A 110,712-nucleotide genomic window follows, 5' to 3' on the forward strand; every position below is an offset into this window, starting at 1 on the left:
GTAGTGTTAGTTGTGTTCCTCTGACACAGATTTTGTGGGTTAGTGTTCCTCTAGTCTAGTGGTTAGTTTCATACCATGTTGAAGGCCCACCTGTTTTCTATGGGCCGAACCTGGCAGCAGAGCCTGCTCCTTCCTCCCCTACACATGATGATGGGATCTCCTCCGGAGTCTCCAGCAGGGGAAACTTTTCGTCCCTCCCCCCTCCGCCTCCTGCTGGTCCCAGCAGCGCTGCGCTGGTCAGAGGGTTCACAGCAGCGGCGCTCCGCGGACCGGCAGCGGCAGAGGGAGGCTCTCCAGCCCGCGGGACAAGGTAACACAAAGCTTCTGCTCGTTAACCCGTCAAAGAGCCTTGTTTTTCCGACACCATCACCTTCATATATGGATGATGTGCCAACTACGACCAGTTAGTGCTGAATTCAACGTTGGAGCCGCGTTTGGCTGCAGTGTTGCACCCAGTCATTTTGGCCGGGAAACTTTTTCTACTTATCACTTGGATTGTGCACATGGCTGAAGAACTTTATTCCTAAATGCAGCATTATAAATTGTTGCAGTTACTTACTTAATGGCCTATCACGTAACTGTTTTATTTCAATTGTAGACAGGTGGGACACAAGCTTCATAGATGTACTGTTGGTAATATCTGTGCTTCTTACAGAAGATCTGCAAAACACAGCTCATAGCTCACAGTAATAAAGCAGCTTGTGTGTGTTCCAGAAAGTCTTCTCTGCAGCAAATAGCCACATACTGTTATGCTTATTGTTCTGTTGGTTTTCATGAATCAAATCCTCTTCTTTTTATCCATAATGTACATGACGTCAGGGTCTGTTTAGAGAACCACAGAGTGCTTGTGTCTGTGCAGATTGAAGAAGAGGATTCCCCCATCCCTCGCTGGTCTGGGAAGCACCAGGCTGCTTTATAAGGCTTGTGCCTTTGCATTGTTTTACAGCCCTGCATTGCCAACTTTTATTGTGTATCTAATACAGCAACAAATGGGGGTCATTTTCACGGACAGACCTGTAGTGAAATTGACTTTTCAGGCAGTAGGGACTATTTTCCACATTGGGAAGGTGTTATGGGAGCTCCAACTCGAGTGTTTTTAGAGCAAAAACAAACAAAAAAAAGAAAATCAATTATCCAACTTCTGTTCCTTTGCTCCATCGAATGCACTCACTCATTTGGTTTTTACTGTACATGCCGTGAAGACAAAGGAATGTGTTTAGTATAATTATCTTTGTCTTAGAAGGTAAATGATTCTGGATCTATATTGAACTGATAAGTTGTAATGCTGCGTTTGTGTTTGTTTCGGAAGCATAACGATGACTAAGAACAAACACAAATTAAAAATAACTATTATTATTATTATTAGTCCATAAATTGAACATAGCTGTTTAGTCCCAATCCCTTGAGTTCCCTTCGTGGAAATGCTCTCACTTTAATTATTAAACTTAGTCGTGAGTTCTACAGGTGATTTTTGATCGCCGATCACGATCATTCAAGATTTCTTTTCCGACATTTCTTCCTTGAAGAAGATAGTTCTCCACTATCCTTCTAGTTTTTAATAATGCGTTGGACAGTTCTTAACCCAATTTTAGTAGTTTCATTAGTCTCCTTAGATGTTTTCTTTGCTTGATTCATGCCAATAATTTGACCCTAATAAAACAGATCATCTTTTTCATGACCACAGGATGTGGTCTGAAATGAGAAGCTACTCACTGAATCAGTTAGGGTTAAATAATTTGTTTGTTAGCTGAAAAATAATCATCTATGCAGTAATTATCCAATGTGAGGCTCCTACTTATTTGCTTAGTTAAATCCAGTTATTGACCTTTTTTGGGTGGGCTGTGCATATTTACAAGCATAATGCGGAAACTGTTCCCAGTCTGTTTCCAGGTTTCCTCTTTTTTGACTTTCCTCATTTAATGGCTCAGATGACCAATTGATTAACAAATGATGAAAGTAACTGTGGAACATATTTACTGACTTTAGACAGATATTAATAATAAACTAGGATCAAACAACATTTTTTAGATATTTCATGAATATCAGCCCCAGAGTAACGGTTTGATTTTGGGATGTGTGTTGACTTGCATGCATTGCTGTAGAGGAATATGCCTAATCCTATTGGTTATATATTAGATCTGTATAAAAACATTTTGCAAAGAGAGTAACATGTAGTATTTGGAATAGAAGAGATTGGTGCAGCAAGGGGTTAGCCTCAAAATTGAGGCTTTGATTCTTTGATTGATTTTGCAAAAATACCAACAGTTTTAATTATTTAATCTGTAAATGATCGTTTTTGATTCCTACTCACACACAGTGAAATGAACTAATGAACCAAGGAATTCATGATGGACTCATGAATGTGTGTGTGCTGTGTGACTTCAGCCATATTGAGTCTGAAACTGCAACTCCTATTAAACACATCATTTACAGCAAGAATCTGCAGTGAGGGGAGGCCATGCACTTTCATCCTTGCTCCTTTAATTACCTCAAATAATGTACTTACCATAAAGCATAATCAATTTCCAACAAACTCAATCACTAAACCATTATGGAGTGTCTATATTCAGATTTGAGAGTTGATTGCAACACAAGATTTATAAAGCATTTTTTTTACAGTGATAATCATTGACATGGTGGAAATTTAGAAGGGTTTCTAAGGGTTCCAGGTTTCATCGTGACGGCCTGCATAATGATTCGAAACACTGCACTGCACCTGATGTTAATGAACAGTACAGAGTATTACTGTTAGGACAACTATGAGGCTGTAAAAATTGGACTCTTGTGAGCTCAACTATGAAGTCAGATGTTTGTCTGCTTTCATTTTAAGAAACAAGTTTTTGTCTGCCTCTCTGTCTTCTTTTGCAGAGTAGACGATGACTCACATGGGCAGATTGTGCCAGAATCCTTGATGATAAACTGAACCTCTGGATGCTACTCCATCTCCTTTAATAATTGTATGCACACCTAGTGCCATGGCTTGTCTGCCAAGAGCTAAAGCAGCACTGCTGTCATGTATGTTGCTTTTTCTCTTCCTAACTATCTGCCTGTGCCAGCGTGACTGCACTGGTGTGGACTGTCCCCTGCTGGATAACTGTATTGAAGAAGTGCTAGAGCGTGGCGCCTGTTGCGCCTCATGCTTACAAAGAGGATGCACGTGTGAGGGTTACCAGTACTATGACTGCATCCAAGCTGGTTTCAAGAATGGCAAAGTGCCAGAGAAAGACTCTTACTTTGTGGACTATGGCAGCACGGAGTGCTCTTGCCCTGCTGGAGGTGGACGGATCAGCTGCCACTTCATCAGTTGTCCTGACATTCCCCCAAACTGCATTGAGGTTTTGGAGCCTGCAGATGGTTGCATGCAATGTGAACGCATTGGATGTGTTCATAGCGGACAGAAGTACGAGGCTGGGCACTCCTTCCATATTGATCCATGCAGGGTCTGCCACTGCCCCAACGAAGGTGGGAAGCTGATGTGCTACCCTGTACCTGACTGTGATCCAAAGAAAGTCCACAAACCCATGTTAGCTGCATCCACAGAGGAAGACACAGTCGTCCGACATGGCCCCTACACTTTGGACCAACAAGACCATAACAATCAGTTCCCCACAATGTACCATCTTTCTCCTAATGTTAATGTTCCTCTCTTAAAATCACCATCACTGGATAACGAGGATCAAGAAGACTATATTTATGGTGCTACAGACTTTCCAGAAACTTACCCTCAGTCTCCGCTCTTCCCCACCCAGTCCTCCTCCTCTAGAAAGGTCATATCTGTGTTCAGAGGCTCTGACAGACCTGAGCAAGTTCAAGACCATCCTGCAGACAAACATGGAGTGACAGAAAATCCTCAGAGTACTGTCAGGCCTCATATCTATGAGGACACAACCACTCTGCAATCGCAGAGTCTGACAGGTGAGCGAAGTGTCTCATTTGGTGACCAGAGTCCATGGACATATTCAGAGAATCCTTTGCATGCACACAGGAGTTTGGGTAGTGCCACACTTCCATTAAACCAAGGTTTAGGGTATGAAAAGCACACCAAATATCCACATGTGAATTCAGAGAGTGCAGTACATCACTCTGTGACATTGGCACATCCCCAAAATGCATCAGATAGTGTATTATCCAGAGAGTCAAACAGTCAGATCCATGTTAGTCATAAAGTTGAAGGTGCAGAGGGTCAACCCTATCAGCAGAGTCAGTCAGAGCCAAATAGTCACAAAAGATTACAGGGTACAGTTGTACCAGACAGTGAGGAAGAGGTGGATGCAGACACCATAGAAGGAGGAGGGCGGAAAGAAAAAATAGTAACTTTTCAGACTGTCACTGAGTTTGAAGGTAAGGATGTGCCATACAAGATAAAGTCAGCACAACAGGAGAAAAGAGACAAGCAGTCGGAGAGCAGCAATCCATACAGCAGCTATCAAAAGACCACACCCAGCACCAGCTCCCCCAGGGGACTTGAGTACCACACAACCCCAGTAGTCCCTTTCACTGAAACTGCCACCACCACCCCGCCACCAGTAAGGGTCAACATTAATGACAGTAAGCCCAGCAGAAAGCCAAGTGAGATGCTGTTCAACCTTCACAATAAAGACACAGAGGAGGCAGAGGAAGAGGTGATGGAGAAAGAGGAGGACGATGATCATCCTGTTTTACACATGAAACCTGATGGAGGTGAGTCAAAACATGCTCTCTAGCTTTCACAACATGCGTGCACATACATACCATCGTACTATCATCTTCAGTTCAGAAATGCTGAAGTCTGTTTTAAATGCTTAAGTCTGTATGTTTGACAATTGCTAATTAGCATTGGTCAGAACCGAAGTCACAGTCGCCCCTAAACAGAGACCCCCAAAATGAGGTGGTCTCGCCCGTAGCATTTAGCGAACTCTGGTGCGGTCCTCCTGGTGAAAAAGCGTACTGAACCAAAACAGGACCAAATGCTATGAATGGTATAATTTGAGGACTTTGGGTAGTGTGAAGATTTCCATTTCTTTTGTTTGTCCACCAAAAACATGCTGTCTGATTAATCGCAGACAAACGTGGAGACATGAGGATGTGAAGTGCCTCATAGACACCAGGTCTGATGACTATGCAGGCAATATAATGTAAAAAACAATAATCAACGGGATGACCAACCTGTAATTCCGACCAAAGCAAACACACAAAGGTGTGAAAGGAACCTTAGTCAGAGACGGTCCTCTGCAAAACACTTTTTTTTAATGCTAACATACTTAGTTCAAAACAATTAAAAATGCAACCAAAACAGAATTCAGTTCAAATGAATTCAGTTTATTTATATAGCAACAAATCACACTAAAAGCAATCTCAAGGCACATTTTACCCTCTAAGGTTTAGGACCTCACAGAATAAAAGTATGTAGAATTATATAGAAAACCTCACAATTCTAAGCAACACTGCACTAGGCACAGTGGAGAGGGAAAACTCCTTTTAATGGGAGATACTGCCAGCAGAACCGGAGGGGTGGCTATCTACCTCGGCTGGTTGAGGTGAGGGGAAAAAGGAGAGAGAATAGAACAACAAGCAGCAGATAAAACATGGACAGGTTGGTAGGAAAAGGTAAGTGGACACTGAACACAGCAAACAAATAGCTCTGAGGCTGGGGAATACCTGCAGAAAGGTACACAGAGAAGGAGACAGAGAGGTGGAAGCATAACTACAGGAGGGAGAAAACTCAAAATGTGTAAAAAACATGCATTTCTGCTGTAGCCACATTAAAATCTATAGAAAATAAAATAAAAAATATGGACAACCAGCTGAAAACCTCGTTAGCAAGCAGATAGGGGGATGGCTTCTCAATGTTTTTATTAATTAATTAATTTATTTTGTGGCAATATGGATCTAAGAAGACAGGGCCAGGGGGGCCAGGAGCTGTGATCTCTGAAGCCATAAGGGCAACAGTCACTGTCCATATGGTGAAGCATGGACTCTCTGTGAGAGAGGCCGGTTTAAGGGTGCAACCAAACTTGCAGCGTTTCACTCAGGTTCCTGACTGAGATTTGTTGCCAGTGTTGTAGAGAAATCTCATTTTGTACAATATGCTTTTGTTGTTAAGAGACTTTTGGAGGTGAAATGAACTGTGTGAAGAGTTTTGAAAAGGTAGTTTCAGTATTGACCAATGCTTGTTAGCAATTACAAAAAACTAGAAGAGTGGCTCCATGAAACCTTTAAATTTGATACAATATCTCGGATATGATATTTCTTGTCTTGTATTTCTTGAATCTGTCTTGTTAACATAGAGATGAACAGAAGGCATAGTGTCAACTGGTGCTGCGTTCAGGGCAAGGAAAAGAAACAAAAATGAAACCAAGGTATTGAGAATTGTGAACTGTAGATTTGGAGAAGTGTTAGACTGCTGTCCATGTTGGCTTTTAAGTATCACTTTGGGAAATGTTTGGCTCCTAATAGCTTATGAAGATTACTGTTTATTGTTAAATATATATATAAGAAATGATAGTGTCCAACATATACTGTATATAGTAGTGTATAGTATCTGAAGTTCAACAAAACAAACTCAGAGATAGCCTGGTTATCCTCGCTTGGATATATTTGCATAAAGGTAGATGATGGTAAATTTACACGAACTGTATGTAGCAACATTCATTTAAAGCTTTATAAAACTGATATTTGGCCACTAGGTGGCAGTGAAACAAGCTGCAGCATGGACATCATGTTCTGAAGTTCTGGTTAACATGTTAGTCATGTTAGTTTTTTTGAGGAGTGTGTTTCTCTCTCTTTCATATGATTCAGTATTGTTTATATGTATATTCACTCCCCATGATCGAATATACAAATAAGATTTCTGAAAATAGGCATGCCATACAATGCAGTTTAAATAATGCAGTGATGAAGGTTTGATATTTTTAGTTTTAAATAATACAATTATGTTATTTCTTCAGTGTTTAAAGCTCCACAGGAGTCTTTTTTGAAGTCCACTACCAGCTCCTTTGATGAATACAGTGCACCACTCCCTGTTACTCTGTGATGTCTCCACCCTGAATACAGTTTACAACTGTAGAGTCATCAGAGAACTTTCTGAAGGTGGCAGGAAAAGATGAGTTGTACCTATGGTCTGAGGTATACAGGATGAAATGAAAGGGAGACAGAACTTACTCCTGTGGACCACCTGTGCTACAGACCACAGTGTCAGACACACAGTTCTGTAGGTGGACCCACTGAAGCTGGCCAGTGAGATAGCCCATAATCCAAGAAGTCATGGGTTACATATTTCTTATAATTATTGCACAGTAGGGTATGGCAGATGGTGCTGAATACCCTCATAAACATCTCATAAACCTTACTGTGCCCCCAGGCTTGTCCAGGTGGGTGTAGGTGCAGTGGAGCAGGTGGATGATGCCATCAACTCTGTAGTGAAGCTGTTTGGCAAGAGTCTCACCATCAAATCTATTGAAAGTATTTGTCTGCTTTCATTTTTACCTCCTGTCCCTCTGCACAGCACTGACATTGACTATTGTAACGTCTGAGTCAGGAATGCTGTATTGTCTTCATTAACACATCCGACTACACTCACCAAAGACCTTCTCCCTCTTGACCAGAGATTGCCCATAATCAGAGAGGGGAGATTTATGCTGGCAGTATTATCATCTGATCCTGAGTACTAACAAAGCTATTTGTCCTCAGTGCTGAGCAGGTACCACAGAGGGACGTTTTGATCATTTTGTTTTAATGCAATATCAAGAATTATTTCTGTAATAATGCCATATTTGAACTAGTCAGCCTTCCTAATGTTTAGCTATACAACAGTGTCTTTACAGAACAATGCACTCTTTCTGTATCATGTCCTGAATACCAAGGCAGTTGATCAGTGTCAGAGTCGACAGTTCCCAAGTATCTGAGCAGGAACATAAATAGTGAGCCCAGGGTGTGTCTGGAGCAGGGAGTCAAACACTGCTCCCATGGTGAAGGCTCTCTCATAGTTGTCTTCACCATCGCTCACCCACAGAACACGACCTTGCCACTGTTTTTACTGCACGTTGCTTCAGCTCTCCCAGAGGAGACAGGCAACCAGGAACGACAGTCTGGATTTGTTCATAAATTCTCCAAATGGGTTCATTTTAGAGGGGTGTGTTAAAAGGCACTTGATATTATTAGATATTTTTTGTATCCAGGTGTTTTTGGTGTCCGTTAAGCAGTGCGGGAGGATGATGTCTCCTTCTCGGAGCACTAATTGTGCAAAAGTACAGTACTTGTACTCCCGTATATTTCCCCCATGCTCCAACATATCAGAAACAGACTTGTTAAATCAGCTGACCATACCGCAGACTGAATCACAGCGTGCTATATAAACAGAGTGAAGCATTTGTTTTAGCTCATATGTTATAACTGACTATTCATACATATGGTCTGCATAGTATAACAGGTCATTTCTCTTAATATGAGAGAGCTGGGTTATTTGATCCACTGCTTATTCATATAAAAAGGCTTTTTTTTAAGTAGCAGGTCCGGATGTTGGTGCCAAGGGGGGGCTTCGATATACACTGTTGAGTAGTATGAGGATTGGGCACAATAACAGCAATACCAGTATAACCATAATAAACAACAGTTTATATGATCATGCAGTAAAATCTGCCTGTATATGTAGAATCTTGTATGTTTCGAGTTTCATAACTTACATAATTGCAAAACAGTTAAAAAAAATGCATGTTTTGTAAGAGATGTACTTACATAAGAGGGTAATATATGATGTATAGACGCCTCATGAGTTTCAGGTGTGCACCTGTTGCTGCATCCTGGTCCATAAATGCACTTTAAAATCACAGGAATAAATATGCTCCTTATAATTAGAGAACATCCCTAACAATTAGTACATTTTTTACTTTTCTTCAGCATCCCTGTAACTCAGTCATAGTTCACGGGTAAGTGGCAAACACAAAGTGCTACTAGCCAATTTAGCACATTTACATGAAATAGCTATAACTATAACTATAACTGTGGGCTAACAGGTTTCTCTTGGTTCATAATGACCACAATCACATTAGAAAGCTCTCCACTGAACTGACATCATCTAAGACACATACTATACATGCAAGGCAGATTTTAATGAAAGTGCTTTAAATAGAGCATGTGAATGATAAAATGATGCCTTTCTTCATCTATTACCAGGCTGGTCTTAATCCATTTATTTTTGGATGGCATAATGTAATTACATAATCACAGCATGTCATATTTGATTTATTGTAATGCCATTTGCACACTGATTCATGGTAATAAGATGGAACTAGTATGTAGTGGACTGGCTGGTAAATCATGACCTGAGCCCAGTTTCTCCCCAAAAATGATCACAAAGCTCTGCAGCATATGCAAGAAGCCACCTGAGGGGGAATTATCTGTCAGAGTGGCAGGGTGCTCTCTCTGCAGATAAACCGCTTCCTCGAGATAGACACACTCCTGAAGTGCAGACAGGTGAGGGCTGACAATCTTATAGTGGAGATAGAAGGGACAGCCAAGCCAGGGCCTCTCTCTAGGCTGCTGATAATGAAGCTTATCATTGCTGATGGCTCATCTGCCAAAGCATGCAGGATTGGGCAGCTTTTTAACATCTGATACAAATGACCTCTCTTTTTACAGAAGCTGGCTTTGTGGTTCTCTCACTGAACATGAAAGTCTGATGTGTTCTGACTTCTGTGACTCTTTCTGAAGTCACACGAATTTCTTGTCTTTGTGTTAAATCAATATTAAAATGTTGTTTTTGTTGTTTTTGTTAACTATTATTTACAGTAAATGCAGATTAGACACATCCACTTCACCTCTCCAACAATGAAATGTACTTTTTCAATTAGCTTCTGAAATAAGACAATTCTCTGATTTTCCTTGTCCTATTCCAGTTCTAGTAATTCTAGTATAGTTTTGTGATGTGAATCTATCGCTACCACAAAGTGTAGTATGTGTAATCATTCTGTAGGTTTAAGCAATTTCACATCTCCTGTATGAAGTTCCTTATTTTCTCTAGATTACACAGTGATTTGTAGTAAAGGGAAGTTTTGACTCCTGTCTCCTGCCTCCAGAGGTATAGAAATGACATGCAGCCAGTCAGATAACCTGAGCTGTCTGTCAGGCTGATAGAGTGGCCAGTCAGTTAAACAAGGATGATTTATATGTCAAGGTGGCTGCTTCTTACTCCCTGTCCCTGGACATAGGTGTCCTGAGGTGGCTTTTGAAAAGGTTACTGTCATAATAAATCAAGTATGATGAGAACAGCTGTCTGTGTGTATGGCGCTCAGATGTCCCTCTGTTACTCTCTCTTCAGCTGTGGACTTCTTCATAGACATTTGTAATTTCCACAGACCTTATTCTGTCAACTCAGTTTATGTTATATTGACTGCATGTTGATTATTGAAAAAGAACATTAAGGGATTTTCTGCTTTCAAAATAATGTGTCAGTTAATCATAGAAAGACAAAACATTGATTAATCTTGTTCCACTGTACCCTTTGACCTGATGCTTGGCACAGTATACTCTGTAGAGTGATGTGGGCCAAGTTTAATGTCCAAGTGACAGGTAAATGGCAAAGTAGTCCCTCAAAGATGAGGACCAACATAGCTTTTTGTTCATTAATAATGACTAATGAAATAATGAATAATGAAATACTTCATTGATCCCCTTGGGGAAATTGTGGTTGGACAGCTACCAGACAGTACATATCGGCGCTACTATGGGGTTTTGGTGTCTTCACAAATTTGCGTGTCATTACACTGTGCTGATTTGTTACGAGTGGGAGTTTTGCTCAAACACCATTAGCAGCGAATATCTCTGCAGCCACACTACCAGGCTGTTCAAATAAAAATATGAAATAAGTTGCACAGTGTAGCTCTCACTTGGTTAACAATGCTGTCTCAGGCTGATTTGAGCTAGTTAGCCCCAGTATAGTAGGCTAAGGAAAATAGAAATATTAAGCTAGTAAAAAAGCATGATGAAACTTCTTGAACTGGACAAGCAACACAGTGGTTTGATTTAAGCTCTGCAGGATGAGGATTAGCCAATGGGTTTGTCCAAAGAAGTTGTAATGTGGGTAAAATGTTTTGCAGGGAGGGCTGCCACTTAAATTCTGATGATTTAAATCATCACAAATAAGGTAAATGTTCTGCACTTATATAGCACTTTTCTACCTAGTTGGCACTCAAAGTGCTTTACACACCATTCACCCATTCACACACCGATGGCAGAGCTGCTATGTAGCTGATCTGACTCACTTGGAGTTCAGTATCTTGCCCAAGGACACTTTGGCATATGACATGGCAGCTAGGAATTGAACCACCAATCCTGTGATTGGCAGACAACTGCTCTACGTATTGAGCCACAGCCACCCCACAAATATGGCTGCCCTTTTTTCTACAGCTGCATCATTACACACAGAGCAGCATCTGGCAACATCATTGCAAGCTCTAAACTTTAAAGTCAAACAGAAACCACATTTAGTCATGCCTTTTTGCCGTCTGAAATAATGTCCACATGTTTTTTAAATGTGTTCTTGGTAGTTTTTTAAAATAGAACACAGGTTTTCAAAGAAATATCAAAAGTGCTTCTTTTGATATCAGCGGGCTGCAGGGGCTTGTCTGTGACAGCCTGCCACAGTGTCTGTGGTGTTACAGTAAGGGTGTCAAAGCAGGCAAACTGGAGCTGCAGCTACCTGTGAGAGGTGCCAAGTGTTAGAACAGTAACTAAGATGACCCGGTTTAACATTAATTCCTATTAAATTGAATTCCCATTTAATTCTACTTGGATCTGCAAACACAAAAAGAGCTTTATCCAAACCCTTTATAGAAACTGCTGTACCAAGTTATATGTGCTAACCAGACGGTGAGGAGGGGAGGTCAGACAATCAGTTATTGCTTCAAATCTAATAGGAGCATGTATTTAAGTATTACCATAATAATTGGTGGAATAACATTGCGGATTTGTCAGTTGCTGTTTGGACTTGAAGACACTCCCAGGCTGGTTTGCATCACTGACACATTTGTTCCAATACACAGTACAGCTTTAAACCTAAATACACAATAACTGATCAGAAAATGTCACAAAACTTTTTTTTATTCAGTACTAGCCCCTGCTGGACTGTGTGTACTTCACCAACCACTGTGTATCATCCAGATGCAAGGTCCCTGACAGTCCCTTGAGAAAAAACTATAATCAAAATGCCAGTCACAGTCCCAGGCCTTGACAGATAGAATGGTCATGGAATATGCTTCACACAATCTGGACTCTGGACCGCTCATGGCTGTCCACGTCGTCAGCACCGCGAAGAGACAAACAGAGATTTCACATCAATTCCACAGAATCTCTTTCCATTCTGTGAACAGAGCAGGTTTCTCTCAGGTCCGTGTCGACGCAGTCTGCATTTGTTCAGTCAATGCAAGATCTGTTCACCCATAATCCACAGTGCTTCCTCTGGGTGTAGAATGGCAAACAAAGAGTTGTGTGCGCTTTAGAAAAATGTAACTTTGATCTGAAATTTGGACTGCATTCAAGCATGGGAACAAAGCTTGAAAATGTTACTATGTGTCTGGATTAGTGCTGAAGTCTCTTCAAAAAGACTGCTTCAAAAGAGTTACCATTCAAAGTGAGAAACAGCACGCATACACTGAAGGAATGCTGTAGCACGTGATGCTGTCTGAAGTGATGACTTGACTTTGCGGCCGATTGGACATTTGTCTTACTGAGGTCACAGTACAGTTGTGTCATGTTATGTGATACATTAAGGGAAAGTTCAGATGAATGGTCCATGCTTCCTAACATGTGCTTGTCCGTGTGTTAATTCAACACATACGTAGGGTCTGTTCTAGTGCTTGCTGTAGCACTAGTGCTTTCTTCTTGAAGTCAAGTCTACAGTGTGAAATATTTGCTGCGATTGCCAAAAGCATATGCGTGGAGCATTTTCAGAGCATATTTATCAAAGATAGTGATAGTTATATCTGCCAGTGCTATTGGTTTTCTCTGTGGCAGCCCTACAGAGGACTAGTGATGATTATGAAATGATTAAACTGAAAGTGAGCATAACTGCCAATGCTAGTTGTACAAGGAAAACACACACAATACCAACGTGTAGTAGTCTCCCAATAATTTCTATACAGCCAAACTGAAACTGCAGTGTCGTTTCTGTGGGGAAGATAATTGGAACCCAATTATGTTTTTAATTGGGTTCCAATTTTTTATTTTGTTTTTTATGTTCTTTAATAATGATGATAATGCAGTTTTAAGTAAAAAATAAGTTGATATATAACAATAAAATGTACACAGGCAACAGATAGTTTCATCATTTTCAGTAGATAGACGTGAACATAGACCATATGAAACACTTGTTCAACCAGGTAGCTGCATTTTTACAGGTAACATTTGCAGATTTTTCCTCTTGACTAATCTTTAGTGAAAAACAAATACTTAGTGCACCAATCCAAATTATTGGTATAGTGTCACTACTGGGACAGACCTATGATGTCATACACTCTATCTAAATTGACCCAGAGTGAAAAGGCTGTTTATCAGTTCCTTCACCACCTCCTCCATCCTCCATCCTGATTCATGTCAGTTTGCAAACATATCGGTCATGGTGACAGGCAGAGGTGGCAGAGATTTCTATTTGACACAATAGTTAATTACCGTAGTCACTCTTGGAGAGCCTCCTTTCCCTCTTTGGCTCAATTCCACGTCATGAAGAGAAACTCCTCCCATAGGTAGCTCCTGTCCCAGCACAGCCCTGCCACTGGTCTGTGTGCTTCTAATTATAAGTTAAAGTCTAGTCATCACATTGAGGTCACCTTTTAAACCTTACAAAAGGTACATTTTTACATCACAAGAATAACAAACAGAGGACTTGGGGCCACTAAAGCTATTTGCAATTTGTCCTTGACACTGCTGCCTGCAATTTAAACCAATCTGGTTTAATCAAATGCTTCCTCCACTACCAGTGTTGATTAAGAGCATTCACACGGTGACTTTTTTCAGATTACATCAGATTGGCAAATTATTTAGGGTTGGAGGTTGTGACAGAGAAGACTAAGGCCTTTTGAGATGAGTACAATGTTTTGCTAGTTTTTGCTCAGCAGTAGATTAAACTGTAATCTGCAGCATTTTTATACAGCTCAAAGTTCAGATCTTCCTGGAACAATCTGTGGTGCACAGAGGGAGGTGAGTTTAGGTTGGAGTTTTCTGCAATAGTTGGGTAGTTCACATAAGTAGCAATAGCAAGAATGGTGCAACAGACAATGAACAGAGCTCATTTACAGACACAGAAACGTTAATATAATTCATCCTTCTCCACTGAGCATTGTCATTGACCTACAGGACTTTTATTTAACTGCTGTAGATGACTCTGTGCTGTCCATGGCCTTTCATCAGGAGTGGGTATGATCTTTGTCTCAAACATATTTATGAGAATATGTTATCTACATTGTTTATTGTACTCATACTGTAGTTAACATAAATCTTAATCAGATTTTATCAACTGAGCACCACAAAGCAGAACAGGCTACAATATAAAGTCACTAAGGTGGTTGTGATGTGTCGGGCTGATTCACATGGGGACAGAGCATGTCTCTGTTAAACAAATACATTAAATCAAAATGAACATAAAAAATTCAACAACAAACTTTGTCACCATATGGGAGAATACTTTACATGACTCTATGTGAAGTTTAAAGAAATAATCACAGGTTTAAGAGTCTGATGTTGTCCACATGTTGAAGTGAACTTGACAAACACACCAACAGTTAGAAGCGGTGCCTCTTATCACTCAGTAACATCCGCCTCTTCTCTTCTACATGTCCCGTTTTAAAGTGGTATTCTATCCTAAAGTGATCTCAGCTGTTGCTCCACATTCAGAAAAAGTTCCGACAGCTCAGAAGAAGAACTTGATTTATTTATCAGGAGACAAAGGAAAGACACTTGTGAGCAGCAGCGTTTTTCCTCTGTGTACTATGTAGTGCAGGTCTAATGTGTTCCAGCTAGTAGAGGATGTTTTGTCCCATACACAGCTTTCCACAGTTTGGTAGTTTGACTAAATATGAACATTAGACAGGTTCCTGGTGTGTTAGCCAAAATCATATTTGTCATGTTGTAAGTCAAAACGTACCTCATTTATTCCAAAGCAACAGAGAAGAGAAGCAAACGGAACATGCGAATGGTTCACCAGCTGTCTATAAAGACTTGAACTAATGATACACTTAGTGCATCTATTGTAAGACATAAGGGCTGAATTCAAAGCTGGACAGTGAGTTAATAACAATGTCAAATCTACATTACGTTTTGATTTCTTTCCTGTAAAAAAATATTAAGATGCAGTACAAAGTTTTACAATTTTTTAGCCGTTTTATTTATTTATTTTTTTATTATTATTATTGTATTATTATTATTATTTTTTTTTATTTTGTCGCAATTATCAGTGTGGAATTGGATGTTACTGGTTGGGTTTGGTTTATTTAATAGTTGCTGTGTCTACGTTGCAGCATACTGTTGTCCTTCAGTTGAAGGGGTCCACCCTGCTTTATCGACCTTTTCCAGATCAAGTCATTGAAGTCAAAAGGTCAAGAGGTAGAGCTTTAAATGAGGTCATCCAGACTCAGCAGCAGGCACAAATCATCAGGCTCCATAATAGTATTGCTGACAGTATTGACTTGACCGAGGTTGGATGTCAGTAGCTTGAAGGCAAACGGAGCAAAGAGACATGATTCCAGTTATTTATGATGTCAGCTCAGTCTGAATATCAGCTGCAAGACAGACGACCCTCAGGTGTCCTGCATCTGCAGCATCTCCAGTCAAGTGATTTAGTGTGAGAGCTTGCCCTAAGCTTTTTTGTTTTTGGTTGTGAAAATGGTGTTAATGTGACAGATGGGCAGGTTATTACATTGGCTGGAGTCACTGTGACCCTTCTCAAGGCTCTGCAGTTGTTGCAACCTGCTGTCCTGGATAATACAGCTTAGGAAGGCCGGCACCTCTGCACAAACTACTTCCCTAATGTCAGCCCAGCCATGTGTGACCCCAGTCACCAAAACAACACTGCAGCTATGCACACAGACTGCACACATGACTAACTAGAAATATGGACCCCTAACGACATAGTAAATGCAGGTGTTATAGCACACAGGGTGCGGCACAGGGTACATAGTGGCCTAAAAATAGTGTGATCCTAACTTGGACTAATCTCATTTGTGTCATTGTAGCATAGTGTGAGAGCAAAATGTAGGACACACAAAAGAACACATAATCCCCATTATTTTCCCTTAGATTTCAATGGAATAAAGCTCTTCTCTTCATTTTATTATTATTGTTAGTCCCAACAATGGAGAGAGTGTCTCTTTAAAATGTCTGTATTAAAATTTAAAAGCAACTGGCACAGATATGGTGAATAATGGATGATATTGATTCTCATCTCTTGTTATTACTTCTTGCGTGTAGTATCCCCGCTTGATGGCTTTCTTTTACATATCTTAAGTGGATCTGTGAAAGCTTTCTCCTCTGTGCATGCTATCTCCAACTTTGTTCTCAGCCAGTGTCAGAGCCGTTTCGCTCATGGGGCTCATCGGCAGGAAGCAAATCCTCTAAATAAAAGCGAATGATAATGTAGAATGGGTCCCTCATCTGTCACCGAGGTCGTTCTGCTTATCTGTGAGAGATAGCTGGGTCATGAGCGTGAGCTGCCTACTTTTGTTACGGCCCCAGTCACGTCATTGGGAAAGTGGAGCAGCTAATCATGAAAAACTGCATTTGTTTCTGGTTGTAGGACTAAGAACAAGATACTGCTGGGTACAAAAAAACATCTGTTTCTTCTTGAGGAGGAGTGGAGGTTTTTAGGAAAACAATTATAAAACTACTGGATTTTTGCAACTAATCAAGGCAACAAGCATGTGGAACCGTTGGAGGCTGAAGCTTAAGGACTGCAGCACAGCGTTCTGCTGCCACAATGGTATCGGAGAAGAAAAAATAACAATGACATACTTTATTGATCCCCTTGGGAAACTGTTGTTTGGACAGCTGCAGTAGATGACAGTGCTACTGTGGGGTTTCAGTATCTTGTCCAAGGACACTTCAACCTATAGCCAGGAGTATTGAACCAGTAACCCTGGGGTTTACAGACGACTGCTCTACCAACTGAGCTAACTGTATGATGTACATGTGTCTTCATCATATGCCAACTAAGGTCATTGTGCTGAAAATAAATTCTTTCTCACATCTTCTGGTAGACATGAGAGTAGCCTTCTGGTGCTGGTACCTGTGTACTTGTAATAAATGTTAGGTGATGACTGACTTTTTCAGTTATTATCCTAAACACCATTTCAGGTGTGAGGATAGAAGTAATTCAGCCTTCAGTTTCAAAGTTGAGCTTTTTGTTTACTGTACAATCTTGTTTCAAATTGATGAAACTGGCTTCATACATGTGCCGCTTTGCCTAACTCCAGCCCAGACTTGTGTGTAGCTCAAACAAATCTTTCTCATTTCATCCTATCTGATTTCTTTCTCACCTTGTGTGAAGGTACATGGACAAGTGACAGGCACTATTACCCCTTTTCACAATGTTTTATTAGGCACCCAAGAGCTATTTTCCTTCTCATTTGCCAGAATTTATGTCCACTGACTGATGAAATTCTTTTTTTTTTCAGTTGGAAAAGCATTCAAAAAGGATTTATTTTTAACTTAGGAACCAAAACTCTCCACAGTGCTGTTGCTGTGACTGGCACATATGAGAGATTGACTTGAAAGGGAGTCTTGAGTTTTGTTGCCAGGGGTGCAGCTCTTTCAAGGCCATGTCTGGCCCTGCAGCTCTGATATTATCCAGACTGCTGGTCGTGGTGGATTCCTACCAGAATGATCTTTCCTGTTGTTGGCAGCAATGAGCATAATGAAGGATGACAGAGAGAGGATGTCTCAGAATATAAAGGAAATGATTCATTTGTCACGTCTGGTGTGAATATGTTTGTGAACCACGCTTCACGTGTTTGTGAATGATGGTAGCATTTTATGACATTTGTACAGACTTTATTCTTGATTTTTTTGTAGCAGTGTCATATTTGGATGAAAATAGGAGCAGACATTTCTCACAAGGTAGCTGGAGCTGGGCCCAGGGTGCTGCTGATGATGGGTGTCTGGATAGTGTATTGGTAAGATTGTAGCCCTTTGTCCACCTGTGGCCTACCTCCAGTTGGGGTCTTTAAGCAAGACCTCCTTACACTTACCTTGCCTACCTTATCTGTCTCACATTTAGGTTTGGATAAAAACATGTGCCAAATGACTAAATGTAAATGTGGGGCTGATAGATTGCCAGACATGAAAAGGGCTGACTGGTGGTTGGAGGCTGGATGGGCATGCTGGGCATTCAAGGAGATTAGTATTTCTAAGTAAAGAGGAGTAATTGTTGAGAGCAAAAAAAAAGCTATTGTGTCAGAAACAAGGGGCAACAACAGGTAAGAATGGTCCTTTCAAGTCACCGTGCATTATATTCCCAAAACTTTACAGATGAGGCCCTTGGGGACAGAGTGAGAATTAAAGGCACAGAAATAATACTCACTTATCATTGTGATCATGTTAAAAGCGTGAATAGATTCAAGGAATTCAGACGTCCTTGGGCTGACCTTACAGACGTATTAGTAAAAACAAGGCTGTTAATCGTTGATGTTCATCAGATGACACAGTAGAGATAGATAAAGCCCAGCTGAGGCAACAGTGAGCTGATTTACTGACTATTTGCACAGTTAAAGGAACACAGCAAGAGTGATCTTTTATGTAACACCTGGGAATGCCCCCTTTAAGACTTGCTGTTGCCTGTGTTAGAGGCAAATGGGTGTTTTTAGGAATGATGCTTATGTTTGTGTGTTATAAAAGAGAGTAAACATATTTACAGGTTTCCCATTGAAATTACTTTGACTTTTACTCCACTACATAGATTTCTACATCATTAGTTACTAGTTGCTGTTTGCAGGATTAGATTCATATAAAAATCATTATATATCAATGAAATGCTGATGTATCATTTATGTATGTAAATGTAACCTCCTGTTACTATATAAGGTGGTTAAATCAATCCCATCCTATCAACTGTTGTTTTTGTTCCACAGTCTGTAGCTCACAACAGATTTTAGTCAGCATCTTCACTTTTGAAACTTTGTCTATTAAATCTGGACTAAACTTCTACTATTATGTTATTGGCAGCATTAGATTATACTTGTACATTGTTCGACTTTATATACAACTTTAAAAGGTACAAAAATAAAACTGTATGCAAAACTACCTCACAAGAACATGTTGTATGAAACAGACTGTCTGAAGTCAGATAAGTCTTTGCAGCCACAGCTTTTTGGGGCTTTATGTTGATGTACATAGAGATTCCACCCTGACCCTGATGGTCATGGGAGGTGAAATTTACATCATAGATACTCCAACATAACCTGGGAGAGAGATGAAAAGCATGAATTGGCCTTTAGTTGACTTCCATTGCATTCAGGCTTCGTTCATTCTCATTTTAAGACCCATGTATATTCATTAAGGCAAGAGAAGCATTGGATCTCCATTTTTTTTTTTTCTTGAATGGGGTAAAGATGATCAACGAGAGAGAGAGAGCGCCACTGTTGAATTTAGATAATCATTTATCAGGGTTTTGAAAAAGCTTCCTTAAATGAGTTGCAGAGCGAGTGGAAAAAAGACAAGACCATATTAAATCAGAGGCATGAGGTATATCTGAAAGTTAAAGGTTATTCCTACTAGTCTGCTACACTGGAGGTACCAAATGATGAACAACATATTTTAACACACATTATTCTGGAGAAGCAGTAAGTCATTTCCGGCTGTGTGGTTGTATTTATTTAGGAGTCACACTGATAAATGATCGTCACAATGTGTTTCAGGGTGAGAAAAGCGTGTGGCTGTGCCAGAGCAGTGTGGGAGCTGAGGCAGTTAGCATCCTCATATTGTTCTAAACCATTACCCGCTATGGCCTGCTCATATTATTGCAAAGTAAAAACGTCACTCTCTGAATGCCCTGAGTGCCTCATCAGTCCATTCATACTGGCTGAACAAATAAACACGTTGAATAGAAAGCACTCAGAGGCAGGAAAGATAGAATCAGTCATGTTTTATGTCTGCGAAAGTTCAACAGGAACATAGGGAGTTTTTCTCAAAGCATCTGTTGGAGACAGTGTTGTTTTGTCTTGCTCCAGCCTGTATGTTTGCAATTTAACCTCACTTTATCCTTTTGTGTCTCCATTTCTATTCCACTTGGAATTTTTTTTTTTAATCTTGGATTTTGACCAGTAAATGTTCATTAGACTTGATGTCTAATGAACATTGACATGTTTATGTAATTATAAATGTTAATACAAGTGTTTGTGTGGCGATAAAACATTTTACAAAATATCACCAAAAATGTTTAAGATGTTATTGAAGACAGTGAACAAGCTAAGTAAGAGTTACAGTTATTTAAGGGGCACTAATCAGGATTACAGTGTAAAAAGTGTCACTCCTAATGACTAACTGGTTGTGGTAAATATACTGCAGCATTAAGCACCTGAGATTTCATGTAGATTTTTCATGAGTTGGTGGAAACCAAAAACAGAGCTTAAAGGAAATTGATAAATGCACTTATGATGGTTGCCAGAAATACATATCTTCATAAATGCTAATACTTATTTATGTATTATAATAATGTGTAAATGAGCATTGTTTTCTAACATGTTTAAAGCTTCAACATGCATCTTTGAGGAATCAAGCTACTAGTAGCATGACACTACACAAATAAGTCAGCCTGTTCTCATTGCTAAGGTGTGAAACAAGATCGCTGGCAATAAGAAATTAAAGGTACCTCTTTATGTCAGCATGTTGAATCTCAGCACCCCAGCCAACCCTTTAGGTATCAATCATAAAATTACAAAAATAAGATGAATCAATCTGAGTAAATCAACCTTCTCTAGGTGGTGAGAAGGGTGAACTACACCTAAAAATAGGAGAACTGCTGGCAGACTGTTCAGTGAGCCTCTAACAGCACCTCTCTAACACGTTTTGGAGGATATTGAGAAGCATTTTGTTGTAGAAATGATGGAGATGTAGAAGAAGATTAATTTTCTTCACCAGCTCATCACTAACATTGTCATATTGTCTCAACATATAGTGCCTTTGATACTGAATCTGTAGATAATATGAGAAACACTGTCACTGTATAAATACTGCTTGATGTAAAAAAAGAAAAAAACAAAACAGAAACACATCACTGGTAAATAAAGAATACACTGAATGAAAACTGAAAACTTCTGATTCATATCATATCATATCAGCAGTGTTCAGCACTAATTGGTTGATATTTCTGGACAGCTGTGTATCGCCATGATAAATGATCAAATCAAAATATTGTCGCCTCATTACCACCAAGTGCATCCTTACTACAAAGACATTACCGGCTGCAAACATTGATTACATCACAGGCTGCAGTTGGTGTCTGGATTTTTGTCATTCATTCTCGGGTGGTGCAAATGTATCTGACATGTCTTAGTGTGGTGTGAGACAGGTCTGTGTTTGGCCAGACAAAGTAATGATGGGTTAGCAGTGTGAAGCCACGCTAATCAGTCCAGACAAACCCCATGGGAGCTCTTTCACAGGACGGATGTGTCTTGTTTTTAGTCTGTTACATAACGGCAGCACTGCTACTGCAGCAGCCATGTTGACTCTTTGGACAATAGGTTATTGACCAAAGTGTGGTTTCTGATCTGATGAAGTATATCCGCTTGTTTCCATTGTTCCTCAGGTAATTAGTAGTCCACTGTGTTAAGCTACATCTGACCCTGCGACTGAACCTCATGTTTAGTCTTTGGCAAGCACTCCCTTAACATACTTCACATAACAGTGGGAAATGACACTGCTCCCAACTTTCCAGTTTAGTTTCAGTGGGAAAAAAATGGAAAAAACTATTCTGTGCAGTGTCTTTAAATTAAGTGCAAATTTATGTTTTTCTTTTCAAAACCAGAGTGGGAACTTACACTGGTGTCTTGAAACAAACAAACAAGCAAAGAAACAAACAAACAAACAAACAAACCTGTGAGCAGTAAAGCACAACCATAATCCATACATCTTATACTTTTCATAAACTCATCCAAATCACGATGTTTCCACAACTGTAACTGAGCATTTATGATGATTGTGATTATCATCTTTGATGCTATTTGAAGAGACATTTTACTTTTTATCAGTCCCTCAAAATACTGCCGCACACAGGGTATCAAATACCGGCAACCAAAGAGTAACGTTGTCAGAAAATGCAAAAGGTGCTTGACAAAGCATTGTTATTTTACAACCTGGAAAAATGAGAAGGGGTTAAGTAAACCATTAGAGATGTAATGAGCAGTTTTTCCTTTTCTACTCACTGATCTGTCCACAGAGCTGCTGCTATAAAATTTAACTTAAATTAAACTTGACCTTATTCCTATTTGGGATTGGAAACTGTCAGGATTCAGGCCTCATACCTGCCTGTTTGGACGTTTTTGTCTCCCCCTTCTGTTTGTTTTCTCCCTTCCTGCACCTCCACCTCCACTCAACCCATGGACTCTTAATTGACTGATTAATTTCACCTGTGTTCCCCTTTTGTTTTATAAGCTTCCCTCAGTCCTTTGTTCTCTGCTGGTTTGTCATGTTGTGTTGTGTGTCATGTTGCATAGTGTCCTCAGCAACTCTGGTTTGTCCGTCATCTTCCTCGTTTGTTTGTTGGACTGTTTCCCCACTTTGTGAGTTTTGTTTGCCTGCGACTGCAGTGATTTTCTGTTGTCACTTTGTATTTTTGGTTTTTGCGTTTGCTCCTGTGTTGCCTTGCCCTCGACAGTAGTTTTCTTTTGTTACTTTTGTATTTTTTAGTCTGTCGGTTTTGTGCTGTGTAGTCCTGTGTTAAGTTAGTCAGTTATTTGTGTGTTTAGTTGTTTTATATTTCTTTACCTGCATTCCTGCGTTGTTTTAGGTTGCTACTTGGTCTGTCGGTTCCTGGTTTTTGTTAGTTCTAATCCACCGTGGTTTTGGGTCTTTTGTGTTGATACTTTGTTAGTGTTTGTTTGGTTTCCCTGTGTCCCTGCCTTTTGTTGTTAATAAATAGTTCCTTTTGTACGTACCTGTTTACTCCGTGTCAGTCCGTTCCCTCACAGAACGAACCAGCCAGAAGCAACCATGGAATCACCCACTTCCACCACTGGTTGCACTGTCCTCCCTCCCTGTCCGTCTTTCATGCACTATGGTGTTTATGACGACATCCTGAGGGATGAATATTTAGACCTCCAGAGCAGTTCAGCGTATGTGCTACGGTGCGTGGACATGGCTGACACGTTGGAGTGTGTGGAGGCCATGTGTAGGGCATTGATCAGAGCCTTCAAGGATAAGGAGTACCTACTGAAGTATGTCGAGTTTAGACATTTGGAAGACGCCGTGATGGCATGTCTGATTTCGGCCAGGGAACGGTTTTTGTCGGCTCCCCCACCCATTCAGTCCTCCATTGCCGCTCACTCACTCAGTACGTCACCGGTTCCGCCAGTCACCTCACCTGACCCACTAACCCCTGTTGCTCTGAGCCCTGAGGAAGCTCGCTCAATATATGCAGAGCTGAAGGCTCAGTCGGCTCCAGAGCTAGATCTCCGGTGTGGTGTTAGTTAGCCAGTCACCCACCCCCTGTGAACCTCACCTTTCCCCTTACTGGGGTTCTCGTCTTGCTCTGCGGGTGGAGACCCCAGAGACTACCGTTCACAGCAAGCGCCGACGTCCCCGTCAGCGACGGAGGGCCTCCCAGGCCCCTGTGTCGGCAGTGTATGTGGCTCCGGGTGCAGTTGCCACAGCAGCCCGGGGCTCAGTCCAGGTTTGTGCGCCAGTTCTTGCTAGGGGTGCAGCCAATACTGTTTTAGTTGGTGGTACAGCTGATGCTGCCTCAGTTAGAGGTCCTGCAGCCGATACTGCGGCTCTTGTTTGTCCTGGTCCTGCAGCCGATGCTGCGGATTTTGTTTGTTCTGCAGCCAATGCTGCTTTAGTTGGTCCTGCAGCTGATGCTGCTTTTGTCTGTCCTGTTTCTGCAGCCGATGCTGCTCTAGTTTGTCCTGGCCGTGCAGCCGATGCTGCGGCTCTTGTTTGTCCTGGCCGTGCAGCCGATGCTGCGGCTCTAGTTTGTCCTGGTCCTGCAGCCGATACTATGGATTTTGTTTGTTCTGCAGCCGATGCTGCTTTAGTTGGTCCTGCAGCCGATGCTGCTTTTGTTTGTACTGGTTCTGCAGCCGATGCTGCTTTAGTTGGTCCTGCAGCCGATGCTGCTTTTGTTTGTACTGGTTCTGCAGCCGATGCTGCGGCTCTAGTTTGTTCTGCTCGTGCAGCCCATGCTGCTAGTGTTGGCCCCGCAGCCCATGCTGCTGGTGATAGCCCCGCAGCCCATGCTGCTAGCGTTTATTGTGCAGCCGATGCGGCTTTTGTTTGCCCCGCAGCGGCCCTCGTCATAGCTGCTGCTGCCGCTGCTGCTGCTGCCGCTGTTGCTCTTGTCAAAGCTCCACCTTCAGTTACTGTCGCCTCATCAGCCTCTTCAGTTCCTGTCGCCTCATCAGCCTCTTCAGTTCCTGTCGCCTCATCAGCCTCTTCAGTTCCTGTCGCCTCATCAGCCTCTTCAGTTCCTGTCGCCTCATCAGCCTCTTCAGTTCCTGTCGCCTCATCAGCCTCTTCAGTTCCTGTCGCCTCATCAGCCTCTTCAGTTCCTGTCGCCTCATCAGCCTCTTCAGTTCCTGTCGCCTCATCAGCCTCTTCCGTTCCTGTCGCCTCATCAGCCTCTTCCGTTCCTGTCGCCTCATCAGCCTCTTCCGTTCCTGGTCCCTCATCAGCCTCTTCCGTTCCTGGTCCCTCATCAGCCTCTTCCGTTCCTGGTCCCTCATCAGCCTCTTCCGTTCCTGGTCCCTCATCAGCCTCTTCCGTTCCTGGTCTCTCATCAGCCTCTTCCGTTCCTGGTCCCTCATCAGCCTCTTCCGTTCCTGGTCCCTCATCAGCCTCTTCCGTTCCTGGTCCCTCATCAGCCTCTTCCGTTCCTGGTCCCTCATCAGCCTCTTCCGTTCCTGGTCCCTCATCAGCCTCTTCCGTTCCTGGTCCCTCATCAGCCTCTTCCGTTCCTGGTCCCTCATCAGCCTCTTCCGTTCCTGGTCCCTCATCAGCCTCTTCAGTTCCTGGTCCCTCATCAGCCTCTTCAGTTCCTGGTCCCTCATCAGCCTCTTCAGTTCCTGGTCCCTCATCAGCCTCTTCAGTTCCTGGTCCCTCATCAGCCTCTTCAGTTCCTGGTCCCTCATCAGCCTCTTCAGTTCCTGGTCCCTCATCAGCCTCTTCAGTTCCTGGTCCCTCAGCTGTCGCTGCAGTTGCAGCCACCTTGATTGCTGCAGTCACCGCTGCTTTGGTGTCAGCTGCTGATCTGGTCCCTGCAGCCGCCACTGCTCCAGTCCGGTTCCCAGGCGGGTCGACGCAGAGGCCGCCGTCGCCGTCTCTTCAGTCTTCGGACGGGTCGACGCAGAGGCCGCCGCCGCTGTCTCTTCAGTCTTCGGACGGGTCGACGCAGAGGCCGCCGTCGCCGTCTCTTCTGCTAGCGTTTATTGTGCAGCCGATGCGGCTTTTGTTTGCCCCGCAGCGGCCCTCGTCATAGCTGCTGCTGCCGCTGCTGCTGCTGCCGCTGTTGCTCTTGTCAAAGCTCCACCTTCAGTTCCTGTCGCCTCATCAGCCTCTTCAGTTCCTGTCGCCTCATCAGCCTCTTCAGTTCCTGTCGCCTCATCAGCCTCTTCAGTTCCTGTCGCCTCATCAGCCTCTTCAGTTCCTGTCGCCTCATCAGCCTCTTCAGTTCCTGTCGCCTCATCAGCCTCTTCAGTTCCTGTCGCCTCATCAGCCTCTTCAGTTCCTGTCGCCTCATCAGCCTCTTCAGTTCCTGTCGCCTCATCAGCCTCTTCAGTTCCTGTCGCCTCATCTGCCTCTTCAGTTCCTGTCGCCTCATCAGCCTCTTCAGTTCCTGTCGCCTCATCAGCCTCTTCAGTTCCTGTCGCCTCATCAGCCTCTTCAGTTCCTGTCGCCTCATCAGCCTCTTCAGTTCCTGGTCCCTCATCAGCCTCTTCCGTTCCTGGTCCCTCATCAGCCTCTTCCGTTCCTGGTCCCTCATCAGCCTCTTCCGTTCCTGGTCCCTCATCAGCCTCTTCCGTTCCTGGTCCCTCATCAGCCTCTTCCGTTCCTGGTCCCTCATCAGCCTCTTCCGTTCCTGGTCCCTCATCAGCCTCTTCCGTTCCTGGTCCCTCATCAGCCTCTTCCGTTCCTGGTCCCTCATCAGCCTCTTCCGTTCCTGGTCCCTCATCAGCCTCTTCCGTTCCTGGTCCCTCATCAGCCTCTTCAGTTCCTGGTCCCTCATCAGCCTCTTCAGTTCCTGGTCCCTCAGCTGTCGCTGCAGTTGCAGCCACCTTGATTGCCGCAGTCACCGCTGCTTTGGTGTCAGCTGCTGATCTGGTCCCTGCAGCCGCCACTGCTCCAGTCCGGTTCCCAGGCGGGTCGACGCAGAGGCCGCCGTCGCCGTCTCTTCAGTCTTCGGACGGGTCGACGCAGAGGCCGCCGCCGCCGTCTCTTCAGTCTTCGGACGGGTCGACGCAGAGGCCGCCGCCGCCGTCTCTTCAGTCTTCGGACGGGTCGACGCAGAGGCCGCCGCCGCCGTCTCTTCAGTCTTCGGACGGGTCGACGCAGAGGCCGCCGCCGCCGTCGCCGTCTCTTCAGTCTTCGGACGGGTCGACGCAGAGGCCGCCGCCGCCGTCTCTCCTCAGCCGGCACTCCAGACGCCGGAGCATCCGCCCGGCGCTCCTCAGCCGGCACTCCAGACGCCGGAGCATCCGCCCGGCGCTCCTCAGCCAGCACTCCAGACGCCGGAGCATCCGCCCGGCGCTCCTCAGCCGGCACTCCAGACGCCGGAGCATCCGCCCGGCGCTCCTCAGCCGGCACTCCAGGCCGCAGCTCCGCAGCCGGCTTCCGCTTCGCAGTCCCGAGGTTCTTCGGTCTGCGGCTCTCCTGCCGCCTCCCGGCCGTCCGCCCGAGGCTCTGTCTTCTGGTTTGTCGTCTCCGCCTTCTGGTTCGTCGCCTCCCGGCCGTCCGCCCGAGGCTCTGTCTTCTGGTTTGTCGTCTCCGCCTTCTGGTTCGTCGCCTCCCGGCCGTCCGCCCGAGGCTCTGTCTTCTGGTTTGTCGTCTCCGCCTTCTGGTTCGTCGCCTCCCGGCCGTCCGCCCGAGGCTCCGCCTTCTGGTTCGTCGCCTCCCGGCCGTCCGCCCGAGGCTCTGTCTTCTGGTTTGTCGTCTCCGCCTTCTGGTTCGTCGCCTCCCGGCCGTCCGCCCGAGGCTCCGCCTTCTGGTTCGTCGCCTCCCGGCCGTCCGCCCGAGGCTCCGCCTTCTGGTTCGTCGCCTCCCGGCCGTCCGCCCGAGGCTCCGCCTTCTGGTTCGTCGCCTCCCGGCCGTCCGCCCGAGGCTCCGCCTTCTGGTTCGTCGCCTCTCCAGTCCTGTTCGCCGCCTCCTGGCCGTCCGCCGGAGGCACTGCTGGTCCGTTTGCCGCCTCCTGGCCGTCCGCCGGAGGCACTCCTGGGCTGTTTGCCGCCTCCTGGCCGTCCGCCGGAGGCCCTCCTGGGCTGTTTGCCGCCTCCTGGCCGTCCGCCGGAGGCACTCCTGGTCTGCTTGCCGCCTCCTGGCCGTCCGCCGGAGGCACTCCTGGTCTGCTTGCCGCCTCCTGGCCGTCCGCCGGAGGCACTCCTGGTCTGCTTGCCGCCTCCTGGCCGTCCGCCGGAGGCACTCCTGGTCTGCTTGCCGCCTCCTGGCCGTCCGCCGGAGGCACTCCTGGTCTGCTGCTCCCGGTCCCTCCACCGGGCCTCCCTCCGCCCACCCGGTCTGGTGTTTCGGGCCCTCCTCCGGGCCTCCCTCCTCCCGCCCGTCCTCGTTTGTTTGTGGCCGTCTGGTATCCGCCCCTTGCCGGGGGGGTCCTGTCAGGATTCAGGCCTCATACCTGCCTGTTTGGACGTTTTTGTCTCCCCCTTCTGTTTGTTTTCTCCCTTCCTGCACCTCCACCTCCACTCAACCCATGGACTCTTAATTGACTGATTAATTTCACCTGTGTTCCCCTTTTGTTTTATAAGCTTCCCTCAGTCCTTTGTTCTCTGCTGGTTTGTCATGTTGTGTTGTGTGTCATGTTGCATAGTGTCCTCAGCAACTCTGGTTCGTCCGTCATCTTCCTCGTTTGTTTGTTGGACTGTTTCCCCACTTTGTGAGTTTTGTTTGCCTGCGACTGCAGTGATTTTCTGTTGTCACTTTGTATTTTTGGTTTTTGCGTTTGCTCCTGTGTTGCCTTGCCCTCGACAGTAGTTTTCTTTTGTTACTTTTGTATTTTTTAGTCTGTCGGTTTTGTGCTGTGTAGTCCTGTGTTAAGTTAGTCAGTTATTTGTGTGTTTAGTTGTTTCATATTTCTTTACCTGCATTCCTGCGTTGTTTTAGGTTGCTACTTGGTCTGTCGGTTCCTGGTTTTTGTTAGTTCTAATCCACCGTGGTTTTGGGTCTTTTTGTGTTGATACTTTGTTAGTGTTTGTTTGGTTTCCCTGTGTCCCTGCCTTTTGTTGTTAATAAATAGTTCCTTTTGTACGTACCTGTTTACTCCGTGTCAGTCCGTTCCCTCACAGGAAACTGTGAAATCATAGTGTTTAGGGGTAAAATGAATTTTTAAAAAAGTAGTTTTCAAGCATCTTGATTGAAATTTAACACTTTTTTATGAAGACAGTGCTTATAAATTATGCAGACAGTCTTTGCTTGAAATTAGTTTTCTGAGCTTTGAAATGAGTAGGGACTGAAACAGAATGCAGCAAAGTGAAGTAAAGAGTTTCAAAGTGAAGCTTACAGTAGAGTTACTAAAGAAAGGTTCTTTTAAGTCTGAATGCACATTGTGCAATGTAGGATTAGCATAGTTGAGATTATTATACTCCGAGGTGAAAACAGTGGATACTGTATTACATCAAGAAAATAACGTCTGGAGAAAATAGCTAAATCTGTTAACATGCTCTGTTTTACATCATGTGAAACAAATTCAGAAATGTAACAATAGTCTTCACATTCACAGGATAAAGTATAATGAGCTCTGCTCTGTGTGTGAGTGTGGATGCTTTTATGCATCAGAACACATAGAAAGTCATTGATATTTATATATGTTTATATTTATTTTTTATTTTTTTGTATTAACTTTTTTTGTTGACATAAATTAGGTTCATGTCCTCCTCCTTTCATGAAACAAAGCTTCATTTCACAGCAGTGTGAATACAAATATAAATATGCAAATGTTTTTTACTATAAGCCAACTAAGGTTTATTGAGCTGAAAAACAGAAGTTCTTTGTTAGTGGCTTTTTGTTCAAAGGGCACAGAGTGAAGTTTAGTGTTTGTACTGTGGGTGCACTGGGGTATTCATGCTAATATGTGGATAAAAGCAGCAGAGTGAGACGGCTTTGGGTCTGACGTAGAGGCAATGGGGAGGCTGACAAGCGCCACTGGAAAATCTCTGACCAGCCTAGTGGTCACTCCAACTCTAACTTTGTTGTTATATTGTACTCAAATAACTAGTGAATATAAATCTTTTGTCAGATTTCTGCACAGATTAGTGTCCACTTGTTACTTGGTCTAACATTTTTGTCCAGACTGAAATATCTATTGCATGGATGAAAGTTTTATTTTGTGCAGGGTCTTTGGGGATGAATCTTGCTATGATTTGTAATATTTATGGTCTTTCGGTAAATCTTCACGTACTATTATGAGGTCATAATTTGAATATGTACACAGACTCAGGTGTCCCTTAGCATTAGAAAATGTTTGCAAGCTAACTGTTCAAAGGGTAAGTGAACCACTTTTTTAGCTATAAACCAATGTTCATACACCCTCCCTCACCAACCTCTCTGGCCCCTTCCAAAAAAGTCTGCATCAGCAGGAGAGGCTTTAGAAGGAGGTTAAAAGTTGAAGTGAACTGAGGTACATGTGTTGATAGAGCAAGGCCACTATTAGTAGGGATGGATTCACTGTTTCGCTTTCTACCTAGCATTATGTTATTACTCAGATAATGATGCTGCCATTCTCTTGTGGATTTGCACTGTCGCGTTTTAGAGAGCTCTGGCTTTGGGCATTACTGGGCTGGAGCCAACGGCTCAAAATGATATGGCTGGGCACCATTATTGCCCTCCGCAACATTGCCTGATTCAGGGGATTCTGGAGGGGAAAAATTCTCCACCTTGAAAGAGCCATCTGTGGCATAGGTGCCATGTAAGCCTTCGATGTGCTCCGCCGAGCATTGTAAATAAACCCTGACTCGCGACTCAACCTGTCGCATTTCTTGTTCACAACTCTGCTAGAGCTTGCCGTTCTACTTGTGAAAATGATATACTATTATAATGTAAGCTTCCCTTAGACATGAGTAAAATGTTTCCAATCATAAAAAGGACTACTGTATTCTGGTAATCTGACTACAGCTGTAGAAATCTTAAAGGCGCCTTTGAGGCCTAGTGCAGTCTACCATATGTTTCTGTCAAGCTACTTCCTGAATTCACTGCACTCTTCCATTCTGTGCAGACATGGAGAATTTACTGCACAACTGTTTTCATTCCATCAGTCTTGCAAGTGATTATGTATGCATACTTACATGTCTCTGGTCTGCAGGTCCACATGTTTCTGCTGAAGACCTGCTGCTGAGCTGCTGTACTGCAGGCCAGAAATGGGCCACAGAAAATCACCACTGCAACCACATGCCTCTGCTGGACAATGACAACGACTTATGCAGGTTAGTGATGTACTACAGTTATCAGGATATAGTTTTAGTTCTAGAGGAGAGTGTTCTGAGAATTAAGTGATTTTACTTATTATTTAAAGGCATAACCAACCAATTTTACACATAAAGATCAGAGAGATTCCTAACTGTGTTTGTCCACATTCAGTATTTGCTTGCTTATACCATGCAGATGAATGACATCGGTAGACAGGGTAATTTATCCAGTTCCGTTTGCCGCCATGACAAATTTTTTGTGAAACTCTCACCACTTAGCAAGCCATATGTGTCCGAACATCTACTGAGCAGCATTTCCTGCATTGCTAAAGCAAGTATATGAGGTCTAAAATAAATTCAGATAACACTAAAATGTGAGGTTATACTCACAAAATGATGGATTTAAAAATGTTCTATGCACAATATATTATTTCTTTGCGTGCATAATTTTGTGTCACAATGATTTTTCAGTCTGTGTCGTACATGTTCAATTCAATTCAATTCAGTTTTATTTATATAGTGCCATATCACAGCAAAAGTCATCTCAAGGTACTTTACATTGTTTAAGGTTTAAGACCTTACAAAATATAACTGTACACAATTATATTTATATACTCAACAACCCCACTTGAGCAAGTTCCAGGCAACAATGGAGAGAAAAAACTCTCTTTATTGGAAGAAATCTCCAGCAGAACCAGGCTCAGGGTGGGTGGCCATCTGCCTCGACTGGTTGGGGTGAGTGGAAAGAAGAGAGAGAAACAGCAATAACAATCAGCAAAAACAATGGGCAGGACAATAGGAGCCGTAACGCGCTCTGGAAATATCCAAGACCTAGGCCAGTAATACCTATAGAAAAGCACAGAGAGAAGGAGACAGAGGGGAGTAAGCACAACTATAGGAGAGAGAAGACAAGACAAGGTTAATGACATGCAATTGTGCCATTTGAATGAAGGGGAGAGGAGAGGAGAGAAGAGGAGAGGAGAGGAGAGGAGAGGAGAGGAGAGGAGAGGAGAGGAGAGGAGAGGAGAGGAGAGGAGGTCCGCAAGCAGACACATTTATTGCAGCATAACTAAAAGACAGTTGAGCGTCATCTGAGCCATCTCCAATGGTAAATGTAAAACCTGAACTAGGAGCTGGTTCCACAGGAGAGGGGCTTGGTAGCTAAAGGCTCTGCCTCCCATTCTACATTTGGAAACTCTAGGAACCACAAGTAAACCTGCAGTCTGAGAACAGAGAGCTCAGCTTGGAAGATATGGAACTATGAGGTCTTTAAGATAAGATGGAGCCTGATTATTCAGGGATTTATAAGTGAGGAGAAGAATTTTAAATTCAATTCTGGATTTTACAGGGAGCCAATAGAGAGAAGCTAACGTAGGAGAAATATGATCTCTCTTGCCAATATACTACTAATACGACATACTATTAATCGTGAATCACAATAGTCAAAAGTAAAAAAAATGAACGTCCTAGTTTTTCAGCATCACTTTGCAACAAGATGCTCCTAATTTTAGTATAATATTCTTCAGGTGGAAGAAACAAAGATGTACAGTGCATCCAGAAAGTATTTACAAAACCTAACTTTTTCCACGTTACAGCCCTGGGTGGATTAAATTTATTATCGTAATTCATTATTCATAATCACATGTACATGACATGTATATCACAAGACCAGTTTATGGTTTTTAGGACCAAACAAAATAACCTCTGTCTTTTCTAAATTAAGTAGTAGACAATTAGAGGACATTCAGGGCTTTATGTCTCAGCATGCTTGACGTAAGCCTATTAATTGATTTGTTTTTTCTGGTTTCATAGATAAATATAAGTGGGTGTCATCTGCATAGCAATGGCGATTTATAGTGTGTGTGTGTGTGTGTGTGTGTGTGTGTGTGTGTGTGTGTGTGTGTGTGTGTGTCAGTGTTGCACAGAAGCAGTGCTGCCTCATCTCAGTGAAGGAGAGCCAGTGTGCGTCAGGTATGACTACAGCAAGACGAGGGGACACCTGTGAAGTGGAAGAAGAGGAGCAGTGCACAGATGACTTCTACCAGGTACAGAACCACCATAAGAACATCAATGTTGCTTTTCAGATGTTTAAGCATCTGCCATAGATTAGCTTTATTAGACAGCTCGTAATGGAAAATGAATGGGAAGAAACAAGAGAAAAGTGGTTGAGTCATGACTGAAAAATGTAAGATCATGGGATGGTGCCCACGATGTCTATCCTCCAAATTCTGTGTAAAACTGAACTGATTGAAGGTTGTTAGGTTTACCAATAGGAACTGTTTTGGTGAGTCAGGTAGAGTATGACTCACAGTTTTACATGATCAAACTGTGTAAGCAGTTCCACCCATCGGCATTGGTCAAGCCCTGTCAATCCTTTAGACTTCCCACGGCAACATGGAAATCTCAGTATTTCCAATGTATCTCAGGTTTGAAAACATTTTGAAATCACCTCAAATGCCTCATTGTTTTGGCCAAAGTGAGATTTCAATTTCAGATATCTGTGCCAACAGAGAGGCTTTTGAAAAGGTCAGACAGTTTTATTTGTGTTTATTGGCAGATTGGAATATTAGTAAAGAACTGCCAAAATCTCCTGTTTCTCTTTGCATCCTTCAGCCATGTGAATAATTCCATATGGAAATGAGAATCTTTGCTCAGAGTCAGCTTGAGTTACGTTCCCTGTTGCTCCAAGAGGAAACCTGGTGGTTTGGCCCTTGGGCAAAGTGTTCATGTGTTAAGGCCACTGAGACAAACCGTTGTGCCAGCTCATTGTTTGAGAGGAAAGTAACATAAAGGTGAAAGTCTGGTTTTACTTGCATGCCATGTGATTCTACTTGGGGGGAAGCTGAAATCCTTTGCAGCGTGTTCACGGGGATGTGCTAGCTTAGCCTGCCTGCTTAGCTGTTACGTCCCCCCCTCCTCTCCTTTTACTAAACATGGCTAAAAGTGGAAGGCCATAAAGGGAGGTGGTGATTAGAGATGTGAAGGGCACCGCAGTGACACACTCCTAATAGCCTCTGCTGTTGTGTCTGAATTGCCAGGTGTGCTGCAGCTGCTGTGCTCTTGGCTTATGGGTCCGCAGTGAAGGACGGGGCTGTGATGCACACCAGCACCTGGGTTATCCATGTGGTCACGTCTTTCTCACCTGCTGCGAGGAAGAGGAAAGTCTAAGCCACATCCTGCTGAAGAAAAAGCAGAAACCCAAACCAACAGCTGCTCTAAGGGAAGGTATTGTTACCCACAGCACAACAATTCTCACTGACATGGAGTCTTCAACATGGCAAAAGCATCATGCACATTTACTGTATGTGTAAAAACAGGAAAAATAAGTTAGAATCAGGCTGTTCTTGAGCTTCTTTAGGATAAAGGCAGGAAGGGAAGTATAATAACCCTAACACATGAACAGTCTAAGGACATTTACTTATGCTCTGGAGTCATATCACACAACCATATTTATTAGTTGACATTTGGCCAGTTGTCTTGGAAAAGAGGTCAACTTTTACTGTCAACTTCTAAGACACATCCACGAGAGGATCACCTAAAGAGAAAAATGTGCCCATTCTTTGAGATGTGGGCAAACGCTACCTGCTCATGATGTACATAGACACTGAGGTGAGGTTTCCTTAACCCTTTTTTCACCAAGCCAATTCAAGCTGGTTTTAAGCCAGAGCTTAATTTGCCAAGAACTAGTTTGTCTTGGTCGAAAGTCGCTGGTCGCTTTTATTAACTGCTTTTGACTGAAACTCCAGAACTGGAACTAGGTCATAAGCTGAAGATGATCAGATTAGACAATATAATAAGAATAGTATAGTGTTCTGTAAGAGCCACAACCCAACTTGGACCCTGAGCAGAATTTGAACTTAACCTGACTTGGGTCCCAGGTCAGGTCTCAGGTCATCAGAACTGAGTGGACCAGTGAAGACGTTACCATCTTCTGGTGGTTTTAATGTCGTGGTGGATAGGGGGTTGAGCCCTTGCTATTTCCTCCACAACTGAAGTTACATCAGAAGTAGAGCATGAGCCCAGTTTGGTCTTCCAGAAGACGGATGCTCTTGGTTGATTGGTAAGGAGTCACGTTACTGTTCAGAGTAATGGGGAAAGATGTATGCCAGCTGTGATGAATCAGGAACAGATGGTATCTCAGCCTGTTGTCGGTCTACTAATGCCAGCAAAGTTTTCCTCAGTATCTGATCCATCAAGTACCTAATGCCAGTGACATTTATGCTGATGAATTTTCATGCAGCTGAGGTTCAGGATAAACATACCTGATGCAAAAGTATTCCAGTATCTATTTGTATCTCTCTGTTCACTGCAACTGCCTCTCAGTATGACCTTTGCAGCTGTGAAAGCTGATCAGTGACATCAGAAGTGTGATGAGTGAAATCAGACTTGATGACAACATATTTAGACCTTTGTTCATCTTTTTTACTTCATAAATTGGGAGCAGAACTACAGCATGGGATTGCAGCTGGCTATTAGTAAGCTTCTGTGGTTAGTTCTTAATGGGAATAGTATTTGAGTATGATGGTGAGGTGAGGTCAGTCTCCTTGCTGCCTTAGCCTGTTTTATTCATTTCCAACTTCAGAGGAATTCCTCCTAATCCCACCCTTCAATCGTCTGTTGTAACCATCAACTGCAGGCTAATTTCCTCCAGCTTTAAAAGGGAAGTTAGAATGATGTCATTCTGAAGTGGGAATCAATTAACCTGCTGAAAGCTGTGAAAGGTTTAGGAGCCGCAAGAACTGTTCAAGCTCTGAGTCAGTGTGTGTCTCACTCTCTGTTACACACACACACACACACACACACACACTCTCAGGATGCATGAAGGATGCCTTTATGGATGAAAAAATGGATGAGATGCACTGTAATTATTTCCATGGGGGATATGTTTTCAACCTTATGACTCACCGCCTTTTAATTAAAACAGGAAACATTTAATCGCCTTGCTCCTCTGAATTCAAACCCCAGGTAATGACTGTGAGAAAATATTTATTTAAACTGGACGTATTAGTTGCAGCATGGTGTTGGTTTACCCCTTACTCCTTGATATTTAACAGTGTAGATGATACATCAACATGTTCGTGGACCGGTCATGTTTAAACCAACTGAAATGAACTCTAAGTTCTGACTTTATGGATTAAAGAGCACTAATACTTAGAAGGGTGTCTTTGAGCTCACCTTAAAGTATAACTGAGACCTGGATTTGTTCGCTTGTCTTAGTCAATACAATGCTCCATGTTTCTTTTCTTTCTTTTTACTACAATCAAATTATCATAACATCTTACAGTGGTCTGACCTGAGCGTATCAAAAGCCAAAGAGGTCGTAATTCCCCTTGTTTCCCACTCTTCTCATCGTCAGCACACTGACATTTGTGCATTTATAAATGCAGTGCAAACTCAGACTTTCAATAAGAATCAGCTCTGTGTGCTCGAGATATCCTCTTCTCAAGTGATTTTTACCTCATATCTTTCCCCGTCTACTCAATCTAATGGTGCTCTAAAATCACTTAGCATTTTGCGTATTCCTTCTCGCAATACTTCACTCTCACATTAGAGTGCTGTGGTCATAAGAGTTCTGCAAATGCATTAAGACTCAGACTTTTGTTCTTACCTCTGGTTCTTCACTTTTGACTAATGACAGTAACTTAGAAACTGACGCTGTGGTTAAAAGCATCCCTGAAACTATGAGCAGATGTTATTTGTATGTGTTTAAGTCAGTTTCATGATATGCTGGAGAAATTATACAGGCAATCTGGTGCTGTCTCTAATTGGACACCCCACCACACACCCCAACTCCCTTCTCTTATTCTCTCCAGTCCCAGACACCAAGTTTCCCAAGGAGGCCTTCTCCATCAGTGCCACAGATGAAACTGCCAATGCCGTGGAGGAGCAGGAGGATGTGGATGAGTGTCAGCTCTACGCGGGCCAGCTGTGCCAGCACACATGCACCAACGTCTGGGGCTCATACCACTGTGACTGCCACCAGGGCTTCATCCTGCAGCAGGACAAACACTCTTGTGCACCAGGTACTAGAACTCACCTCTGAAGGTTGATTCACTTCTGCACTGCGATTATCTGATTTTTCTCCTAGATGTAGGACATTTTGCCTCTCTCTGGGACAATTTTGTATGTCTCTTTGCTCCTTCTGTGTATTTAAATCTGTCTTACAAAAAAGAAATATGAACAGTCACTTTGGACAGAGGCTCCTTCTGTGGCCATCTGTCCATTAGTAGACAGGAGTCACAGGAAAAATACTGTCAATGATCAACCAGGTGTCAGAACACACACTGCATCACAGCTTGCTGCATATGGGACAGCGTAGCTAGACCACTCAGACTGGCCTCATATTTATGACATGTTTCTGATGTGTTTGCAACATACAGTGCTTGATTTTTATTGTGTTTATTATCACATTGAGTTTGGTCTGAGAGCAGTGTTTATTGTTTGTCAATGGTTCCGTTTTTTAAATGCTGTTCATGTCTTTTCCCTTTTGACCTTGTGTTTCAGTGTTTGTACTAAAATACAGATGTGTGATTGGACTAGAGATGAGGAAAGTACTGACCAGTAAAATTCAAGTATTTTACATCCATTAAAAACAAGCATTTACATTTTTTTGTATACACATTTATGGTCATTTCCCTGTGATTATGCTGTGGTTTAGCCAACTACAGATTTCATCATCATACTTACGGCACTTAGGCAAGAGTCATTTAAACAGGCTCATCAAAATTCCCCACAACCTCAAATAAAAGATCACTTATTCACAGACCTCTCTCTGCTATAAAAGAGTATAATGATAAAAACACTCAGCATGGGTGAAATTATGGCTTGTTATTAGGAAAGAGATATTATGTGGCGCAATATTCTTTTGGAAATTGGTTTCATATATCAGAAGCACCACCGAGTAGCTGTAGTTTAACCCTTCAGTATACAGTACTTCGTGAAGTACTCCAATACAGTATGTCCATCATGGTCTGGGTTATTGTGTTTCTATGTGCAGTGAGTCCTCATGAGGACAACAGAGTCAGAGAGGACATTCCTACTCCAACACAGACCACAACCACCACTACCACTACTACTACAACCACCAGCGGCCCTGTCCACCTCAACCCTTGTGCAGGTAATGCCAACTTCACACTCCCAACTACACTGCAATACATGCGACACCACTGTGAACAGCCATATTTAGGTTTTATAGACTAATAAAGACAACAAATGTGCAGTAAACTGCTTCCTTTAACACTCTGTTTGAACCAGTTGTGTTCCCTGTCCAGAATAAGAACAATATTATCTTCAAAGCAGTAGCCCTTGTCTTTTAGATGCAAATGGCCTGCTGAGTCCTCTCCGGAGGAACTGGCTCTTCTGTGTTGTGCCATGTTTCCACATTTCCTATGTGTCAAACTATGGTATAAACACAGTCAATATTCTGGTATATGTCACATGAAGTATATAAAACATACACCTTACTGATTATGATGCTGTGTGGGATAGTTACATGCCACATGAAAAAAGTACATCCAACATGATAATAAACCTATCCTCCAGAAGTACCCCATACCCCCATCCTTGGTGTGCTGAGCATCATACAGTCAGTCAAGAAAACAACTGAAGACAGAAGCATCGTGTGATGTTATGTTCTATCTTGTGCACCATGCCTAGGTGTAAATACTTTTGAACGGGGCTTTAAGAAAACACTTCAGTTTATCGCATATTTAGATAAATACTTGTGTATCATGGCATATTTCCACTAGATAGCTAAATGGATCATCTTATTTAACCATAGATTGTAAATGTACATGCAGTTCCAAATGCAGTGGTGCAGCCCAAATATCTTAAGCCTGTAAATAGATAGACTTGACCTTGACTCCTTGACCTTTTAATACATTAATTGTCATGTCTGCCCTCATGACTGACCCATGCAAAATTATGTATATATGTGATTATTATATTAATCAGTAAATAAGTAATAGAGCTTTAACAGTTCTGAAATGGAGACTGCCTTTTACAGAAATCTAAGGGCTATTGAAGCTGATGCTCCTTCATATTAGTAGTGGGTCCCTGATGTCAGGCAGAGTCTATGGCATTCAGTATTGTGAGGCATTCAGGGACAGTACAGATTATACATGTTTCGAAAGCAAAAGTTTCGAGGTCTGATCTGATTCACCGGAACTGCTTTTCCAAGCAAACATTTGGGTGAGATGTGATTTACTGATTTAGAGCTGACTTCCTGCTATGGTATACTTCTACAGTACATGGATCCATCCCATTGGCTCAAGTAGTGTGTTACAGTGTTATGCGTTTGATGTGTATGATTGACAAAAGCATTTGGGGCTTTAGAGGATGTTTCATACAAGGCGGTGTCTTGGGACTCCAGCCTCCCTACACTACTCCACATGTCTAGGGCCAAGTAGTCTGGATACATGTGCTCAACAATCCAGCTCTGCTTTTATAGAACCAAAGCAAGCAGGCCAGGACAGACTGCCCTGAGGCAGAGAGCTCCCTCATGAACAGAAGTGAAAACAGTGACAGTTGGTTCGCTGCATGCACGTTCACTGATAAACTGTTCAGTCATAGCTGATCTTTTTACGCTGCTGCTGCTTCATGAGTTGAATCTTGATCAAATCAGCAGGAGATACCCGGGAGCTGCTGAAGTCTCTACTCCAACAAAAGCCCTGCTCTGTCAAAGTGTGTCTGATTCTTAGTTAAAAAATATCCTCCCTAATGTTTTAAATGCCCTTTTGACACTTGACCACTGCAGAACTTGAGAAATTGTAGGTAAAGAGTTCCCGGCCCATGCCTTTTTGTGACAGAACTATCAAGCTGGTAAATAGGGAGAATTGATTCTGTTGTGTTAAGTGTGATGGCTCATAAGAGGCTCCTTCCTGAGGGAGTGCAGATCAGTGTATGCGTAAGAAGGTGGGGTCCACATGGAGCCTCAACACGAAACAACAGGAGAATGGATTCAGCAGAGAAGCAGGACAAGCAGGAGAAACAGGGAATTTGTCAATATGAGTGAGTGTCCTAGAGGCAAAGCTGTGCAAAATCCAACAATTGTGCTCAGGTTGCATGTATTCATTTGTCTCCTACAGAAAATGGCCCCTGCAGTCAGCAGTGTACAGTGCGGGCAGGCCAGGCTCGCTGCTCCTGCTTCCTTGGATTCTCGCTGATGACAGATGGGCACACGTGTGAAGGTAAGGGCTGCCGCTCCTTCTTGTCAGGTGGCTGTTGGCAGTAATTGGAGCATATCACAAAGCTTGTATGTATACCTTAAGCTCTCCCCTACAAACTGGGTTTGCACGAGGTAACAAAAAACAAACACCAATAACAATAGCTTGCATAAACACACAACAAACCACACACATGCCATGACAACAGAACAAAAGTGCAATGGAGCTATTTGTCCAGAGTTCGGGACACTTTTTAATTGGATTCAGTCACTCATGAAGTGGAAACTGTGCTTTGACTGATTGGGCTCTCACTTTCTGGTGGTGGAAATTGTTGCCTGTAGCATGAGTCAACCATAGCCAATTACCCTGTGGCATCTACAGTATAGCTGCAAAAACAAACATAGCATTTGTGTACTACGCTATATTTCTTCATGAAACTATGTGTGGCACTACAGAGGCAATTCTCAGCTGCAGACTACTGCACTTTAAATGAAGTGTGTGTGCTTCCTGGTGCTTCTTCTCATAATTTTTGACTATTGAAAACCAAAATGTGGACTACTGTACTGTCCAGTAATAGTAAGAGGTAACTACCTAAGTACTGTACTTAAGTTTTTCCTGATTGTTCTACTACTGCTCTAGTTAAGGCAGTACTGCACTTTTGGTATACACCAATCAATTAGTTGATTACCAAAAATTGATATTCTTTTCTTTTGTGTCAGTGTATGAACCTAACATGGCCTAAACATTTTTATTCCTACAGAAACCTTATTTATGAAGTCCATTTGCAACAACAGCAAGTTCAGTTCAGTGGTGATTAAAAACATGATTTCTTTAGTAGTAACTCAGTCAGGTTAATACATTTAGTAGCAGAGAACTTACAGAACGTTATTACATTTCAATCTGAGTAAACTTGTGAAAAGGGTACTGCTAATTTTGGGTGGCTGTGGCTCAATAGGTAGAGCAGTTGTCTCCCAATCACAGGATTGGTGGTTCAATTCCCAGCTGCCATGTCACATGCCAAAGTGTCCTTGGGCAAGATACTGAACTCCAAATTGCCCCCAGTGAGTCAGATCAGTGTGTTAATGGGTGAATCAGATGCAGTGTAAAGTGCTTTAAGTACCAGCTAGGTAGAAAAGTGCTATATAAGTGCAGAACATTTATCATTTACTTGTAGTGGAGTAATGTTTTGCACACATTGCCTCTGAAGGGACAAATAAGTAGGCCATTTTGATTTAAATTGACTTGAAAACATTCCAGACATTACAATGATAAATGAATATATGATATGATGACCTCAGTTAGCAATTTGGTAATGTAGTCAAATCTTACAGCACTGCAATACATGGTCATTTAGGGGCTGTAGTTTGTGCTGCTGTTGATTTTGTCTACGCTCACTGAATATCCAAGCTATCTGACATGCTCTAGCTGCTGGAGCTGAGAATGAATGCAAAATGACAGGAAAAGCATTAAAACTTAACATTTAACTGGGGAAAAAGTTGTCACATCAATAAACCATTGACCATTGAACCACTCCCTAGAAGAGAATGCAATAGTTGCAATGCCAAGAACTATTTTCCATGATTGGCCTTACAGTAATACATTTGCTGCAGTAGTTAGTAAATTGATCCATGAATCTGCAGGAGAGTGAAAACTTGGCAGCAATTTTGCTTTGTGGAAAAAAAAGATGTATGATCCACCGTTGGAAATTAATAGAAACCAGCTTGATAAGTGTTGCCTGTGCTGTGCAAATCAGTGCCTACATTACATGGCATTAGAGAGTAGAAAGTGAGTGATATTAACAAGAAGAAGTGTTGCTCACCACTGAACTCTTTGGAAAACCCTGCAGTCATGTGCCACAGTGGAGTTTATTTAATCTGCCTGTCAGTCGGCAGCAGACAGGATAATAACTCTAAATGCAAAAGCACTACATGAGAGTTAGTGTTTCCCCTCCTATCACTTCATTCGGTGAGCAGAGTGAACGCTTTCTTTTCCAAAGTGTTCCCACATGTGAACATGTGGGTGGGCAACATTGGGTTTAGACTGGAATGAAAAAAGCAAATAGGGCTACAAGATGTGAGTGTGAGGGTGGTACAGTATCTGAGGGACTTGACCAAGCTTAAGGAGACTATGAATATGTTAACTGTGAGCTAGTCATTGTACTGTGGATGTATCTCAGACTGTGAACACTGTTGAAGGTAAACAAAGCTGCTCGTCTGTTTGGTGTATTCAGCTGCATGTGACCATGGCCATGCAAATGTGAACAAAAGATTGTTTCCATGGAGATGATGAGTATAATCAAGGATGGATAGTGTGAAGAGACACAACATGAATAGTAAATGCATGACGTTATTTCTGCTGTGAATGGATATCCTTACATTTGAAAGGCAGGAACACACAAGCACCCTGGTGATTCAGATATCATGGTGGTTTCCAACTTTAACGCATGTTGTTGCCACTTTTACCCACATATGAAATCCACTCTGACTTTGAATGTTGAAATAGTTGAGCATTGCTTAAACTGGTGCATAAAGATCAGCATTCAGTTAATACACAATTGATAACTATGGATGGGACTCTGCACTAAATAACTATCAGGGCCCATTGCATGAGCATCTCTGTGGTTCTATCACTATTATAAACATTAGATTTACATGGCTGAGATATTTAGAGGCAGATGTTATTCTACTCCACCAAACCTCATGGAATATATTAACACTAATCAACCACATTGTTTTCATAGTCATGGGGCCACCATGCCAAACAGAAAGAAGCCCTTGTGGTCCCATCCAGGCTAAAAGTCACATCTTTAGCTGTTGCAGTCACAAATCACTCAAACTGATTAAATAGTGAGTTTCAGGGAGGACTGTTTCAAATGGCGTCAAAGGATCATATTAGATGTTCAGTTTTTTAAGGCACAGCAAAGAACAGCACAGGCAGCCATTTAATTGTGTTTTCATAACCTACTACTACTACTACTAAAAGGCTTCAGGATATTTTAGTTTACTGTTGCATACACATGGCACAAAGATGGAGAGAAGCTTTCATGTAGATTAAGTGTGAAGACAAGATGTAGATGACTTGGGTGGAGGATTTGAAATGAAACAATCAAGATGTACTTAGAGTTTAGACTGACAGGTTTAATACAAGAGTTTGGTTAAAAGTACTATATGAACTGTGTAGCACTTACGACCATATTTATTCATAGACACAAATGTTTAGATTTTTATCAAAAAATAACTGTGGTTGATGACAGAAGAATCAACAAAAGACCTCACCACGATAAATAGAAATGGTTTATCACAAGATGTAAACCTGACCAGATTAGAGTGCCACAAAAACATGCAAAATAAGTGTGCACAATCCAAGAACATCATCCCATGTATAAATGAAGCAAACCTCAACTGGTAACAGAATGATGCAGGGCAGGGACTGCTCATGACCTGAAGTGTATCACCTCATCTGTGGTGGAGGTAGTGTTATAGTGTGGGCATGTATGACAGCCAGAGTAACTGGTTATCTTGTATAATAATTGAACATGTGATTGTTGACAAGAAAGAAAGTCTAATTACTCAGATTCAGTAAAATGCTTCCTCACTCAGTGGAGGCGGCTTAACAGTGCAGATGGACAATCAGCCAAAGGATACAGTCACAGCAGCTCAAGACTTTTCTTAAAGGTAAAAAAAAGTGGAACATTCTGCAGTGACCAAGTCATTCACATGACTTGAAGCTGCATTTCACTTCCTGAAGACAAAATGCTGCCAAAACAAGCAGGAAGTGAAGACAGCTGCACTAAAGAGCTGGCAGAGAATCACCACTGATGTCTGTCGGTTCCAGACTTCAGGCAGTCACTGACTCCAAAAGATTTGCTACCACATATTTAGACTAGATTTGAATTAGAATTTAATTTATTTAAAGTTACTTTTAACAAAAATACTTTTAAGCCCCTAAATGTGATTGTCTAAAAATGGTTATAATTTCTACACAGTTCAGGCAACATTTATATTATTAAAGTAGGCATCCTGAGGGTTTTATTTAAAATGCTTTTTCAAATGATGGTGAATATTTTAGAGGCTGTAGGCTGTCCTCCTTTTTTATACATTCCAACTTGATGTGACTTTGTGCTGTGCTGCTCTAACTGATTAGTGCAAAGTGAATGTACGACATAATCAATCGATCACCTGATTAGCTGAATCACAGATCCTAAATGAATCTTTAAATCAAAGGCTCTAAACATTCCCTTGGACGGTTTTAGTTGTTCTGTCTCGTCACAACTTGTTGGTATTATGAGAATTATGTAAGGCTACCAAACTCCACTGACTGACAGCTGTGTTCAATGCGGCCATGCTGATGTGCTACTTGTTACTTTTACTACTTAGCAATAGCAGCATGGCTAGTACTAGTTGTGCAAGTAGCAAATCCAGTGGAAATCTGGGGAAAGGGACAATCTGATTCATACACATTCGCTGTTCATATAAATTTCCATAGTTTCTTTAGTTGTGTAAAGCTGCTTTGCGACAATGACAATTGTTTAAAGAATTGAATTGAATTGAATTGAATTGAATTGAATTGAATTGAATTGAATTGAATTGAATTGAATTAAATTGAATTGAATTGAATTGAGGAGTCTGGTCAGATTACTTCCTTCTAGCAACATTCATTTCAAGTTTTGCCATTGTTGCACTTCTAGTCTTCAGCACCAACTGACTCAAGAGTCAAATCAGTGGCTTGGAGACATTTGCCTCACCCAACACCGTCATTATTTCCCTACTTTATTCCTGAGCTATAGCCATACCATAATTCAAATGTTTATTCACTGGCAGGGACATTAAAGTAGTATTACCATATGGAATGAGTCATGACATGTTGTTTAAAATATGTGCTTATGTATAAACTGTATGCCTATTGTTTACATGCACACTGTCATTTTTTTGGCGTGTGTTGTTACGTTTGTTGAATTGCCTTATGTTTTCAGTTGCACTCAATAAGAAAAGTGGAGAGTCATATATCTTGTCCCCACAGGTGCAACAAACCAAACAGGTTAAGAGCAGCATTGCCCTGGACCTTTGCCCAGACACCACAGCTGGCCAGACACAGTTTTACACTATCCTTGGATAACTGTATCTACCAGTCCCTAGTATGACCAGCATGACTAATGATTTATATATTCTGCTATGTACAAATACAGTTGTTTAGAGAAAATACTTACCCTTTTTACAAGGATTAATTTAATTTCCCTAGAGTTGACTTAAATTTATAGGCCCAATATTGACTGCCAAGTGCTTAGACAAAACTGATTGAGCCTGAACATTGTTTTTAATAGAGTGCCCACTTGAATATCACATACTATTTATATTTCATGCAAGACTGAAAAAACCTTCACATCACACAGATAATAGGCATGATTATCATGATCGTCATGATCAGCTGTACGTAAGAAGAAATCTGGGCAAAGCTACAGTATATAGATGATTCAACTAGGGTTGATTAGAGGGGGGATACACAAACTGAACCTGACATGACCTGTCAGAACCCACAGGTTTAGGTCTAGTTTTAACTGAAATTTACAAATCGTGTTTGGTCATGTAGGTCAAACCTCAGGGTAAATGGGCATAATTGCAGTTGTAGCCTAAAGGTTTAACTTCATGAATCAATGTTTCTTCCTTTATAAAATGAGGTGGCTATGTTTGATATGGGTTAAAAACAGTACAAACTCTGGTGCAGGGCTGGGTTCACACATAATCTACAATATGCTTATGGGGTTGAGTTTGGCCATCACACTCTTGGGCTTGGGTCAGGTTCAGATATATGTGGCCTGGTCTGTACTCTATGTCAAATTCTATTTTTTCTTATACGTAACATTACCTATGTCCCTGCAACCAGCTGTTATGATGCTAGCGTAGTTTGAAGAAACCACCGTACTGTTTGATGTTTGTACTTGTTGATTCTGATGCTATATATGTGGCTCCTGCTACGTCTTCAACATCTCCTACACATTGTCTCCCCGGTTCTCTGTTCTGCAGTTCCTCTGCAGAAAGATTTGTCTTTCACTTTCTCCCTTACACTCAGCTCTGACTGCTCACACTGCACATCTCACACCTGCTGCAGATTAGGTGTTGGTGGTGCTAATGTATAACAGGTGTTACCAATCACAGCAGCAAATGTGTTTGGGAGCTTAGCACATTTTGCAGCGTGCAGGTCTAAAAATTTCAATTTCCTGCAGTTTTGCTGAACTTCATTTACATTATTTCATTTCCATCTCCACACCTGCATCTACATTTGCTCTGTCTTGACCAGGCCTCGATATGCCCAGTGGCTAGCCTGTGCCTGGTTAAGGAAATGTCAGTCAAGAGAAGTTTGAACATCTAGTCGGACAAATAAGTGAAAGGTGGGTGTGCAGTGAATTTACACAGTTTTCACAAGAAGAAGAAGAAGAAGAAGAAACGCTATTATTTGTCATTTGTCACATTTACATGTTACAGACAAAATTGGTCCTCTGCATTTAACCCATCCCCCTGGGGGGAGCAGTGGGCAGCTACATACAGCACACAGGGAGCTAGTGTGGAGTGTCTCGCTCAAGGACACACCTGGTGTCTGTGACGGGGTTTGAACCCCGAACCTTCTGCATCCAAAGCAGATGATCTACCCACTGAGCCACCAGGCCGCAAACAAGTTGACACATTTAAATCAAAAATCTAAACACAAAACAAATAACCCAGAATTCATCTCCTTTTATTAAAATATTATTGTTGTTATCATTGTTTGCACTTGAGTCCCACCAGTTTGCATGTGCGTCACCCTAACCCTCCTGTCTCAAACCAAATCTGCAAACAAGCTAAGTCTGACTTCATCTACCGCAGCTTAAACTTTAAAAAAAAAATCATCTGCTGGTTCCAGTGTGTAGGAACAACAGGGTGTGTGTTTTCTTCCATGCCTAATGGTGCTGCATCTCAGAATGGGGAAGCTTCTCTGTGCACAGCCTGCCCAGGTCTCTTGATAGAAATCTTCTGCTATCTTCATTCTTTGTTCAACTGAGCATTTGTATTTTCTCAAATAGACTCTTTGTTTCCACTTTGACATGGATCACTTCACTGCACACAACTGTATAATGTAGCTGTCCCCAGGGACCAGCCGGGGAATGTAGGGACCTTGAGGCAAGAAGCACTTTTGCTTTTATTTTTCTATTTTCCCTCCTCAAATGACGCACTGGAAATAGTGCTGGCCACCAGAGCCCTGCGGTGGAAGGAGAAGGCGACTTTCTGCACCACTGGCAATGTGCAAACATTGGAAACAGTCCCCTAACCCATCCCTGGGTTTGAGAGACTCTCTGTGATTTACCCCTAGAAACATCCTCCCTACAATAATGGCAACCAATGTTTATGAAGACAGCAGTGCAGTATGTTACCACTGGCCATATAGCATGTGTCCTGTCTGCTGTAGCTACACAAAGGCTTCCAATAATATTTTCTATGTTGTGAGAGATGATCCTTGTGTAGTTTTCTGAGGTGAATACCTGACAGCAAAAGAGCTGCACAATGTTACTCACACACCAGGTACACGCCAAAAACCTCAGATCATTGTTTTTCTTGCTCCTGCTCCCTGTGGGAGTGTGTTGTAAGGAACACAGTTCATTCAAATTCCCTGTGGCAAATGCTTTGAGAGTCGTGAAAAGGATTGAGACACACATGGGCAACACAGGAGGATATGTTCTCCTCTTCTTCTTGCTTTTAGTTTTTCAGCCTGGGCGCCTTCATTCTGATTTTTACCAGACCTTTTTGCTCAGTTCTCTGTAAAATGTGCCACACTTAGGGGTGATTTTCAAATCTGTCGGCCACATTTTTGCATGAACACAATAATGCAGAAACACTCACACACACACACACACACACACACACAGACACACACACACTGATCCAGTTCAGCCCTATCAGCACATCCAGCTAATATGCTATTCACTGCAATGCATGATAAGGGAATGCGGAAGTTTGATAAAGATGATCATCAACAGAGCGAGGATTCACTTTCTCAGCATAAGTCGCATCATAAATCAACAGCGCCTGTTTACCAGCTGGGTTGCTGTTTGACTGATAAAGGTTTGCAACTATGGATTTTATTTCACACAAACAAGCATAACAAGCAAGACATCACGTAGTCATTGCCAAGACATGATATTTTAAATTTGACAAGGGATTTACAAAGCAGTCACTGTGCAAAATTGATACTATGGCCAGACAATGTGTGAAGTGAATGTGTGCAGTATCAATGGGAGTGAAACAAATCTTCATTTTGTTAAAATTAGATTTTAGACTCTAGACTTAATTCAATTTAATTCAATTCAATTCAATTCAATTTTATATGTATAGTGCTAAGTCACAACAGAAGTTATCTTAAGGCACTTTACAGTGTTTAAATTGTATTAAGAATTATATATAAACCCAACAATCTCATTCAAGCAAGCATTAGTCAACAGTGGAGAGGAAAAACTCTCTTTATAGGAAGAAACCTCGGACAGACCCAGGCACATGGTTAGCGGCCATCTGCCTTGACTGGTTGGGGGAAAGAAGAGAGAGAAAAGAACAGCAGGTAAACAAAAACAACAAGCAGAAAGTCAAGTTTCTTGAAATGACATGGCTACATAGTCGTTCTATTTTCTTTCCTGCTTTTTTTTTTTTTTTTTTTTTGTATATGTGCCAATGTCACCACCATCTGTCAACCATCTGGTTCCAAACCAACCTAGTTTTGGTTGGAATGCCCCAGAACTTGGTTTGCAAACGAGCGTTCAAGTGTTTCTTTGCAGACTAAAAAGCCCTGTCAGTCTGCCATGAATGCATTTGCAGTTCATGTGGTAATCATCAATGTTCATCATTGGCAGCCCAACACAGAAACAAAGCTTTTAGCTTTAGGTTGGTCGTTACCAGCTCCCAAGGAAAATACCTGGCCCGCAAGTTTCTAACTGTGTCTAAGTTTGTTTGCTGTTTAGTGCTAAAAATAGCTGCCTATTGCATCTGGAAAAGAGATTGCACTGAAGTTGTGGATGACACCAACAACAAAACAGTGAGCTGAAAGACAAAAAAAAGCTCTTTTGGGGGGGTCATTAGATGTGCAGCTTAAAATACAGTCTCTTGAAGTATTGAGATGTTGCTGTACACCAAAGACACTTGGGTTTAAAATGAATTGATGGATATAAAGCAGAAAGTTTGGAATGTAATCTTCCATTTGATACTATGCACAGCATAATTTTACTGTAAATTAAAGTAAAAAAAAAAAGAATTAGTTGCAAATACCATGATTTACTTTCTGACATTACAGATCTGTTGGTTTCTTCTTTTTGGGTGTTCAATCTATTCTTCATCAAATGAAATGCATGTTTATTTTGGTTAAGGTTTGCTGATTGTCCAGACTAAAGTCTTCCACGTTTCCCCTCTGAACTACTATGCTGAGTTGGCATAGTGTTAGCAGAATAGTGTGGACCATTGTCTAGTTGCATGATGAAGGTCCTCACATTTAGTTTCAGTGAAAATGTTTGTGTGAACCTCTCAATTCATCCTGCTGCTACCATTATGAGTTTTATTATCAATAAAGATTAGAGAGCCTGTTCCATGGGCAGCCATGCAGCACAAGCTGTGATACTACCTGTATCATGCTTCGCAGATGTGCTTGTTTGGTGTGAATCGTGAGCAGATCCTTTCTTCTTAGACACTTTGGCCCTTCCATCACATTGATCATTGTACATTTTATGGACTGTGTCAGTCGATGAAACTCATTTGTATAGTTCCTTATCAAATGGTGAATTGTGATACACGTGCTCTGTGGGGGTTGTTGGTGATTTTTTGGTTTTTCTTCACAGCTTCACAGTGCTTCTGTCATCAGCTGTTGTTGTTTTTCTGGTCTGACCAGTTAAGAGTGTATCGCTCAGTACTCCAACGGTTTCTTTCTTTTTTGGGACATTTTAAATTGTGATTGTAATTAAATGTAAACCATCATATTTGTCACAGACACATTATCACTCACTCGTCTGCTCCACAGGTAAAACACAGCCAGTTTTTATTACAGCGTTGTATGCTGTACATTCTGTTAAACTACTGCCTTCACAGTTCGTGTTTGGAAAACCCATACCTGCTCTGCATCCGCCATCCACATTTATTTCTAAATGAAATCTGACCTGTAGCCTTGTTAAACACCTACAATATATTGTAGGTCTTGTAGGTTTTATTGTTGTGGTGTACAGGGGTCTGTGGGTACGCTGCCTCATACACAGCAAGCTCTGATTCACAAACTGTGTCTTTACACCTGTCATGGTGTAATTTTTTCTCATGCTGATCCCTGTACATCTCAATATTAAAACCACCAGGTAGCTTAGGGTAATTGTGGTTGGTGTAGTCACTTTACAACTCATGTAGGTTGTATGGTATCCAAGGTTCGCAGCATCACTTGTCCTATTCTGAAGTGCAAAACACCCAGCCCCAGTTTACCCATTACAAATGACTGTGGTCAGTTCACAGCAGTGCTTTAACTTCATCAAAGTTAAATTTTAGCCAAAGACAATTATTGGTTGGGCAGTGTTATTTCAGACACACCAACTTCCCACACCTCCACCCACAAGAGTGTTTATAATGATTTTGCCCTTGGTCACAGCCATAGAAAAACTGAACAAATCAGTCTTGCTCTTCCAGTACTTCCAGAGGGGACTGTATTCTCTGTGGGTTCATCACTATAAAATTTTACATTACACAGAACAATTTGACCTATTGGTAATATAAAAATATTAAGTGGTTCCGCTTTAATCTTCAATACCACCACAAAAAACAGTGTCCGTCCTTGATTTGAGATGAAATTATCTCAGTGTCCCTGCTGGCCTGCTTTTGAGCATTTAGATGATGAAGACCATTTTTCTTTTTGCACAAACATGGCTTTTGTGTTTTCAGTTAAATCTTAAAGCAAAATATGTAATTTCCTGTTATGCCTCAAACTCCTAGATATGAGAATGACTTCCTTTGTTGGTATTGTTTGTATGTGCAGAGGTATTTTTTGCTGACGTTCATGTGCTACTGACTCACTCAGCCTCAGTGACTCTCAGGGGCAGTTTTGGGGAAAGAAGACATGTTCGTCAACAAATTCTAAAATTCTTCTTCACCTCCACCTCTTAATCATACACCCTCTCTCTTTCCCCTGTCATTTTACACATAATTACCGTTGTTCTTCTTCTGCAGATGTGGACGAGTGCGTGACCAGCACCCACAGCTGTCGGTCCAGTGAGCGCTGTGTGAACACAGTGGGCTCATTTGTATGTGAATTGCGGATCACTTGTCCTGCAGGCTACCAGCTGAGGAACAGTGTCTGCGAGGGTGAGTTCAATGGTCCTGATGTATTTCATTAAGCCAATTTACCTAGAAGTCATTTCTAGAACCAACAAAGAAGTCAGTGGAAAAGCTGAGAATGTCTTCTTTAATTTGCAGTACAGGATTTTTAGTGGTAAAAAAAACACACAACTTCTACATAAACCTTTCACCAAACAAAAGCATAATTATTGAAAAATGTAACAAAACCTGGATTTAATTAGTGTTTTTCCATTTTCCGTTTTCTGTATTGATTAAGGTTATGGAAAGATCATTATTGTGAACAATAAATATGGTTAAGGTCTGTCTTAAGCACCTAAATAATCCTGAAGATGTGTGTTCTGGATAATTTGGCAAAACTTGGTGGTAACAGGTTAACCTATGGTTTAATACCTTAAGCCCCAGTTGAATTGTTAGCTAGATAGATACTTAGTTACTACCTAGTGATACTTAGCTGTAATACATTTAGCTAGTAGTACTGTAAATATACAGTAAATATACAATACTTAAAGCATTCAGGTGGTGAGATTCGAAAGACTGCAATTGGTATATTTTCACTTCATAATACACCTTGGCAGAGATTTGTTTGTGTAGGACTGTGCTTTTCAGTGTTTTCTCACAGCAATTTATAGAGGATGCAACAACCAAGAGCAGACCATCCCCTCTGACGTAAGCCAACATACTGTGTAATGCAGATACTCGAGCCTGAACACAAATTTTAGTCTGGTCCTAATGTTTATCATCAAATCCCCTCTGGTGCTCATTCTAATTGTATCGTTGCAAACCCAAAATAATTTGTCCTTAAAGGCTCCCTCTGGAATCCACAAATGCCTGAAAACAAGACTGCAGTGTAGTACATCATGAAGGGGTGTTTAGGCTACTGGAGTGTTCTGGCAATATTAATGGCAGACAGTTGTTTTCGACTGAGGCTCTTTAACAGAAGTAGGATGTATTTAAGAAGCTTATTCTCTCCCTCAGTCGCTGTTGAGATGAATACAATCTACATTAGTTACAGAAAAATCCTCTGCAAAGTAAAACTGGTGTAAAATCAAATAGTTATACAGATAATGTTGAACAATTTTCTTTCTGACATTCCCTCCATTCTTGAATTATATGTCTGTGGTCATGAGTCAGCTCAGTCAGGCAGGCTCCGGTAAGATTTATGCTAATGTTTTTTTGGCCCAGTAGTGATGTTTGTGCTTCAGCAGATCCCCAGGTTCAGTATGTGATAAGATAATCACCTAGACATCGTTGTTGAAAGGCAGCATTGTGCGGGAGGTAAAGCACTTTGAAGATCTGTGGCTCGTGTCATCGGCACTTGGCACAAGGGAGGACTAATCAATGTAGCTAGATAATGAAGGTAATATTTAGTCGACCATCCAACAGGGAAAAAACTAATTAGCTGCATGAAAGAAAGGCATGGTATTCGTGTGACGTCGGCTATCTGTCCCTCTGATGATGACTGGTGGGGAAAAGCTCAAATTAAGATCTTCCGCCCATGTACCATGAGACGAATCTCAGAGGACCTGATATAAAGTGAAGTCCTGAGAGAAAATGGGCGCACGGCACAAAAGAATAAATCTTCCATTTACACTCTATCCATCGCTCACGAGATTCAATAACTGTCATTTTAAAAGTTTGGTTCAACTTCTGTTAATTGCAGAGCTGGAACAAGGGATATTTTCATTGGAGGGGAATTTCTTCTGGAGTTAAGTATTAACACAGTAGAAGTATCTCGGATGCTGCACATGTTTATTCTGGGCTTGAGCCACAGTGCCACCTACTGTACTGTTAACAAACTGGAAGCTCAGACTGAAGCTCAGAGAGTCGACAGCAGATTTACAACTGAATGAAAGAGTCCAGATGACTCATTACTGTTATGTTCTTACTTTACAGACATTGATGAATGTGTGCTGCGGACCCATGACTGTGGTATGGGCTTTGTGTGTGAGAACACCGTGGGCGCGTTCCTGTGTAATCAAAAACACAAGTGCATCAGCGGCTTCACACAAGATGCTCATGGCAACTGTATTGGTAAGAGTCTGTCAAGGCTCCTGTCTGCTAATTGAAACTCACAATGCAACACAACACATGACCATTAAGTAGCTAATAAAGTGTATGGTCAGTTTTATCTTCAGTCCTGAGCCAGTGCTCCTTATCCCTGTCACGCCAAAGCACAGTAAACCACTAGGTGGGGCTCGAGGGCTAAAATGAGATGCTAGGCCCCATTTAAAACCCCTGTTCATCAGGTTTTGTGTTGTGTGCACAGGTTTGTATAGTCTACTGCTACTCAGATTTAGTCTAACCACTGCTCTCTGTGGGTGAAAGCATGAAGTATGTTTGGACCCCAGCATGGTGGTTGTGTGCAGTTAGAAGTTTGCCCTGGAGTACATCATGTCCCGCTATATTTGGAATCAAAACGTTCGGTTTGGTCTGTAGCTCCAGGTCCGTATGGGACAGCTTCTGGGTCCAGATCCGGACCGCGGTCTGCCTGTTAGTTGCCCCTGCTCTACATGTTCCTCTACATGAGTGATGTGACTGTTAAATATACACTTTCAGAAAACAGTTGGCCTGTCTTAGCATAAAGAGTATTCATGGACATCTCACTTATTAGGCAGGAGGCACATTTCCACCTAATCTAGGAAATATCCCATGAGTAGTGACATTACAAACATTTACATACAAAACCATATATTTAATTGTGGTTATATTGACGATTGTATGGTGAATTATTTCTTTGTTTGGTGCAGTATCTGAATTGAACATTCTCTCCAAAACCACAACTTATACAGGTCTCTGCATGACTTAAATATTGACATGCACTGTTTCTTACCAAAGTGTGCAAAGAAACATTCTCATCTTGGTACGAGGGACTATCATGAAGTATCTTATACTGAATGTTCACCTATGGGTGCTCCTATCATAAAAGTGTCTAATATACCTCAACGTAATAAGCAGCCACACAGAGCATTCATCAGTCTTAATAACTAATCATAAGTCTTAATGACTGCCAGCAGATGATTGCACATGAACCACGAATCTGGACGCTTCCTTTGGCCTTTTACAATTGTAAACATGTCTAAGCACAGGTTGACTTTTCTTTATAGTTACTTTGTCAGTTCACATTGTGATTATTAGTCAACACCACTAAATTCAGTTCACCTCCAGTTCTTTTTTGTTACATTTCTGTTATTTTGTCCACCATCCGTGATTCTATAGTTCTTTATCCGCTTCATGGACACTGGCAGCTGAGTATTGGGGCCACTATATACTGAGAAGGCATGATTGCTGCAAACAAGTCAACAAGTAAATACACACTCCATTATTGTTCTCTTAAAATTACTGGGAGGAAATAGGTTGAGCTGTCAATCAGGATTAAACCTCTTAACAATCTCTCTCCCATAGAACTGTAATGTTTCAGTTGTCTTGAGGCTTGATTCTCTCTCTCTCTCTCTGTCAGACATTAATGAGTGCAGCAGCCTGAGTGGTCCGTGCAGCTCGGGATTTAACTGTATCAACACAGTGGGCTCCTACACATGCCAGCAGAAAGTCGTAATGTGCAGCCATGGATACCACGCTAGCCCTGATGGAGCAAAGTGTGTCGGTGAGCTTTTGACTGTTAAACACAACAGCATGGAACGTGTCAGACTTCAGTCAAATTAAAGAGATGACATTCAAAATGGGGTGGCAGAGGTGGCCACAGGGCCAAATAAAAAAAAAATCAAATCCAATAAAAAATCAAATTAATCTTTTCAGTTTTTTTCAAGAAAGACATATTTGTTATTCTATTATCCAATTAGAGATTTAGGATCATGAAAAGAGACTCAGTATCAGCAGATACCCAAATTTAGAGGTTGAGGTTTGGACCAAAGAACTTGATCAGCACGTGTTTGTGTTCATATGGTGCCTGCTGGTGTGAGCAGGAGCTTGTTGGTGTTTAACATTAAGACCCCGTCAGGTGCAGGGTGGGTTACAGAAGAGGTGCTTAATCTTTCTCTCTGCCTGTCTAGATATTGATGAGTGTCAGATGGGTACATACCGCTGTGCCGTGGGCCAGATCTGTCACAACCTTCCTGGCAGCTACCGTTGTGACTGTCAGACGGGCTACCAGTATGACGCCCTCCATAAAGTCTGCACTGGTACGTATCGCCATATCAGGCCTGTGAAATGATGACAAGCAGATTGGAGGTTTAGTCGTTTAAACAGTTTTTGAAGCCAGAGCTGCACTGGAGGCAGAAAACATCTCACTGCCTTATTTAAAACTCAGATTGCACTAGACATAAAATATATGCCTAATACAGAGGAAGGCTGTGGGATAAAGACATATACATTAGATACTCCATATAAAATGGTAACAGTGTAGAATAAATACACTGTTATACTAAGGCAAGAAAACGTGCATGTTCAATGTTTGATAGAGTTTATTTGCTGTTTACATCCAATATATTTGGCCACTTTTGGGCATACCACTAGTGTTAGCATACCCATTCCATACTGATTTAAACCAGACAGTAGCTGTCACTGAGCAGATTAAGGGGGGTAAAAAATAAGAAGAAGCAAGTGTTCATTCCACAAAACAAAACAAAAAAAAAAAACAAGCTTGATCTGTCCAAAAGAATGCAATGATTCTCACCTGGATTAATTAAGCAAATAAGTAGGAGCCTCCCATTTAATAATTACTGCATGGATGATGAAGTTATTTAACCCTAACTGATGCAGTGAGTAGCTTCTCATTTCTACATCGGTAGACACATCCTGTGGTCGTGGAAAAGATGTTAACCTGTTTCTGAAGGGTGAAATTATTGGGATGAATCAAGCAAAGAAAACAACTAAGGAGATTGTTGAAACTACTAAAACTGGGTTAAGAACTGTCCAACGGAAGAAGGTCATGTGGTCTGATGAGTCCAGATTTACCCTGTTCCAGAGGACAGGTCAGAAAAGAGGGAGGTGAAGTGATGCACCCATCATGTCTAGTGCCTACCTTACAAGCCTGTGGGGGCAGTGCTAGGAACGGGGTTGCTGCAGTTGGTCAGGTCTAGATTCAGCAACATATTTTTCTTCTTTGATGGGACGGGAATATTCCAAGAAACAATGCCAGGATTCACCAGGATCAAATTGTGACAGAGTGGTTCAGGGAGTGTAACTCTTCATTTTCACACATGGATTGCCCACCACAGAGTCCAGACCTTAACCCCACTGAGAATCTTTGGGATGTACTGGAGAAGACTTTGCGCAGCGCTCCGACTCTCCCATCATTAATACAAGATCTTGGCGAAAAAGGAATGCAACTCTGGGTGATCCAACAAAATGTTAGCGTGTGAGTTTTTTTTCTTGGATGGGCAATCTATATGTGAAAAATAAGCTAAGAAGGTGAAAAGGTCGCTTTAAAATCAGTTGATATGTGTCTGAATGAGACCTGGAATTGAGTCTTAGTCGCCCTGAGGTATGTTTCTGCTGTCTAATAGCTCCTACTCCTGCTCTGACAGATGTAAATGAGTGCTGGCGCTATCCTGGCAGGCTGTGTTCCCAGACCTGTGAAAACACCCCAGGCTCCTACCACTGCTCATGCACAGCTGGCTTCTCTCTAGCATTTGATGGCAAGAATTGTGAGGGTAAGCTAGATTTTTTGTTGTTGCTTCTAACATCCAAATGTAAATGCCGACATGTTCAGACATTTCCTTGCAAACTGTAAGTGCAGAGGTAAGCCTGTGTGTATATATATATATATATATATATATATATACACACACACTGCGTGTGTGTATATATATATATATATATATATATATATATATATATATATATATATATATATATATATACACACACACAGGCTTACCTGTCTAGCTATACTGTATACTGATAGCAGACTGTTTATACAGGTCCCTTGTAAGTCTTTTGTTATCAGTAAAAACAGTTTTCTGCTGGAATTTAATTTAATCTCCCTCTCTGGGAAGCAGAGGTATCTGATGCTGCATACATAATGGTTTCCAGGTTTAGGTGGCATTAGTCATTGGTGTCTTGAAGACTTGGTTGTGCTTCAAAGAGCAAAGCTGACCAGGAGCGTGATGCATATTACACTCAGAATGTCACAGCTGTTACTAAGGGGAACTTAATCACACTGTGAATGTTTCTCACCATTCAAAAGTAAAGCTGTGAATTTATCAGGGTTTATTAGAAAATATTATCTCAGCAACGGAATCAGGTTTTACTGCTTTTCCACATACTTGACGCCTGTGTTGCTTGAGCATTAGAAACCAGGTAATAATGTTTGAAATTCTTTTTTTTATTTTATGTCCACTCTCTGCTGCAAAAGTAAATTTTGGTCTTTCCAAAGAATTTGAACATATCTTTTCTTTCTGTGCTTAGATATAAATGAATGTGACAGAAATCCCTGCAGTCAGGAGTGTGCTAACATCTACGGCTCCTACCAGTGCTACTGTCGCCAGGGCTACTACCTCAAAGAAGACGGACACACCTGTGAAGGTATTCTGTCCTGTTACCAGGATGGAGAACAAAACAAATCTGAAAGTAATATCAACACTGGGGATGCACTGATTGGGAATAGTTGTTAATAGTGTCTCTAAGGGTATGTTTCCATCAATGTATGTTTTCAAACTTGACAGGAGAAAACACAACTAGGTTTTTTTAATGCGAAGACCAGTGTAATAGCTGGTACTGCACCCTCAGCCTGCCATGGTTTTAGAGACATTCAGCAGAACACAGTTAGATGGAGGCAGTCATGGCCGCATCAGTCACTGTCTACATTTCAGAATAAGTGAGAAACCAATACAGCTATTATACATTTCAAATATTATCACAGTGTAGGAGAGCTGAGAATAGTACTACTGGTAGAAGGTGTTAGAACAGCTCTACGGTGGCAAGAAAACCTTTTGGTTTTCTGCATTAATTTGTCATAAAATGTGCTTCGATCTTCATCTAACTCACAACAATAGAAAAACACAGTCTGCTGAAAACAATAGTACACAAACATTATATGTTTTCATGTTTGTATTGAACATAACGTGAACATTCACAGTGCAGGGTGGAAAAAGTATGTGAACCCCTAGCTTAATGACTTCTCCAAGAGCTAATTGGAGCCAGGAGTGAGCCAAACTTGAGTCCAGTCAGTGGGATGATATTGGATGTGTTGCTGAAAGCTGTCCTGCCCTTAAAAACACACACCAGTTTTGGTTTTACTGGTTTCAAGAAGAACTGCCTGATGTGAACCATGCCTCGCAGAAAAGAGCTCTCAGAAGACCTACTATGTTCCACAGCACTACTGGCAAAATATTCTGTGGAAAGATGAAACCAAAATTGAGTTGTTTGGAAAAAACACACAATGCTATGTGTGGAGAAAAAAAGGCACAGCACACCAGCACCAAAACCTCATCCCCACTGCAAAAACATGGCAGAGGAAGCATCATGATTTGGGGCTGCTTTGCTGCCTCAGGGCCTGGACGGATTGTTGTCATTGATGGAAAAATGAATTCCCGAGTTTATCAAGACATTTTGCAGGAAAACATAAGACCATCTGTCACCAACTTAAGCTCCACAGAAGCTCCACAGGATGGAGCAGGACAAAGAGCCAAAGCATACAAGTAATTCAACAAAAGAATAACTTCAACAGAACAAAATACACCTTCTGGAGTGGCCCAGTCAGAGTCCTGACCTCAACCCGATTTAAATGCTTTGGCATGACCTTAAGAGAGACATTCACACCAGACATCCCAAGAATATTGCTACACTGAAACAGTTTTGTGAAGAGGAGTGGTCCAAAACTACTCCAGATCGTTGTGCAGGTCTGATCTGCAACTACAGGAAGCGTTTGGTTGAGGTTATTGCTGCCAAAGAAGGGTCAACCAGTTATTAAGTCCAAAGGTTCACATACTTTTTCCACCCTGCACTGTGAATGTTTACATGTTATGTTCAATAAAAACATGAAAACAATGTAAAATAATGTTTGTGTACTATTATTTTAAGCAGACTGTGTTTTTCTATTGCTGTGAGTTAGATGAAGATCGGAGCACATTTTATGACCAAATAATGCAGAAAACCATGAAATTCCAAAAGTGTACAGTGTTGTTGAAAAGCAAGCAGTTCAAGTTCTGTGAATGACCTGAACTGGTACAAAGGAAAGTGGTAAAACACCAGTGCTGTAAAAAAAATGTATTTCTTTAACATTTTGTTCCTAAAAACTATTTTTCATTAATGAGTTAATACCGGCCAGCTTTTCTGTAGCAATGGAAACAAACTGTGCCTTGAAAGTTGGTGCATGGTGACTTACATGTCTGTATAAAAGCTACATGTTAGAACAAACTGTTACTATACCCTCTAATGCTTTACTGTGAAAATACTGCAAAGTCTTTCAGTACATTCAATTCATGTTGGCCAGAAAAATATTCTTTCCTTTAGAAAAGGTTTCAGTGAGGACTGAACTGAGAACACTTGGAAACTGGATCAAAAATAACACTGAGAATGTTCTTGGTAAGATCTTATATAAAATAAGATATTTAGAAGAAGCAGATGCTGAAATTAGCTGGGAAAACTTTTCGTAAACTCTATGTTACCACATTTTTATTTAGTTGCATTCAACTTATTCTAATCTGTGGCACAGTTTTTTAGATGTAGAGTAAAAATTAGATGCTTTAAGCATTTTTAAGATAGAATATGTCTTACCAGTCTGCTAGAAATGCTCATATTTGTTAAAATAGGTTTGGAGCATTATAATAATATTAACCTCTTAGGACCTGGCGTAGACATACGTGTACGACACATTTTGGGCTCTTGTGTGTGCAAGCTGATCGCAACTGTTACACAGCCTTTCACAAATAGGTGTGTAAAGAAAAGGGTGTTGCTAGTTTCTAATGCAAAATGTTGTTATATGTGTGTTATGTGTTGATAAAAAAAAATGTGTTATAATTAGTATAGTTAAAATGTAAGCATATGATGTCTTTTCTGAAAATGTTTGTGAAAAGATGATGTTTAGTTTTTATACTTCGGGTTCCAATAAGCCCAAATAGCAAACAGAATTTAAAAATGCATATCAAATTAGAGCTCGGGTCTTAAGAGCTTAAGCAATGTTACATAGTGTAGCTGTTACACATGTGCAAACTGCAGAGACAAAGAAAAAAACAAAGCCAAATCACAGCACGAGGTTGGAATTAACAATGGCCTAACTAACACTAATATAGGGAAAGGTAGTGGCCACGGGACTAACTTTAATACAGGTATCAAAATGACTGAACAAACAGCAGAACACCCGGAAAATACATACACCTGAAATCATTTGGACCTGCTGAGACATTCAACCCCGGAAACAAAACTAAAACTAAAACAACTTCGGGGGACACTGCCCCAGGTGGTCGGAGGTGGGAAATGTAACAGTAGCTTCTTTAACTGATCCAGATAATAATGGAGACTGAAAACTTCATGATGGAACCTTAAGTTAGCTACCGGAGCTAGTCCTCCAGTCAGGAAACACATGCATGTAGAACACACACACAGACAGACAGACAGACATATTAGAGTGATCCAGCTTTATTTGAATGTGCCTTTGACTTTGACACCAGGCTCTAATCCGGCTGATGATGTGTTTGTGTGTGTTTTTAACAGATATTGACGAGTGCTCCCAGAGCATCGGGAACCTCTGTACCTTCCAGTGCGTCAACGTAGCAGGCAGCTACCGGTGTGCCTGTCCTCCTCATGGATTCGTTGTGTCAACCAATGGACACACCTGCAGAGGTGAGGCCTGAGCATACAGTATTTGTACAGTGCACAGCTGAATTCATTGGAGCATGACATACTTACTCTGCAGTATGTATGCCATTACTCATTCCTGTCTTCTCTTCAGTAGAAGTTTGCAGAGTTCTTCTAAGGATAAACTTAAACTGAATAGAAACTTTGTTAAAAATGTAGGAGGTGGCTGATCTTACTGTGCCTGCCAGAAAGTCTGTATTATGTTTGTAAAACTATTTTAAAAATGAAATGGAAGGCGGTTTTTAAAAAAAGCAGCATCACATGCCCTATCACATCCCCTTCCTGGCCACAGAGCTTCGCTGTCCCTGTTTTGAGGCCTGTCATGTACAGTAGGATTCACAGTTTTTACTGTGCAGGCACACTGCAGCCGATGAGGTGCTAAAGTTTTAATGAGCATATTTGATTATATACTGTATAATGGTATTAGTGTAATGAGTATTTCTGGAAACAGAACTGAAAGAGAGCTTAACAAATGTTTCTTAGTATTACTGTTGGTCTCTGCTACATGAATCTTCTGCTGCCTCCTGCTTCATAAAGAATAGACAAGAGAGTCATGTCCACTCTTAATTTATCTCTTAACAATAAAGGGAACATGTTAAAATGTTATTTTATTTCATTTTGGGTTAAGCTAGTGAAGAAATCTTGAAAGTAGCACACAACTGAGCCACAACATTAACACCAATGGTGCCACTGTGGTGATCAGCGGTCAGCGTGGCCACTCTCACTGCTCCGTTCTTACACCCGTCAGTGATAGCAGCACTACATATTTCCCATGATGACTCCTTCCACTGCGACATTAACACCGTCAGGTGGATTTAATGTTGTGGCTGAAATGACATATTCACCACAGTTGCACAGCTGTTGGGCCTAGTGTGTGTGTGTGTGTGTGTGTGTGTGTGTGTGTGTGTGTGTGTGTGTGTGTGTGTGTGTGTGTGTGTGTGTGTGTGTGTGTGTGTGTGTGTGTGTGTTCAGAAACACTGGCGAAAGTTTTTTCCCTTTTCACCTTTTTGTTCTTTCCAGATATTGATGAATGCACAACCGGCACACACAACTGTTCATTTGGACAGACCTGCTATAACTTGCAGGGAGGCTTCAGATGCCTCTCCTTTGACTGTCCTCCCAATTACAAGAAGGTGTCGGACACGTGAGTCCCATTTATCTCTCTGCATCTTCGAAATGTTATATTTTAACATGTACCTTCTTCTGACTTCGTGTCAGACCTTGTCACAGTACAATCTAGTTAAGCCTTTGGAAAGAACAAACCAATAACATCTGTTCCAGTTATTTTGTACTGTCCTGGGCAAGATTTCCCTTTACTTCCTCTCAGTCTGTGCTCCTCTAATGAAAGCTATTGTACAGCCATGTCCTTACAGTGCAGAGCATCGCACATAAGGGCCTTGTTAGCTGAGAGCCCGTGGCAGCTGCAGAGGCTGGCTGGCAGCTGAACACGACTCCCATCGAGCAGTTCGGTAGAGTCAGATGGTTTTGATCAGCTCAGTGCTTCCTGGGGCCGTCTCTGCAGCTCTCCATGCTCTGCGCTCCACTGGAGAGAAACTGCGCACACACGCACACACACTCTTCATTCGAGCAACGGGAGGCGTCTTATCAATGTTATGAAGAGACTGAGAATTAACCTCAGTGTGGCGCTGCCTGGCTCAGCATGAAGAGACATCTTTCACCCATGAGTACACTTGGCATCTACGGACAGGCGGCTGAGATTAAAATGCCTCCTGGTCTGCTCTAGTGCCACCCTGTGATTCACTGGAACCGCTTCCAAGATACTTATGTTTGGGCATGAGTTACCCCAGACAGTAAATTCTGATGTGTGATGGATAAGCAGTCACAGAGCAGCAGAATACAGACTGGAAAATCCCTGGAAGCAGCCACTAGAAGATGCCAGCTTTTCTCCCCTGGCATGGAATCCCTGTGTATTCACAGCAGGGTGCAGTGATAGTGAGACTAGCAATGTCACAATGAAGTAATGATGTTCATAGTTTTACCTGGAAACAATAATTAAACCACACTGTCGTCTGTTTCCAGTTGCATCTGTTTTTTCCACAGTATTTAATCTGCTACACAGGATCAGATATGAAATCTACACAAACAAGCAGGATGAAAGGAGCGATGTGATACTAAGTCTTCACTGGATTGATTACTTGGCATTAATTAAACTGTGCAGTGTATGGAACTGTACCACAGACTGAACCAGATGTTTTATGTTGTGAAAAGTGACACTGCAAAAGAGCAATGACAAGCAGCCAATGTCTATCCATACTGTGGAATGTGGGGATTCATTTCCCATCTCCCCTCTGTGTCTGGTAGAGCCTGGTGGCCGCCAACTTGATCATAGATGTCTTCATAGGACCAGCTCTGTCTGGACCCAGTCTCTTTGAAGGACGTCCAAGGTCTTACTGGTGCTGAGTTAAATGGCATCTTGTCAGAATGTCCTCAGCTTTTGGCTACAGGTCACTCTGCGAGTTGAGCCAATGACATTACCTGAATCTCTGTGGGGTTTGAAGTGGGCATGGTTTCTCCCCCTCTCATTGTATCAATTAGGACTTTCAGGTACACTTACCAAGCTGTTTGTAGGTAACCCTTGTTTAATGTTGTTGAGGCCAAGTTGAGCATTGCTCAAACTCTTCTCCAGCTTGGATCACACACCTCCAGCAGGGCTGGGCCACTGTCCCACTAGATGATAGATGATTTTAGGATCACAGCACGAGATCACTCCAGCAGGAGAATCTGTCCTGTGTTCTGCAGTCAGCTGTCTGGTGAGTGACTTACTGACTCTGCAGTGAGTTCTGTGGATGGTTAGAAAGCTTAGTGCTTCTGGCGAAGCCAGAGGGCTTTGAAGGTGATTATGTTGTAGTGTCACTGGGGTGTGTCCAGGATTCTGAACTTTCAGTCCCTCTAGCTGGGTCTGTAAGGCTGAAAGAACAACATCAAAACAGCGACTTAATGACCCAATGTTATAGAAAACTAAGGAATGAATGGTGTTTAAAAGGATGTTGTTGGAGTGTTGGTTCCTGGCTACAGAGATTCCTGTGGCACAAGCTGAAGATCACAGTTAGGACACACAGTTAAGAACTGTAAGCAAGTTTTTACAGCTCATATCCTCTACAAAAGTTGTGACTATGAGAGTGTGTGTGTGTGGTGCAGCTACAGATGATGTGACTGTCTCATGTTCCACTTACTAATTACACGTACCCACAGTATTGGTATGATTCTTGTTTGACCTTGGACAGTTGTTTTGGCTGCTGCTCTGAGACTAGTGTGCTGAGAAATTCAGATGCCTCTCGCACATGTACCTTTTGTTTTGAAAATCTCCACTGCCCCTGCTAACTACCTGCTGAGACAGTCTGACATCACCTCTCACTTAATTTGTTTTCAGTTGTGCTTAGCTATAATTAAAACACCTTTCTGATAACTTTTTACAAATAAAATGCCTTTAATGTTTTGGTGTAAAGTCTTCCAGTACACTCAAAATGTGCAAACACTACATATTTGCTCATGTCTCTCTTTGTTTTATGACTCACTTGTCGCTAGACGCTGTGAGCGACTCAGCTGTCCCATCAACTCTCTAGACTGTCAGAACTCCCCTGTGCGGATCACATACTACCAGCTCAACTTCAAGACCAACATAATAATCCCAGCCCAGATCTTCCGTATTGGACCCTCCCCCGCCTACTCTGGCGACCATATTGTCATCGGCATCACCAAGGGCAACGAGGAGGGCTACTTCAGCACCCGCAAGCTGAACAGCTTCACAGGTGCAGTCTACCTGCAGAGACAGGTCCGTGAGCCCAAAGACTTTCTAATAGACGTGGAGATGAAGCTCCTGAGGCAGGGGACCTTCACCTCATTCGTTGCCAGGATCTATGTCTTCATTACATCCAGCACTATATAACACCAAACTCAGACATAGAGACCAAAACATTCATTTCATATGGTGCTACTTGGTGCTATGGTGCAGACTCTTTTTGTAATGCCTAACTAACACATATTCAGAACATCTTGGAAAGTGTTGCCAAACACAGGCAGGTTTTCTGCAGTCATATTTTCCAAGATACCTTGCATTTCTATCCTGTCACTAATGCAATTTAGCTTGCACCACTGTTGTTAAGGTCTATAAAAACTGATTGTCCATACCAACACTGGCAAAGTGGTGTCTGGGTTGGCGTTTTTGCTCTGCTCAACTCATTATAACTCATTCACTTTGACCTCTCTGTGTAAATGTTAATTAGCAAGAGAACTGAATTCTGAAGATGCGAATAAAGCTTTACACCACTATTAGTTCAGCTCACTTGTCACAGAGAAGCCCAAAATGTTATGTACAACGCACTAAACGTTTAGCAGGCAAAGCAAAAATATATATGTTTGATCACTTTTGCAGTGTTGTTAATTAAATAATTGGAATGGGGAGCACAAAAAACATCTTGTATTTGTTTTCTTTAATCTGTAATGAGTTGGTAAAAAAAAAGCTAAATGCTTTTCATGTTTCTACTTATAACACCTTTATGAGTGAACCTAAAACTACAAACCTTCAGTTAAACACGTCACAATTCATTGTGTTTTTACTCAGCATTTTAGTTATTTAATTCAGCATATTATTTCTTGATTTGATTTATATGTTTTTGTCTACTTTTGACAGTTTTGAGCCTCCTCATCCACCACCCATTTTTAATGTAGTTATAAAAAAGGCTGATCTTCTAAATAGTACATTTTGTTATATATTATTTTTAAAAAGAAATGACTGAAGAAATTCTATTTACATGACATTACTAAAAATCCACTCAGAATATTCATGTAACGTTTGAAATGATCATTTTATAGTTTTATAGTGTTATATTCCTTCCTTTAATACTGGACATATCTTTCTATGTTACTGTTTTGTAATTATCTCAGGGTAAAAAAATCTTGCAAGTTTGTATACATCAGACACATTTATGCATAGCATACAAAAATTAACCTGTATGCTGACACATGATATTTATATCTGTAAACCAATCAACAAATGATCAAAATGTTGTCATTTTCCAATAAAAATTACAAATTACATATTTTACACAGTGTCAGAGTCAGTTTTTCTTTGTCAGTGCTGTTTACCATCATTGTGTAGCGATCACTGCCTTTCTGGCTGAACAGTGAGCCTACATCCCCATCTACTGGTGAAACTGTCAAAAGACCAGCGCCTCATTGCATACTGCACTACTTTATTAAAGTCAGTGAATTGCAGTATCGTAAGTCTGCTGCTAGTTTGAAAATGAAATTCTTCATAGTAAGTGTGGGCTTCTTATCTTAAATGTTTTATCGCCTATTCCACTGCTCCACAAGGAACATTTAGTGTGTGTTACACCCTCCGACATTCCCGCCCGGAAAGTGTGTGCGCTTTGCTACCTCAGCCTATTAATACATCCCAACAGATAGCATTTCAAATGGAAAGCAGGCAGGGTGAATCACTCCCGTAAATAAACACCAGAGTCTGACCGATACAAAGTTTCAGAACATACCATCACCACTATTCATTTACTGCATGTGTTTGTGGATAAAACCAAGTAATATAAAGACAAACCAACAAAAAGTGTCTTAATAAAATGTTTCCAAGACAGAATCCTGAATACTTTTTTGGCATAAAGCCAAAACAGCATTTTACCAAAAGGTGCCCCCTCAATTGATATTTTAATGATAGTGCTGGAAATTACTGTCTGTTCAATACAACAGTTTGCACCTGATCTGTATGTGAGTATATGTTCAGGGGCTGCAACACTATACCTGAGTCTTTAATGCTCCTGAAAAATTAGTTTAATACTTTTCATTGACTTTCATTGACTTTTTAAAATGTATTTATTTATTTTCCGTGATGGTTTCCAAGGTCTATTGCTGAGATTTTTAAAGCTGCAATTATTGTTTCTTTTTGGCCATGTGGGTTCAGTAGAGCAAATTTAGCAAAACATAAAAGTGTTCTATCCAGTGACATACAATGACTTTAAAAGGTTGTTATATAATTGTCTTTTTACATCTTATTTTACATTTATTCTGCCCTGCAGGTGATAGTCTTTATGAAATTACATGCCCTAAATGGCAGACCTGATCTAATGAGTTAGCATCCTTAAAGAATTTACAATTTAAAAATATATGCAACAATTGTGACTCAAGCTAGCTGTGCCATAGGATTTACCATGGAAGTGTTTTTTCCACTGGCTTCAGTGGTTTTATATTTCACATTAAAAATAGCCGTATTGAATGAGTCTGCTTTGAATTGGAACTGAGATAAGAACTTGTTGCTGTTGTCTGAGTGTTCCCCAATGTGATCTCTCAGCTGTGAGTTTTTACTGGTGGTGCCAGGTTGATTTTTCTGTTATTACAAAACACATACAGTGCATCAAAAAAAGAAAAACCCTAGAAGCACAGAAAGAAAAGATCTACCAGATCCCAGGGCTTTCAGACTAACCATAACATGTAAGATGGAATATCGTGATGACACCCCGGTGTATTTCAGTAAATAAAGTATCATGATGCTTCATTGTGCTGTTTGTTGCAAGAAACACTGACCCACTGTGTTTTATGTGGCTGTATGACACAAAGTTTGTTCAGGAAACTGCTCAGCCAGTTCACTGGTGACACTGGTCTGTACTGGGTGGCCTCTTTCCTCTCTGCAGAAGCCCAAACACATCCGGCTATTGAGGTGGCGTCCCACACATGTAGGGGTGTGAGCTCTGGTTATCTGTGTTGTGCTTCAAAGGGTTATCAAGATGACTAAATATACGTGATGAGGTCCCACCTTGTTACGGTAACTTGAGAACAAGCAGACCTCCAGTAACATTATTGCGCTAACGCCTTAAATGGCAGCACTTCACCACATCAAGGTCGATTGCGGTTGTTTTGCTCCAACAACTTTGTTCAACTACAGTGATGAAAAGTAACTAAGGACATGTTACTACATTTTTGTTAATTTTGGATGTATGTTATGTTTTGGTACTACTAACTAAAAAATCTATTTGTGAAAAATAAATAGTCAGAAATCCGATTTTTGAAGTTTTTCTCTCCTTGAATCTGTTCATGGATTAAAACTTAAGAAGATATGAACATTTTGATTTCTGCTAAAACTCTAATAATGACACCAGAATGGGACGTTCAGGTTATCAACAGCATCAAGTTCAAAATTTTCACATTTTTATTAGTAACTTGATGATCAGAAAAATCTACATTTAAAGTTTTTTGTTTGTTGTTTTTTTGTTTGTTCACTCCTGTCTCCTCTCTTCAGGTAAATAAAAATGATTTAATAATTTGTTTCTCATAGTGAGTGAATGAATTTTCCATGCAATACATGCCTGATAATTAGAATTAAGTTTTTTTGGAACGTGTGCTTGGAATAAATTTTTACGTAACGTGTGAACATTCATCACTTAGGGAAACAGCTACTAACAAAATAAGAATAAACTGGAAATTGCCTGGAATCAAAAGAAGTAGAGATGGACAGGAGAGGACAAAGAGACCGACATTCAAAAATCTCTTTACTTTTAGCAGAGAGAGAAAGTCAAACACTGCTGGACCGAACTTGACCGAACAGGTCATTGCGATCTGGAAAGAGCAGAATGCCAGGATCATAGCGAGCTGGGAGAAGACTAAGCATGTCAAAGTTGTAATTGACAAGACTTTTATTGCCTTAAATACAAAGTGGAAGCTGATAGCTGTGAGGATAAACGAAATTGCATTGAAAAAAGACAAACACCAAAAAAATGACTGGGCTGCCAGTAGCCAAGTCTGTGAACCCTGAAGTTTGTGGATTGACTCCCAGCTCCTCCTGGCCACATGTCGAGTGGTCCATGGACCATCATCTGCTGTATGGCAGCTAAGGGCATTAATAAAGTTAATTATTATTCATAGAAGAAGCAGAGAAATTGAAGTGCAAGGTCAGACGGAGGGAGAAAGAATGGGAGATCACCAAAAGCAAGAAAGAGGGACTAAAAAAGGCTTGTTGGAGATGAACTGGACCTCATCATAACAGACGAGAGCAGAGGCTGCAGCATTCAAGCTGCAGTTTGTGCTGAAAGTCACAAATATTCACATCCTATAATGTCAGATACAGAATTATTGATCTGTCAGATATATAGACTGTCAACATTTAGGCAGATGTTAATTAGTTTAATAACTGGAAAGAAATCTGTCACTTAATCATATCGTTTGAGAATAAAAACATATTTTTGGATGTAAATTCACATTTATTTTGTAAAAAAATCAATCTTTATAGTGAAAAATTAGGTAATAAAAGAAAAGAGTTTTGTTGTGGAGCCAACTCCTGAAACAATCAGATCTGAGATCAGGTGAGAGCCAGGCGTTTCCCATCATGCCCCCAGGTTTTGCAGTCAGTGAAGAGCAACTGCTTTAAAATCTGCAGGTCTAACCTACAGCTGCATACAAGAAGCGCTTGTTTGAATGCATTGCAGAGAGAGGAGGTTCAGCCAATTAAGTTTTTTCACCAGCACTCAATCAATGCAGAAAACCAGGTAATTCCAAGTGGTTCACACATTTTTGGGCCACTGTATGTGCAGCTCATAAGAGGTCTGGGAGGTCTAAAAGCAAAAAACAGACTCCTTGTAGAATCATGGCAGCTCCATTACAACATTATCAAGACAGCCTTCAAAAAGCCACATCAATAAAACTCTAATAAAAGCACATCAGAGCTTGGGCAATGAAACGAAAGCAGCGTGTTCCAGAAAGTGATCAGTGACCCTGACATTGAGCATTCAGGCCAGCTGGCTTTGATCTTAAATGGGGATGTGAAGAAAGTCGAGCTCAGTGTTTTCTGTTAGACACTGAAGTGATTCAGAGCACAAGGACTGCGCTGTGGAGAAATCCAGCAGGTTTTACCAAGTAGCCAGGGTCCAAGAGGTTGTTCAGCAGTGAACTCATCAACACTAACCAGTACTTATTGGACTTGGAAAATGTCATCCACACTCAGATTTGTAAAATGTTACTATTACTATTCTCTTCAAGAATATGTCTCAACAGGTATGATTATCATGAATTAGAAGAACTGAGCAGGTTGTCTTTAATATCTAACAAAATAAAGGCAGGTTAAATAAAACATGTAGTAATATTGAAGGGATCTTATATTTAGTAATACCAGATGTTTTGTTCAACCTTTTGACAAAGTGATTATACTTACAGTATTGAATAAATAATATTAAATTAGTATCAGCTAGTTTCTGTATGACAGGGTTATATATTCAAACATGTATATATATTATACCTGTACTGTAGACCTGCCAACCTGAACCTTAAAAATACATGTACATTTTATTTTGTTTCTGAAGTCATGTATGTCATGTAAAATGACCACAAAACAATGCATGCTGTCCAAAAACAAAAAACAAAAAGTACTACAGAAAGACGCAGTACAAAGATATACAAAATTATATAAGAAAGCAAGTTGAATAATAAAAACCATGAACATAAAGAGATGTAAAATGACCACTGAGAGATGCAAAACAAGAGACAAGAGACATGAAAAGATTTTCAAAATAATTACAAAAAGACAAAAAATAATAAAAAGAAGGCACAATGAGTAGGGAATTACCCACAGAGAGACATTAAAAAATTATTTCTTTCAGTCTAGTAATCTGTCATGTCATTGTCCACTGGTCTATTGTCATATAATCATGGCAGTAGGCAATTTGGACTTACATTATATATACAAATAACTCCTAATTTCAAAATGCTTCTTTGGTTAGCATTCATTTATTATATTGAATAAAGAAAGTTGTTGTTGTTGGGTCTGAAGTTTGTGAGCCCACCTCTAAGAATCAGTCAACCTGCACATAAAAGCAGTCTTGAACTTTTTCTGCGGTAACCTCTGTGATTCATGGTTGACAACAGAGGGCAGCAGACTGCACTAATCCTTCAGCTATAGTGCACTATTGAAAGAATGTTCACTTGCACAATACACATGTGTAACCCCTCTGAATGTTAGCACATCAAATGCATGTCTTCATTTTCCATTCTAGCGAGCACAACCACACTTCTCGTCTCTGTCAAACCTCACCAATGACACCATTGATTCCATTTGAATTGCCGTGTTTTTATTCACGTTCCCACTGTAATAATGTGTCAGTCCAGGCTATTAGTGGATGCTTATCATGCAGACGCTGTGTGAAATCATTAGTCAGCTTTTCCATGGATAGATGTGGTGCATTTTTTCCAAAGCAGATAACTCCCTTTGTGACAGCGATACCAGCTTTTATCAGGGGCTCTGGTTACATTAAATTATACCTTTGATTGGCTGATTATGTACTATTCAGCTTCTATTCCGACTAATCACAGCGATATAAAGTGGTCTTTTATTATACTCTACCAGTCTGTGAGGCATGTGTATGCCTCAGTTTGCATAATACCCCGTTTTGTTTACAATGCAGCGTACCTTGCAATTGTCGGCACACTCACGATTAGTCAGACTTATGTGAGTCTTTGCAGGTATAATGTGTTTTTTAATGTTCCTTGATGTGTACAATGAGTGTCTCATCATGATTACTGTTCTTCTTCTTTGTCAAAACTGCAATCATTAAATGAACTGTGTCTTTCATGGATAGGCCTGCTATGGAAAATCTCCCCTAATTTTTATCATAATTGCTCCTCTTAATTATAGGATTGAAAAAACAAAATAATAATACTATAAAAGATATGACTATGACTGGTGGAAAAATGTAATGTGTTGAGTTTTTTAGCTCAGGTACTGCTAGAAGCAATAACAAAAGTGAAAACTGTCAACTGAGTGGATTCACTGGAAATGGACAATGGCCTTTTGCAGCTAAACATTTCCTCTACCTGTTTATCAGCCATGCACATCAAATGGGATGGGCGCGTGTTAGCCCATTCCTCCATGTCCTTCTAAGTCCTGTAAGAAATCTCTAAGCATTCTTTGGTAAAACTTGTGTGATCAGTTTTTGTCCTATGGCATTGTCACTTTCTGTTGAGCTCCAGTTCACTGATGGACTGTATTGACATTTTATAAATGGAACCCAGAATTTATAACTCTAGTAAGGATCAATGAAGTTGCCCGGCAAAGCATACCTAGATAAGGTTCTTATGCTCAAATTCAGGGATTGAAAGTCAGCAAATATAATGTTTCCTAGATGTTAACTGAGGTTCCTCGTGATCTCCGAAAATATTGCATGACTTGCTCTTGATGTCAACTTTGTCGATCAATACAACAGTGATAAATATTCTCCATTTATATAAAAATGACAGCCGAAATTACTCCTACTCTGTGTTGTCGAGATCAGACTTTGATAACAAAGACCCATATTTCAATTCAATTCAATTCAGTTTTATTTGTATAGTGCCAATTCACAACAGAAGTTATCTCAAGGCACTTTACAGTGCAAGGTTTAAGACCTTACAGAGAATATTTATACAAAAAAAAATTATAGAGAAAACCCAACAATCCCATTTGAGCAAGCTTTAGGCAACAGTGGAGAGGAACAACTCCCTTTAGAGGAAGAAATCTCCAGCAGAACTAGGCACAGGGTGGGCGGCCATCTGCCTCGACCGGTTTGGGTGAGTAGAGAGAGAAGAGAGAAAGAACAGCAGGCAACAAAGACAACAACAAGCAGCAAGAACATTGGGCAGATGAACTGGATTCTGGAGATGTACAGCTCCAGGCCGAGGATACCTGCAGAAAAGTACAGAGAGAGGGAGACAGAGAGGAGGAAACACAACTACAGGAGAGAGAAGACACAAAGTTAATGACATGCAATGGTAGAATTTGCATTGATACCGGAGAAAGGAGAGAGGAGAGGAGCTCAGTTTATCAATAGAGGTCCCCCAGCAGACTAACCTATAGCAGCATAACTAAGAGATGGTTCAGAGTCACCTGATCCATCTCTAACTATAAGCTTTATAAAAAAAGGAAAGTTTTAAGTCTAATCTTAAATGTAGAGAGGGGCTTGATAGCTAAAGGCTCTGTCTCCCATTCTACATTTGGAAACTCTAGGAACCACAAGTAAACCTGCAGTCTGAGAACGGAGAGTTCTGCTTGGAAGATATGGAACTATGAGGTCTTTAAGATAAGATGGAGCCTGATTATTAAGGGATTTATAAGTTAGGAGAAGAATTTTAAATTCAATTCTGGATTTTACAGGGAGCCAATGGAGAGAAGCTAACGTAGGACAAATATAATCTCTCTTGCTAATTCCTGTCAGAACTCTGGCTGCAGCATTTTGGATTAACTGGAGGGTTTTTAAGGAGTTATTGGAACATCCTATTAATAAGGAATTACAATAGTCCAGTCTGGAAGTAACAAATGCCTGGACTAGTTTTTCAGCAACACTTTGGGACAGGATGCTCCTAATTTTAACTTGAATGTTTCTCAGGTGAAAAAAGGCAGTTCTAGAGATTTCTTTGATGTATGAAGTGAAGGAGATATCCTGATCAAAGATAACTCAAAGATTTCTTACATTATTACTTGAGGCTAATACTAAGTCATCAAGGGTGAGAACGTGATTAGACATAGTGTCTCTGATATTTTTAGGCCCAAACAGTATAACCTCTGTCTTGTCTGGATTTAGGAGAAGGAAATTAGAGGACATCCAGGTCTTTATGTCTTTTAAGCATGCTTGAATTTCGACCAATTGATTCGTTTCATAGATAAGTATAGCTGGGTATCATCTGCATAACAATGGAAATTTATAGTGTTTCCTAATAATATTGCCTAAGGGGGACACATATAAAGTGAAAAGGATTGGTCCAAGCACAGATCTGTCACGAGCTGGAGGAAGGACTCCATGGCCAGCGATAAGACAGGACAGGATTAAATAGTCAATCTTTATTTATAGCAAAGAACAACCATAAATCAATGAATTCAAGAGGCACTAGATGGGAGGAGATGACGTCGGGTGAGTATGGTGGTCTGGATGGAAACCGGAAGTAACGTCACGACCAAGATGGCCGACCAACGGCGAGCCCATGGACAAAATGGAGGACAATGGAGAAGGTTCAGGAGTGTCACAGAAGCACCATGAGAATATAGTCCAATCCAATGTAATGCAATTCAATGTCTAGACCCAGTGTGGGAAAACAGGCTGGGGTTATGAACACATACAGTCCAAACAATAATCCACGAGCCAAACTCAGAGGTCGAGGGTAATCCAGGTCATACACGATAAGGCAGTTCCGAGATAAATCCGGCAGGCAATCAAAAATCCACAAGGGGTCCAAACAGTCAGAGCAGGGAAGGGGACAACAAGGGCAGAAAACAGAACAGAGGAAAGCTCACAGAACCAGAGGGGTAGATGGGAAGCAGGGTCAGATCAGGCTGGTCTAATGAGGGGGAATCCAAAGGAGACAGGTTAGAAGGGGTGCGGGTCCGAGAAGGGGAATCAGGCAGATACTGGTACAGGTCTGGTAATGTGAGCAGGGGGAATGACGGGGAATAAACAGACCTCACAACACCAGGGGGTCAGGCAAGGGACGTGGTCCAGGGCAGGCAGAGTCCAAAAAATCCAAAACAAGTCAGTCCAAAAGAAATGCTGGATTATTTACATTTTGGGTAAAACCAATGGAGTCTAATAGTGAATTAAATGCAGTGTTGAGTCAGTTATCATCAACATCTACATGGAAGTTAAAGTCACCCACTATAATGACTTTATCTGCACTAAGAACTAAATCAGATAGAAACTCTGAGAATTCAGTTAAAAACTCAGAGTAAGGGACAGGAGGACGGTACACAATAACAAACAGGACTGGTTTTTGATTTTTCCAGTTAGGTTCAGAGAGGCTAAGAGTGAGGCTCTCAAATGAATTCAAACTATGTTTAGGTCTGGGGTTGATTAACAAACTTGAGTGGAAGATTGCTGCTACTCCTCCACCCCGACCTGTGTTTATTGTGTATTTGTCTTCTTGTCAGGCACCCACACCAGACTTGCACCCAAATGTCATCTCATTGACTCTAATTCTCCCTTCAAATGAACTGATATTCTTAGAAATACACATAGTTTTGACAAACACAAACATATTTAACATTGGGTCTTTTTTTGTGTGTACTTTTTGTCTCATCTGTTTAATTGGGTTCGCTTTATCTTCAAAATCTGATTTTTGTTTTAGATTGTATTGATAAAAGTTTCACAAACGTTTAAGTGTTTCTATGAGTCATGGTTCCCTCTCCTCTGGCCACTAAGCTTGAAGAAGCTCAGTGGAGTCTGCCTTCAGTACTCCATCTAACCTATATATGCATGGTTTACAATTCAACCAAATGTGTCATGTGTCAAGGTCACCCTCCTCATTTACCCAAACCCCTTTACCCCCCCGGCCTCTTACCCAACACCTTTCTACACAGGAAAGGTTTCAGCCATCTATCTCATGGATGGAACAGATATGCCACTATTTTAATCAATCTGACTGTTTACAAAGGTCGATCCTCACACATAATCCAAAACACATTTTAGCACTCCAAGTCTACTTTCTTCTCTAACGATGCTAGTACCAGACATTATACCGTATACATGGATATATGACCAGAGGAAGGGAGAGACTTTCACTGACATACCAAGCAGAGACTTGCCTACAGCACTGACAGTAAAAAGGGGGCAAAAGACTCACTTCATCATTTGCTAACATACTTCTTTCCGGCCCTGAGGGAACATGGCTGACATGTAGCTCATTGTTATTCGGCTGAATTGAGTGTTCTTCTTTGAACAGGATAATTTAACAAAATTGTCACAAAGCTTAATACTTTTCATAGACAGCAGTACATGAGGCCACAATGCGTAAAATACAGACATAACGCTGCACTGTATAAGATTTATACCGTATTCATCATTTTATCTTCATTATTGTTTAATCATTTGAAATCTTTATTAGAATGAGGGAGTAGGTCCTCTTGCTCTGAGGCCGCCATGTTTTGCCCAGAAAGGCAATGCAAACACTGGTTCTAGAAATGAAACTCCCTAATGTTATTGAGTCTTAGACTCTGCACATGAAGTAAAAAATGTGTATCCTGCTGTAGCTATGCTTCAAACAGCCTTTTACCAATACTTTAATTTACTGCTTATGTTAGCTTGTATGAAAAGCAGTACAATACAAAACAATAGCAATTAAATGCTTGCACAATAACATTCACCATCTTACATGGTAGCTATAACCTACAGCTTTAGATACTCAAGATTAACCACATTCAGTTTCTACAATTCATGGCACCTGATGGCCACCATAGACATTCTCACTCTTGGAAATGGAGCGGTGGATCAGTTTAATGTCAGGTCCAGCTGGTTCTGACATGTGCATTATCACATACTGCTGCTTGTTTGTGTAGGTTCAGTGTCAGTCTCACAAGTGTCTTTAACATAACTTAAAATCCAGCAACTTATTTATACATTCAGTGAAAATGTTCAGATAAATCCACTTTAATATTGGTACCACATGCTGTAGCTAAGGCGCTGGAAAGGTCACCAGGTTACTGAAGAGTGCTGCTGGAATAGAAAGTATAGCAAGTTAGCTCTCACGTTTATACCCACAGTGGAGTGAGATTAGAACAAAGCATTTTGCAAATTGCTTTATAAGGCATACATCACTGCAAGCATCAAAGGAATCTTTAGGAAGATAATGAAAAGTCATTTATTATTAGCATTGTACTGCACTGTCAATGTGAACCTGCGCCTGATTGCCAAAAACCAAAACTGCACTGTGCCCATACAGGTCAGTGCATTGCATCAAACAAATTGTCTGGCTCAGAAGAAAGATGAACCTTTTTTTCATGTGAGGTAATGAAGTTAGGAGCTGAGAGCTGTGTTTGAAGTTGTCCAGCAGCGTTGTTGAGGCTGGGTGAGTTCACATCTGAGTCAGTTTGGGTGCTGCAGGTCACCAGCACAGAGGGTCGTCCTGACAGCACAGGCCTTTGTACTTAACAAGTGATGCTCACACAGGTACACTGAGGTGCTTTGATCCTCGGGTCAGCAGAATCACTCACAGGTCACTCAAGGGCTGTGATTAGGAAGCTCAATGGTGCACTTGAGATGACATGTTTCAGTCAGTCAGAACAAAGCTTCTACAAAGAAGCTGTCTTTTTGGATTTCTTTTAATTACTTCATCAAGATGTGATCAGTGCAACTAATGTATTTATCTTTAACACTACAATTTAGATTTTACTATTGCTATAGTTTCTACACTTTTACTGCAATTGTAAACTCCTTCCCATGTAGACATTTTAAGGAGCTGAAGGTAACAGGGTAATTGGTGTGATATGATCCTGTTCTTTTATATTCTAATACAATAAGTTAAAAAGGCAGACATTTTGAAAATCCTTCACACAGGGGCATTAACATTCCTTAATATTTTACATATACAGTGCTGTGTTAGAATTTTTTGTATTTTCATAGGTACAGTGCAAGAAAAAGTATGTGAACCCTTTGGGATTACGTGGAAATTTGCATGAATTGGTCATAAAATGTGCTCTGATCTTCATCTAACTCACAACAATACAAAAACACCGTCTGCTGAAAATAATAGTACACAAACATTATATGTTTTCATGTTTTTATTGAACATAACATGTAAACACTCACAGTGCAGGGTGGAAAAAGTATGTGAACCCCTAGCCTAATGACTTCTCCAAGAGCTAATTGGAGCCAGGAGTGAGCAAACTTGAGTCCAATCAGTGTGATGATATTGGACGTGTTGCTGAAAGCTGTCCTGCCCTTTAAAAACACACACCAGTTTTGGGTTTACTGTTGCAGCACCGTTGTTACTCTCCCTAGGCGTGGTCGTCCTGTAAAGATGACTGCAAGAGCACAGTGCAGAATGCTGAATGAGGTAAAGAAGAATCCTAGAGTGTCAGCTAAAGACTTACAAAAATCTCTGGCACATGCTAACATTTTAGTTGACACGTCTACAATAAGGAAAACATCAAACACGAATGGAGTAAATGGGAGGACACCACGGAGGAAGCCATTGCTGTCCAAAAAAAAAATTGCAGCACGTTTGAAGTTTGCAAAAGCACTCTTCAGTAACCTGGTGACCTTTCCAGTGGTATGTACCTTTCCAGCGCCTTAGCTACAGCCTGTGGTACCAATATTAAAGGCAGAGTCCTGACCTCAACCCGATTGAAATGCTGTGGCATGACCTTAACAGAGCCATTCACTGAAACAGTTTTGTGAAGAGGAGTGGTCCAAAATTACTCCAGATCGTTGTGCAGGTCTGATCTGCAACTACAGGAAACGTTTGGTTGAGGTTATTGCTGCCAAAGGAGGGTCAACCAGTTATTAAGTCCAAAGGTTCACATACTTTTTCCACCCTTCACTGTGAATTTTTACATGTTATGTTCAATAAAAACATGAAAACATATAATGTTTGTGTACTATTATTTTCAGCAGACGGTGTTTTTGTATTGTTGTGAGTTAGATGAAGATCGGAGCACATTTTATGACCAATTCATGCAAAACTCATGTCTCAGTTCCTGATTCAAAATCCATAGTTGTAGTTTTTATGGTTGCACTGTTTATATTCTATATTTATATATCTATGTTTTGTCTTCTAAGGGAACCATGTGGCTCTTTAGCAGCTAAATGATTCAGTCTTCACCAGTTAGTTGATAGCAACCAAAACAATGATCTAAAAGAGGCTAAAAGAGTTTGCCAGAGCAGCAGTGTAGACTGAAGAATATCAGTGGTTTTAATATTATGAGTGATGCCTCTTACTTTACATCTTACACATATTGTAAGTATCTTTAAACACATTAAAATCCTCAGTTTCATAGCCTAACCTGCTGCAACCCACGATTCCCATTTTTTGGATTTTACAAAGGCAAAAAAGTAGGACTTTTGTACACATTTTTTGTAAGGCAACAAGAAACTACAGTTAGCTATATAATTACTCACTACATGTCATGATGAGTGCAGTGCTGCTATTATCATCTCTGTATCAGCGCCTGAGGCACTGTGGTAATTCCCTCTGCTCTTCTTCCAAAAGCTCTTTATAGTTTACTGAAGGCACACATGCATGTTTGTGATGACGGCACCATTCAAGTACATATTCTTTCTCCGAATACTTTCAGTTTGCCAGGTATCATCATTTGGTCTAGTTTATTAGTTTAATGGATAGTTTTGTATGGCATTTCATGTACTATGTGCGGTTGCTATAATATGACAAGGCTCTAGAGAACTCAGGCTTAATAAAGGCCTGGAGCACAGGATGCAGCCCAGTGTGTTACTATGCTGCTCAGTTGCAACAGCTAACAGGTTTTCAAAAGAAGAAAGAAACATAATCCTTTTTCTAAACTGAAGGTGGACATCTGTTTTATTATCTTGCACAAGTTTACAATTAAATAACAATTACTCACACAGAAATTAAACCATGATTCACATTTTCACTATGTTTAGACATGTTAGTAAAACCATTACGAATTGATTTTATTGGTGGAGGACATAGGTATGGTGACGCCAAGAACAAAAGGAACAAAAATTAGCATTCAGTATCTGTTTTGGTCTTTGCATTGTGGAAACAGAGATGAAATGAATGAGACTGAAGCAGAACAGTGAAGAAGAAAACTAGAAACCAAAACAAAAAGGGAAAAGGAGCTTAAAAAAATCAAAGGAGCAAAGGAACATTGAAGGACTATAAGCAAACCCTTTTAGATCATACAGAGCAATTTGAGCCATTATGAATATAAAATATAAAATACCAACTATTAATTATTGAAAGATGGTTGCCTTAGTTAAATATTCAAAACTGCTACTGTTGTCATGATTCCAGCCTCGTTGCTGCTTGTGTTTCCCCCCCCCATGCTCTTATTTTGACAACTTCCGGTTTCCTCTTCCCAGTCTGATCACATGCACTCACCTAACTGACTACACCTGGTCTCCCCCACTCTATAAATACCGGCCTGCTCACCTGTCTCCCCTGCCAGATAGTCTGTTCTCTACACCTGGACACTATCCAGCGTTTCTTTTGGACTGACTTGTTAATGGATTTTCCTTGTTCATTTGTCATGTGACAGCTGTAGCTCAACTACGGGGCTGTGGACTGAGAAACAAGGAAATGAATGACGTTCATTTATTTATCACCTGACACCCAACATACATTATTTATTCATGAAATCATAATTAATTAGTGGTCTTTGATTCTCGTAGATGTGTGTAGTGTTGTGTGTATATAATGTAAATTATATTTGTAAATAAATACTTTCGAAAATTATATGAACATGTTGATTGTGTTATACTCTTCCATAAAATAAATGTGGATCAGTATCTCGTTCATTTGTCATGTGACAGCTACGAAGTCACTGTTGCGCTGTTAAACAACAATATCAGGCAGGATGCAGTACAAGTCACTTTATTGTGGTGTGGATTTGCTTTCCTATGTTTTCACATGGTTTGATTTGCTTGTGGCATTTTGTGTATTTGTGTATTATAATTTGTCAGCTGAAGCAAACCATGTTGTCTTCAGTATATAGTGTTTGAGAACCGCAGCCATTTTTACAACTACCACAGGAGGGCTACAGCGCCACCTGTTGTAAAATGAACGAAATGACTCAAAATGATTTGTTCACTTTACTGTTCGTGAGTCACAGATCTGAGTCAGTTAAATGAACCGAACTTCCCATCTCTAATAGTTATCTTACAACACTGTTTCAAACAGTGTACAAACAGAATTTTTTTAACCAACTGAGTTTTAGAATGTTTTGGTTTCTGTTGCTGACTTATCACACACCAACAAACTAATGGGATGCTCACATTACATTCAGATAGTGTATCACTAGCTTTTGTTGCGCATATCACTGGGATTTGATCCCATCTCATCTCACTTACTTCACTTATCTGCAGTAGAACTGGGTAGCAGGAATGAGAAAAGGGATCATCTTCTGCATTTGAGGCAATATCCCACAATTGCTCATATGACTATCTGTTGGTAAAGACTAATGCAGAAGCCAGTGGTTCAATGCAGTAACAGTGTTCTGCTAAAGATTGAAATGCAAAATGTTTCCAAATGACAGATTTTCTTTAACATTCTGCATTCTTAAGAGGTTGTGAAATACAGTACAAATGAGGCTTACACTTAATTTGCTACTTGCCACAAAGGTGGGGGTCCTATCATGAACGCAATAGTAATGTGTGATGAGGATGAACAGGTATTAAGCAGCAGACCACAGAGAAACTTTGCTGCAATCTGATTCTTAGAGTGAGCTTGCTGTTGCACCGTAGTGTCTGGGCATTCCCGGCATTCATAGTTGCGTTGATGCAAAGCGCACAGTAGATGCTGTCGATCACTATCTCAGGGTACGGAAAAGATGAAAGGCTGATTCAAGTAGGCCTATGCTCCTGCTTGTGCTTGTTGGTGTACATGGGATTTGGCACCACTTACTATATTATGGGGAAGCACTTTGGCACTGTTATATGTTTTGAGATATGCTGATTTGCCTTTGAGGTTTATCAACCAGAATATCTGACAGGTCATATCTCTAATTTGTCAGATGTGCTGAACTTGGTTCCTTTCACTTGAGGGGTAGAACTGTTTGGTCTGTGCATTGCATTGGAAGAGATTTTCAACTATATGTAAGGCTATATTCACTTACTTTTTAATAAAACTTCACTTTCGCGTTTTTGTTTTTACTGCCAAATGTTTCACTAAGGCTTACTTCATACTTCTTACTTGAACCTTGTATGAACTGGACGATATGAACTTGGCAGGTTCATCAGTACTGTCAAAGGTGGTTTAACTATCATAATCTAACCTGGACTTGTCAGCCTCATTTAACTTGTGTTGTGACTTAAGTTAAGCTGAATGCTAATGTTGAAGTAATATTATGTTAGACTAATATTAAATTATTGCTATAGGCAATAATAATATTAGTAGCAAACTTAAGAAATTGTATGTATGTTAAACGTAGATCTCTTGGAATTGCTAACATAATAACATGTTTAATTCTACCATGTTACACTTTATTGCTGGCTTATGCCAGTATATTACCATACTATCTACTATCATGTAGACAACATGGTCTACGTTGGCACATATCCTAAATATGAAATCTCACAGTTAATATATTATGCTCCACTTATATAGTACTAGCAGAATGGGGAGGACAGAAAACTACCACATTTCCAACTTCCAAACATCCAATATCTTGATTTTAATTGAAATAAAGTCACACTCCATGAAATCATTTTAGAAATCATTGTGAATGAGACTTTGTGACCTGTGTATGTGTATAGTAGGTTATACTAACCTCTGTTTTAACAACCTAGCAGTGATGAATTATGTAAAACAACTCATAAAAATTTGACATTGAAACAAGTTCCTATGGTCAAATTCTTTTTAGTCTATTCCAGGGATACTATAATTTTTGTCCATTTTTGTCCATTTCATTCATTTTTCTTTTTAAATTGTTTGATTCATTGTCTGATTTCATTTAGTTAATTATTATTTCGGTGACCACAGTGGGGTTTTCTTTGTTTAATGGAAGGGCACCAACAATTTTGTCCATGGCTGTGTGTTGGTTGCTTTTATCAGGAATAAGGGTCAATCATGTATCTGTGATAGTGTCCTGTTATGATTTGGCATTAGATCAAAATCAAATTCTATGATTAACAACTGATAATCATTGTTTTATAGTCAGTTAGTTAACAGATGTTATATAATACCACAGCAGGACTACCAGGAATTCTCTCTCCTCACGAACCCTTAGCCTGCTGGTTATGCTGTATTTGTCTGATCTTGCACATTCTCACAAGGGCAGACTATTAGCAAGTCTTATGATCTAATCCTCTAGAAAATTAGAAATAATCATCTCAACATAATTTACCCACTCAGTTTAGAGGGATATAGACCTGAACACGCACTGCAGCAGCACAGCGTCACACCCTGCTGCCATGATGTGCCTACTACATGGTTTTCAGAAGTTTGTTATCACAGCAGAGATCCAGCAGCTTTCTTTAGATATGAGCTGATGTGCCTTGACATACACTCTGCTCTTGTGAGGTTCTCTGCAATCACGTACAAATGTTATCATTCATTTTTTTCTTTGTTATTTTGTCACACTACTTTGTGAATTTAAAATACATGTGATGGCGGTATGTTTTTAAATCTGGTCTAGAGACCAAATCACAGCACAGTAGTTTGTTATACTCACAGACAGACAGACTATTTCATCTTAGAATGTGATGATCTCAAGGTAAACAAAATACAGCATTCATGTTACAACATAATCTGCAAGGAATGCAACGCCTGTCTTCACACTGTGTAGGACTCAGTCCTGGATGTATCCCCACCAAAGGACCAATTTACTCTTTAGTGCCGCCTGGATTTGAAATGATGTCAGCTTTGAGTCAAGTTTTAGTCAAACATGTTGGATGGGCCAAGTAGCAGTGAGACCCATTTCAGCTCAAAATTATTTAGACAGACTAAGATACAATGGCAAGAAGACGTGAAGAGGTGTTGGCATAAGTTAAGAAAATTAGTTTGAAGGTGGGCGGCCAGTCAAAATGACCCCAAGAGCACAATGAACACTCATCAATGAGGTAAAGAAACAACCCTGTGTAAGAGCCAAGGATTTGAAAGCATCTTTGGAATTGGCTAACATGTGTGTTCTGCACAGCAAAATGTTTGTAGGCTGATGAAACTAAGATTAAACTATTTAGAAAGAACCCACAACACTACATGTGGTGTAAAAAGGTCACTGCATATCATCATGAAAACATCATCCCAATTGTAGAGTATGATGGAGGAAACATCATGATTTGGGCCTGCTTTGCTGCATCAGGGCCTGGCCAGTTTAAAGAGACTGGGGGGAAGATGATTTCCTAAGAGAATCAAAATATTCTTCAGGATAATGTGAAAATGTCTGTGCGTCAGCTGAAACTCTGTAGAAGTTGGGAGATGCTACAGGACAAATGACCCAAAATACAGGATCAAGTCCACAACATAATTGCTTCAGAAAAACAAAACCAGTGTAAACCAGTTATTAATTCTAAGGGTTCACATACTTTTTTCACTAGCACTATGAGGTTTTTATGGTTGTGCTCAGTATAGACACGAAAGATCAGGCCTTTACTACACCTGTCTTCACTTCCTTCTTGTTTCTGTGTGAGTCAATCTAGTATTGTAAAAATTACTCTCCTTTACAACACAATTACATTTTTGTAGTATATTCTGTTTGTTATAATGCAACCGATTTTTTTAATGAATGAAGTGCTAAATTTATCAGGCTGGGTTTTGTAAAGAAAAGCACTTTGGTTAGGGTTAGAGACAGACTGCTGCTTTGTTTAATAAAGACATTGTGTGTGAGGTGACTATTACTTTGTCTTTTTCCTGACCCTAATCCAGTACTGTCACTGCCTGACTTAAAACATAAAAAACTTTTATAATGATGTAGACACAAAACTAGATACTGAACTTCAAGATTGGATATTTAGGTGGGAAACCCACAGAAGGAGGAACACCTCAGGACCAGAATCAACTGTGTACATTTATTATAAGGACAATGATGTTCACATATTGGACAGAGAGGACAAATGGTTTGACAGAGGGGTGCATAAAGCTTTGCATGTGCAAATAAATAACCCCTCACTTAACAAAGGTGGAGGCCTTAGAAATAAACCGTCTTCCACACTGTCTATCCACGTCAAATATCTACCAGGAAGACAAAGTTAATGCCCCACTTTGACAAGGTTAGAACAGATTGTAATAGCTGTGACTATAACATTTACAACACTATCCTGACTTACAACACTATTCAGGTCAGTGAAACCTCCTTGGATGAATTTGATGACTCCTATACATGATACATTGTGTATCACCTGTGCAGAACCTGGACAGTTTATTACGTGTTTTTATCCTTTATTTTTATTTGGTTATAGTTCACTCCTCTTGCTTGGTGACCTGTATTTATTTTAATATGGTCCAGTATACATATGTTTTGTCAGCTTCTGATCGGACAGGTGAAAAAGGGGACAGAGAGAAAGAAAAGAGAGGAGGGAAATAGAGGAGGACAAAGAGACACCTACCTATAGAAAGTACAACCAGCAATAACAACAAAAAGTAACAATTACAAAATCATCATAACCAAAACAACCAATAATAAGATATAGTAATAATGATAGTAACACAGTGATAACAGAGATAATAGTAACAGTAAGCCCAGCACAGTGCAAGCACACAACATATACCAACCAGTTGAAGCACAAGCAAACATATCAAATCCCCTTATCATGTGCAGCGACACAACACCCATCCACGTCACCACCCCTGGCACGGACGAGGGACTACAGAGGACCTGCCACACGGCGGGCGGCGTAACCCGCAGGAAGCACAGAGGAGGAGACCGCCCATGGAACAGGAGGGGAGCACGTCCCGAGCTGTACCAGGACTACCCACACACTAACCCTCCACCAGTGCACCACACAGGCAGACACACATGCACACACTCAGCCACACACATTCCCACAGACACCTACCCATCCACAGACCCACACCTGTATGCACACATACTCATACTACACATACACATTAAATACATCCACATACATAGGGTTCATTCTTTAAATATCATCCACTTTCTTTCGTTCTGCCTTTCAGACCCACGCTCACGCAACCCTCCTCCACCCCATTACCTCCTCTCCTCTCTTGGCTGACTCTGTCACCACCACCAACGTTTAAACCCGGGGGGGGGTTCTTCCTATGTCCTGTCCTCGCTGACCTAGGAGTCAAAGCTGCTCTTCTATCTGGGGTGTATCTGCCAACCATTTCCTTGATTTCATGCAATACATTTTTACATACACTCTTATATTGTATCTTACACTAAACACAAACATAACACAAAATTTAAAACTAATGAAAAAAAAAACCTTTTTCATGCTTCTTTGGACAAAGGGAGACACCCTCTTATGTCTAATAGAGACCATGTACCTGGTGTCAGATCCACTTGTACAGCTTTATTTCAAATAGAAAAGTGTGAATAACTACAGCTGCTTCTCATGGAAAAGGTGGGTGTGTGCTGTCTGAAAGCTTACACTGGGTTCAGAGGAGAGATGACACCTGACCGGCCAACAAAGCACAACTCTGCTTCCGTGTCTTTCGACATGCAACTTTGTTTTTCTTGTTAATTCCCCTTCAAGACAGGCCAGACAGTTTTTTACCCTCTGATGTGGCAGATATTTTACCAAACTCTCTGTTTGATAAACAAAAAGGGTTCAAAGATCATTTTCATCCATTCAACGTACACATCAGAGGTGATAATGAATTCAAGTGAGGGGGTCTTGCACGTGCACCAACACTTCAAGAACTTCAACTCCAAATTTAAGAAATATGAAGTTTAGGAAATGTTTTATTCTATGAAGAAGGCTTCTTTCAAGTTTGCCTAACTATGATTTTTGCCGTCTGTATTGGGATACCTACTGAACAAACAATGGATCAAGGAAAAGAACAGGGTGATTCATCAGAGCTGTTTGAACTGATCCCTGGAAAATCAGATTTCTGCAAAGCTCCAAGAATGGGATTTTTACCTCTGACTGTGATGAGCACACGGCTGAGGACCTGTAACGTTAGTTCGGGTGTGGCAGAGGAAATGTTGACCAACTGCTTTATACACTCCTGCAGTATTTACAGTGTAAACGAGGAGGCTGGCAGAGGAGCGTGTTCTTATTTATCTTGGCTCTTGGCTTATTAAAGAAGATTGGAGCTGTTATGAGAAACTTTTTTTTTTGTTTTTTGTGGGTGGCCTCTCTTGTGTTTGTGGTTTGGCTGTGGAGCTCGGAGGGAATTAACTGTAGTCTTGTGTGAACCTATATACTGTTGTCTCTCTGCACACTCCGTCAGTAATCCCTCACCTCATCTCAGTTTTTTTCTGCATTGGGAATGCAAAGTTAACGAGCAAAGTAACACAAAACTGTAACAGAAGAAATGAAGATAGACAGTATATATAGATTGTGATTATAGGAACAAATTAAACAAGCTGACACAGAAATGTGAGGAGTTGATGAGGACTAAGACACAAAAGAGAGAGACATTCTCAACCTTGGAGAGAAGAGTGGGGGAGGGTTATGTGGCTTCAGGTATGCTGCTCTGGAATAAGGGCTTTGTGGATTCTAATTAGCCTTTGGTTAAAAACTGTACTCACTTTTCCAGCAGGCTTTGTCTCAAAAGAAAAAGAATTCTTGAGCTTTGGAAATAATAGGAAGAAGTTGGACAATGGCAGTGACCCCTGAGGGGTTCAGGCCCAACAGCAGATTAGCACCTCTCCTACCTTTTGCAGCCGTCATCAGGTCAAAAATTCACTTCGTCCAACACTTTAGTTTCGGACATGCACTTTATTTATTTAGCACCAAATCACAACAAACGTAATCTCAAGGCACTTTACATTGTAAGGTTTAAGACTTTACAGAATATAATTATATAACAATAAATTACTTAGAAAAACGCAACAATCCCACTCAATCAGGCACAAAAGCAACACGTAAGAGGAAGAACTCCCTTTAACACAGCGGTTCCAGAACACAGTCCTCAGGTCATTCTGTACTGCTTGGTTTCCAGCTATCCCCACCCTACCCACTCCTGATTACCTGGAAGCTGGAAGATACACCTGATCCAAGTAATCTGCATTGGGTAGAGAAGAGATAGCTGGAAACCAAGCAGGCCAGAGGGGACCTGAGCACTGAGTTCCGCCAGTGACACTTCCACATACAGTGAATACTATAAAAAGTATTCACCCCCTTGGATGTTTCATTCTTTTGTTGACATTATAAATCAGTCATGGTCAATAAATCATGGTCAGATGTTCAAGCCTAATTGAGACCTATCCACACAGACTCCATACTGTGATTCCAGCCAAGGGTGCATCTACTAAATACTGACCTGAAGGGGGTGAATACTAATGCAAACACTGATTTCACCTTTTGTATTGTTATTTAACTGACATTACTCTGTAGAAACCTGTTTTCACTTTGACATTAATGAGGTATTTTTCTGAAATGTTTTTGTCAAAGTCACCAACTTTTATAGACCATGATTGATTTATAATTTCAATAAAAGAATAAAACATCCAAGGGGGGGAAATACTTTTTATAGGCACTGTAACTATAACTGACTATATCCCGCAGCATGCCAACATAACTGAAGGTGGAATTTGAAAATATTTTTCAGTAACTACATATTCTACAACCATGTGACACAGTGACACACAGTTATATCCAGGTTGTATAGCAGCATATGGTCCCACCAGTTGATGTCTTTTACACATTTCAGCATGATAATGCTAAACCACATACAGCATCTATGAAAACAGCAGAGTAGAGGAGTCTGGCTGCTGAACTGGTCTGCCTACAGTCCAGACATTTCTGTTTCCACAGATTGGTGATGAGGGAGCAACATTTACAGCATCTTGACATACAAAATATGACAATGAAGACCCAGGACTGTTGAGCAGTTAGGATCCCATATCAGGCAACAGTAAGAAGTTGGGAGAGGAATGAACATTAGAGCAACAGAAGAGAAATACAATTCTGTGCAGCCTTGTACATCAGTGGAAATAATTGATATACAATAGATATACAGCAGATAATCTAAAGGAATCCACTCTGCACAGTGAGTCATGAGGTCATGTAATCAACACAAACACTTCCGTTCTATCAAGCTAAATTAATTTGTGGAATTTGAGAAAACAGAGAGCAGAGAGATTTTCTCAGTCGGGTGCACTTTAACCTGAACTTTCATCACCTGACGTTGGTGGGTCTGGCTACAACAAAGGATAATGGTTCTGATGACGGATCCCAGTGCTGTCTCACTGTGTGGCATGCAGTCTGCTTCTGTGAGCCCCCACCCTCACACACACACACACACACACACACACTGTGACATTACTTTAAGCCTCAATCAGAGCTACTTGTTGGACTCTGCCAACATCAGCTCAGTTTCAAGGTGATTTATTTACACCTTGAAAAGACTTCCACCAAATTCCACTGGGTACAACTGAATCACACTCACAGGGTTTATTTAGCAAGCAATGGAAAGGAGGGTTACTCATAGTCCCAGAATACATTTTTGGGCATTTGATTCATAAGAAATTTCAGAGAGATATGTCAGGTCAAGAACTGAGGCTCCGTCCTAAAATTTTTAAACATACAGAAACGTCTTTTTGTACATAGATGATATTCATCCATGTCAGATCAGATTAAAGCCTAAAATGGATCCGATGGAAAATATTTTGGATTATTGGACATAAACTACTACGTTGTTCCTATTATTATTTCTAAACATTTTTTAAATTATTTGTACACATTAGAAAAATAAAGGCAGGTATTGATTAAAAAAAGAAAAAGGTTAAAAATAAAAATGGGGGAGATTTTTTAATTTATGCCTCAAATAAAAAATCTTGCAAGCTAATGTGGCTGAAAACTACCAAAAAACATCATCACTGAAGGACAGGAGTGGTAGGAACAATGTATTCCTTTAGACATTAGAGGCTGCTGTCTTTTTTCCATGTCATACCAGTAGATAAGCAGTAACAAGAAGAACTTTTTGGTCACCTTTCACACAACTTAAGTTGATCAAAGAACCAAACTGGCTCTTTGCTGGTTGAAAAGCTCCACCAAAGTATCAAAAACTGAGGAAGGACTGGGATGTTTTGCATAACACACTTTCTTGAATTCCTAAATGGGACACATGCAGCTACTGGTGTTTGAAGTCATTTCCAAAAGACACATGGTTTTCAAACAATTTGACACAAAGAACAAGGCTTGCAAACTGACAGTCGGGCTAGCTAGTCAGAAGAGCCAATATGATTGATTCCCTGTGTTGTTAGTTCACCAAGTGCAAGTAATCACTGTTTCACTGAGCTTGTAGCTTCTAAAATGGCACTAAACTGTTTTCCAATTTGACCAGGAAATATTTTACTGTTTACATTTGTTTCTTTCCAGAGGTTTGAAGGCTTTTTTAAAACTACCCTCATAATCTCATATTTTACTACATTGACTTCATATGGTGTCTCTACATTCCCAATTCTTGTGTTATATAAAGATGCAGTAGTGTTGTTATCTAGAAACACTGGTCAAAACTACAAAAATAAGAATTCTTTGAGTCAATATTCATAGAAAGATCAATTTCTGAAACTTTACTACTCTGGTTGCATACGTGAATACCATCTGTCCCTATCTCTAAATCTGGGCATTCCTCAAGACTTGTTGCAGGGTTGTTGTTACCACGAGTAACAAATCAGCTCTGGAATGTGTGTTGCATTTGCAAATGGATTTCGGGCCAATACATTTCCCAAAAGCCAAGTAATGGACAGATGAAAACTTGGCTCTTGTTTCTATAGTATTGAATTCTCTTGGACTATTTGTTATTACAAAAGGTATTTTCCCTCTTTAGTGTGGAATCTTCCCAGATTTCAGGCTGTGCTGATAGCTCAGTCCTTTAGTGAATGTACACCTCACCCTCCCCCTGTAAATGGACAGGTACTGTAGGTAGGCTAAATGTAGCCTGACCTGGCGCTGAGCGGTAGGGTTTCTGGCTGCAGTTGACCACACCACAAAGGATGCTCCTTGTTTCTACTGTTCAGGTTGTAAATAGCTCCCATCCATAGCTAATGAGCATCTTTTCTTTGGATGACAAATTAGAGAGACAAAATGTGTGTCAGGTTGTCATAAAATATACTCCCATGAAGTGGTGCAGAGTGCTGCCTGTGGATATGGGGAATGTGAATCTGCTCTGTTGTGCAGCAGTCAGGCAGACAAAAAGCCAGGACAGACCCGTCAGCAACTGTGGGACACACTAAGCATCTGGTGACAGATCCGTCGGGATGCATGACCACTTTACACTGGGCTAACTGTGTGTGGGAGTCCTAGATAGATACATAGAGTGTTTTTACTGCAGACTTTGTGCACACCTCAAGAATTCCAGTGCGGTCCTGTCCTCACTAGTAAAACCTGCCTGTGTGCTCTGTTCCAAACAGCCATGTGTTTAATTGTCTGTGGTCAGAGCCTGTAAAACACAAGTGCCCACTTTTTCTCTACCTGTCACATGAAGTAGAAGTTTTTTACCAGGCTGAATAAATCAGGGATAAAAACTATTTCATTAAATTCAATTCAATTTTAGTGAATTATCATCATTATTTACATACTGCCAAATCACAACAAATGTCAGGTTTAAGACCCATATTCTATATAGTATATAGAATTATATAGAAAAGCCAACAAACCCACTTGAGCAGCACCAGGCACAGGGTGGGCGGCCATCTGCCTTGACTGGTTAAAGTGAGTGGAAAGATGAGAGAGAAAAAAACTGCAGGCAACAAAAGAAAAACAACAAGAAGCAGCAAAAACATTAGGCAGGTTGGTAGTAAGTGCACTCTGGAAATATACATAGGTTCCAAGACCGAGGACACCTGCAAAAAGTACAGAGAGAGGGAGACAGAGAGAAGGAAACACAACTATAGGAGAGAGAAGACACAAAGTTAATGACATGAAATGGTGGCATTTGAATGGATAGAGGAGAAAGGAGAGAGGAGAGGAGCTCAGTGTATCAATAGTCTGAGAACGGAGAGTTCTGCTTGGAAGATAAGGAACTATGAGGTCTTTAAGATAAGATGGAGCCTGATTATTAAGGGATTTATACAAGGAGCCAATAGAGTGAAGTTAATGTAGCAGATAGCAATGGAAATTCATAGTGTTTTCTAATAGTATTTCCTGAACGGGACATATGGAGTAAAACGAAGAATCTTAAACACCCTGCTGCATGCATGCAACTGGTGGAACTGTTTATGGGAATCTGTAGACTTTGCAGACACACTTTGATGATTCATTGCTGATGATTCAGCAGAGTGATAAAGAAACATTGCTTAAGTTACAAATCTGTTCTTCATGTTTACTTCTGCTATAGGTATAACTTCTCAGATGTGATAATGTTGTCTTTAAGAGGAGCTGCAAGTCTTGCAGAAAAAATATGTTTCATCAAGACACAAGGGCCAAAAAACATAATTGCATTTGGTTTCCTTTCATTTTCCTGCCACTCTGTCTTACAAAATATAATGAATCCTGTCATTGTGTTTGTTGTGTTGGGTAACAACTGTAACCTTGCCCTTTATGATCTCAGCTAGTTCGGAGCAATTTCAACCTGCACAGTGTACAGTTATGTAAAACAATGAACCTAAGTGTAAGGGTTAGGTGGGACTGTGTACTGTGTACAATATTTCCATTTGACATTTGATGACTTTGTAAACTGCCAGTCAAACCACATCTAGAGATTACATAAGTAATGTGTTTAAAATTAGCATGTTCTCAATTTGTCTTTGTGGGATAAAATGTGTAAACCGATGGACAAATCAAATGTTAAATTTTAAAACATATCTATCAGACTGTATTATATTGTTGTTGTTGTCTGTCTAAACTCCTGGAATTACAGGCAAACTCACAACTGCATGTCTTCTTGGAGAATAATGCTTCGGCTCACATAATCATATATAAATGCTGCGAAAGGACCTGAATCAGGCAGTTTGTGCAAGGAGGTCAACCAGCATCACAACAAGTAATTTGTTCCCTTTGTCTAGTTTTAAGAATGTTTTACGTTTTATTCATACATAACAAAGTTCACAAACGTTTAAGCATCACTGTATTCTTGACTCTTACTATACCTGTGTAAAGGCAAGTACAGACCTTTTTGCTAATTCTATAAACAGACATGTTTAGATGCTTGTCCTAGATGAGGGGCATTCCTGAATCCAATCAAAGATGCCACAGGTAAATTGAAGTTGGCACAAGCTGGTATAATCCTTTCTTGTTTTCTTTTGTTTTTTCCAGCTTGGAACTTGATGTATTGTTCCTTTGGCTAGAAATACCTGAAAGCACGCCAAGTAGAAAACCTTTATGTGCAAAGTATGTGAGAGCTGTATGTGTAGAAAAAAAGGTAATGTTATAAACGCTTGGTGTGACTCTTGAGTATCTCTAATATATTACTGTAGGGGAAGTACTTCCAACACTAAAATATGAAATACAAAATGGACTACATGCACCATGCAAAAATAAGAGAATTAATCTGCTGGCACTTCTATCTATACCATTTTATTTAGCCATATTACTAAAAATTTGTCCCAGGTCAAAAGGATTTTTTTGAAATATCTATTTTACCTTTGTGCTCTACTCACTGTTTTGAAGAGGTCATTTGATGTTACACACTTGCATACATCCACCAGGATTTACAAATAGTTGAATCTAAATTCGATTGTGATCATCAGATTGATTTGTCTTTACTTCTGTATTTATTAATACTTGTTTTAATATATTTAATCAGACAGATTTTATTCTTCAGAGTAGAATAACATGTCATTTTGAGTAGAAAAATGTTCTGACAACCAGCAACCTTTCCTAGATACATGTATGGAAGCTGCAATAGGAGTAAATCCCCTATTTTTTGTATTAGGAACTTCATGTGAAACTATTAGGGCCTATGTGTAGTGGAAGTATCACAGCCTCAGGACACAAACCTGGAATTCACCGTTTGCTTAGTGGATAAGACAACACTGCCGGCGCTGCCGGCTACAGCAGGAGGTGGTGCAGAGTTCAGGTGCATGTAAAACCTGCCTGACAGACTGACCTGGAGCTGTCTGACTGCTGGAAAACCCAAATGGGAGGGAAGACAAAGGGGGGGGTTCTGCCAGACGATCACAGTAAGGTACACATAAAGGGAACATTGTTCAAAATAGGCCATCTCCAATCAGCCACTCATATTATATATCTGTTTAAAAATCAACAGGTGACATTAGAAATCCAGCTCATCATTGTCCTACAATCAAAATCTTCTAAAGCCAAGTAACAGTGTGTTTTTTACAAATGAACAAACCTCTCTCTTTATGATCCCTGAGGCTGTTGACATGTAGGTATCAGTTTGATCTGCAGGAGTGGTGCCTATCCATCTTCCAGATGATTGAGATCTCACTTCAAAAAGAGGCTCAATGCTTCCTATTATTATTGGTGAGTTATAAACCTGTAATTAAGTCCAAATTATGTCTATTAATAACCTGAATGAGAGAAGTTGAGAACTTAATTACTTAATATGGAGGTAGGATCAGTGAGTGGACATCTACAATATAAAGACGTGGTAATTTAAGCATATAGCCTGCATACCCTCAATGTGACAACAAATAGTATGGACCAGGTGTTGAACTTCCTGAATACAGACATTCAGCATGCTTGTGAAAGGGCTGTCACATTCCCTCTCATTACTCACAAATACCATCCCCTCCTCCTGGTAACCCCTGTCTGGGCAAACATAGCACTGTGACTGATGCATCTACAGGTCTCTGTCCAGATTGAAATTTGATTGCATTCTCTCTACATCCTGCCTACAAACTGGGGATGGCCGTACTACTACGTGTAACTTGTCTTCATGACAGGGACGCAGATGAAATCCTCCACAGGAGATCTGTGTTTATGGTTTAATTTCCATTGAACTCATTTCATGAAATGGCTTTGAATGATAATGAAATATCAGATTGCTGTAGTATAAAACTAAATATATAAAATTAAGTAAATGCAAAACATGCAGATAGGGAGCATGGGAAAAGAGAGAGGATCTGACATGCAGCAAAGATAGCCAGGTGGACTTAAACCAAGAACACTGCATGCTTTGTTACTTAGCATGCACTGTAACCATTTGCCTACCAGGACACTCCCCAAATGGAGCTTTCTGACACTAGGATGTTCTTTCGCTTGAAAGCTTCATTTTCTTCGTCTAAGCATAGAACTGACATGACCTGCACATTTTGGCATTTAGTTTCTTCCAAAAGCATGGATAGTCAGTGCTGATTTTATTCCAGTCTTGCTTTTGTATGCTTTTAGACTGCAGTTTTGTGAGGTTTTACAGACTCAGCTAATTGTTTTTAATTCATTTAAATCTTAAGATTTAAGCTTTCTGTTTTAAAAGCTAATACAACTTATAAGTTTTTACTGACAGAACTTTACACTGACTTGAAGTCTTTTAACTTGAAATTACGTTGAATGAATTCATTTCTTAGTTCTTTCAACTCATTAAATTAAGTTGATAAAATAATAAACTAATTATTAGTAACCTTTCCAGCATGAATTGGTTGAGTTACCACTCACAAAATATTGTTCTTTTTAATAGAAGATATTCATGGTGGAAAATTGGAAGCTATAAACTATGTGAACCAGGTTAATAGTTGGTGTTGAATTCTGTTCCCTATTTATTTTAGTCACTGGCAGCAGCTTAGTGTGATTGTTTTGTACTCCTATTGCTACATTTTGGCCCAAACACAATCCAGTTAAGTTAGTTAAAGAATCATGGTTCTCTTTCTCAGTTTTAAGAGTGATGTGTGATCACGGGAGTGCTGGAGCCTGTCCCAGCTGTCATCAGGCGAGAGGCGGGGTACACCCTGGACAGATCACCAGTCCATCACAGGGCAGACATACAGAGACAGAAAACCTTTCACACTCACATTCACACCTATGGGTAATTGAGAGTCACCAATTAACCTGGCATGCATGTCTTTGACGGTGGGAAAAAGCTGGAGTATCCGGAGAGAACCTCCTTGCTGTAAAGTCTCAGAGCTAACCACTACACCACTGTGCCGCCCCAGGTAAAACTAATTTAATGTTACTTTCTAAAATACAAATATCAGAAAACCCGATAAAATAATAAAAAAAAAAAAACTCATTCATTAAGATTTTTTACAAATGATTAAAATTCATCATTGTCTTTATGCAGTGGTTAAGTCATTGGTGTATTTTCCATTTACAGAGCTATTTCACAAAATCTTCCCTCATATCTTAAATATCTGCAAACTTATTTTTTGGGATCTTCTTCAAAACCACAATCTCTCATAATCACAGTATGTTCTGTCCACGTCTAGTGTGCAGACAGACATGACATAAGATTTTTTCTGATCCAGACACTGGGAATTTCATCAGAGGGAAATCAGATTATTAACATCAGAATGAATTCCAGACTTTTGAAAATGGACATTGGAATTTTACACTAAACATTTTTTTCTGCTCGGCTGTGTTTATAGCACATTTTAACTTTTCAAACATTACCAGTTGTTTCTGTAACATTAAGTTTATTTAGTCTTAATACATTGGTGCATTATGTCTCACATTAGATTGCGTTGTTTGAATCTTATCTCCTTTTTGGTGTAAAGCCCGTAACCCTGCTTTGTTCTAGATGTGTTTAAAGCCATTGAAAAGACTGGTAGCATTGTCGTTCATATATAGCTTTTAAAAGGTAAAGTGACTCTACAACATAGTATTTAAGCTAGGGTGGGAGTTTTACTAGAATGGGTAGGAAAGCAAAATATAAAAAATATAACATGGTTGGCAAGGAGCATGCAAGGGGCATTCATGTGCACATGTTCATCAGAGCTCCACAACCAGGGAATGATCTCAAAGAAAGTAATGACTAAAAGTCAGAGCAACAAAAACCTAGCAAACACATGGAAAATGACACTCGTTACATGACCCAAACCAAATATTAAACTAAATAAGTAAATTAAACATATTGATTTGATTTAAGAGGGAGTTTAAACACCTTAAAATTGGCATTCAGTAGATATCCTCATTATTCTTTAGTAGTAATTTTTCCCTGATGCGTAATCAATGCATCATCCAGTACTGGTAATCTTTTTCTGACGCTGCTCATCCACGACATCGTAGTCTTTTGTCTCATGATGGAGATGAGTGCTTGGTCTTTATCTCCTTTGCTGTCTATGTGAACCATAAAGGAGCTCTGATGTGATAACTGCGTACCATCAGGCTCTATCTTGCTGTCCTTGTTATCACTTATCTCAAAGCCACTATGCTACGAGAAGCTGAAAGTGACAGTTCTTTGATCAGCCCCTGGCAGGAAACAGAAGGAGGGCCTGTGCTTCCCATCTGTCTCACTTTGCCGTGATGCAGCGTTCCTCCCCTCTGACTGATATGGACAGCTCAATAATTTTCCTGCTGTCTGAGTCATCACTGTGTGAAGACATAATTAACTTTGGTTTTCAGTAGGAAGCCAAGCATTCGTTAGGACTATAAAATCCAACACAAACAGGCCATTTATTCACTTCTCTTTGAAAAACAGGTGCAGAACTTCATGTCATTGTTGTAGATTACACAATTTGAAGCACTTTATGCAGTGCACCTCTTTTTTGTAAGCGTGTTCACCTGCAGGGCTCCTTCTCTTAGCACAAGCAGTAATAACGACATCAATTTAGCTCCAAAGTGCAGCTATGTGTAGGTGATGACAGCTCAGATAGAACGCTGGCCCTGTAATTCAGATCATTTATGCCATTAAGGTCCCCAGGTGTCGATGTATGAGATGTATGCATATGAAACACAATTGCCTTACCATTGTCTTATTTATGAAGCTAATCAGTATAAAACAATATTGTTCTTGTCGTGACCATTTGGGGCTTTAAATTATAGTTTTTTAACTTTAATAGAAAAAAAAACAGGGTTTGGGTGCAATTAATATGTTTTCTATAAACACACCCACTTAAATTGTTATTTCAGTGGCACTCAAGGTTTCAAAATGTCTTTTAATTTGACAAGTCCAAGGAATCTTAACTTCCTGTTAGTGATGATGACTAACAACAGTGGGCAGCTTCTTTGTATCAACATAAAAAGTTTTTTTTTGTTTGACTACACTCATTGAAATGACCAACACACAGTACGGTGGGAAGGTCCAAGGAGCTTAGAGTCTGATCAGAGAGAGGAGAATGGTCAATTTACACAAGTCAGGAGCCTTTTCTACAACTGCAGCGTCTAAGATCATTGGTTCAAAGAAATTGACAGTGTGGAAGTGAACCATTTTGGAAACTGTCACCCATTAGCTGAAAGGAAACTGATTCAAATGGTCATGAACCTCCCAGGACCCAACAAGGCATGGAGCTGCCATGAACTGAAAGCTGCTCACTGAGTTACATTACTATGGACTGAAAGACTGCCTTCCAAGAAAGAAGCCCCTCTAACATCTAAATTCAAACTTGACTAAAGTCCACAGCTGACCACGTGGATAAAGTTTTCTGGGGGAAATTTATGTTCAGATGAGACAGACATTGAGATGTTTAGGTGTAAATACTGTTAGACTGAAGGTGTGGTATTCAACCTGTCCCTTCTGTTAAACAGTGGCTGCATCATGCTCTGAGGCTGTTTTGCTGCCAGTGGACACTGCGTTGCACAAATTGGAAGGAGGATGATGAATGCTGGTTACCATAGAATATTTTGGTATAATGTTAAACCACCAGCTGCACATGGACAACAATGCCAAACACACATCAAAGCTGTTAGTGGACTGGTAGAAGCAGGCTACGCACCTACACCCACCTGGACAAGCCTGGGGGCTTAGTGAGGATCATGTTTTTTGATTTCTCCAGTGCATTCAACACCATCCGGCCTGCACTGCTGGGAGAGAAATTAAAAAACATGCAAGTCAACACTCCCCTGATTTCCTGGATCATGGACTACCTCACCAACCGGCCACAGTACGTCCGCCTGCAGAACTGTGTGTCTGACACTGTGATCAGTAGCACAGGTGCTCCACAGGGGACAGTACTGTCTCCATTCCTCTTCACCCTGTATACCTCAGACTTCAGGTACAACTCAGTCCTGTCATCTTCAGAAGTTCTCTGATGACTCTGCAGTTGTAGGATGTATTAAGGGTGGAGATGTCACAGAGTACCGTGGAGTGGTGGACAGTTTTGTGGACTGGTGTGGACTCAACCATCTGCAACTTAACATCAACAAAACAAAGGAGCTGGTGATTTACTTCAGGAAATCTGGGAGTCCTGTCATCCCTCTCTCTATACAGGGGGAGGAGGTGGAGGTCGTGTCCGAGTACAAATACCTGGGAGTGTACTTGGACAACAAACTGGACTGGACCAAAAACTCATCAGCATTGTACAGAAAGGCTCAGAGCCGGATGTACTTCCTGAGGAGACTCAGGTCCTTCAACGTCTGCAGCACCATGCTGCGGATGTTTTATGAGTCTGTGGTGGCCAGTGTCATCTTTTATGCTGTGGTCTGCTGGGGCAGCAACATGAAGGTGGCAGACACTAACAGACTAAACAAACTGATTAGGAGGGCTGGCTCTGTTCTGGGGGTGGAGCTGGACCCTCTACATGTTGTTGCTGAAAGGAGGATGCTGTCCAAACTCCTCTCAATCTTGGACAATCCCTCCCACCCACTGCACAGTGTGTTGGTTGGACAGAGGAGCACATTCAGCCAAAGACTTATTAACATTAAATGTTCCACAGAGCGCCACAGGAGATCTTTTCTACCTGTGGCAATCAATCTGTACAATTCCTCCCCCCTCTGTAAGGTGTGGGGGAAGTGATACTGTCATAACCTTGCTGTGCATATATTGACCCAATTGCATTTATCTATTTACATATTCTGTATATATATTGAGTTTTTCGGTATTGATGTTATTGTGTATTTATGTTTGTGTATTTATGTTGGTGTTGGATCTTTCCTGGTTGTGGTTCCTTTTCTTTCTGTCTGTTTTGAGAACAATGGTAATGAGGCAAAACAATTTCCCTCTGGGATCAATAAAGTTTTTTGAATCTTGAATCTTGAATCTTGAATCTTTTGGAAAACTTTTGGCCTTCCCAAACTCCTGACCCCAACCCTTTACAATGTTGTATATGTAATAACTAAAAGGCTAAGCGGGGGTGTGTATATAGATTTGATCTAAATGATGTTGATTCCAGAAACCTAAACTAATAGAACTCTGTAAACAGGTTTCCTTTAAATAATATTATATTGTAGTCAATGAATCGGTATCAGCAAAAGACCTGTTTAAAGAAACCATTTAAGACCCAGTGTGTGTGTGTGTGTGTATGTGTGTGTGTGTGTGTCTAAGGTGAGGACAGATGACATGTGAGTGATGACACTTTGTCCACCTGCTGGTTTGATACTCCAGCTTTGATGTGATATCCATTTTCAGATATTTAGTGTGAAGTTCTTGAAAGAGTTTTAGTTCATTCACATTAAACACAAGGTATCATCTTCACAATAGACACAGCTGAAACTTCCCTGGCCACAATAGTGAATGGAGAACAGAGAACTATTCCTTTAATACTGGCTCACAGTTTAAATTCTTTATACTAATTACCAGGTATCAGTTCCTATTGAAAATGAGGCACTTACGGACTTACTACAGTGTTATTCTTTGTACATCGGGGCATGAGTGAACAGAAACAAACACAGTAGTGAAACTGAGTCCTCAGTATGGACCTGCAGATGGCGCCCCAGTTCCTGACCTTTCTGGTGAGGCGCTGAGGATGTTGTATGGTCTTAACATTTGCTGGGAATATAGATGATAAATCCATAATCAATCAACAGTCAATCACCTGAGGAGCTGTGATAATATGTTGACCTAAAATGTCAATAACTGCCCTCTGATGTCATCATCACAATGCCTTTCAGCACTGATAATCAGGAAATCATGAATGGCCTCAGGGAAAGTATTTCATTATTATTATATATGAAGAACATTTAATAAAATTATAACAAACACGTGACTGCGTGAACTTGTGTCCAACCGCATGTAAGCGGAACTGTGTTTGCTTATTTTCAAATAGGCGCATCCTGTGTCTTGCAGTGACTTAAGCCAATGTCAACAGAGAGATGAGCTTTAAACAAACTGCTTAAGGGACAGTCAGCTGGTAATGTGGGGCCAGCACCCAGAGATAAGGGTCTATTAGCAGATACATTAATGTCAAATGCTTTTCAAGAAATCTGTACTTTTTCTTTTACATTTGCATAACTCGCTTTATGTTGGAGAATAACAGCAGCTTCTCTGTGTGCTGGTTTTGCAGGAACAGATGAAAACAATAGGAACCTATGATTTCCTGCAGATTTACTTATACATTACTTATATGTTTTGACTCAAACCTCACAGAACTGCAGTCAAACCGTGGAGCTGGGGACGCTTTGCACCCTGGCATTGGGAAGAGGCCATGCTGAATGACTAGTCTTGTCTGTGAGCTGGTCACCATGGCTGGCTAGCTGCCACTGGGAACGCTGGAAGTGTGAAAGGGGTTGCAAAGCCCCTCAACTGGTTCCCAAAGCTAAGCTTAGTGAGGCCTCTTTTCTTCCTCGGTGTGACTGCTTGACAAGGCAGGATCTCCAAGAAGCCTGTCTCTTTGACCTAATCCGTTTTCTGCCCAGCTGTGGGGGAAAGTCACCTCTTAGCTTTATCACATTTGAATGCAAACAAGGCCGGAAGGGTGTTTGTGTGTCACATCAGAGGGCCTGTGAGCTCCTCTGAAAGGGAGCCCCTGTAGTCAGGGAGAAAAATGTGACAGGCAGCTCTATCATTGCTCACCAGCCAGGCATTTTGAAAAATATCTCTTCTTTCAGGGCGTTCTTGTTTAAAGGGGGGGGCTAACCCAACACACCAGGCTGTTTAGCATCTCCACAGCCATGGGATTGCTCCTGATAGCCACATCATGGAGCCTCATTGTCCATGTTTAACACTGCGTTGGAGCTAAGAGGATTAACTTTAACAACGCAATGGTGGACAGGCACATACATTCACTCCTATAGAAGTCTAACCATAATTCACCAGGAGGTCTTCAGAGAAAAGAAATCTCGAGATTGGATGCAAACTTCTTGTTAATACCAAGACATTACATACAATAAAACACTTTATTAGCTTTTACATGTGGATGTATCCCCTTTTGTGTCTTCGCATCACACACTGGCTGCAGCTATAACTCACTGCATGTGGTTGTACGACTGACATCAGTGTCTAAGTTGTGCAGCAGCTTTGTCAGACTTAATTATAAGTGAAAGAACCAGTTTGTTTTTCGGACAGTGATGGTGTGCCCATTGATCTGCCAAAGACATAATTGCACCAACAAAATGATGAAGTCATTAGTTAACTGGGAGTTCACGTGTGTTGGCCCAGTAGTAAATTATGACACATTGGACAAAAACAGCTAAGTGTATATATAAACCATGTGTGTCTCCTGTGTTGGCTGAGATGAAGTGTTGTCCTTCAAGAAGCTTGATCTAGAAGGATCTAAAGGGTAGCTTGAGTGTTTTACCATGTTGTATACACTTCAACACATTCGTATGCACTTCTCAAGCCTCTGGAAAATCCTGTTTGCCTTGGACGGTGGAAAGACTGTGATTTCAGAGGCAGTATGGCAGCAGAAGATAATGCAAGAGAGGAAATCAAAAGAAAGAGTAGGACATTTACCCAGATCAAGACAAAATAGAGTAAATGTGGGCATTCATAAATGAGTCCGAGAGGCCCAGAGAAGACAGCAACATGTGGATCCTATTTAAATATGGTTTGATCTTTGTATGGAAGACTTTTTACTTGCATTTAGGGAACTATGTTCACTGGTGTCTCTGAGGTCCTGAGACCATCCACCACAGAATCATATCCCTATGGATATAATCTAATCGGCCATGAGATGTTCCACAATGTGTTTTTCTAGCATTACACAACTTCTCTTTTGTTGCCCTAACTTCAGCAAATGTGTCTCTGGCATCAAATTCAAAATGAGAAGATACTTCTCACATTTGATACTTGGTACTATTTCCATTAAATATAGGTTTTATAACCTTTGTGTATTCAGTGAAGATTACCCAAGTAGTAGTCTTCTTCTTTTTCAGAAAAGCTCTAATCACATTCACACAATGGCCACTGAGGAGCTCAATGGCACCACATACCTGTTTTCAAAGAACACAAACTTGTGCCATTTGACTAAATATAAACTTAAGTTCATCTTGTTGGCCATAATCCAGCTCTCAGCCACTGATACAGGTAGTTCTTAGTTCTAGACCAGCAAAGACTTGGTGCCACTGTGGAACCCGTTTTTGGCTGTGGAAATGAAATTAATTAAATGAAGCTCTAGCTTCAAACCAGCCCTGAAAATTGTTTGGTGGAAACGGGGTTGCGGTGGTTTTGATGAGGAAGTGGATTTTTGAAATCATGCTGCTGGTCTGGAAATTGAACTAGCAACCTTTGATGTTAAACCAGTTGATCTTGATTCGCAAACATTGTATTTTGTTTTTATTTGGATTCTACACAGTGTCCCAACCTTTTTGGAAACAGACTTACAGAAATACCAACAGGCATGCAAACACTGATTGTAGTAAAAGACGTGCAGTGTTGGTGCTGTCCTCCAGCTACCATACTGACACAGTCTGTGACAGTCTGCTTTGGGTAAAATGATGAATGGCTTTAATAAGTCTGTAGCTCCCGGTTACACCATAGGCAGATGAGGCACAACAGCCCTGTGTGTTTTTAGGAGCATGTAGAAAACACACATGTGCAGACTAGCTTTATGACTTTGTGGCGGCCTGCCTTTTTTTTAGTCTACTGACAGATTTCAACATCTCAACAAAAACAATCCCAGCCCACAATGTTTGATTAACAGGTAATTTAAGGGAAGAGCAATAGAGAAACAACACAGCACTGGAAACTTTACACCAGATATCAGTTTGACTAGACTTGATAAATCTACAACTTCCAAAGAGATGGGTGACTTTAAAAAGAGAGACCTGATTACTCAGTCGTATCATATTTTTCAGGATAATTGAATGATCTTGACTGGGGACAAGCATTTGTTGTACCTGCACCTGTAACCAGAGAATCACTGGACCTGCACCTGAAACTGCAATTTATGGTGGCTCTGATCGCACAAGTATCGTCTGACAGCGCCTTTGCCACATTTTATTTCAAAGAAGAACTGTAGCTGTGTCAGTGGCTACTGGTAATAACAGTATAGCTTTCCCCTTTGGGAGAAAACAATGAATGCAATCTTGCCACACCATCTCTCTGCTTTTAGGCCTGGCACACACTGCTGACATATCACACAAACGCTTCTTTTATTGCCTGGCAGTGATTGTTTGCTGAATGGGGAATGGCCTCCAGAAACCTGCTAAGCATTCCAGCCACATTATTCCAGGGGGAGGAATGACTATTGTGTCTCTGCTAGGTCGGACTATCATGTAGCCCCGAAATTAAGGACAAGTTTGCAAATACCTAGATTTGATCTGATTTTCTCTTTCCAGTAAGGTGCACAAAGAGGGTGCATTCTTACAGGTGTACTATTTAGTTTTTCTATGGTTGAAGCGGGTTTAATTTCCCAGAGCTGTCTTTGTAGGGCGGTTTATAGTACACTCTTTGACTATAGTTGGAATTGCTTGCAGCAGCATTATAGTGTTCTATGCACAGCAACATATCACTAAAAGTATATTTTCTCATTTACCTCTAGAGGATTCTAATCTTACTGGAGGAATACACAGGTATCATTCACTAGAAGTACCTCTTTGGAGTTGTTTCTACAAAGAGATGTTTATGGAAAGAGATGGGTGACAAAACTTAAAAAAGCAGCATTTGGAGCGCTACAGCACGCCCTTGACTACAACTGCTTCAATGGAGCTGCCCAGTTGCCAGCAGGTTAGTCTGTGGGCGCCGTCTGGGTCTGAATGTGTCTATCAGTGTGAATGTGATCAGGGCGTTCCTGGAAAAGAGAGGTGACCTCTCAGTGAAACTGACCTGAATAAATAAAGATTTAAAAAGTCTGAACGTTGCTTGTTTGGTTCACTCCATGGAAGAATTATAAGAACTAGATACTGAAAAAGATTATTATTACAATATTATAGACAACAACAACAACAACAACACAGAAATTGCAATACCACCATTGGCCAACATGGCAAAACTTGCATCACTGCCAATCTGTGGTCTGTTACACAGCATTCATTTTGCAAGATGCAATGTCACATGCAGACTTGTTAAGGCCACGATATGCGATGTAAGCTAACACTTGCATGAGACTGAAAATCAATCCACTCTGCTTTGCTATAATAATCCATCATCATCTATTAGTTGAGTAGTATCTGCATCTGCATCTTAAAAGTAGAAGCAATAAACGCTAATAGTAGTTGAGTTATGTTCTTAGTTACTTGCTACCTGTGATCATAACCAATAATTAAGATGAATATCTGTGACTAAGCTGAAACTACTTTTACTTGTGTTTTGGATCACTGTGTCAGTCAGCCTGGCCACCATCACTTATTTAATTATCATCCTTGCTCTGACATCACTGGCCAGCTGTGTTTTTCTGGGCGGAGGATGACACCGATGGACACCTCTGACATCATCCTGAACCATTCTATCAGCCAAACAGGCAGCAGAGAAGGCCTGCTCCTGCTGTTAGCTATCACTGGAACATGCTCAGGAGCTACGTGGAGGTGGAACATGTTTCCAGATCAATCGGAAAAAGAGCAGCATCCATAGGAGCTCAATGGAAAATATGTGTTAGTGGAGCGTTTGGTGACGCAGCCTGCCGGCGCTCAGCATACAAAAGACACACACAAAGTCTCACCTGTTAAAAGTCAGGGCCACTGTCTCAACCTGTCTGTTGATTCTCAAAGAGCTATGAATAAAAGTTAGTATCAGTGGCAGACTGCCTGAGTCTGGGCAAAGGCTCCTCCTGCTTGTGGTTAGTCTGAAAGCCTCAACATAAATATCAACTTTCCCTTCTTGAGGAGGCCTCAAGCTGTCCAAACAATGATAGAGGGGGGACAGCAACAAGCAACATGAGGCAGCCATGGGAAAGTAGAATGCACATCTCAGGGAGCAGAAGGATGAAATAGCCTTTATTCTTCCTATTCTGAGAAACTTCCATCCCCTGTGTTTGTTTTAACTTTTTACAGTCGCCAGGTGCAGAGCCTCGCTGGTTCACTACATGGTGTTATTTACATGTACACACTGTCACAACCCACGTTAGAATGTAGACACCATGTGATGTTGACAGCGGTGAGGTTCGAAGGCAACAATTTGTGCATTTGAAGATTTTCAAAAATACTTAGAAGTACTTCTGTCAATACTGCAGGTGAGTCAACACCTGGCTTTTCATTGAAGTCTTCTGAGATTTAATCTGCTAATAGCAGGGTTCTGTATTAACACTCGTCAACAGCTGACTAATGGTTTCACAAGAGACTGATTTACCTGCCAGCTTCAAATGTGACTTAAACATCTAGTCTTCTTAAAGCTTAGTGCCAGGCAAGTACACTGAAAGATCAGAAGGGTTTCTGTGAAATGTAAGACCTGTTGTTGTGCTATCAAGCTGCATTCCTCTGAGCGGATGATTTAATTCAACAAATCATCAGTGTGGGTTTTGGTTGCCTTATAGTACCCATACTCTACTGGGAAGCAGCAGAGATGAATCTGAACTTGAGGCAGGGGGTACCAGGCCACTGGTAGACACACATGGAACAGTATACTGATCGTCCGCAGTACATGTGTTTCGAAATAAATGTATAAAACATCTAATAATCAGCTAGATCAGGTGCTCTGCTCTAATGATGCACTTTAATCATGAAACCATGAATCATGAGACCTGGTTAATCTTCCCATCAGAGTATTTTGAGCCATTTAAAGTGTAAATTGTGTCAACAGATCAGTGATTTCTTCTACTTACCACAACTCAGTGTCCTGTAATTTGTTACAAACTGAGAAAGTTGTGTTAACTAAAAAAAAACTGTATTTACTTTATCACAACTATTAATATTTAGTGAACCCTATTAAAAATCCTTGTTGACTAAATGTTGATTGAATTGTTTCATTACCTAAGTTGATTGGAACATTATTTGCTTATCTACATATATTTCCTTTTTTAATCTCATACATGGCTTTTTATTACAAGATAAAGTCATTAAAAGTCTCTTTAGATAGGAGTCAGTAGGATGAACATGACGATCAACAGTTTGCACTGCAGACGTCTCCTGTACTGTTCTCACTAAAGCTACTTCAGTCAAACGTTGAGAAATAAAGTGGCATGTTGCAACAGATGATACAGCTAACCTTTCCTGATTGTTTGTGAAGTGGTCATAAGGGGGATATTGTTTATTTATTTTGTAAATAAAAGTGTGACTTTGAGGGATTTAATAGAAATTAAAATTCCGCGAACATGTAGCTAAAATATTACTTTATTTAAACTTACAATAACAGAAGTAAACATGTTTAGTTGGATTATCAAAAGTGGCAAAACTGAAATAATAAAGGTTTTCAACATTTTCTTTTTTACCTGGCAAATTAAGATTAAATACCAGAGAAGATAAGATACCATGTGGAGTTGTATACTATACAAACAAGTTAGCTGGCAGTCAACTTAGTTGAACATAAAGCAGCTAGAAACAAGCACGAATGGGCCATTTACTTACCCCTAATCTGTCCCAGTAAACTACCTTTTTCTATGTAACAGTTCAGTTAAATATCTTCTAGAAAAGGAACTATTTTTTTAAAAAGGCCAAACCTTTTCTTTGAGGCTAGGTCAAGTCAAACTTTTTTATAACACTTTCAATGGCCTTTACAATCTGTACATATCCTCAGCATCCCCTGTCATCCAAAAAGGGATTCCTCTGCAGACACAGAGGGAACAAGGAGGCAAATATAATGAAAAGTGGAACATCTATTACAGGTATGTGACCAGCTTCAGTCAGAACCTCAGTCACCTGTATTAAAGTCAGACCACCCTGACCTCCACAACCATCCCTTTTCTCCTGGCTACGTGAAGGACATGGTACATCTGGCACTGAACACTGGATGTAAATTGTGAGGACAAGAATTGTGCAATATTGACACAATTCCTGGTACTGAGCCAAAAAGTCGTTGGTGGGTTGAATAGTGAGAGTGCCTCAGGTTCCTGCTCTTCTTAAAAGATTTACGTAATTGCTCTTCAAACAATAACAAGCTGTGGACCCATCCCACCATCACTAGTTGCAGGTTTCATGGACTACAAGAGAATCCCTTTCAACTTGAAAAGAAAAAAGTTTCCCAGTATAATTGCATTGGAGATGTTGTCAAGGTTTTGATCTCTGCCTCCCTTTTTACCTCTGCCAGGCTTTGTCTGAACATCAGAGGCTGCATCTGAGATGAAAGGTCACCAAACCCACAGGTACAGAAATGTTGTAGCTATTGTTTCCCGTGAAGTAACGTTACCCTGACAAGCTGTCATGCAATCTGGCTTTTAGCAAGTCACACAGACCTACACAGGAGCTGCATAATGTTCACAGACGACTAGCAGTCGGGCTGCCTCGGCTTCCAAAGCATGAAGTCTTTTTTTCCTTTAGGAATCCATATCTTGTCACTTGTTGAAACTTGTTGTTTTAAAGCAACACAGCAGAGAGCTCACTGATTCAGTCCTGGGCTAATGCTCCCTGAGTGAATGACTAAGCCTTGCAGTCATCATTATTAAACTAATCTCCTGGTTTCCACGGTTTGTGGGGCTGTGCCATTGCAGTGACCTTACTGTGAACCTCCAAACTGTCAAATCAAAAGACTTTTTTTTTTCTTCTACATTCAACATCTGGCCAGAGGGAAGAAAAAGACTTCCTTCCACAGTGATTAAAAGCTGTATCACGGAGGCTGCTGAAGCATGAAACTTTGGTGCAAACTCTAGAGTCGTGCACATTTACAATATGAGCGTGTCTTATCTCAGTAATTCCTCATGAAGCTCATAAAGATATGTGCTCGATGAATGCAGGCACAATAGTTTCCTGGCTGAAGCAATGTGTACATGAAAACAGACAGGTGATTGGACATACAGATAGCATGTGGGGAGGTCCTGCATAGGTAGTGTCAGCACACCCTCAACTCAGGGAGGAAAACAGCTCCGAGTTCCTGTCTGCTCCTGGTTCCCAGGAGGAGACGTTAGAAATGTGACAACAAGCTACCTGAAGTCTTGTAGGTCTTAAAATGTGATCTGTTGCATGGTATAGACAACATGATATAGTAAGATTAGGCCAGCATTTATATTATAATGTGTTATCAGTCCAATATTCATTCACCTTTTAGCTCTGATTGGATCTCCACTTATTACTGAGGGAAAGACTTTGGGCTTTGTTAACAGTAACAAAATCACCAACCTTATTATTTACTATTGGTGGTGTTGCGTACTTTATTCTTAGCTTCAGGCTTTTTATGAAGAAGAACTTCTTTTCTCTCCGTCTCGGAGACCTCCGTGTCTCTGCTCCTGTTGCTACTTTTAAATGGTTTGAGAGAAGATTTTTGAAAATCGTCTCGATTCCACCTGCTGATTCTAACCTAATAACAAGTTGTTTGTTCTGTCAGCCGTTTCCATATTGCACCCAGCTGCACCTGTGGTCACCATCATAAACGTTTAATGGATTTTCTGACAAGACCTAATGAAATTTTAATCATTTAAAATGGTGATTTTTCTGTTTATGATCCAATTTCTATATGTTTTCTATTTTCTATACCCTACAGAGATATTATTCATGGTTAATATCTTACACACCATAGCATTGGGCGCAATGCTTCTTCTGTATGAAAGATAATTTGTTAAAACAAATAGCTCCAAAGGCATGAGCATGAGCTCCACTTTGTTTATTCTGCTACCTTCTTGCAGTGTTGTTGTGTGCAGCATGCTGAACTGAATATAATATTTTGTAACTTCAGCACGCTGCTGTGGAGTGGACCTATTCTTTACATATGGAAGGTCAGTTTCAACAATAACATCATCATATTATCAGGGTAGATTAGATAGATAGATATGTTTGATGCAAAGTAGATTAATGGAATATGTAAATACAGTGTGGAAAAAGCTCCAGAGCTACTGTAACATAAAATGTCCTTTACTTTAGAGCTTCCCATAAAAAGTTTGGTTAGCATTTGTTATCACTGTGAATGCTAACTGTTTAGATCTTAGGAAAAGAAACAGCAATGTAATGTAAAACACACCCCTATGTATGCACAAACAGCCTCAAAAGCCCTCGACGTGAAAACAGAAGTGATTATTTCTTTCCCACAGGCTCAGTGATTTGAGGGCAGAAGTGTCGTGGATATATTGATAGAGCATTAGTCTGTCATCAGACTGTTCATTACTCAAACTTATTTTAGAATGACTGTCACAACTGTTTTGAGGTTCCTCCAGCAGCCCACACTGCTGCGAGATGATCCACCGCATTCCTCAGTCTAAATCAACTGTGAATGGTATGAGGTGGTGAAACCATCAAGAATGAGCAAACTCTACACAGGAATGTATGCGTTACTTAACGTGTACCTGCTCTCTGTTCAAGGAACGACCTTGGCCATGGTTAATCAGAGCTGTTCGTGCAGTGAACTGAAACAGGATACACGATTTGCATTAGCTGCTGATTTGACCTTTCGGCCCACCCTGTGCTTCAGGATTCAGACATCAGGGTGTTCTTGTGATTTAATGTCTCAGAATGCCTGAAGAGCTTTTTTGTATTCTTTTATTTGGGGAGAAATTATAGCTTCCCTGGCATAAAGCAGGAAGCTGTTTGTGTAGCTGGCGCTTGCTTATTTAGTTTCATGTCAGCATGGCCACCGGGACATACTTTACCATACCTAACATGTGTCATTATTGCATTCTTCACACATTTTTACAGTCGACGGAGCAGAGGGTGTAGTGTCTGATGTAAACCTTTGTAGGGACAACTCATAATTTAGTTCCTCTACACTGTAAGCTCTAATAACAGCATGATACACTGCTGTATACTTCACAAATTGGTATGAACAGCAAGCTAACACAGGCACGAGAATCATTTCTAATCCTTTTCATACGTGGAGTGTAATTTCAGATACATGCCACACATGTGGTAGAAAGGCCTGCAGGACAAAAAAAAGTGTAATTAAGTGCATCTTGATGTTATTTCCTTTGGCTTCTCTGGGATT

The 110,712-nt window shown here is 40.8% G+C and overlaps 1 protein-coding gene across 2 annotated transcripts; it reads left to right on the plus strand.

Moving 5' to 3' along the window:
• The first annotated feature begins 250 nt into the window (after positions 1–250).
• fbln2 (fibulin 2) lies at positions 251–66,116 on the plus strand. 2 transcript variants are annotated; one of them, XM_026344606.2, is made up of 17 exons: positions 251–310; positions 2,874–4,680; positions 30,695–30,815; positions 32,713–32,842; positions 33,836–34,022; positions 36,611–36,820; positions 37,795–37,914; positions 39,884–39,985; positions 51,169–51,303; positions 53,191–53,328; positions 54,755–54,898; positions 55,305–55,433; positions 56,781–56,906; positions 57,664–57,780; positions 60,910–61,038; positions 62,074–62,197; positions 64,600–66,116. In XM_026344606.2, exons 2-17 carry the CDS (start codon positions 2,976–2,978, stop codon positions 64,958–64,960), a joined length of 3,978 nt encoding a protein of 1,325 aa, XP_026200391.1. In that variant the 5' UTR covers positions 251–310; positions 2,874–2,975; the 3' UTR covers positions 64,961–66,116. The 2 variants fall into 2 exon arrangements, with proteins under 2 accessions (XP_026200391.1, XP_026200390.1); XM_026344605.2 differs by having other exon boundaries at positions 253–310; positions 2,869–4,680.
• Positions 66,117–110,712: the final 44,596 nt, after the last annotated feature.

Source organism: Anabas testudineus, chromosome 5 (assembly GCF_900324465.2).
Source record: "Anabas testudineus chromosome 5, fAnaTes1.2, whole genome shotgun sequence".
Lineage (NCBI taxonomy): Eukaryota > Metazoa > Chordata > Actinopteri > Anabantiformes > Anabantidae > Anabas > Anabas testudineus.

What these genes read in the sequence shown, in the direction of transcription:
- fbln2 (XM_026344606.2), top strand. Translation starts at nt 2,976, where the DNA reads ATGGCTTGTCTGCCAAGAGCTAAAGCAGCACTGCTGTCATGTATGTTG. An exon ending in CCACCTCAACCCTTGTGCAG is followed by an intron (nt 37,915 to 39,883) that starts GTAATGCCAACT and finishes TGTCTCCTACAG; the next exon opens with AAAATGGCCCCTGCAGTCAG. An exon ending in AGACGGACACACCTGTGAAG is followed by an intron (nt 57,781 to 60,909) that starts GTATTCTGTCCT and finishes TGTTTTTAACAG; the next exon opens with ATATTGACGAGTGCTCCCAG.